This window comes from Telopea speciosissima, chromosome 8 (assembly GCF_018873765.1).
Source record: "Telopea speciosissima isolate NSW1024214 ecotype Mountain lineage chromosome 8, Tspe_v1, whole genome shotgun sequence".
Lineage (NCBI taxonomy): Eukaryota > Viridiplantae > Streptophyta > Magnoliopsida > Proteales > Proteaceae > Telopea > Telopea speciosissima.
In genome coordinates this window covers 15,986,825-16,117,826 of record NC_057923.1, presented here as the reverse complement: position 1 = coordinate 16,117,826, position 131,002 = coordinate 15,986,825, and the positions used below count along the sequence as shown (strand labels likewise).

The 131,002-nt window shown below is 37.9% G+C and overlaps 7 protein-coding genes and 1 pseudogene across 12 annotated transcripts in view; 6 read left to right on the top strand and 2 right to left on the bottom strand.

Annotated features, from left to right (window-relative positions):
* Window positions 1-11,536: 11,536 nt before the first annotated feature.
* Window positions 11,537-44,275, top strand: LOC122671338 (defective in cullin neddylation protein AAR3-like). 3 transcript variants are annotated; one of them, XM_043868492.1, is made up of 9 exons: window positions 11,544-11,754; window positions 12,708-12,792; window positions 25,181-25,238; window positions 25,514-25,589; window positions 25,708-25,790; window positions 31,498-31,594; window positions 38,522-38,567; window positions 43,681-43,775; window positions 43,858-44,275. In XM_043868492.1, exons 1-9 carry the CDS (start codon window positions 11,697-11,699, stop codon window positions 44,190-44,192), a joined length of 933 nt encoding a protein of 310 aa, XP_043724427.1. In that variant the 5' UTR covers window positions 11,544-11,696; the 3' UTR covers window positions 44,193-44,275. The 3 variants fall into 3 exon arrangements, with proteins under 3 accessions (XP_043724429.1, XP_043724427.1, XP_043724428.1); XM_043868494.1 differs by lacking the exon at window positions 38,522-38,567 and having other exon boundaries at window positions 11,537-11,754; window positions 43,858-44,186; XM_043868493.1 differs by lacking the exons at window positions 25,514-25,589; window positions 25,708-25,790.
* A 12,910-nt stretch (window positions 44,276-57,185) lies between these two features.
* On the top strand, window positions 57,186-58,519 carry LOC122671339 (uncharacterized protein At5g19025-like). Its single transcript, XM_043868495.1, has 2 exons — window positions 57,186-57,505; window positions 57,551-58,519. Exon 2 carries the CDS (start codon window positions 57,596-57,598, stop codon window positions 58,304-58,306), a length of 711 nt encoding a protein of 236 aa, XP_043724430.1. The 5' UTR covers window positions 57,186-57,505; window positions 57,551-57,595; the 3' UTR covers window positions 58,307-58,519.
* A 4,548-nt stretch (window positions 58,520-63,067) lies between these two features.
* Window positions 63,068-68,265, top strand: LOC122638364 (myb family transcription factor PHL8-like). Of its 3 annotated transcripts, XM_043831289.1 has the most exons (7): window positions 63,615-63,991; window positions 64,087-64,163; window positions 64,256-64,313; window positions 64,391-64,484; window positions 64,590-64,659; window positions 64,761-65,447; window positions 68,255-68,265. In XM_043831289.1, the coding sequence occupies exons 1-6, from the start codon at window positions 63,859-63,861 to the stop codon at window positions 65,397-65,399; spliced, it is 1,071 nt and encodes a 356-aa protein (XP_043687224.1). In that variant the 5' UTR covers window positions 63,615-63,858; the 3' UTR covers window positions 65,400-65,447; window positions 68,255-68,265. The 3 variants fall into 3 exon arrangements, with proteins under 3 accessions (XP_043687225.1, XP_043687223.1, XP_043687224.1); XM_043831290.1 differs by lacking the exon at window positions 68,255-68,265 and having other exon boundaries at window positions 63,068-63,991; window positions 64,400-64,484; window positions 64,761-65,530; XM_043831288.1 differs by lacking the exon at window positions 68,255-68,265 and having other exon boundaries at window positions 63,614-63,991; window positions 64,761-65,530.
* Window positions 68,266-71,626: 3,361 nt separating this feature from the next.
* LOC122671649 (E3 ubiquitin-protein ligase MPSR1-like) lies at window positions 71,627-72,488 on the bottom strand. Its single transcript, XM_043868995.1, has one exon. It carries the CDS (start codon window positions 72,389-72,391, stop codon window positions 71,651-71,653), a length of 741 nt encoding a protein of 246 aa, XP_043724930.1. The 5' UTR covers window positions 72,392-72,488; the 3' UTR covers window positions 71,627-71,650.
* Window positions 72,489-95,428: 22,940 nt separating this feature from the next.
* On the top strand, window positions 95,429-98,744 carry LOC122671679 (cyclic dof factor 2-like). 2 transcript variants are annotated; one of them, XM_043869043.1, is made up of 2 exons: window positions 95,429-95,739; window positions 96,984-98,744. In XM_043869043.1, the coding sequence occupies exons 1-2, from the start codon at window positions 95,505-95,507 to the stop codon at window positions 98,291-98,293; spliced, it is 1,545 nt and encodes a 514-aa protein (XP_043724978.1). In that variant the 5' UTR covers window positions 95,429-95,504; the 3' UTR covers window positions 98,294-98,744. The 2 variants fall into 2 exon arrangements, with proteins under 2 accessions (XP_043724978.1, XP_043724977.1); XM_043869042.1 differs by having other exon boundaries at window positions 95,429-95,756; window positions 96,986-98,744.
* Window positions 98,745-121,797: 23,053 nt separating this feature from the next.
* On the top strand, window positions 121,798-122,379 carry LOC122672076 (probable calcium-binding protein CML46). The gene has a single exon (XM_043869578.1). It carries the CDS (start codon window positions 121,798-121,800, stop codon window positions 122,365-122,367), a length of 570 nt encoding a protein of 189 aa, XP_043725513.1. The 3' UTR covers window positions 122,368-122,379.
* A 2,127-nt stretch (window positions 122,380-124,506) lies between these two features.
* LOC122672075 lies at window positions 124,507-126,945 on the top strand (annotated as a pseudogene).
* Window positions 126,946-130,796: 3,851 nt separating this feature from the next.
* The window catches only part of LOC122671994 (transcription factor MYB117-like), a 1,131-nt gene continuing 925 nt past the window's right edge, over window positions 130,797-131,002 (bottom strand). The window contains exon 2 of the mRNA XM_043869497.1: window positions 130,797-131,002. This exon is cut by the window's right edge and continues 357 nt beyond it. Within this exon, the coding sequence (XP_043725432.1) occupies window positions 130,830-131,002 (173 nt within the window). The 3' untranslated portion in view covers window positions 130,797-130,829.

Here is a 131,002-nt window from a genome sequence, read left to right as displayed (position 1 = left end):
CTTAGAAACAGTCCACCAAATCTGCTTCATAATCCCAGTCAAGTTCACATCTTTAATTTTTTATTTGCCAATTCCTTCTGATTTTGGACTGCACACCTTCTCCTAAGCAATGTAATGAATTTTTCTCTCGAGGTTTGGACTTGATGAGAAGAAATTACAAACAATGGCTTCCAATTTTTATGACCTTACTTGGGATAGCAAAAAATCCCAAACCAATAGTTGTAGCTCCCTTGAAGAATTAAATTGATGAGTTGTGGTATTCCAACATAGGATAAAAATCTACATTTTCACCCTTTCAATCTTCTCTTCACTAACTCAAATAGTGAAGAGCAATCAACCACAATAAACTTAATAATAAACAGAGGCACTACGAGGTATATAATGAGAAGAATAGTCTCTTGGAACTGGTAAAAAATTAACAGCTACCACCAAACCTCATGGGAAATCCCTCCTTGGTAGAAGACTTAAAAGCATATAAATGTAACCCAGAGCACCAAGAAAAATCCCCCAAAGTCTGGATAACATTAGCAACTAAGGACCCTCTCCTTTCACGAAAATCATTAAGGTCATCAACAAAGATGAGATGAGAAAGGAGCGTAGCCTTGCACTTGGCAAGAATAAGAATCTTACCCTCATATACCAACTTCCCCAATAAAACTAAAAGAGCGTCAATGACAATAGTGAAGAGCAATGCATGGAGACTTTTTTTTTTTTTTTTTTTTTTTTTTTTTTTTTTAAAGTAAACAATGCATGGAGACTTAGGATCCCCTTCTCTGATACCTTTACTATCAGCAAAGTAACAAGAGTAACAAATTGGACTCTCATTCTGTTTTTTTTTTTTGTTTAGGTAGGAATTGAACTCTCTCATTCACAAGAGTAAAAAAATAGAGGATTCCAGATAAGTTTTGGCCCAACCAGCAGATAAAGGCAGAAACTCACATCTGATTTATGACATCATTAAGAAATGGTCTACTCAAGGAATGGCATGCTTTATGGAGGTTGATCTTCAACACAGCCGATGAGAAGCAGTTTTTACAATGGATTTCAAAAACGAAACTTGAACCATTTACTAAACAGTTTCGGATAAACTGTTTTATTAGGTTTTTTGTATTTTTTTTATTCAATCCTCTTCTTTCCCCTTTAATTTTGTATTGAAATGGATATAAACTTAATATTGAATTGAGTCGTTTATTGTTATATGTTTTCTTTTAATAATTGTAAAGTTATAATTGTTTATATATTTTTAGTAATGGCTTGAGTTTTCCTAGCCTCCATCCACGATGAATGAGATCTCATTCATTGCGAGGTGGGAGAGGATAGTAAAAGGTATCGAGAGGGTACTTTGGGAACATACTAAAACCCTATAGGGGTTTGTGAATTCTAAGATGGTGGGTGGATCGTCCTCTTTTTTTTTGGTAAGAGATGAACCGTCATCCTCTATGGGTGGAGGAAAACTTTCTCCTTTAGTAATTGTAAGGTTATAGTTCTTTATTGCTTATTCTAACCATGAATAACTAACTTACTATGTATATATTAATAGTTTTTAAACGGTTTATCCTCGGTTTAAATAGTTCGATTCGATTTAAATTGTTTAACTAAACGATCTCAATTTTTTAAAAAAAAACTGAATCATTATTAAATGGTTTCATGGTTTTTATTTAAACAATTCAATTCGATTTCAATAAATGATTTCGATTGATTTTCCCACCTTTTGAAACATCAATTCATCAAACAAGGCCATAAGCTGGCATAGTCAATAAATCCTCTGGAATGCCCATTTCAAAGATAATTGGTGCACGCCATCATCAGGAATGTGAGGAAAAATATGAATCATAAGGGTACTTAAACATTGATTTGAACAAAATACTTTTGTGATGCTTCTTTCCACTATTTTGATGAAACAATTAGATTTATTCTTGAAACGTGACTTAAGGATTCCACTTGTAATCATTTGCCAAATAAGACTTCTGAGTATGCTTAATTAAAACCCTACAGACATTTCTGAAAATTACTAATGCACGCCATCATCAGGAATGTGAGTAAAAATATGAATCAAAATGGTACTTTTATAAATGACAATTAAAACATTGATTTGAACAAAATACTTTTGTGATGCTTCTTTCCACTGTTTTGATGAGACAGTTAGAACTATTCTTGAAACGTGACTTAAGGATTCCGATCACTTGCAGCCATGTGCCAAAGAAGACTTCTGAGTATGCTTAATTAAAACCCTAAAGATATTTCTAGAAATTACCAATGCACGCCATCATCAGGCATGTGAGGAAAAATATGAATCAAAATGGTACTTTTATAAATGACAATTAAAACATTGATTTGAACAAAATACTTTTGTGATGCTTCTTTCCACTATTTTGATGAGACAATTAGATTTATTCTTGAAACGTGACTTAAGGATTCCACTTGTAATCATTTGCCAAATAAGACTTCTGAGTATGCTTAATTAAAACCCTAAAGACATTTCTGAAAATTACCAATGCATGCCATCATCAGGAATGTGAGTAAAAATATGAATCAAAATGGTACTTTTATAAATGACAATTAAAACATTGATTTGAACAAAATACTTTTGTGATGCTTCTTTCCACTGTTTTGATGAAACAGTTAGAACTATTCTTGAAACGTGACTTAAGGATTCCGACCACTTGCAGTCATATGCCAAAGAAGACTTCTAACTATGCTTAATTAAAACCCTAAAGACATTTCTGGAAATTACCAATGCACTCTTTTCTCCTATATTTGTTTCGGTTCATTAGTCTTAGGCTACATTTGGTAACGGTCTAAAAAACATTCTTTGACATTTTTTTATTCTTTAAGAAAGAAAAAAAAAAAAACGTAAAATTGTGTTTGAGTAATCGATTCGTTCTTAGGCCAGATATGTATATCATCTTTTTTCAATCATTGTGATCCACAAGACAAATATGCACTTCCACATGCGAGTTTCGATTGTATTCCCATTATCCATATATAATCCATTTATATGCGATCTGCTTAATTTCATCGATAATGAAATTGCTTTGATTGGTTATCGAATCCACGTACATTCTCAAAATGAAGGGTTATTAATATCTCGTACAAATTGGGACTAAACAAACACTTTTGTTTTTAAAATTTCATGCTTTCCTGAACAGAAAACTGAGGAGCCTGGCTTATTCGAAAGATGTTAGTATTATCTATCATGGAAGTGGAATACCTCATTTTATTGTGAAATAGCAAATTAACATTTCTAAAAATTTTTAATCCATTTAATAAACCAAAATCATACCTACCTTATGTAATATTAGGATACTCAATTAATCTCATAAGGAGGGATTAGGGTTACCTATTGTTCTACAAGAGCATAACCTTCTAGTGAATATACCACTTGAACAAGTCATAACCCACCATGGTTCATAATCTCGGGCCCGATTGGCCGTTATTGACCAGATCGATCGGTATCAACCGTGAGCTATCCCGAGATATGGTTGATCCTATTCGGTTTAAGTGGGTCGCTCCATGATCAGGAAATTCGGTTGAATCGACTGACCTGATCCAATAAGTGTGACTGGCTCAAAAGGGATTTAAATTAAACCCAGATTTTTCATGTTCTTCGTCTGTGCACTCCTGTCAGGCTTGATTTGACGATTTAGGAGAATAATATCTACAAGTAAATGGGGGTGTCTTACCGTTTTTGAGTGGGGATCGAATCCATCTCAGGCAATATCTTTTGGAAAGGTTGGCTCATTTTAGAGATCAAGAGGCATCTTCAACCCCCTCTTCTTCCCAACTGAGTTCAAGGTTGTTCCATCTTTGTTTTCTATTTTATTTTTTTCTTCATTGTGGCAGGATAATATCAACAAGAAAATTGAAGCTGCTTAATTACTGTTTTTGAGTGGGGAATCCATCTAAGGCAAGATCTTTGGAAAGAGATGACTCATCTTAGGGATCAAGAGGAATCTTCAACCACCTCTTATTCAGATAAAATTCCTCTATAGTGCTTAATCTTGTGGTGCCTTTGTAGTTCGAGTCTACGAACTTGTCACGTAAAAGATGATTCATCCAACGGTGCGAACTCGAGCAGACCTAGTTGTTAATTATTATTATTTTTTTCTTTCTGCTCGAGCTCGCACCATAGGATGAAGCATCTTCCACGCGTCGAGTTCGCAGACCCAAACTACAAAGGCCCGCAAGATTAAGCACTGCAGAGGATTTTTAACCCTCTTCTTCCTAAGAAGGTTTTTCCCATCTTTATATTTGATTTTTTTTTCCCATTTATATACATGAATCAAGGTACAATGAATGTAGATTTTTTCCATCTAAGGCAAGATCTTTGGATTTTTGTAATTTTTCCTATTTTTATTTTTCAAAATTTAAATATTATCTTGACTGATACTGAACGATACAAGAACCGATCCAGCTTTAATGGGCTTTTTTTTTTTTTTTTGTCACTTTAGACTAATACAGACTGATTTTGACCGATCCAGATTAGTTATTGGATCGGTATCGGCCCTGACCGATCTCGAGACTGATCCTAGGATTAAGAATCATGACACGCACTGAAAAAAATACACAATTATTCACAACCAATTTTTAGACACCTCATTTTGTCACCCTTAAGGCGTGCATAACAATGATAATAAATGTCCTAGGTAATGTGTGGGGTCTATTTTATAAGTTTTAGAGGTATTATATTTTTTTGGTGAAAGAGGTATTATATAACTCCCAATTAATGTTTTGAAATCATTTCAAAATGATCAAGAATGTCCTTGAAAAGATTGACCGGATAAAATGGTGATCAAAAGACGTAGAAATCCATCTAAACTTTATGATTACGTAGACTTTATCATTAAAATCCTTGTATATAAAAATGTTTCGAAATTGACTTTGTTTGCCTATTATTTTATTTAAGATTCTATTTTTCTCTTCTGGGATTCACTTTCAAATTATTTTTGATTAAAATGGTTTCTATTTTCAACACCATTTTGTATAGTACTCGGATGAAGCTTTTCAATGACACGTGGATCGTGAAATTTGGACTTACTGCTTAAAAGTTATAATTTTTCAAATAGTTTAAAAGGCAAAATAAAAGAACCAGACTGATCCGATCCGGTTATGCCCGACCGGTCCAACCCAGGCCTTAATTGACGTCCAATAATTAATGGGCCTAATCGGATGTCAACTATGCATTGGCCTGACGCTCACTTGGTCAGCCCAAGCCGACCCATACGACGTCGGTCAGGTCATCGAACGTTGGACCTGGGCCGACCTAGAGATGTGTTTCTTGGTCCTTTCCAGAATTTTGTAGTTCCGATTAATCTCAAATGGACTCTTGAAACCATATTTCAATCTAGATGATATTTTGGACTCTTAGGAAGGTTTTTGATTGGTTTAAATGTGATTAATCTCAAATGGATTTTTAGTTTTTTTCCCAAAACACCCCCATGATGCCCTCCCCCGTGCCTCCCGCCCATCTGACACCCACTGTGAATGGAATTCCATTCATCGTCGATGTAGGAAAACTCGGTCCTTAATAGTTAAAATTAGAAAAATGATAGAGGCTTGTTAGAAAAAACATTGGGTTTTGTCAAACCCGAATCCATCCCCGTACAATGATCTAGAATACGATTGAATAAAAGAACAGAGAAATAAGATGTACTTGGCACACACGTATGTTGGTGAAGAATAGATAAGAATATGCCGAAGAACAATAACGATCCATCAAACAATGGTTGCGAATCCTCGAATGATCTTGGACAACCGCGATGGGGATCTTCCACAGTCTCATAAACTCTCCCACAGTCTCTTATATTCTCCCACAGAGTTCTTTTTCTTGTGGAGAAAAGAGAAAAGAGAATAATGACTGCAGGGACCCCTCATCATTAGTATTTATAATACTCCTCAAACTCTAACCCACTTTTACAATGGGCCAGACCAATCCGATCCATTTCAATAAAATAGTAGCAAGCCACGTCAGCCCTTGTATTTCTTAATCCCCATCAATGATCGACTCGATAATTAATTAAGCTCACACATCGTATTTGAAAAATACCTAACAAGGCTTACCTTGATGCTTATGCTATAATACGAAGTTAATAGACATAATATAACCAAACTAAACTACTTTTATGAATAAAGAACTTCCCTAAACAATAAGCGAATGATGCTAAAAAAAAAACTGCCATATAAAAAATGGGTTATGCTTGTAGGAAAATGAATTATCTTAACATCAAAATGAATGCATGTAAACAAATAGAAAAAAAAAGTCATAGAATATGACATCAAAAGCATTTTAAACACTAAGAACATCAGAAATAATGAGGAATCTCATGGAAAAATATAAATTAAAATTCATGAGAAATTTGAGCATGAAACGAACCTTATTTAAGGCTAAAAGTATCCAAAGGAAATATATTTATGTGGGATAAATAAAAACATGAAAAACCCATAGGAAAATAGATTTGAAATCATGAATTAATGGTACATGTCTACTGCCCAATTTCAGGTGCGCTGTAAATTGGACTTTCTTTGTTCCAATTTTTGGGTGGGGTCTTCTCTAAATAGAAAGAAGACTCATTTTATTTCCTATGATAAGGTTTGTTGTCCTAAGAAATTGGGAGGTTTCGGGCTTAGATAGGCTTTATGCTATAATTTGGCCTTTTTTTTTTTTTACTTGATTTGCTTGCCGCATGTTGATGAATCCTAATAGTGTTTGGGTCTTTGTTCTAAAGTCTAAGTATTTTCTTTCCGTTAATATTTTTGATAATAGCGTGATGCAAAAGCTGAGGTCTTGGGTTTGGAATAGCATTGCTAGTGTTCTCCCTGTCTTGCAAAGTTTGATTTGTATTCGTATTGGTAATGATAGGAGTACTACCATCTGGAATGATCCTTAGATTTCTAGTGTGGTTTCTATTGTTCCTTAATCTTCTGTTCGGCCATTTTAGACCTAATTTGTGGTTCATAGCGGAATGTAATCTTGTTTATAAGTTATTACCTGTTTCTATTGCTTCAACTGTTGCTGGAATTCCTATGATGAATATTGATGATGCTGATATCTTTTTTTGTTCTATTTTTTTTTTGGTCAGATTTTTTGCTCTATTTGAAATTTTGAATTTTGACTACAAGACTGGTTGTCTCAAGAATTGGCAATGGTTTGAGAGATTCTGAGATTTCAATTGTCTCTCGTGTGTTTAAAAGATGGTGGTCTTTTTTTTTCCTTGGAAATTGGACATTCATCCAAAGTTTAAAGTTTTTTGTTGGAGATTGTTTAAGCATGGCTTACCTACCAAGGGTAGAATTGCAAAATGGTCATCTGATGATTTAATGTGTTTTTTTTTGGTAAACAAGAGATTGAATTTGACTGACATGTATTCTTGTCATATCCATTTACTAAGCGTATTTGAGCTGCAGGGGTAAGGCACGTACATTATGACCCTCCCAAGACCCCGCAGTGGCGGGAGCCTCGTGTACTGGTACACCCTTTTTTTTAATTTTATTTGGGCTGCTGAGGTGTTGGGAATTCGTAATGAATACTGGTCAAATGATTCTCTCTTGGCTTTCTTCCAATATATTTTAACTCTCTTTCGGCTAATATATCTTCCTATTTGGAATGTAAACGGTTTTTTAGTGTTGCCTTGATCAAGTTATATTTCATTTGGGATCATAGGAATCAACTTGCGTTTCAAGACATCACTCCTAACCCCTCTGTGGTTTTTAATAATGTATCTAGATGGGTTATTGAGTTGCTCTGTTTGATCTTCTCTTTTCTCCTTCTCTAAGTTTTTTGTTTTAATTCTATCTCAAATTCTATTCTAGCCTTCGTTTTGAAGTGTTTTTCGGATGTCACATGAAATGCATTAATGGAAAGGTCTGACAAATATCTTTCTTAATTGCTAAATCAGAAGTCCCGCAAAAAAAAACAGGGGATACAAGACATTTGGTGGTGAGAGCCACTTGACCTTTAACAAACGTAACCTAAAAGCACCTGTGGCCACTACATGAGCCTCCCTATTAAGGGAACGGGGAACTTACAAAAATCTAACTTTCACAAAATACTGACTCAACTCTAAAATGTCTTTTGCAACAACACTAGAAGCCCAGACAAGGGTACCAAAAGAAGAATTAAGGAAATTTACAAGAGACAATGAATCTGAAAATCCTACTATGCCTCTAAGATTCAAACTACGCGCCAATAGCAAGGCGTCACGAACCGCTTCAGATTCCATAGCAAGCGCCGAACAACTTGATCCTGACTTGCACTTAGCAACAATGTCCATTTTCAATTTCTAATAACAACACCCCTGCCACAAAGGTTACTATAAGGAGACCAAGAACGATCCATATGAATAACAAAGCAATTTGAATGTAGGTTAGAATCAATAGAAAAGATAGCTAGAGGGGAATCAATGTTGTCCTTCCTCTATTGTTTCTCAATGCCCAGACGCTCCTCTATCACAAAATTATTAAAAGAAAAAATGACAGCAAGCAAAGATGGATTAGATTGTTTAAAAACAACAATATTCCAATGCTTCCAGAATAATAAACCCATTGAATAATTACATCTTTTGGGTCAGGAAACGGTCGCACAAATTGCAAAAATTGAGAAACAAAGTCCTTGATAGAATTATCTTGCATAGCCCTAAAATCTAGTCGAAAAGGGGATGCTAACCAACAATTATTAGCAAAGGCACAGGTAAATAGCACGTGCTCTGTAGTTTCCTCATTAGTCCCAGAAATGGGACAAAGGGGATCCATAGCCATGTTCCTGCAAAATAAGGACCTTTTAACAGCCAGGAGAACATGCACACCAAAGGAAATGGCGGAGTTTAGGTCATAAAGGCAAAGAGCACAAAATAGACCAAAACTTATCAATTGATGGTCAAGGTTGCACACGATAGGAATCTAGTGCAACAGATTTGGCAAAAAAAAAAAGCAAATTTAACTGTAAAAAGTCCGCTATTCGTCAAAGTCCAAACCCATGAGTCCTCTCTTGAAAAAATGCTCAAAAAAAAAATTGGTAATAGATTCACCTCTTGAACAGAAAAATTGCAGCTCATGACTGCTTTGTTCCACTGCCTTAAATTGTGGCAAATTAAATCCGCCACCCACCTAACTTCCCCCAATGGAATGTTAGAGAATTTACCTCTAGGGGTAGATGGTAGCCAAGCATCTTTAAAATATATCAATGGTATAACCAGAACTCGGCCTGTTTTTTATTCCTTAAAAAACAAATCTCTACCTTTCAAAAGACTATGCCAAGCCCAAGAGCTTCTTTGACTAGGGGAACAATATAGCAGGTTAGAATGAGGAAAGTACATCTCTCTAAGAACCTTTTTTCAAAGAGCATCATTATGACGAATAAGCCGCCAACATTGTTTGGCAAAGTTAAATTGAAACTCTCAAAATCTCAAAATCTCAAAATCTTAGCCCACCATCTCTTTTAGTCTTGCAAAGATGATCCCATTCAGATAAAAAAAACACCCTTATTTGAGCTATCTTTCCACCAAAATCGATTAATAGCTTGAGTAAGGAAATGACAAATAAATTTAGGTAAGATAAACATGGACATAACATAGGAAGGAAGACAAGATGCAACAGCTCTAATTAGGACTTCCTTCCCAGCATAAGAAAATAGATTTCCCTTCCAACCTGCTAGCTTAGTGTTAACTTTGTCAACTATATCTGAAACAATCAGCCTCTTGGGTTTATCAAAATCGGTGGGAATGCGAAGATATTTGCCATGGTTTGAAACCTCCTTAACCCCCAAAAAAGAACTTATTTTTGTCTTAGAGCTACCCCGAGTTAACTGATTAAAACTAATGCTGGACTTCTCAAGATTCAATTCTTGGCCAGAAAACTTGCAAAAATTCCTAATCAACTGAATGTTAACTCGACATTCAGAGGCCTTAGCTCTAGAAAAAATAGGCAGTCATCAACAAAAAATAGGTGAAAAACTCTAGGACCAGACCTACTGGTACGGATACCTGAAAGGAGAGATAACTCCTCTGCCTGAAAGAAAGAGCAAGATAGGGCCTCCAGACAAAGAATGGGAAGATAAGAGCTTAAAGGGCATCCCTATCAAGGGGGCTACTTGGCCGATCACATTACCATTGAGTTTGACATTGTACTCAACCGTGGCGACACATTGCATAATCCAACTAACCCAAGTAATTGAAAATCCCATCCGAACAAACACTTACTTTAAAAAAGACCACTCTACTCAATCATAAGCCTTGCTCAAATCAACTTTTAAGGCCATGAATCCTTCCTTGCTTTTAGAAATTCTCATTTGGTGGAGAATTTCGTGAGCCACATATATATTATTGGAGTTAGCACGGGTGGGAACAAACACACTCTGATAACGACTCACTAAACTATCAAAGATAGGTTTCAATCTATTTACAAGACATTTGGCTATGATCTTGTAGAACACTGAACAAAGACTGATAGGGTGAAAATGGCACATCATCTCAGGATGATTATTCTTAGGAATAAGGACCACGAAAATCTTGTTAAAATCTTTATAAACATAAAGCCATTACTAAAAAATATTTGGACAGCCAACACCACAGAATGGCCCACAATGTCCCAAAAAGATTGATAAAACCTGTCTGGCAACCCATCTAATCCTAGGGCTTTATAAGCCTCAATCTGAAAAACAGATAATTTCATGACTTGAGAAAGGTCTACAGAGCAAATTCTTCTGAGCATCTGACAATCTAGGGCTAATGCAATCAAGAACAGAGGAAGCATAATCCGGCATTGAACTAGAAAACAAAGTATCAAAATATGATAGTATGTGAGAATGCAATTTTGAAGTCTCAGTTATCCAATTTCCCACATAATCTTTCATTCTTGTTATGTAATTAAAGTGTCTCCTATGGATCATAGAAGTGTGAAAGAAACAAGTATTTCGATCACCAGCCTTCAGCCATTGAACTCTTGACCTTTGGGCCCAATAGAGTTCCTCTTGGTGCATAAGAGACTCGAGCTTTGAACAGATTCAGCCTCCTTATCCACAAGAGTAGTTCTAGAGGGACTAGATTGAATGGTCTCCAAGGCTTTCTTCATCTTATTACAAATCTCAAGACTTCCACCTACCAAAACAAAAACTTGCATTTCCAAAAGTCTTTTTACTCTATCTTTTTATAAGAAAATAATAATTATTGATTGGGAAAAGGTTCTCTCTCCGAGAATGTGGCCTACGTCAGCACTCCCATGAGCCTATCTCTCTCCTCCCCATGTGAAAAGACACCTCTACCTCCTTGTTTTAAGGAAGAGAGAGATAGACACATGGGAGTGCACTCCTGTACAGAAAACTGCTTCCCTTATTGATTTTATGTTTTTCATGGGAATTTTTCTTTCCATCTCAAAGGAAAAAAAAAAAAAAAAACTTATCAGGCTGGTGTGAAATAGAACTATGATCAGACGAAAACCCGGTCGAACCGGACATTTTGGCCTAACATTTAGAAGATATTCGTTACATGTCTGCCCTGTCGTTGCAATTCACAAATCATAACACGCGAGGTTCCTGCTCACTCTCTGTGTTCCCCTCGCAAATGGAACTTTGTCGGAATAAGCATGGGAGAGGGGATATGTTTTCTTCTTTTCGTCCATAGGGTTCCATCCATGAAAATTGCGATGGATTTCAGTTGAATAATCTGAAATCCCTCGCTTGCCACAGCTGAAACCTTCATTGATCGATGGATTCTTCTGTCTCCAACCCGTTCGATATTTTTGAGATTTACAGGAGATACTGCGGTAAACTAAATTCCGCATATTGTTCCTGGTTCTGCTGTTTCTTTTCGTTATCTCCGAGTTTTTTATCGATCGATGATGCCATCAAGAAAGTTCAATTCTGTTGTTGGAGAGGGAAATGAATCCTGCGTCTTCTTTATGGAGAAGTTCTGAATCTTGAATTTCTTATCTAAACATTTTCTCTATGTTTTTTTTTAATTGATGTGAACAGGAATGCGATTTATTGGGGAAGAAGTTTAGCGTCAAAAAGCTCAGAACTTTAATCGACATTATTCTTATTTTTCTTCTAATTCTTGTGAGCATGCAAAATTGTGTTAATGGCTAATACTGTTGGCTTTGTTTTAGTAGTTCCGTTTTAGATTCTCAACGCAAGGGCATGAGTGCATGTTTTGTTTGTTTCAGTAATGTCTGTTTAGTAAGAAGTAGTCGCTGTATTCACCCAAAAAAAACAAAGAAGTAGTCGCTGAATGATTTTCTCAAGCTTAGATAACAATTCTGATTTGATAGGATTGTTGGAAGCTTGGTGGTGCATTTTGGGAAACTCGAGTAATTAGATGGCCTAGTTTCTGAGTTCACTCTGTATCTTTTCTTCTCTTTCTCTCTGTTTTTTCTTCCCCCTTTTTTTAGGAGTGAGGGAGTGAATTTAATAGCCACCTCTACATTTCCTTTTATCGGATGCCATCTGAAGTTTATGTTCTGTTATCCTTTCACTTGTTCATATTTGCTTTTATTGGTGGAGGTGGTGGTGCAATTTTTTTATTATAAGATTTCAAAGGAGTCCCTATCCAAGTTCAACTACACGGTTCTATTTCGTTTTATTAAACTACATACTTGTCATATTACTCTGTAATTTTGTAATGCTGGAATTCTGCAGGGGCTTAGGTTTGTATTTGAGTAAATGATATCATACTCTTTTCAGTTGTAATTATAGTAACCTTCCTGGTTTTCTGATGTAGATATTACTTCAGGAAATAAACATGCAGGCTCAAGGGAGGCATTGGCTCAGCTATTGAAATTGGTGGAGTCTAGGGTGCAGAAAAGGTATGCATATTTTTGAGCAAGTTTTGTATTGTCTTTTAGACTCTCTTCAACTTTAAAATTTGTTGAACCATGAATAAAACTAATATTGTAAAATAATGTTTTCTTCCCAATTACGGTTACATCAAGGATCAGCCCTAAGCCATTATTTGTTTGCTCTTATCCTGGATGAATTAACCAAGAACATCCAAGATGAAGTACTGTGGTGTATGCTCTTCGATGATTTCGTTTTGGTGGATGAGACAAAAGCAGGGATTAACGCTAAGTTAGAGATGTGGAGATCAACCTTGGAAACAAGAGGCTTTAAGATTAGTAGCTCAAAGATAGTATATGATGTGTAACTTTAGTTACACTATAATGGATAATGACATGGTGAAAATTGAGGAGAGAGAATTACCGCCAAGTGATTATTATAGATATTTGTGGGGTCTTCTATAAACAAAAAAGGTGACATAGATGATGATGTTTCATAAAAAATTAAAGTGAGATGGATGAAGTGGAGAAGGGTGACCGGAGTACTGTGTGACCGCCTCATTCCTTTAAAACTTAAAGGAAAGTTCTACAGGACTGTTGTCCGACCAACTATGATGTATGGGGCGGAATGTTGGGTAGTTAAGAAGTGCCATATAGCAAAGCTATGTGTGGCAGAGAGAGGATGCTAAGATGGATGTGCGGCAAAACTAGGAAGGATAAAGTGAGGAATGGACGCATTAGAGCTGATGTGGGAGTTACCCCGATCAGCGTCAAGCTCCGAGAATGGTGTCTGAGGTGGTTTGACCATGTGCAATGGAGGCTTGGGGATGCCCCAGTAAGGAGGAGTGATCTGATCCCGATTGAAGGAGCTAAAAGAGCTAGGGGTAGACCCAAAATGACCATAGGTGAGGTTGTGAAGAATGACATGTACAGCCTGGGGCTTGTGCCAAGTATGCTCAGATAGAGCCTATTGGAGGGCAAAGATCCACGTTGTCGACACCATTTACCTAAGATTTTCTTGTTTTCCTGGGCTAGTCTCTTTCCTCTTACTTTCATTTTTCATTTCCTATTTCTCATTTCCTATTTCTCACTTTTCTTATCTCATTTCTTCATTTTTAATCTCCATTTATCTTACTTCCCTTTGCCTTTGCGAGGCCTCAGTTTTCCATACTTTATCTTGAAAGGATCCATGTAGCCGATCCCATTTAGTTGGGATAAGGCTGAGTTGTTGTTGTTGTAGGGTTTTCTTCCCCGTCACTATGCCTAGTGAAGTATAATGCTTCACTATTTGCCACATGACAGTAAATGTTTAGTCCACTTGTTAGAGGACCAGACAAGCATCTCATGGTACATTTCAGCTTAAAATGAGTAGAAGAAGTAGCTAAAATTACAAAAAATGTCATTTTTATTTTATATTCATCTTCATTTCATTCCATTTTGGTAATTTTATTGAAACTTTGAATTAGAGTTTGAGCAACTTTCCTTGCTTATTTTGGACTAAATTCCCAACTTAGCAGAATTGCCTTCCGAAATTCGGTCATTAGGACCAAAGGACATGGCGATAGCCAATCTGGAGCTAGGAGCCAACAACTCAGCTCCAATGGAGTTGCCTTCTGAAATCTGAATAATCTCTCATGATCCTACCATTTATTGACATTGTTACACAAATCTGGTCTCTCTAAAGGTTTAATTTGCAAAATTTGAAGGGTTTTCTTCATACAGGTTCAGTACATTTACTTGTCTAAAGAGGATCCACCAACTTTGCAATGCTCTTTTTGTCTCTATAACATCTAAGCCGCTTTTCATGAACTCTCTGATCCATTAATCTAACTGAGCCATATATATATATATATATATATATATATATGTTCCTTTTATAGCTTAATTTCTTGTTTGGATGAAGCTCCACCAAGTTAGGAACATCTGTAGTATTTCTCGTTCTTTGGGCATGGCCAATATATAACTTGGTTGTTTTCCAAGGATTGAGATCACCAAGTAACCTACATAACCTAATCCTGTTTTCTCTGTTTCTGTAATCTATGGGAAACCCTCCCTTCAGTCTATTACGGTAAAGAAGACCCTAAATGCAGTGAATGGGCTAATAAAAATTTGTGAAACACTGCTTTGGTAGAACCTTCTCTTCATCTCTAAATCTCCATAGCATTGGAGAAGGTGCATGTGGGTTTTGTAAGCCTTGAAGATAGCCTACTTATGTGTGTTATCCCATTTGGTATCTGGCAAAGGCGGTTGAGGCATAAGTCTTGAGGTTCAATGTTTTGAAGCAATTGAAAAATGTGACTTGTGCTGTGAAATGTTGGGAATCATGCTTCATAAATCCAATGTAATGTTCTAGTCACAAAGTTAAGCATAGGTATGAGTGGCTTCACCAACAGGGATACACAATGATGCAGTTGCATTAGCCTGGTTGGACCGGAATGACACACTTTGGAGACCCAAGCCAAGATGCAACTGACTCCAAAGGAAGTTGGTAGTTTACATAGGATGCAATCTTTTATTTCATTTGGCTTGGTAGACTACATAGGAGTTATTTGGTAGTTTCTTTATTTGAGATATTGCCTAGTTTGTTACTTTCTTATTTTGAGTTGGTTTCCATTAGTATGTCTTACCTTTTCTTTATATTGACCATGTAATGCGATAGAGAATAGAATAAATTGAAGAGTTATTGGAGTTTTACCATGGTGTGTTGCAAGGGCTTGATGGCCAACTGTGTTTTCTCTACTCTTTCTTCCCCTTTCCCTTTTCAGGTACGATTACCTTCTCATTTTCCTTCGTAGTTCTCTTTTTCTTCCGTACTGTTATTCTGTTTCATCTTCTCCCCTTTCTTCTTCTTATTTTTATTCTTCTCCTTCTTCTTTCTATTTTCTTCCTTCTGATGGAACCTTAAACCTTACCCCTGTCTCTGTTTTTGCGCGGTACTTGCGGCCTTAGATGGCGACTTTGAACTCCTTGGTGTTTTATTGGTTTGGGTTGAGAGTTGGAGGCTTACTTCCTTAACCCAAAGCGACCTAATCTGTAACACCCCAAATCCGGGTAAAGGATATGGTGCTAGCCCTCATAGACCACCGTTAAATAACGGTTGAAATACTGTAACCAACTATGTGTGGAACTATAAACATTCATCAATATTCACATGTATCAGAGATATAAAAAGTCTACAACGGAAACTGAAATTACTATATATCACAACTACTCGGTATCTCCATACTATACTATCTCTATTTTGTATAACTGTACTGTATCAACTCTATTACAAATACTACATATACTGTATCAATACATCCAAGATCATCTTGAAATTTACCCTTTCCCTTCGCTCTCCTGACACAGTTTGTGCACAAGCACTTGACATGTGCGTGCTCTGCTGTAAAAACAATAATATCTGTGGGGTGAGCTACACTAGCTCAATGAGAAAGAATACATCATATCATGCTAATGAATGTAAACAATTTTGCTATGCTGTGCAAATCATACTATAGCTATGATGCATGACTATGTACAATGAAAACATTGTCTATGTCTTTACTTTGCTTTGTCTGTGGTTTACTCTGTGCTCTGAGTGATCTGCCACTTAGCTTGTATGGGGGATACACAGAACTCTGCTATGGGGATCAGAGAGGATCCGTACTCTGTGTATTTGTAAGAGTCAGCACCACTCCTGAACTTAAGACATACACCTATGGGATCACTGATGATTCGACTGTCTGCCATGGGAATCAATGAAGATTCAACTATGTGAATCATTTAAGATTCGGCTGTGTCTGTGTATCTCAACTAATACCTAGACCTTTTGGTGAAAAGGTGGGCAGTCACAAGTTTTTTACTTTGCTTTTTTGTGTTGAGCCTTTAATGCTCCTTTACTTTATCTCCACATCTAGTCCTTACTATCTACCTCAACTCCAGGATGAGTAGGACAGTGATGGAATCCCCAGAAAGGTTGAGGACCCCAGTACCCTTCTCACTTCTATTGTTGAACTAGACACTGATTAAACCTTCAGCTTCAACTCTATTCCGTCTTTTACTGTTCTTTACTGTACTATACTGTTATTAACTATACTTTGCTTTGCTTTACTGTATTAAACAGTTCCTGACTTTGATTGTCTTATCATGCCTCACATTACTAATAGACAATCATAAAACATCATCTCTTTTCTATTTTTAAAAACATATAAATCATGGAGGCAATGATATTATGTACTATAATAGGAAGACATGCAAAATATGATAGGATTCCCCTTACCTGTCTCCGTTTCTACTTTCTATGTGGTAAATTCTCTCTCTGGTTCTCAACTGTGTTTCTAACAATCCTCTGCCGTTCTGTGGATCCCAATGAACCCCTACACTACATTTTATATGCATTACTTCTCTTAATACTCTGGGGATAGTGGAAATTACCTCCCATCATCTAATCTTAACTATTCTTATCTCTACAGCCTTACTTAGGCATCTAGGCAGCACTAGACAACTCGAAGGTCGAACCAATGGCCAAAATCACAATTCCTTAAACCCAAAAGTCAAAACTAGGGTTTTTCTACACATTTCCACATAACTTTGTGGAAATCCATCCACTTACTATGAAATTCATTTCTACAGCATAACAACTGTACTATGCAACTTTCTAACGGATCAAAACATAAAAAAACTACGAACAATCGAAAAAGCACTTAGGGTTGACCTTTTCTGGACCTAAAAACCTAACTTTATCTCAAATCTTTGATCTCCTCAACCCAAGTAGCGATTCCAACATGTTAGCAGCTTGATTCGGCGGCCTAAGGTGATTCTCCCTTCGATCTCCTTTGTTTCCTCTCTCTTTCCCTTCCTTTCTTTCTATTTTTGGGTGAGAAATGAACATTTGGGGCCAAAAACCCTTTTATAGAACCAATCTCGCGGCTACTATTCACCGCGATCCGGCATGCAGTTTGGGATCCGGTGCCCTCCTCTTGACCTTTGTTGTTTTTGTTGTGAAAACAACCCTGAAATCTAGCATGCTATTTGGGAAACGGCAGCGTCCGTTTGCTGATCCGGCATGCCATTTCCGGCAATTCTGGATCCGCTTTTCACCTCTGCTCAGTGTTTTGGATATAATTCGGCTGATACTTATCGAAACGATACGATTCAAATTGCGTTGTAAACTAGACTTAAAAGGGCTACATTCATATGAACAAACCTTTGACCCATTTAAAGTGTAAGACTCTCCAAAGTGGGTTCAAACCTCACTGATGTACGCCGATAGCTGTATTCAGCTACCATACTATGTCTGAAGATTATACCATTAACTTTCTCGTCTTAACTACGTTTGACTTAATTATTTTTTGGTAAAGTAGGTAACGTAATTACCTACGCTTTTCATATTTTGGGCTTACCCAAAAACTGACTCGAAAGTCCTATAAACTTCACTTGAAGTCAACACTCCATGACTCCAACTGAAACAATATATTTCCTACTCTTTTATCTATTCTATTGGACACCCGAAGGGTCCCCTCTCAATGTAAGGTCACTATAACTTGTTTAATACTTGTGTATGATGAAGAATCTCATTTACCTTTGTTTTTCAATATTCCTCTGTTGGGCTAACCTGCACCGGATTCCGTCAAAATGAACCCGCTTATGCCTGATATACAATAAAGCTCAATATTATGTACTTTTCTTGGGACGGGGTATTACATAATCTCTAGCCGCTTGACCCCGACAACTGCCTCCGCTGAGAGATTCAGATTTGGGATATCAGATCTTCCTACTGTTACCACCTGCTCCTGTTTCAGATTATTTCTGGCAAATTAGTAGTTGATTTCGGGAAGTAATATTGGTTGATCGTAAAGGGGTTAGATGTTATGAACCTGTGTTTAAATTTCACCCTTAAAGAAGTTGTCTTGAGAGAGTTCTATCGACCTGTTGAATGCTAGTTCCATTGTGAATCAGTGTTCTATCATGAGGTTGAAGACAACCTCCCCACTTTTTAATTAAAGTCTTTTAATCCCCTATTCTCATATTGCCCTCCCCTTTACTTTTATTATCTTGTACCCTTATGTTGGAATATGTAATCCAAAATACCGTGGGGGTATTCTGATCCTTTTGGGGTTAGTTTATTTATTATGTTATTAGGTACAGTCGTCGGCTATGTGGGTTTTAGTCCCACATTGCCTAGTTTAGTCTCTTTGTAATTTCCCCTGGGCTTACCTATCAATTAATAAATTCAAGAATTTACGACTTCCATCTTCTTTTCTCTCTTTTCTTCTCTTTAGAGTTACTGGTTACAGGTCCTAGGTTTTCTACATGATATCAGAGCTATTGTAACCAGTACTAATTCTCTCCATAATAGCCGTTTTGAGAGTCGTTTTTAGTTTTTGGTTTGAAGAAGGAAACCCTAGTTCATAAAAGAAGAAGAACTAGGGTTTCGTATGATGAATCATACATATTTGATTCGAAGGTTTGCTGGTCGTGGTGTTTATTCTGCCGCATGTATTGTCTGGTTTCTGCTATCGATTTTGGGGTTCTGAAATCGCTGAATATGGTAGTCGATTGTTGATGGCGTTTTGATTGGGAACCTTATTGTTGTTTCTCGGCTCTGTCGAAGGTTACCGCTGGCTGTATGGTTATTGATTTCTGGTTGCATGGGATCCTTTGCTTCTTCTCGATCTGTTGCTATTCTGCTTCTTCTACAACCCTCGATTCATCTTCCTTGCTAAGTTCTGAGATCAGCATCAACGAAAGCCTTGGCTGATTTATTAATATTGGTCGATTGGCTCTGAAATCTGGGTTGAAGGAAGCCCATCTACTGGCGATTTTAGTCCCTGAACCTTGGCTCCAGATACTTCTCCTTTGAAAATTTTCGAAGTCTGGTTCAGACTTGGTTCTGGTATTAACTGGATCGAAGGATTGGTCGATGGCTGCATCGATTCTGCCCAGATTTTTGAATCAGTTCTGTCCAGCAACTGGGAGATTGTAGATTGGAGTTTCTACTGGTTCTTCCTTTTTGAAGATCGATCAAGTCTCTTCTTCTTTTGGAAATCACAACTTGGTTCTTTTGAATGGCCATGAAGTTGCTGCTTTGTTCTTCGAATCTCAGGTTTCCTTTTCTGCTGGATTTGCTGGTTCTGTTGAGTTGTAAGGAAGAAGATAGCATCCTTCATCAATGGGTCCTTGGTTACCGCCTCCTCTCTTTGGTTCTCGGTTGCACCGCTGCAATAGCCGTGGTTTTCTTCTCGTTGAGTGAAGGTCTCAAATTCCCTGGTTTTTGCTCCAGATGGTTTCGTGAGGAAGAAGACTTCCTCTACAAATTGGTATAAAATGACAAGTGCTTTGATTCCTTTTCATATTCCTTTGTCCTTTGTTTCATTATTTTAGTTTTCCATTTATACCCCTCTTATTAGCACTAAGTTCCCCATGTCCTTATTTACTTCTTATTCCAAGATTACCCTTTTGCCTTAGGTGATATTTGTAGTTAGATTTCATCTAAATTACAGTTATGCCATCCCTTATTCAACTTTATGTTATTTGCAATTCTGCCATTCCCTTGTTTGACTACCCAATTGAAAATTCTGGTTATTTATGGAACTGCCATTTCTTTTTCATACATTCCCCTATTTGACTACCCAATTGACCCTTGAAAATTCTGGTTTATTACCAGTTTGCCCTGTGGCTTGGATTGTATTTAAAAGTGGATTTCCACCAAATTACAGCCATGCAATCCTTTTTTCCAACACCGTTTCCTTTCAATAATTCTAATTCCCTTCATATCCCATACCTTTGGTATTTACCCATAACATCTTTGGAACTTTTGGTAAATTACAATTTTGCCATTCCTTCCTTTTTAATTACCCATAGCACCTTTGGAAAATTCTGGAAAGTTACGATTTTGCTATTAAACCTTGCATCATCTCCATTATTGTCCACGTGTATTACTACACGTGAGGGAGAGATTATGTACAATACACTTGCAGACATTGCAGAAGCAGAACTTGCAGGAACATTTGTGTCAAAAAAAAAAAATAAAAAAAATAGATCAGTGTTGTCCACCATTGCTATTGGGTATCCTTTGTTATTGGATTGAGTTTGCCGTAAGGGGGAGATTGAAGTATTGAAGATATTTGGTTGTTGCCTATTTGAGGACTTTCAGTTGGGTTGATGCAATATTTTTTCCGTTGCCTGATTCAGTTTGTTTTTGCTGCTTGTTGCTCTAGTTATTTCACTTTAAGATTCTAAGTCACTATGACAATCTGAGATTCATCACTGGATAGCTATTGAAGATCGTTGAAAGCTGCCTTTTTTAGAAGACATTCTAGTCCAGGTTTGCTGATCATGTCCGTCCAAGTTTTGAAGATCTATTTTTTCAAGTTCTTGAAGGTTTATAACTTAGTTTCTTCTCATTTTGTTCAAGTTGGGTATTAGTACCTTGTATGCGCCAACTTGAGGGGGAGTGTTAGCATTATTAGGACTTTAGGAGTTCTTTTTTTCTTTAGTTCAAGCTGGATCTTCTTTCTTTACTTATTTGTATGATCCAGCTTGAGGGGGAGTGTTGGAATATGTAATCCAGAATACCATGGGGGTATTCTGATCCTTTTGGGGTTAGTTTATTTATTATGTTATTAGGTACAGTTGTCGGCTATATGAGTTTTTGTTCCACATCGCCTAGTTTAGTCTCTTTGTAATTTCCCCTCTATTATAAATAGAGGGGCTTACCTATCAATTAATAAATTCAAGAATTTACAACTTCCATCTTCTTTTCTCTCTTTTCTTCTCTCTAGAGTTACTGGTTACAGGTCCTAGGTTTTCTACACCTTATTTTGTTTTTAGTTCCAAGATTACCCCTCCCCACGTATGCCTTCCCTTCAACTTATTTGTTCCCTTCTTCTTTTAGCCTTTAACTTCCACTAACTTACAACATTGCAACTACTTGCATTATTCGATTTTCCACTTGCTATTTTACATTTATAAAATGCTGGACATAGAAATTACAGATTTTCCATTACTCCTAATACTTGACTTGTTCAGTGTTTGGGTGGGCTCAAAGTGGTCCGAACCGGGTTTTTTTGGAACCTTGGATTGCACCACACTATCTTTCCTATGGAGAATTATCTCTAGGCTACTTCCACAGTTGTGAGCTATGAGTTGTGTTGAGAAATGGGATCAGATTGTTCGAGGACCTTTAATGGGCGATCTACCTCTTAAGCTTAGATTCTCTTGGGTTAAAATCTATAGTTTATAGCTTAATCCCGCATGGGTTGGCCTGGATCTTTGACTTTATCGAAGATTTAAGAGAGGTAAATGTGTTAGGCATTGACCGCTATTAGCTTCTTGGAGGATGTTTTCATTTTAGACATGGCAGGACAGCTGGATCTGGTCACTGGTTGCTTTATGGAGGAGTCCCCATATCCAAGTCCTTTTTTCATTGCCATGCTCATAGTTTTCTAGGTGTCGCGTTGACACCCAGGTCCCATCAACACCTTGGGTCACCTAGACACCGTGACAACAATGGCCATGCTTCTTTGCCAACCTGGTTCTTGAACCTGATCCTAGTCTTTTCCTGTGTTCCTTATATTACATAGGCCCATACGTAAGTCCCACAGATTTGTGTGCATGTCTGTATGCGTGTAAACATAATTGAAGCAGCTCATGTAAATATAAAGCTTCATGGCAGGTGTGTTGTAAAAGAGTTACCGGTTATCATATGCTTTAAGAGGGGAAAGATGAGGAATCCCTCCTCCATAGGTGTTTACTGTGTTTGTGCAGATGAGGATTCAGTAGATCATTTCATACATTGCTTGTTTCTGGAGGAGATAGTGGCTTTCTTTTTTCACTTCTGAGAGAGCTAGCTTCATTCCTACAATTTGATTTGACATGATTTTTGTTACTTTTGTATGGCAAGTGTGGGAATCTCATTTTGGAGAAAACATCGTTCTGAGGTCTCATGGAGGATATAGGAGGAAAGGGAACAGGGATCTTTAGGCACAAATCCTGGCTTATAAGAGATGTGTTTGGGATCCTACCCTGGGAGCAGGGAGATGGGTGAATTCCTAAAAAGACATTAGGGGAGTACCTTTTATATCGTTACTTTGAAAATGGGTTCAGATGCCTCACTCTTTGTCTTTCACCATCTGTATTCACCCCACTTCAGCAGCTCTTAAACTGAATATTGGTGTGAGTTACAATGGGTGATTGGGGAGTTGGCTATTTTTTGGAGCATTCAGTGACTTCTGTACTGCTGGTGACTCTTGTCTCGCCATATTGGTTTAAGTTGTAATAGACCATACATGACCAGCACTTAGCAGCCTTTATTGATTGGACTGGCTTAGTAGTCAGTAGATCGAGTACATTCTGTTATCATTGTTGGCTGAATTTCATCTATACAGAGAACCTCATTGAGATACCTCATCTTCATCTTGCATTCTGCCTTTTCTACGAACATCTCTTGGAAGTTATGGTTGGCTAACTCACAAGCATCACTAGACAGAGTAGGGGCCAAATAGGTTGGGTATGCATGGTCCAATACTCTGGTGTATGGTGTACCCTTCCTTTTTTTTTCGTGCTTACAAGGAAAACCACCCACCTCTCAACCCTCTACCTAACCCCATCCCTGCAGGCTCGGTAAGGCAGAATGATCCCAATATTTGGCAATAATAGGCCTCTGCCCCTACCAGCTATGCTAGCTGGCACCTGCCCTGTGTACCTGTTGATTTCGTCTGCTCTTTTGTACTTGCTCATGTGTCTTTCTGTTTTCAAGGTTGGTTGCATTACTACTTAACTGGTCATGTTTGAAATATGAAATACATCAGTTAGGAAATAAAAGGGGCAGGCAGTGCACTCTAACGTGGGAGGTTCTTTTTTCACACCGTCAGCTTTTCTACCATGTGGAAGTAATTCCTTGGTGCTTGTCCACGTTATCATCTAGTTATGCTAACCATATCCTCCTTCATGCGAGCTAGCCATGGGCCCACACGATCTGGACATTATCTCCTCGTTAACCAGCAACAAAATCTCTGAAATATCTCTATTAAACTGCTGGCTGATACTCTAACCAAATCTGGAAATTATTCTGGAAAATATCTTCCTCCAATTAAGGCTGGTCGATGGAGGGGATGAACCTGGACAGATTATTGTTGCACAGTCTCTCAACCACCATCAATCTACATCATATTTGGACTGTTGAAGAAACAAGAGGAAGTGCCCTGTACATGGTGGTGAGTTGTACGATAGAGATGGGCCACTTAATTCGAAGTGGTCACTCCAGGGAAATTTTCTGTTAAATGGTCCAAATGACCGAATCATCCCTTAAAGATTGTCTCACCATCTTTTCTGTTTACTTTTTTGTACTTGATTTTTTATGTTGCGTATTTCAATTTTATTTGTTAGACTACTTATTGAAATGGCATGCTTGGGCTAATGCCTCATGTTAGGCTTTAACTGTCGTACACTCTTTGATGTTTTTTACTCCTTTGCTTGATGTATCATACATTTGGTACAACTTCCACAATCTTGTAGGCCACCTAATGCCTCCCTTCCTATGGTGTATTATATGCAAGCCACTGACAGAACCATCTGGCTCCTTTCCTGAAAAATAGTTGTGGAAACAAAGAAGCTTCAGGCACCAATTAAATTCAGCTTGTTATCCTTGAACAGGAGCATTTGATGCTGCCATAGTATGCTTCTGAACCTACCCTAGGAAGTTCAAACTGTGCTATATATCCATGACCTTCTGGTTTATTTGCAATTTCTTGTGCTGATGGGGTAATAGAAGGGAAATAGTATTCCAGATGCTTTTGTTTAAGAGTAAATACCTTGAGGGCAGAGGTTTAGAAAGAATGTGAGAAGATGCTATTGAAGGGAAAAGTATCCCAGATGCTTTCGTTTAAATATTAAATGCCTTAAGGGCAGAGATTTAGAAAGAATGTGGGCAGATGCTATTGATTGGGATCATAGGGACATTTATGTCAAATTCATGCCGGGGTGGGGGGAGTTGAGTCTAATGCTCCAGATTTTTATAGCGCTATGTTATCGATAGCATTCCATCAGCAGCCATTTCTATCCTGCAGAGAGTGATATTATACATCTCTCTCTTCAACCCCATTGTCCATGAAGATTTGGCTTTATTGGATCCTTATTCCTTAGGTGCACGTGCACCTTCCCTACTAAACTAATATCATTTCCTGGTTGCACTGTGTAACCGTGGTTAAGTTTTGACTTTAAACACTGATTGACGTTTGTTAAGGATAAAATTGCAAGTAACTAAGTATCTTGGTGCTAGTTGTTGGCTGTGTATAGAATTCATTTCCTCTTTATGTATGCAGTTTGACCTGTTATAGAATTAGGCTTTACCTGATTATGAGTGAGGCATTACCTGATTATGTTTGATAGCATTTTCCTCTACTCTTTGCTGTACATGTGAATATGTTTGGTTTTCCAGTGGCAGGAGTATTATTTTTGATGACCTCTCCAGGCTCATGTTGCAGCTAAACTTCATGGTGAGACATTCTCATTGAAGTTATATGAATTTGTTAATTGCAGATGTCTCCATCCTTGAATTCACCTTCATATTCTTTTTTATATTGTTGAGTCATTAAGGATTTTGGTCCCTTCTTCTTTGTCTTTTACATACTGTATTACCCACTTAGTTAGGATAAGGCTTAGTTGAGTTTGGTTGTGGTATATCGCTCACTATTATTAAATGTTCGTTCCATTATTAGCAAAAATATTATAACTTTGTTCTTGATGAGTTTTTCAACGTCTTTCTTTGTAGGTAGATTCTTGTGAGTTCACACGCTTCTATGATTTCGTGTTTTTTGTGTGTCGTGAAAATGTCCAGAAGAATATCAGTGAGTAGTTCTTTCATTTCTTACTCAAACTAATTCCCTTTGTTATAATATCTGTGAAGAATTGGTACTTGCTGTTTGCTAATGTGATTTCTTTCATTTCTTTTAAATGTCTTTTTAGCTGTAACCCGTGCCATAATTGCTTGGAGGTTAGTTTTGGCTGGAAGATTTCGATTACTAAATCAATGGTGCGAATTTGTCGAGGTACTATTTTTTCCCCTCTACTCAACTGGACATAAGTAATTGTTGCTGCAATCTAACCAATTTCGCATGCACTATATATTCTACTCTTGTTTTGGCCCCTATTCCTAAATTGGCTGCCAGTTTCTCTAGGTTCCTAATAAACATCGTCTAGTTTTATAACATATTTTATTTTGTAAGCTTTTAATGCAGTAACTCTGTACTTAATCATGTCCAGTATGTTCTTATATTTTATCGCCTTGGGGTTCACTGCATGCTTTTTCCCCCCCTTCCCAACCCACCTTTGGGGTGGTGGGCTAAATGATATATCATATATGAGAGTGGGGAGCACAAAACTCATCTAGATTCGACTTAGAGCCCAACCAATGCAAGAGTTAGGTGTCCATGTTACAGAATATAAGAAGCAACAAGTACTGGTTGAGGGTGCAAACATTACAAGGATCTCCAATTGGTGTCTGTCAAAATGTGCAAAGCAATAACTGGAACGGGAAATGCAACTCCCTACAGTCCTGTGGATTGAATTTAATCTGATATTAGTTTTGGCAGGGAACCATGAAAGGTCGGGTTGGACTGATATTTAGATATGCTAATGGTTTTCATATTGCCATCTGGTGTGAACCCTTGCAAGCAAAGTTCAAGATTTCGGTTTCAACCCTGGTTGAATCCGAAATATACCACCAAAATGGTCGAAATGGAATCGAAATATGGTCTGTTTCGTTGAAAAATTCGAAACATCAAAAAATGAAGACCCCTCAAGTTGCATGCGATTTCATTGCAACCAATGTCGAAACTGAAATAGGTCGAATCATGACTGCAGGATCTCCTCAAGAAGTGGTCTTGTAGGAGGCTCTTGCTGTAGGATTATGAGTTGATTTGGCTGAATAGGATTAGCTAAGATGGTGAACTTGCTGAATCAGAGTGACCATAATTAACTGCCATGGAAAACCTTTCTTTTTTCAACCTTTATATGATGGGATTTTATTTGAATTAAAACAGATTCAGAATCATTATTGCCTTGATTAGCCAACTCGCTTGCCTGATGGGCATCTCACAGACATTGAGTTGATTAAGAGGTGGTGATAGCTGGTAGTTGTTGTTACTAGTTTTGTAGTAGTGTACTTGGTCCGACAAGTAGCAACTTTGTCTCCCCCTCCCTTTCAACCATGCCCTCTGGCCCAATTAAAGAAATAAAAATGATTAAAACGATACATCTTAATGTCTGGATTATTCATGCCATGGGTGGCAAAATAGCCAACATTAATGTAAAGATGTGCCATTAGCTGATTGGCAAACTTGATGAGAAATTTGTGTCCTTCCCAGACATTAAAGTCTTCCATTGGTTTCTCCTTTGAAGCCTTTTGCACGGGCCTGCTTACTCAGTGCTTTGGCAACATTGGTAATTAGAAAGGATAGTGGATACACTTGTCCAGTGCTTCTATTACACTATAAGGAATCCTTGAGAGCTCCATTTGATAGTTTGGAAGAAGATGATGCAATTATGCATGATTTAATTCATTAAACTCTGCTTGAAGGGGAGCCCATTCAATACAGCCCTAATCAATGATATGTCTTCTGATGTGTTTACAAGCCTTCTCATGTCAAGCTTATTGTATAATCCTTGATTACCTTTGCCCAATTGTTTGTCAATAGTTTGATTGGTTAATAAAAACCTGTCAAGTATGTGTTCTACCACTGAGGTTTTATTGAGATGGCTAAATTACTGAACTGTTCCCACTGGCATCAAACTGATCCGGTATGTCCTGGCTACAGAGCTACTCCCATTGTGTATTACACCACCTTTATATTTTTGTGTAAAATGTTATCTTTTTTTGTTACAAGTACTATCTATATGTGTTAGTACTTGCCCAAAATCTTTGGGTGAGGACTTTCTTAACGTATATGATTTTTATACTTGTGGATTTCATTGCTTCAATCAACTTTTTTTTTTTTTTTTGGGTGGGGGAGGGGGGGGCTAAAGGTCAGCAAAGAAATATATTAGAATAAATTAAAAATGTACAAGATTAACATCCGGGCATACCCAGACAGAAAAAATACAAATCTGACTTGATCCTTCACCTTCGGCATGGCCATCAGCAGAGAACAAGACAAATCAAAAGGAGCAAACATTGCCTCAAGGATCTACCTTCGGCATGGCCATCAGCAGAATCCTCAAGACAAAGAAGACAGATTAAAGAACTGCCCAGACTGAAATTAACATTTCACTATTCAAATCTGAATCTTGGCCTTTCCATGGAGTTCCAAATGATATCTAGGTGGACAAACGTTGGATTGGTAGGCCATGAAAATGAAGCTTGAAGATATGCACTTTTCTTTGCTACCAAACCAGCAACCGAATTTGACTCTCTCTAACAGTGACTGATCTTCCATGATATAAATGCTAGAAACATCTTATAGTGAATCCACTGCTGCTGGAATGTCCATGGTATAGAATGATTCATAACAGAGAGGACCACAGCATTAGAGTCGCATTCAATCCATAAATATTGAATTCCTTTCTCTGGCCAACTCGAGGCCTAAGAAGAAAGAAGAAAATTCAGCATAGAAGTTGGGATGGACTCCCAGATAAGAAGCTTAACAACACTCTGGACTTCCATCTGAATTTCTTAGATTTCCACTGGCACTAGCATGACCTGGGTTCCCCAACGAACAGACATCAATGTTCAGCTTAGTAGCTTACTCCATCCCACATTTGGTTTACACCAAATAACTTTCTATGATCCGGTTTGGAGTAGGATTTGAAGAAGAGATGCCCAAATACCAAGAGAAAACACGATCATCAACTCATCGTATTTTACATTTCGCTAGCTTCGTGGATGTCATACAAGATAGAATCGAAAACAATCTTTGAATGTCTGAATTTACCCTCAAATCTCCTGAGATTCCATTTGTATCAGATATGCAACGGAATCAGAATGAAACCAGATAACCAAATGCAACATAGGGAAATTGCAGCTGATTTCCGCTTCCACCATATGAACATCTACTATATGGATTCTATATCATTGGGCCATAGAATTTTTAAAGACATTCAAAAAACACCACCATACCTTCTTGGAAAAAGAACACTCCAATAAAATATGGTTGGAACTTTCCGATTATCGTAAACATAGATTACATCTCGAGAACATGGGGATACCCTTACGAACAATAGCATCATTGGTTGACAGCCATGGGGATACCCTTACGAACAATAGCATCATCAGTTGACAGCCTTTGGTGCATCATCCTACATGCAAAAGTGGAATGTCTCGGTTGAAGGTGAGGAGCCCAAACGTGAACTCCAACTTTGGGAACTGTCTGCCAAATGCCACTCTAAGCTGATTTGACAGAAATTCCGGAATGAGATAATTTCCAGATCTGCTTGTCCTCTTCATGTTGTGATGGCAGCCTCATCTCAGATAGTCAGATGATTCAGAAAAAAACATTCTGCAAGAAAGTGGAAGATACATCTGAGAAAAGCCAGTTAGAATAAGATATAAAATTTGATACTTTTGCAGAAAACTTCTTAAAGAAATCCATGGCCAATGCTGATCTCTCAGCAATAGACTTTACCCCTAGCCACCTGTCAGTCTAGAAATTAATTTTGGTTGCATTTCCAATGATCCATCTTTCATTTAAAGACACAAATTCACCTTTTTGATACTTGACCAAATTGAAGAAGCTTGAGCAAACCTCTTAAGAGTACCATCTTCATTCACATATTTTGCTCTCATATATATGCCAAGAGTGGAAGAGTCAGATTTGATCAACTAACAAAGTTTCCACAAAAGAGTTTTATTAATATCCCAGAGACGACGAATACTGAGGTCTCCTTCTTTAGGCTTACATACTGCAGCTCACTTTACAGTTATCCCTTTCAACTGATCCGGATCCCCACACCAAATGAAATTGCGCATCCATCTTTCCATCATGTTTACCAAAGACGAAGGCCACCAATAAATAGAGAAGTTGTGAACTGGGATGTTGGATATAACTGATCTCACTAACTGCACCCTGCCTGGCAAAGAAATTAACTTCCCTTTCCAACCCGATAATCTTGCCTTGAATTTATCCCCCGGGGAAAAAATCAGTTTTTTCTTCACTCTGCCTTTGAAGATGGACACCTCTAAGTATGTGGTAGAGAAACTACCTTCCGAGCCATCCTTGCTGAATTGACATATCCCATAATAATTTGCTCTTCCCCAAATGAATTTTTTGACCCGAGAAAGCTTGATATTTTTGGAGAAAACTCTGCAGATGACACACCTGCCTAAGACCAGCGTTCATGAATATAAACACGTCATCAGAAAAAAAGTAAATGAGTGGGAACTAACACGTTTCTTGGACCATTATGAGCAATAATTTTCCCTTCACGCCTTAGATCTGAAATGCACGACAAAGTACCTCTTCAACAATAATAAATAGAAGAGGGGCAAGAGGATCCCCCTGCCTTAAACCTCGTTGAACCCCGAAATATCCAACTGGAGCACCATTCACCAAAACAGACAACTTCGCTGAGGATAGGAGTTGATGGATCCATTTAAATCCAAATCTCACAAAATCCGAATTTTCTCAAAACAACAAATAAGAAGTCTCAGTCAAATGTGTCATAAGCCTTCTGATATCAAGCTTTGAACCGATGCCACCCCATGAACTCTTTTGTGCAGGATATTTTTAAACTCTGAAGCCATAGTAATGTTCGAAAAAATAACTTTACCTTTTTGAAAGGCCCCATGCTCTTCTGAGATGAGGTTGGGCAGCAAAACTGAAAATCTTGAAGCCAGAATCTTAGGAAACAGTTTGTAAAAAAAGTTCCCTAAACATGTAGGTCAAATATACTGACCAATATCTTGCGGTTCTGATAGAAGAGAACCATCCTCCTGTTTTAACTCTCGAATTGCATTTTTGTACGTCTAATCTTGGTCGCTAGATGGAAATACTTAGGGTTATGGTTTCCACAGGCCACAAGTCAACCAACGAATTCTGGACTTTTCTGCCCATCTCCTGTAATATAAGAATTTTTTTATGCTCTCGCTTGGCTTCAAATTCGGTCAAATAAAAAATTATGTAGACCAACAGTTTCAATAGTCTCTTTGACATCTTCTAAAACCATCTGAGTTCTGCACACCTCATTATCAATATTCAGGAAAGCAGCCCTTGACCAATCACGAAGGGAAGCTTTTAAAATTTTTAACTTCTTAGCAACCACAAAAGTAGGGGACCTGGAGAGACTGGTTGACAAAGATTGCCGGACAATATTCTCAAACTCATCATGTTCCATCCAAAATCTCTGCATTCTGAATGGGCAATTCACGGCCTTGGCGATTCACCCGTGGTTGAACCCTCTGATATTTATCATAATAGAAATCTAACCAAGTTTCATTGCAGAAGCTACGATCAAGCACTGACTGCACTAACATTTCCCCTCCTGTTATTACTCCAGTTGAACTTATTTCCTCGAGAAGCTAAGTTGATCAATGAACAGGAATCAACCATTGCAGCAAATTCTAGAGCTGACCCAACGTTGAATGCACCTGTGCCTCTTTTTTACTTCAATCAACTTAGTCTCACTCAAAAATCATATATACATAAGTTATTTTCTTTTGCAATATTCCTCTTATGTCTTTTGCTATGAATTATTTTAGGAATGGTGATTATTGTTTCTTATTCTACTTCTGTAATGGTAACAAACTTGTTAAATTGGTTTTAGAAAAATCAAAGGCATAATATCTCTGAAGATACTTGGCAGCAAGTTCTAGCCTTCAGCCGATGTGTACATGAAGATCTTGAAGGTTATGATCCTAAAGGTAAAATCTACAAGTTCGGTCATGCATTTGCTTAGACTATAATGATAGGAGAAAAAAAACATGTCTACCCTTGTTGATGACATCCATTGCAAAGTCTAGTATGAACTTGGACCAATAAACTCCTTCAGACACAGAAAAAATCAGAGAAATAAAGCTTGTAACTGTAAGTACCTCTGAGCAAAGCGGACCCTCTTTATTCTTGAGGGTGCTGTTATAGCACTCTTTAAATTCTCTCCAGCATAACTGGATGGATTCATCTTTCATTTCAAAATGCAAACTTAAATTTCAGTCCCACTCATGTTGTTTAGTCTGTATATGCTATTTGGTTAGTGGTGGTAGTTCTGGCTAAAACTTTGCAAGGCATGAAAACCATAATTGTCAAGGTGTCATCTAGTCACCACCTAGGCATCCAGGCTCTTTCTTGGGTTCAAGGCGACAGCATGCCTTATTGGCACTTCACGAGTTTACGTTGATTTATGTTAATTGTTTTGTTTTTTTGATGAATATGTTTATATTATATCCTATGTTTTGTTTATTATATGTTGCTTTTTTCATATTAGGTCATGAGTAGCACTTGTATCATATTCCACTGCTATGGCTTCTATGTTGTCTATAAGCATAAAAATTATCATTGCTATATTACATATAGGCCATATATTGCATGCCTAGGGCACCCCTCCAATGCCTTGGGTTGCGTAGGCACTGTAACAACTGTGATGAAAACTGACTGGATGGACTAATAGTGATGCAATCTGATTTAACCTAAGTTGTAGGTCAGATGCAAACCATAGGTAAGGTTGCAGGAACCACCAAGAAAACCAGATCATTGGTGGAATTGGTATCTCTTGATCGGCAACTCATCTCCCTGTAATTCTGGTCAAGTTTAGTTTTCAGGTGAAGGAACAAAGTCCCAACATTTCAATGACATCCAATGGTAGGATCTTGACTTATGAGTCAAAACAGAAATTAGCAACTCTAGATCCTATTTTTTAGGAGAAATTCAGATCAGCAGATCATCATTTGATGTGGATGAAACTTTTGTTGGAGTTAATGATTGGACTTAGGAACGTAACTTTAAAAAATCACAATGATCCAACGGCTGGATTGTTGTGATTTGGTAGTTATAAACAGATCAGGAAGCTTAAAACAGGGCATCCGCAGGTTATGTAATGTCTGATTTCAGACGACTATAAAATCCTTATCTGTTCAGGGAATAACTCAAATAAGAAGACCAAAGCCTGCGGGAATGGAATCACTACCTTAACCAACCTGTTGAATCTCACCATAAGGGGGCTGGAATGCATCACCACTGCTCCAAGAAGGCATAAGCCAAAACTCTCTTTCATTCAATCTTATCTCCATTACAGCAGTACAATGCTTAAATAAGAGAACAAAAACAAAGAAATAGAAACTATTCTAGACTCCATACGTAAACGGCAACTAAACTCATAGGTTGCTAAATACAAGACTCCCTCTCTCGCACGAAATAAAAGGGTTTCCTTTTGAATTAGGAAACTTCCAAATATCTCTTATGCTACATCTGTTCCCATAACTGAACTAAAATATAAAAATAAACTAAAACTAGACTTTGTCTTAACCCACAACTTGTCCTGAAGATCTGGTTTCCCGAAATAGAGATCGCTAAGCTTAAAACTTCTTTAACTGGGTCCCACCACCTACATATGCAAGCTGCAGTTGACTTAATCTTATCTCCTAAGTTTTAGGAGATCTTTTATAACTGCAAGCCATCTCTAAGGCTCCAACAAATTGAATTTAGCCCAAATAACTTAAAGAGATCCTCAACTAAACCACTGGTTCTGTAACTGAACCTGAATTAACTCAAAATAAATAGGGCAAATTTCACGGACACCCCCTCTAAGTATGCAAAAAGTCGCAGACATGCCAAACTTGGGCAAAATATCAACCGTTAGCACCCAAAGTTGAAATGTCCATTTTACCCACTTAGTTATTTAAATAAAAAAAGATAAATGACACTCAGGGTACCCAACGTTTTGACATTTGTAACACAGGTACCCTTCTTCCTCTTCTTTTTCTTCTTCTTCTTCTTTTTCCACTTCAAATCCTACAATACCACCATCCCCCCTACCTGCTGCAATCCAACCCAACTCCACCAGCTCATACCCCTCCTCCAACCCTAACCCACCTTCATTGTTATTTCCACTCCAACCCTGGCCACCGCCTCACCCACTGCAACCCTGTGCTGCCCTCCGATGATCGACGATCTTCTTACGCTGAAGATTGGTTTCATTCCATCACATCTCTCTCCCAAGAATCCTTCCCATCGTTGGTGAAGACTCGGTCTCTGATTCCCAATCCAAAATCTTCGCACATACCGCAGAAATCCACGGCTATTCCAACAAAATTCCACTTACCTCTCAAAACGTTCCCTTCATTTCTTTCCAAATTCATTTACAAAACCTCAAAAACGAAAGACAGCACCTGCTCAAACGTTGATTGCAAATACTCGAGCTGCCTCGAAAACCGATAAAAATTCACAGTTGCAGCTCAAACATCGCAAAACCTTCGGAATAAAAAGGATAAACAGAACAACATTAAAAACAAAACAAAAGCTCAAATCCCCTCCACTGTTGTTTTTAAAGATTCTCTGCAACTAGTTCTTAGATTTAAAAAAAAAAAAATTAAAATTGCTCAAACTTCAAAAAACCAATTGAAAAAAAAGAAAAAGAAAAAAGAGAAGAGTACTCGAGAGCTCAATATCATCCAAGTTGTGGTGTTGACTGTTTGTTGTTATTGTTGTTGAAGAAGAAGAAGAAGGAGAAGAATCTCTGCAACTGGTTCTGAGATCAAAAAACCTGGCCGTGAAATCCTAAAGCATCTCTTCCAATCTCTTCTCTCTCCCTTCTGTGTCGCTCTTTAAAAGTCATAGCTTTCTACGTGGCTAATGGTGAATGGAAGCGTCTCCGTCAAGATATTCTATCTCAGAGTTTTTCTTCTCTTTCCGTTCTTCAGGGTTTCTTACGCCGCCCGGTGAAAACGATGAACAGATAGAATGAAATCTGTATTTGGGGTTTTACCCATAAGGGTATTATGGGGAGTTCACCCTGTTGAAAGGGTAATTTTGCAATTATAAAAATGTTAACAGCAACTTAACTGCAAAAGACTAACGGACTGGACTTAGTTGAAATATAATCATAAAATAAGGACAGTTTTTGATATTTTTTCAAAGTATGGGATGTCTGTGACATATTGAATACTTACAGGGGGTGTCCGTGAAATTTGCCCAAATAAATAAAACAGACTCAGCAGCTCTTCTTCCCCTTGCGCCAGCTTATCCTTCCCCTATTTTCTTGAACTGAACTGCATCAGCTCTCCCGGCTTGAAGAAACTCGTCCTCAAGTTTAATAATTCTAGTGTCTACGGATCGGTTTGGAGAGGTGCACGTCCAGTTTCAGCCGAAAACAGAATTCTGGCTACTCACAGCCGTTAGGAATGAAGTCTTCAAGGCACGACTCTCTCCTTGAAGAACTTGGATAGAATTAGAAACTCATTATGCTCCAGCTCAAGATCAATCTCATCTGTGAAGGGCACATCCAAAGAGTTCTCCAAAACTAGATTGTCAACCTCCACCTCAACCTCTGCAGTAGTGCCAAGCTTCTTGTCCTCTTCAGTTTTGCTTTCTTTTTCAGTGTCAGTGGTGGTGTCAAGACATATAAGGTTGACACCTCGAGTCTCCTCACTCACCATCACCATATGCAACATCCTCGAAATCATCAGGTGGTAATGGCTTAAAAAAGTTACCTCTGCTTTATCATCCTCCTCAATGGTGCTAGTAACCACTGCATTCAATTCACCCAAAAAAAAAAAAAAAACCCACTGCATTCAACTTGTCGCATAGGGCAGAATTTGCAACATGCCCATACTTCTGACAACTAAGGCACTTAGTGTTGAAGCTACTATCCATATGCATAGTTTTCAAGGCGTCTCCTAGGTGTCCAGGTGCCTTGGTCGCTTTATTGGTGTCGCCTTGTGTCCAGGCCCCCTTCAATGCCCAGACGCTGTGACAAAGTAGGTAACTGTCTACCCACAATAACAGAAGTAGAAAACCTTAAAGAAAACCCTCTACGCAAAGTAATGGAAGTAGTCTTAAATAAAACAACTTAAAAGAAAAGAAATTAAAATAAAATAACTACTAAGCCCACGAGATGGGCTGGACTTAGCCCAAATCGAGCCAAAGGCTCCCATCAAGAACCGTGGCCACTAAAGGCCTGGTTCTTGTTCTTCTTCCTGAAAGAGTAAGTAAGAAATTTCTACCCTGCATTATTAGTTCTCTCAGACTCTCGTTGCATGCAGTAAATTAACAAAGTGAAGGTGGCTCATTGGGGGCGACATGTTCCATTTTCAGGAATGTCCCTTCATCTTTTCAGATCGTCTTGTCCAAGAGGGAGGAGTAATTCACTTGAGCCCACCGGCAATGACTTGGCATTTTCAGGAACATCCCTTCATCCTTTTTATTTGATGATTCAGACGATATTAACCTCTTGTCCAAGAGGAGTAATTCCCTGGAGCTCGCCATCAAAAGTTGTAATAAAACTAAACTCTGATGGATCTTCTTTAGATAATCCAGGTCATTCAGGTGTGGGTGGTGTGTTCGGACTTCAATTCTAATGGTGAAGCAATATTGAGAGCCTACTCTGCTCCAATTGGGGAAGGGATCTCCGTGAGGGCTGAGATCTTTTCATTATATATGGGACTGGAGTATATATGCGAGGGGGTTTGTACAATCTAATGATGGAGAGTGATACAGCTACTGTGATTAGAAGTATCAGGTCAACAGCTTCTCAAGTGAATTGCTTTTTCAATTGGATGCCTAGATCTGCTATTCACGTGGCAGACCAGTTAGCCAAAGAGGGTATTCAGCTGATAGGAAGTTTTGGGTCTTCTATTACTCTGTCAGATTAGGTGTAGTTCTATTAAGGCAGTTTTGTCTTTTTATATATGCTATATTAGTATAAAATATTTGTCTTATCTATTAAAAACATAGTTGTCAAGGCAACCCAAGGTGGTGGAGGGGTGCCTAGGCGCTTAGGCGACAAGGCATCCACCTAGGCGACCAAGTGTTATTTTTTATTTCCCCTCTACATTATTTGGTATGGTACAACCTTATATCATTAAAAATCAACATTAAGCCACATCAAGTCATCGAAAATCAACATTAAGCCACTTCAAGTCATAAAAAATCAACATAGAACTAGAAGACAGCAGAAATGAGAAGCAAGCTATTGAAAGTTTGAAAAAATCAAAACGTACATTTGGTTTATACTGTTCTTGGAAATATGATTTTATCTTAAGTAATTAAACTGCTCCTGATTTAGAGAAATGTTCTTATTCTCTAATAAGTTTGAATGGTCAAATGATTTTATTTTTACATGAGACCTTTTGTATTAGGTAGAGCACAAAACCAGCTTTCCAACAAATTCAAGATTGCTTAAATCTGATTTATATTGAAGGAGTTATGTTCTGGTCAATCCTTATTTGGTGTGCACGAATGCTGTTTAAAAACCCCTTGAATAGAAATAAATTTTTAAGCATAAAAAAAAAATGATTATGCTACCACTCTTTTGGTTTTTAGTAATGTTTTGGTATAATAAGAGATTTATAGAATTTTTAGATTTGAAAAAAAAACTCTAGCATTTGAAAGTTGAAAATTTCACCAACCGCCGAAAATCTAGATTTTTGTTCTTGAACTGGGTGGTTGACTTTTTATCTTTTAAGAATTTGATTTTTTAACTATTTTTATTGGATTCGAATAGGGGGTAATTACTTATTTATGAATAATATCTTAATAATGATATTTGGCATAAATAAATGCTAAACCTGGTTTGATACCCAATAAAACCAGCGCCTTGCAAGGGCGACAGTCACCTAGACCCCAAAAAAACAGCTTGGATGCCAAGGTGGCACCTAGGCAACGCTCTGACAACTATGATTAAAAAAAAAAATAAAAAAATTACAAACTATTGGGAGGCAGGCCTGATGCTAAGCATCCTACAACATTACATTACACCATTATCAAATAAACTTGACTGTGATGGAAGATTAAGGCATAGAATGCAACGATGCTTTTGCATAACTACTTTTTGGATGCCATGTATGTATTCGTACCAGTTTGATCAACAATTAGGTGCTGAACATTCTTTTGAGCATACTGTTTAGTCTTCATTTTGGCTCTCTGTATTGACAGAAATAGTTATGAGGATTTGGGGCCTAAAAGTTTTGGTTGGCTTGATTCATTTGTCTCACCTTCCAAGATTTGAGATCTTGGTTGGTGTGGAAAACCTTTAAGAAAATTTGGAGTTTGTGACTTTTCCTTTGGCAATTTCACATTTACTGTGCAACCTTCTGCACGGTGAAGGAAACTAGATTGAGGAGAGCTTCACTTTATTCAGAGAAGCAAAGACTATCCCAATGGGAAAGGCAAGTAATAAGGCTAGAGCAAAAAGAGCTGTGAACAGATATCTTTGTAGGCATTTAGCCCAGAAAACCTCATCCATAAATGATTGTTGCAGCCAGAAATAATTTTATGCATGTATCAGTATATGTTGCATGAATGCATTTATTTATGTATAGATTTGTCAATGTATGCTTCTGCTGGCCCTTGTGCTTATAAATGGTTAGCTTGATGCCGTTTTGGGGCTATAACCGAGCCTGAGTGTAAGCACTTGCTGAAACCGCTCAGAAGGCCCTGCTCAAGCTGTAAGGTTATGATCATCATGGATTAACATCACTCTAGGCTTGCTAAAATTGGAACTTTTCTGATGATATATAGATGGATTGATAGTGGGACTGAAATCGAGCACTCTGTTTTTTTTTTTAGGTGGAGAAATAAATTTAAGTGTTGTATTTTTCCATTAGTGAGACTTATAGTTGCTTTTATGCCTCTTGCAGGTGCTTGGCCGGTCCTTATTGATGACTTTGTTGAACATATGTACAGGTTTGATTTCACTCTGTACCATAACTGTGTGGATTATATGCTTTACTCTTTATTTTAAAATGTATGCTGCAAAAAATTTCCTTTAATATTTCAAGAATTGCTTGCCTAGCTGGGAATTGGGAGAAAAAAGAGCAAGAGAGACAGCACTAGACAACAAATGGAAGAGGCAAATAGCAGTCATGCAAACCCAATATGTAGGCAGCAGCCTCGCAACCAAATAACAGCTTTATTCCATTAAAAAAAAAAACCTCAAAATTCATGTAGGGATTCAGCCCCCTTTCATAAAGACTTAATTGACTCACTTTAGGACTCCTGAACATACTAAATATCTGCTCCCTTTTAAGTTTCATAATAGACACTTAGTAGGAAACCTAATAAAATATAGAAATTGACTCCTAATATGATCTAGTTACAATATAGCAACTACATTTAGTGCTTGACCCCTTTCCTTATCGAATAAAATATAATTAAAAAAAAAAAAAAAAAAAACTTGAAATGGAATCCTAGTCTAATTAGACTTCTAAAAGGGATTTCCTTCACAGATTAATAACCCATCAGTAAAGTAGTCATAAATTACCCATTATAACTCGGAATTGAAAGATATTGGTCTCGTTGGGTAGGTAATTGAATAAACTTTCAAATTACGCCAATATCACACTGTTCACAGTTTCACACAAAAGAATGAAGTTTTGGCCATATTAAAATTGATCCCAAAGAATAGTGATGGAAATAACTTCCTGTAGTAGAATGTTCCTGAATACCATAACTAATCCAATGGATTATGAAGCGATATTTGTAGGATGCTCTGGATCAGTTGCTACAGTTGATATGGACCTAAGTTTGTCCTTTTTCCTAGTGGGATATTTAGTTATTGTCCTCATGACAAACCTTTTTCATCTACTCTTGATTGGTTCTTCTCTGTGAGCTTTTTCTGGTCCAAGAGGAAGAGATTTTCTTCTTGAGATACTACTCGGATTTGCTGGACTATCTGATTCCAGGGTGGAACTGCGATCATTTAGGGGTAGTTTAATTAGAAGCTTTATTACAAGCCTCTGCATGTGTTGATAGAGTTTATGTTATTATTTACTAAAATGAGTGGGATGCCTTGAAATGATATTCTGGTCACTTTTGCATAATTTATTGTTATTAATGCTTAAAAAATTTTCCAGTTAAAGATCACATAAAAGGGAAATTTCTTGTGAAATCTCTGGAAAAAATATTAATCCATTTATTTGCTGGTAAAAAACACATGAACGAGCCCACTAAGGCTAAATGATATAGTAAGAAAGAACAATTTTTGAATTGAGGCTCGTTTCAAGCCGAATTTGTATCTTTGTATGATAAAGAGAAAAGTGAGAGTTACTTATTTTATTGACATAAGCTTGGGAAGAATGATTTCAATCAGTGGATCGGAAAAAGGAGCGCAGCCGCTTTTTGAACCATAAGTGAGTGGCTTTGTAGAGTAGCTGGGCTGCAGGGAGCACGCCATACATGCGCTTCCCCCATGTAGGTGCAACACACATGCCAACACGCATAGTGAGTTCTGGAGCTACCCGGGATGCTTGTTTGGAAACAATTTTTACATAAAATATTAATTTATTTCTACAGATTTTACCTTAAATTTGCCCCTTTTATGGTTTTTAACTGGAAACAGCTGGAGCTAAATAAGTGCCCGCTTGATAACCTTACGGGTGTTTTTGTTCTAGTTATGTGCTGAGAAACAGCAGAACAGTTTTTTCATTTTCTGTGCTGAAAAACCGTTTTTGACCCGCTTGGTAAACTTGTTCTGGAAACGTTTCCAGAAGACAAAAGTCACCAACCTTAACTTGACATTTTGACATTCTCTTTGCACTTTTTTGACTCTCTCTCTCTCTCTCTCTCTCTCTCTCTCACCATTACTAATTACTCTCATCTATATCTACCCCCAAGGCCTCAATTAATTACCCATTCTTCCTACATTCTCTGCATATGGGGTGATTTTACTGGAATTGATTTTTGGCTTTGCACTTAACAGAATCATCTCAATAGCAGATTGCACCTGCCTCAATAGCCCCTCCCCATCACCACCACTACACACTTACCCACACTAAACCCTCACACCCGGATCAGATCTCTCTCCTTCCCCTTCCTCTTTCACTGTAATCATTGAAAGAAATTCCCAACCATTCTACTCCTTGGATCATGTACGGTTTTAGTGTAATAGGCAAAACATCCTTATTTTCCTTCTTGACACTATCTAAGAGGGGAGAAAGAAGCTCCATGGATACAGCTTCACTTTCCTTTAACACAAGGGTCATAATTGTCTCTATGGCAGAGAAGACACTTTTTGGATGATCATCCCTTATGGTTTTCAAGAAATGTCGGAACATCTCAAGAATCAGAGCATCACAGTCAAGATCCAGCATTACAACACATAATTAAACCTTTGCCATGGTTTTGAGTATCAAAACTCTCTTAGAATAGGAACGACTAGTAGTATCAAGCAATTTCTCAAATGCACCAAAAATTAACTGAAATATCTTCTTCAATCGTTCATCATCATAAGGAGCCTCCGGTGTTGTTATTCTCGTTATCTAAATAATGCAAGATGTGACTGCAATTTTGACTATCAATAGCTGAATGCCTCAGAAGATCATCAGCAACTAGTGCCTTCATTGAGGGGTAAAGTGCATTTCCAACTGATTTTGATGGCGACTGTTCTATCCTTGATAGACAATTCTGAACTTGATCGAGAAGAGGGAGGAGTTCATTGACATTAGAGGAAGGATGAACAAGTCTCTCCCTAGTTTCTTTTAGATGTTCTTCGAGCTCTCTCTCCGAGAACGCCATTTCTTCCCGGCCCAGATCATCGAAGCTTCGAGCTCCACTGCAAGCTCAGACCATTGAAACCCTAGAAACCAGAACAAGAACAATGATGACGAAACTACAACAGCCCCCTGCTAGGGCTTTACAGAGAAAAGAAACAAGGGATCCAAAACCCCAAAAAAAATCCAGGTGTTTCCTTCGCCGGTGCCGGTGGTGTTTCTTCTTAGCGTCTGTTTCTATCTTTAGAAGAACCGACGTACAAATCAAAACCGCGTTGCTTCTTTATAGTCAACTCTTCCCTTTCCAAACTCTCCGCAGATTCTACCGAACTAGGCATTTTCTTGAGGAATGAAACCATAAAAAACATATCAAAGAAGAAAAGTGAAAACCCCAATCCTTGAAATCTCCAAGAGCACAAAAATCCACACTCGAGAGTTTTTTTAGGGCAGGAGAAATCGTCGAGAGTTGCAGCGGCTGGTGGTTGTCAAGAAAGACAGAGAGAGCAAGAGAGAGAGAGAGAGAGAGAGAGAGATTTATCAGGCACAGTTTTTACAACTTGGGCTGAGAAACAACAGAACATGTCCAACATGTTCTGTCAAAAGTCTTCCAGGGAGCATAAATTTTGATTTATGTTTCCAAAAACACTTCGTTATCAAGCGGTTTTTGGGTGTTTTTCTGTTTCTCAGAATGGAAAAACACCAGAAACTGTTTCTCGTAAGGTTATCAAGCGGGCACTAAGATGCCCTCCCAGGCTTCAAATAAAGAATGATAGCATGGTTGGTAGAATACTACAATGAAGAGATATCCAGCTCCAATGCTGGGTAACTGAAGAGGTAGGTGGTGGGTTGTAGAAGTTTGTAGAGTTGGGAGATGTTTGACCCTTTTGAGGAGATTGGGATGAAATTGGTGATGCATTTATAATTTTCTGGGCTGCCTGTTTTTTGGTGTGGGGTATCAAGAATGGGGAAAGATCTTTGATCTCTTTTACCAGCTCGTTGAATTTGGTGATGCATATAATTTTTGGGCTACTATTTTTCCATTGCGGACCTCTGCGCAAGCAACGGTAAGGTTGCTCCATTGCAACCTAGTGGTCGTGGGTTCGAGTCAGGAAACAACCTCTCCATGAGGCAGGGGTAAGGCTGCGTACATTATGACCCTCAGCAGACCCTGCAGTGGCGGGGTTTTTTTTATTAGGGGTGAGTGTGGGGGACATATCTTCGGTTTCTTGTTCCAACTCCTACAGTGTGAGCTATATGGTTAAAATGGATTCAAAAAGTCTTCAAGAACCATGCTGAGCTGGTGTGTAGGATGGCTGCCAAAGCTAAGTTGGTTTCGTTTTTTCTTCTCTCTTTTACTTTTCAAGTAGTTAACAAAGGAAGACACTTGAGGTTGTCTTTTCATTTTGTGTGTGTGGATTCCGGTGAGGTTGTATCGGCCATTTTTGGAGACTTGTATAGTGGGCTTTTTTGTTTGAATAAAATTGTCTTATCAAAAGATAGAGAAAATGGTTCCTAAACGCCCATGGTAGGAACCCGTTCCCACACCCCCACTATTCAGTTCCACCATATATTAGCCATGTTTCAATTTTCAGAGCCTAATACAATCAAATACCCTCCAAGGTATTGGCGTGCATCCCAGCCGCATGTATGTTCTCGCACATGTACAGTACTCTGACCACTACTTTGCCCATATACCTGAATTTTCAATGTTCTATTTTTCCACATGGCAAATTTTTATTGGGTTGAAACTTGACATGTGAACAGGCTTACTAGGATCTACCAGTTCACAAGATTTGGGCATCATCTGATATACCACATGGCAGGTGTTGGAATTTAATGTGGGTGTGTAGGAAAGGTTTCTAACAAGGGCGTGTAGGAACTGGCTCCCCCAAAAGATAAAGTTACAGTACCTTTTTTCCTCCTAAAGAGGTAGAATGGTGTATCTTTGTCTTGTCATTTCTTTGAAGATTTGACAAAGTTTTGGCAATATATTTCAGGGGAAAAGGTTCTCTGAGCCGCTGGGGCAGAGTACACTTGCACCTTTGTGTTTATCTCTCTCCTCACATGGAATGACCTCTCTACTCTCCTATGTACAATACTGTTTTATCACATCTCATTGGTGCACTCTCCTATGCCGCTTACTCAGAGAACCCTTTCCCATATTTTGTTTATAGATAAAATCATGAAGCCTTGAGTATTAGATTTTATGTTTTGGTAAATGGATGCTTGGATCTGACCAAGTGAATGCTGAACTTGATTTCTTTTAGGTTGTCTGAGTTTTACATATTTCACCAATTGCTTGATTGTAGAATCACACCATCAAATAGTTGCTGCTCTCTTAGTCTTGGTTGTTACTGTGGTGAAACGGAAGCTCAGGCTTGCATCTCTGATGATTCTCTACATGGTATGCATCTCTGATCATCCCTTGCATTTTGTCCTATTTAGCTAGTGTTGTTTGTATTTATTTTTATTGCTTTGTGTGGCAGGACTTAAAGTCTTTGCAGGGTCAAAGAGGAAGTCAGTTATGGAATTTGATCAGCAGGAAGATTTATCAAACTCGAATTCTTCATATTTGAAGCATTCATTGAATTCTAAGAGAAGTAGGACTTCCTTAGTAGATACACCTACAACTTGGGAAGACGATCCACCAGGAAATAATGCAGATGACTGCATGGAAATTGTTAAGAATAATAACACACTGGGTTCATCGAGCAACTCTCAGTGTGCAGTTGAAAGAAGCTTGTCAAAGGGCTTTGCAGGACTCCTGTCGACAGGCTCTTGTTTAAAATTTGATCAGAAAAGGAGTGTATTCTATACATAGTTGTTGGCACCAATACTGCAACCTAAAAATATCAAAGCTGAGCGAGTATTAATTTATATGTTTTCCATATCTAAAGTCATTCTTATGGGTTTCCTCCTTGTGTAGTAATAGATTTAATGTAATTGATGAATGTTATTGTTCAATTCTGTCAATTCAAAAACTGTGATTTCATTTGTTTCTCATAGTTTTCTTAACTGATGCGTGTGAGACTTCTCAAAATCCATCTTAAATATTTTACAAACAATTACACTACCACACGGCGGCTATGTGTGCGTGCGTGAACCTGTTATCTTCTGGACCAGTGCATGGGACTTGCCGAAGGCTTGGTTTGAACAGAACATATGCCCGAGTGGATGATTCTCTATTTGGTTGATGGGGAATATCTTTTGGAATGGGGTCCACAGACTTGTCACTCAATGTTATGATAGTGAAAAGATGATGGATATATATACCCCCCCACCCCCCCAAAAAAAAATCTGAACGGTATTTTTCGTCAAAGGTTTGGTGATATATGAGATCTGCAACAAGCCTAACTTTTTCAGTCAGCATATTTATGATTTTAGTGTATGGTATCAGATTGGGTACTGGTTAACTGTAAAACCAATACGATGTTGATATGGTATCGTTATGAATCTGTCGTATTGGATAAATTTGTCGTTGATTTTTCTTTAAAAATATATTTGTAGCAATTTATCATTGATATGGTATCGATACGATGCAAAATTGATGACTATCAAAACCGATATGTATCGCCCAATACAAACGAACAATAATACTGCAAACCATGATCATACTTCTACTTGTTCCCGTCTGCAAGTAGCAAACAAACAATGTCAGATCCCTTCCTAAGTCACGACTCATGCCTCTTACCCCAAATCTCCACAAGATTTGGGCACTAAAAGATCATTGACTATTACTGTGGTCCCAGAGAGAGAGAGAGGACTGCACCAAACTCAAGCACTGATTTCATAATGGTAAAAAGGAGAAAGAGAGGAAAGGGACGCAAGGGTATGAAGGAGTGAAATTCGCCAACATGACAATGATCATAACCACTCAGTGTATCAGCCTCTTCTCTTTACCTGATAGATCACATTCTTTTCCTATCGATACCTTATTTTGTCACGTCACCCATAAATCATTTTTTTTTCTTCTGTAGATACCTCATTTTGTCATCTCAGATGTACTCATAAAGATGATGAGCAGATGTTTGAGTGGGGAAATTTTATTTTGTGATTTGGAAAATTCCCTATAATCTTGAAGACGTTAGGATTCATTTAGGTAAAATGACAAAAAAAACTCCCTTATAGTGGTAGTTAGGTTAAACTATAGTTAAATGAACTTCAAATTCACCTAAGTTTCAAAATAAAATGACTTTATATTGAACCTCCTCATATTTAAATTTGGTTTGAAAACGAGTTTATTTGAACTCCCTAATTTTGGATAATATTTCATTTTAATCATTGGTACAAGATTTGAAGGTAATTTTCGATAACCAAAACAATCTCCGAATTTCTTACTATCTAAAAGTATTTGGAATATCCTTTAAAATGCCTTTTGAATCACTAAATTTGGATTTAAGAAGCAAAAATTGTGAGTTTGAAGTTCTAAGGAACTTGGGCTAGGCCAGACCCAATCCAGTTCAATTCCATACCATACAGACTACATGCCCCATGAAAACCTTTCATTCCAACTTTGAATGGGCTCATGTTGATGTGAAATAAGCTCGAGTCAATGTCGAGCACACATTTGTTAACGCCTGGTCTACGTCAACGAAACTCGTGCGCGTCGAACAAAATCCATTATAAGTTGAGATTCTCAGGGTTATGGATTGTAGAATGGATCATCTGCACGCACCAACAGGTGAACGTACATCTCAAAGCTAATCACATTTTAATTTTATTTTCATAAAAACCCCTCCTCCCCTTGTAAATGGTAAAAATAGGACAAGTGGTTGGCTCTCACATGTACGTTCACCTGTTGGTAAATGCAGAGGAACCCGAACTCTATGGATTGACATGCACGATCTCTATTCGACTTTGAACAAGCCTGTGCGAATGATGATTTCACGACACATGCTCAATGTGGACAATAATGTTTTTGATGTTGAACAGAAGTCTTTCAATGTCAAATTTTGGGTGATTGTTACCATAATCTAGTCGATCTATGCATTCCACTGCCTACTATAGATACCTCAATTATGAGACCTTTTACGACCCTCCAAATGGTGAGGAATTGAGTCTAGCTAAAAATGATTGTTCTGCCCCAGGGGAGGTTTGGGTGCCCTAACCTTTCAAATTGAACAAAATTTTAGGGGCGAGTATGTTTTTACATTTGAAGCCCAAATCTAGACTTTGGTGTGAAGACAACACTGTTTGATCATTATTTTATCATAATTACAGTTTTAAGGGGTCGGTTTCATCATTGGATAGTACTTGGAAAGACCTTTCCAATGTTATATGTTTCGTCAAAATTGGATTGTTAGATAGGGAATATCGCCGTCCAAAGTTTTATTGGAAATCGGCTAAAATTAGGGGGTTTTGCCCAATTTTCGTCTTAGAAAATTATCCATTTTTAATGGTGAAAAACCAAAAAATCTGCCAACAGATTTTGAGAATTTTTAATAGCAAAATTCCACAAAAATCTCCATAAAAAATCAATCTTTTTTGCCAACGAATTTTTTGAAAACAAAAAATTGTTTTTTTTTTCAAACCATATAAATACCCCCTCCCCATTTAAAAACAAAAAACAAAATTTAGAATTCAGAATAGTTCAAAAATACGGAAAAAAGATCTAGAAAATTCAAAAGGACCTTTGAAAAATAGTCCAAAAAGTCCTCTGAAAATCCCCAAAAAAAAAAAAACCCCTAAAATTCTAAAAAATAGAAAAATACTCAAAACACCCTAGAGAATCGAAATTCTACCGCAATCGTATCAGGAGCATCGAAACTTTGCAGAACTAAGTCTACAAGACCTTTTTGGCTAAAAATTAAAGGCATTTTTACTCTCTATTACTTAATTATTTTAATTCAGTTATTTAATTAGTTTAATTAAATACAAATAATTAGACTAGTAAAATTACCCTGATTATGTTTTTTTTTACCTTAATCAGGTGTTTCTTTCAAAGTATTTAAATTATGCATATTATCATACTATTAGAATAATATAATACATATGCATGTTTATTTTACAAAAAAAACACTGGCACACTGTTGTAAGGCTGATTTTTTTTTCCAAAAATTTTGTCGAATAGGTCATTCTGTTGCTAGCAGATTTTTCCAATAAGGTTTTCCCAATAATGAATATGCCGTTGGCTATCCATTGATGGGTGCTCCCTGGGAAATCTGGGTCACCCAAGTGCGGGATGTAATTTTAGAGATTCAAATGTTGTCCTTTGAGAAGTTTTTACAAATATTGGGGTGGCATAACAAACATTTGTGTGGAATTTTAGGCATTTTCTGCTTGGAGTGAAAATTGCAATGGAGAAAGGTATTACACATTTATGGGTAGAAGTTGACACCAATGTTGTGTATCATGCATTCAGAATCAACATATTTTTTTTTTGCTGGTATTTTTTTTCAACGAGAATACTAGTATCATTTCACATGTATATTAAAAAAATGTCATTATATTTCTATCCTAACTAGGGATGTAAATGAATAGCTGAAATCCGTTTCTGAATTCATGTTCGTATCGGTTTAGCACTATCCGTATCCGTCCGAAAGCTAAACGGATACGGATATGGATAAGCTATAGCTATCCGAAAAGCTATATTTACATGTAAACGGATAAAATATCCGATCCATATCCGTGTCCGTATCCGTTGAGCACTATTCAAATCCATCCGAAACCTAAACGAATACGGATGCGGATATAGCACTATCTGAGCCGAATCCGATCCTTTTACATCTCTAATTTAACTGACTTCTGAGAATAAGAGAAAAGGTACTAAAGATAAGGTGCTATAAGATCTATGATTTTGAAGTACCTGGCCTGGGACATCTCTATGTTAGGCTGTCCTCATTAAAGACAGTTACAGTTACAGTGTTCATGAAGGTGAGTCAACATAGAATATTCCTATGGAAGACAAGTAGAAAGTGAGTTCGATCACCTTGTTCAATGTTTTTTCCATTGTGGAACTCTTTACCTTCCTAAATTACCAAAAGTGGCTTTAATGAAGATTTTCGAGTAGACAAATCTTGAAATCTAGAAAGGGAAGGGTGGGTTCACCTTTCCAGTGATTTTCCATTGTGAAAATCTTTACCTTACTAGATAATCAAAAGTAGCATCAATGGAGATACGGACAACTATTGGAATTCATAAACGAAATGGTGGAGGAAAGAGGGTTTGTTTTTTTAGAAGGAAAAATCTGCTTCTCACCAGTCACCAGACCACACATGGTGGCAAATGCATTAAAATTTAAAAGTTGAAGGGTAAGGGGAAAAGACAATTTTAAGGAAAAATCTTCTTGTCCCCCAGATATGGTGGTAAAAATATTCATAATTTTCATCCCGTTAGAAAAATGATTTGGATTAGTCATATGTCAAATTTTAATTTAAAATTCAATCATTTATCTTTTCATATAATGGAATATCCTCTCATATACATCCATGCACCCCTCAGTTTCGTCCACTTCTTTTGTAATCTTAAAACTTTAATGGTTTGTTGTGCAATGCGGTAAATTCCAATTGGACTGAAAATCTGAAAATTGACATGTGATAGGGAGCGGAACATCAGCTCTTCTTGTTTACAACTCATTTGAGTTGGCATGTGGCAGAAATGATGGATGATTACAAAAATCAAATGTCACTAACGTAGTGATGACCAGTTAAACCCTTTTTTTTTTTTTTGTTGTTTTTCAGGTTCTTGAGGAATGGATGGTGTAATTGATGTTGTTATCTAAGCTTTCAATTGGTAGATTAGAATTTAACTGTTCAAAAGTCTCAAAGCAGCTCACAACATTAGTCCTTAATCGATCGATGCTTCCTTTTTTTTTTTTTTTTGAATGGCTAACGAGGGTGTCCAGACCTTCACCCGAATAGTCCCTCGGGCACACGCATACACCCCTACACATGTGCACCAGGTCAGCACTGGATCCTATGAGAACCATGGAAGCTGTGGGGCTGACCCCAGGGGAGTAAGGGAAGTTGAATGATCAATGCCTTCCATCAAAGAATAATTTGATCGTGAAAGAAATATAGCTTGAAGAAGTTGGCCTACCCTGGAATTATTCTCATTGTCATTTATAGTTCTCACTGCCCATAGTATCCCTATTACTATCCCAACAGGATTTGGTCTTCTTTAAGACACAAGAGCTTTAGCCACATAGCATTTCTGTGCTGAAAGAAATCCTAGAGTGTTTCATGGAGTTACCAATTGTACTAAAGAAAATGGGTAGACAATACCCACTGTTTGGTGAATGACTCTGTTTTTTGCTGACATTATCATGTCTTTATCTAACAGTATATTTCCAAGCAAGTCTGAATGATCCACTTAGCATTTATGGATGTCAAAATGACTTGAATTTGAGTTCCATGATGGAGTCAGTAGACTACAAAAAGTGAATGAGAATCTTTACCTTATATTGGTATTTTGATCAATATATATACTCAATCATTTCACTCTTGAAAAAAAATAAAAGGTCTTCTCTTTGGATTTTCTCCAAACAAGTGGTGGGTTCTCATTGAAATTTGCAGTGGTTACTGTTTACAAGTAAACCTTTTATATGTGATGATCTACATCTTTAACTAAAACCACCTTAAAGAAATGCATCCATTACATCCATCTGAAGCAGTGGAAGGAACATAATGATGGCATAACTAGATTAAAAATACATGCCCCTTTGCCTAAACACTGATTTGTCAACTATTGCAGACACAGTAGATGGATACTTGTCAATGGAAAGATAAAGAAAAGCAATACCTTTTTGTCTTTGGAATTACAATATACCCATTTCATGGAACCTAACCTTCTGAGTTTCCTAGAAATCTCATGAAATATCCCACTAGTATTGAGTGTAGGACCTTGACTTAAATTAGTGGGAGAGCTCTTGTGTCAGGCTTGTGTCACTCTCCACTCACTTCCATGGTGGGTTCTTCTTTCTATACTGATTTTGACTTCATATATCTCCTATGATATTGCCCACCCAACTTGCCTTACAAAACAGTTACCACCTTATCACATTGGCAAAGCTACAGGAAAGTATCCTTCATTTCAGGAACTGAAAAAGTCATTTGTGCTCTTTGCTTAATTTGTTTTAAAAACCACACAGGAGACATTGGTTGACAATATGCAATTTTTATCCTATGCAGTAACTGCACGGTGCTGTACTGCATCGTGCGGCAGTTACAGAGACCATGTGCATCATATGGAACCCATTGTATCATATGGTATCTACTGCACCGCACAATGCAGTACAACACTCTACAGTTACAGGAGAGGATAACGATTTGACAATATGTGATTCACACCACTAAAGTAGAAGACAGATTAGGTAGATCACCATGAGAGGTTCTGTGCTTTCCATCTTTTTTGACTTTGGGGGAAATGATACATGTGCCCAATAGTCCAATACCACCACAAAAATCTGAAGAGAGTCTATAACAAGAATGGTATAAAGAGAGGAGTAGCAGCAGGATTGTGAGAAGCAAAGACAACTTCTAAAATCCATTAGCAACATAGTGGTTTATAGACATGGCAGGCTCTGTGCTTCCTCTTACTCTAGTTATTCTATTGGGTCTTTCTCACCTTAGCTCCTTGAATGCTGTCCCAGTAGCAAGTAAATCTCCCTTATATTTTTCTCTTTTTTCTTGACTCAACATTTCCCTCTTCTCCATTTCCTTTCTCTAAGCATTCATTGTTTTTGTGCTTACAGGGACTAGAAGTTTGTTGTCCAATTCTCAAGTTTTTACAGATTTGGAGATTAATGACCATCAGGTATTTACAAATTTGGTGATCAGGGTTTTAACACAATCAATGCACAAGGTTCTTGAGCTTAAGATACCCAATATACTTATTTCTTTTTATTTCTTTTTATTCTCTCTTTCTGAAAAAAAACAGGGAATTACAGAGGAAACCTGGGAAGAAGGACTCATCAATGGCAGAATGGAATTGGAGAAAATGGATTATCCAGGATCAGGAGCCAATAACCGCCACACTCCACATCCACCAATATCAGGAGAAAAACAGAGCTAGGAGTATGGAATCTTTAGATGCATAGTTAGTAATTTTCATAACCTATTATAATGTAAGAAATTTTCAGAACATGACTTGGCTCTTCTAATCATACCCTTTGGTTATTCAGTTTTAGAGAGGAGTGAAATAGATTTAGATAATATCAGAATAGGGAAAGACATTTATGTTTGTAACTAGAATGAGTGTACTACTAGTATCTAAATTTGATATGTTAAATGGTACTTCTATTTTTCTGCAATAAGCATGTAGAAACCCCCTTGACCTTGAGGGAAGCTTAAAGCTATAACCAAAGGTCTAATTAAGCTCTAAAGTCAATTCATCTACAGGAATGTAGGGTGGGTTTGAATCTTTACATGTTTTGTTTTCTCCAAACAGGTTTAAATTCCCTTTTAGAAAGCTAATAAACTCTCATGAAGTAATGCTGGAATCATTGGGTCCCAATGAAACAAGTTTCCTGCTTGACTGGAAACAGACTTCGATGGACCAGAAAATTAATCCAAGTTTCCAAAGTAACCAACTGCAACTAATCTCCCCTCCCCACAAGGGCTCATTGCCGTATTGCCCATGCTTTACACTAATTGCCCCAGCAGTGCGAAGGTACAATAATGGACATAAACTGCAGAGCTATTCACATGATGCTCCCTCTGTTGGGGTTCCACGCGGAAGGTGGAAGTAATAATCCCACATCGGATGTGAGTAGTCTAATGTGGAGACGGATGTGAGTAGTCTAATGTGGAGACTGATAAGTTCTTGAGCATTCTCTCCTTTAAGGACTTGTTTTTAAGGATGAATTCTACTCAAATCCCTAACAAATTGTATCAGAGTCAAGAGTCAAGGATGTACATGCATTATAAATCCCCACAGTTAACGCAAAATTAAAAAAACAAAAATGTCTTTATCATAGGTGGTATATGCTTAGTACATTCCCACTCTTGAGTCTTGTCCATTAAATAAGATTAATGTGTGAATGAGTGGGGTGACTGACCATCCTCTTGATCTTTATTTGCTTATGAACCACCCAAAGTTGTGGAACAACTCATTGATCCATGATAAAGCCTCTTGAACAAGGTACAAATCAATCACTCAAGGTGATGGAATGTAGTGGCCATGTTACAATTTTCAATTATCTCTCTCTAGTCTCTATTTCTCCATTTATGTTCTTCAGATTAGGGGTGTCAATTGGTCGGTTTGGTCTAGTTTCGATAGGTGAATCTGAAACCAAACCAATAAGGAAATAATTGGTTTTTGATTTATTTCGATTTCCTCTTATCGGTTTGATATCGGGTGCGGACTGGTTTGGGTTCGATTTACCCTGTATATATATACATAATAAACAACTTATCTATAAAAGTAGGGGCAAGGCTGCATACATTATGACCCTCTCCAGACCCCGCAGTGGTGGGAGCCTTGTGCACTATGTACGCCCTTTATAACATATACATAATTATTAGGGGTGCAAGTTTGGCCCTGTCGGCCCGAACCCGTCCTGGCCCGCCCTGAGCCCGAACAGGGTCTGGGCTGAGATATTTGGCCCTGAGGGCGGGTCAGGGCTGGAAATTTCTGGCCCTAAGTTAGGGTCGGGTCGGGTCGGGTTAGGGTTGAGGCCTCGAGTGAAGCTTGGCCCGGCCCAGCCCCGACCCTGATTTAAGTTATACTATAAATTATATATTGATATAATTTATACATTATAAACTTTAAATTTCACCCATATTTTTTTATATAATATATTATATATGAAGACAATAAGTATTATAATATAATTTATTATATTGTTATTTTATGTAAAATTAATAATGTTATTCTTAGCCCATTCCAGCCCATGCATTTCTTTCCCCCTCCCCATGATCAGGGCCAATCAGGGTCAGCCTGACCCGATCCTGAGGGCGGGTCAGGGTTGGATTTTTTTGACCCTGAGTCAGGGTCGGGTCGGGCCTGGGCCCAACTAAGGGGACTTAGGGTTGGGCTAGGGTTCTATGAAGCCCAGCCCAACCCGACCCTGTTGCAGCCCTAATAATTATAGTATAAAACGAAAAAAAAAAAAACAATTTTTTTTATGATTTTTGAGTTGGTGTTGGTTTCTTACCGGGTTGGGTTCGTTTTCAGTCCAGGTTTCTACGGTTGGTGCAGTTCGGTTTTCAACTGGTTCTACAATACCCCAATTTGAAATCAAATCAACAAACCAATAAATATTCGGTTCGATTTGATTTTGGCTATATTGATCTATTTGATCTGATTTCACTAGTTCAAGCCAGGGTTTTTGATGGATCAGTCTCCTCTTCGGTGCATCCCTGAGCTACACGATGTCCGACGCACCTCTAGAGGTCAACACATGGTCGAGGTGTCATTTGAACAGTGAGGATGGATGTGCACATCCGAGCTGAAAATCCTTCTCTCTATCACATGTGATGCTCAGATGTGTAAATCCATCGTCACCGTTCGAACGATAGCTCGACCACGTGTTGACCTCTAGGGGTGTACTGAAGAGGATAGGAGCCGGATCCAGGGTTTGACACCCCTCTACTACTTCAGATGAAGATCTCTACAAAACAAAGTACATAGTAGGACCGTACAAAGCATTAATGAAGAAATTACAACAAATTTCCATTACCCCGAAAGGGACTTTGATATGCAATGTGGCAATAAGTACTCATAGGAAAATTGAACTAAAGTCATATAGTCTTTAAAGCCTCTGTTAGGTAAACCACTGAAAAATGTTGAAAATAATTAAGATCACGAGCATAGTGTCGTACGTCATGTAACATTAATGCTTTAGTGGGGAAGGAAGGAAGGAAGGAAGGAAGTGAGGAAGTGGATCTGAGGTGTTAACCACTTAAAAACTTTCCAACCACTACCTCTCCAACCCATAGAGACCCATCCCTTTCATGTTTCAATCTTTTACCTTTTAACAAACACCTTATGTTCAATCTTAGATTGCTTCACTCAATGACCAAATTTTGGTTTGGAAAAGTTTGATAACTTGAAGAGGCCAACAAAGTATAAATGATAGAAATCAAAATCAATGACTTTATCAAAGAACAGAAGTAGTACTCTTGTAAATCTGGAATTAATTATTTGGTAATTGTCATGGATATCTTAAAGAGGAATTACCTCCCAAATTCAAATATGTGATGGGAGGATTCCAATAGTACTAACACACTAACCAACTCTATTTGAGAGTGAAGTCAAAGAAAGGGGTTACTTCTCCCTTTCTTCTTGGGCAAGGAAAAACAAAAAAGAACGAAAAGGAATGGGTGATTTAAGAAGGTGAATCTATATTTAGAGGCTTATTGTAAAATGAACAATTTGATTTTGATAATAGTTTGGGAAAAAGAACATTACATGGTTGTGTGGATCCTATGTTCAGACAATCGAATGTATAATATTACCATCTCACTTCCGTGAAATTAAAAATCTCATCCATATTGATGTCCTTACGCGTGATCTCTACATTATTTCTTAAACATAAAACGGTCACACATCACTTTTCTATGTGATAGAAAAACATAGGTCATGTTGATCTTCTTTTGGGTGAGGACATACTAGAATAGTTTTTCTCAAAGGCTCTCCTTGTCTCCATGTAAAAAAGGATATATAAAAATGATTTTTTTTCCCTGACAATTCTCCATTGTTTGTGTTGATGTAAAGTATAAAAATTGATATTGTTTCACCCAAAAAAAAAAAAAAAAATTTGATATCGAAAAATAGGAACATTGAGTAACATTATTCTAAAATATTATTTGTAAAAAAATAAGAGTAAATTACACATCATCTCCTGGTTTTCAAATGAAACTCAGATCACCCCCTTGTTTAGACCCTAATATGACAAATTAATCTCTACCGTTAGTTTTATGCTGTTAAGTGATGATGTCAGCCAATTAAATAAATTTAAATCCCTAAACTACCCTTGACCAATGTTGAAGATGAAGGAAGGGTAATTTTATAAATTTAATTATAATGTTTTAATACAATGATAAAATAGTCCTTTCACACCAATAATTAATAGCAGACTAACCATTACTGTAGAAGGGGTGATTTGAGTTTTTTTCAAAAACCAAGGAATGATCTGAGTTTCGTTTGAAAACCAGGGGATGACGTGTAATTTATCCCAAAAAAAATATATATATATATTAAAATGAAACATATAGGGCGAATAGAAAAAATTTCATGATGTTGTTACAATATTTTGAAAGATTATGATTAGGGGTGTCAAAAAGTAGACCGACCTGATTGAAGTAATCGAAACTAACCAAATTGAAACCTACTAGTTGAACTCCAATCCTTATAGATTAGGTATTCAGTTTGTTACACTTTTTCTTTTATATATGAAAACCCAAGACTGGACCGACAAGAGACAAATAAAGACCATTAAAATAAATTGATAACCGATGGAAACCAATTGAACGGATAGTTATTGGTTTCGGTTTGGTATTTGCAGACCGGTCATCTTATTGGTCCGATTTTGATCTTAACTCTTAATCTGTATATATTATTACAAACACTAAATAAAATTAGACCAAATCGACCACTTGACACCTCTAGTTGTAATACGAAAAACCTTAACTGAAAACTGTTACTTTGGAATCTTTAGAAGTAACTAATCATAAAGATATTACAACAGAGGAATGTTTTCCTACACCGAGTGGTGAAAGAACTCTATGGCCATCAATGGCTGCCAATATCTGCCCTCTATTTACAAATGATCGATAATATCCTACATTTTTTTCTATGCCGTATGAACACCACCAAAGATTCAAAAGCCTCTATAAAGGGGGATTTTCCTTGATCATGGCTAAAGGAAAACTTAAACTCCACGACTTTGCATGTGCCTTCCTACCATCGAGTCTCAATCTATCAACATCTGTTAACAAAAGATTCAAAACGTAATTTTAGTCCAGGTAAGGCTTCTTCTTCTTCTTCTTAGCCATTAAAAATATTTATGACATTGATAAATAACCCACAAATCAATTCATAATTTCTTTTTTCTTAAGATTATGACCACACGATTATAACCTACCCTACCAAAGCTAAAAAGAGTTTGGTTAGAGTTAGAGAGGGCTAAATTGGGTCTTGCTCAAGCATTTACTACTCAACTTCCCACTCCACTCTAGTTTTTTTAATTTGACAAACAAAAGGGTCAAGAAACCAACCACTCTCTTGCTTTGAATATGGCCACGTGGCAAATATGGCCCCTCAAAAAAACCAAAACCCTTCTTTTGAAGCATTTATATTATAAAAATACAAATCCCTACTCCAATATAATTAGAACCAACAATTTAAAAAAAACATTAATTTGGGCCAATATAATCCCAACGAGAATGTAACTGGTACAAATTATCTTTGATCCAATTTGCAAAGGGTTTTAGGGGTTTTCTTAATTTAGGGTTTATTCCTTGAAGATGCAACAGTCATTTCATGTGACCCTATGTTTGGGCATAGGGGCCATATGCCAGGCCCAACTATTGTTTTTTTTTGAAAAAAAGCTCTATTTGGTGGTGTTTCCAACGCCTTCTCGCACAACACCTTGAGATGATGGCTCTACCCCCTAGATAGATATCAAGGCGTGCTCATCCATTGACCCAAACGCTTGTGTAGAGACAATATGACCAAGTAGTGATCTCTTGCCCATATTTTTTTTTGAAAAATCTACCTTATATTAGATTCAATTCGATTCTCATTTAGGAAATTTTTCATATTATTTCTATCATTTAATGGGGATTATTAGAATTATAATTATTAGGTTATTATTATGACATTATTAGCTTTATAGAGTGTATCTGGACCACAATCCTAAAACAGACGTTTTAGATGACAAAAAGAGTTTAAGAGATGAGCTGAGCAGTGATGACTCTCTCGTCTTCCTCCACGTCTCTTTGTCTTTGGCTCTTTGCAGACGATGAAAGCCCATGTTCTTGAGCAGAAGTTTCTAGTCTTCAATCTCCCATCCTTACCCTTCTTATCGTCAATCTTAGTTGCATAAGGTGATCTCTCAGAAATCAGATTTGATGATCGCTCCAAAGACTTGGTTCATCCACATCCAATTTATTCTTTCAGGTGCACTCGAACTTGTCCCAATTTCACCTTTTTTGTAGTGGATTTGATCCGAATTTGATTCTAGATTGGTGGGTTTCTTTTTATTTATTTATCTGTTTTCGGATCAAGCTCGGTGGGGTTTTGGTCAGAGATCTGTTCTAGTATTACTTGGTTTCTCCCCCAATGGTCTGGTCCCGCAGCTTGATTTCGTTCTGCAAGTCCTCTGGTCGTCCCATTAACATGGCTACAAATCCTTTAACATTTCCCGATCCATCTACCATTAACTCAAGGCAGAATCATCAACTCCAAAGAAACAGAAAGCAGCCCAATTCTCTGAACCCCTTAAAGGTTCCGCCTTGCAATCAATCTCGAGCTGCAGCGGTGGATGTGTTGATCTTCATTGCGGTCATTGGTGCTTCTGGGTTTTTGGTATTTCCTTATGTTAAGCTATTCTGCTATGGCTTTTACGGAGTTGTCGAGGCAATTCTTTCTGTAGTGAAAGACGAGGTATGTCGAGCTCCAATGGTCTATGCATCCATGGGGCTGAGCTTTTTCTTCGCAGCATTGGGTATTTGGGGCATCTCTAAATGCACCCGAACTGGAAGGAAATGTGGAAACCCAAACTGCCGCGGCCTCCGTAACTCGGTGGAGTTTGATATACAGATTGAGACTGAAGAGAATTTGAAGAATTCGAGTACTTCCATGAGCAAAGATAGTAGTGTGCAGGGCCTTCTTGAATTTGTACAAGAACACCATAAAGAATTAGAAAATGAATTAAGGAAGATGGCGCCTGCAAATGGGAGGGCTGTCATCGTTTTCCGTGCCAGATGCGGTTGCCCTATTGGTAGGATGGAAGTTCCGGGACCGAAGAAGCTCAGAAAGATCAAGAAGTAGAGGATAAATTATTGGTTATTGATAAAGAGGAATTCGTATAGGAGACTAGTTTCAACTTGGAGAAAAATACTGCTTGTATACTCAAGCTTTCCTGAACTATACTGTATTTAAATAAGTCGGATGAAAAATAAGCTTGTAAGGACTGTCCCTGAAAGTGAATCTGAACATTAGCTTCTTCCCTTATCTGTCTAGTATTATGTGATGCATTTCTCTGAAATGATAATTCCCTTTGAACTTCACCAGGCTCTTCATGGTTGCAGTTTGTGTTCGGCCGCTTGATTACTGGTTGTCAAGGGTTTTGTTTTTCTTTTAGGGTGAAGTTGGGGTGTTGAGAGGCATAAGATATTTAAAGGAAGATCATACTTTCTTTTTGTTTAGATTAGTGTTTATTTTGCATAGACTTCTGATCTCAGATTAGAACCATCTTAAGTGCTTCAACAGTCATGTTGCAAACTATGTATTTGGTAGTGATCAAGTCAATCTAATCAAGGGCCTGGTCTCTGCTGTATAATTTACTGATGTATCTTAAGAATTCCTAGGACATCCCTAGTTAATAAACTTCTAACCAATCCTTTGTTCCTCCCCCCCCCCCCCCCCCCAACTAGTTGAAACTTCTAAACTATTCCTGTGCCTCTCTTTCTTTCTTTCTTTTTTTTTGGTTTTGTTTTTTTGGTTTTTGGCGAGTCTAATAAGGGGTTGGGCATCTACTGTGTGAGAAGCTTATTTATTTTAAGAATCCTTCAGACTTACCGAGTTAATAATCTTTGAAGCAATCCCTTTTTTTTTATGAAGAAACTTCTAAGAAATCCTTGTGTGTCTGTGTATTTAACTTTGGTGATCTACATACAATTTGAAATGGACCTCTGTGTGTGTGCTCAAGTGCACGCCGTGTGTATTTGTCTTGGCTTTGGTGGCTTATTGTATAGTTTGAAATTGACTCTTTGCTCGTTATATTGGAGTAATGGCTGTTTAAGAGATCATTACTATAATATACTTTCTTCCAGTAAATACAGTGGAAGCTTTATTTATTCTCTACGGTTATCGTTATGGCTCAGATAGCAAGTGCACGCTGTGTGTATTTGTCTTGGCTTTGGTGGCCTTTTTGTATAGTTTGAAAATGACTCTTTGTTCGTTATATTGGAGTAATGGCTGTTTCAGAGATCATTACTATAATACTTTCTTCCAGTAAATATAGTGGAAGCTTTATTTATTCTCTGTGGTTATTGGTTTGGCTCAGATAGCTAGTTTCCACCAAAAGAAAAGAAATGAGATTCGTTTATATTACTGAAGTGAACTAGGAGAACCTGGTCCAAGGTAGCTGAAAGCGTGTCAAACTATTCAATTGAGAAAACATGAGTATATCTTTTTATCTTCCTAAATTATATCTGAAGTTGATAGATGCCATTATTGAACAGAACTTTTATTTCCCTTCTTGAATTTGAGTTGCTGATCTACTTTTAACAGATAATACTCTGGAGTTGTTATTCTCAACTGTTTATTCCCTTCAAAGACAGGGAATCTTTTCATGTTGAAATTGAGGGGAAATCATATCATATCACTTCATTTTTTGTTGGTGCTAGTTACCTAATCCTTAGTTCATTATTCTTACTTCCATTTCCAGACTGTTTCTTGTGCTCTTGACCCAACACAGAGACCAACGGCTGATGATCCATGTCATTTTATTTCTAATTTTTTATGCTGTACTTTGTACTCAGGTTTTCAAGGAACTATGGTTTTTGATACTTTGAATTTCTTTCAAACTATTGTTTCCAGGTTCCCACACCACTGTTTATTCAATTCTGGCATGGACCTGTCATGGATATGAGTGTTGTCAGCCAATAGGAGTCTAGGTTTGGCTATACGTTTTTTAGTAGAGAACATTGAGTCTTGCCCTTATGATTTGAGAGAATATTCCTGCATTATTTTATTTTGTCCCTTCTCTCTCAATCAAGTTGTTGGGTCTAGAGCCAAACATGTTGAATTCATAAGGATGGCTGGCTTTGCCATGAGGCAAATGTGACACACTCTGTTTTGTTGAAGGAGCAATTAAATCTACCTTGCAGACTGTATATGGATGCATGTTTTCCCAAGGGACCATAAGTCTTCGTCCCAGATGAACTATGTATAAATATGAGAGATGAATTATGTATCATGGACCTGAAGGCTATCATTCAGAGTGTACCAGTACAGCTCCATACAAATCAATAACTTCAATCTGTAATATTTAGTTGGTATGAAACCACTCTCATATAACAGTGCTCAAAAACCTGACTTAAGACACTTAGAAATTCTGGTCAATTTACTTACTTTCTAATCACAACCTTTATCTTCTCTTTCAGATCGTCCAGAATTTGAATCTCTGTTGGCAGTTCTCATCCTTAAACCAGGCTTTGTATAGGCATTAGTGTGTAATTGTTGTATTGAGCATGGAGAGTTTTTCATGTCACATCTCTTTTGTTTCTCCTCCTTCTTCTTCTTGGGGCAGTTGCTGTCTACGGCCTCACCCTGTTGGACACCTTCTATTTGAAACCATAGGCTCAAACCTGAAAATGGGACATTATTATCTTTTTTCATCTATAGGCAGCAATACATGTTTAACCCCCCCCCCCTCTCTCTCTCAACATATGAACACAGAGCATATACAAATATGCTTAAGAGTCTATTATTTGAAGTGACGCATTGCTTATGTCATTTTTTTGTAATATGATTGTGTGCCATCCGTTAAATTGCAATGATCTATTTGAATTATTTTTGGGTGACTAGATCCTTTTTAATTTCTCTTTTCCTGATTCCTGAAGCGACATTCTTCTCATCTTCTTTTTCATGCTTTTGGATTTTTTAATAACTCCTCTAATGGGTCCCTTGGAGAATAATAATTGATGGAGTACCTTTGCTTCTTATGATTTTTGATTCCATGGATTGCTTAGATGACTTTTGATTCACCGGACCTTCTCCTACTAATCTAAAGTTACTCAGGGTCATTCGGCATCATCCCAGAATCTCCTTTACTTGTTTTGGAATATATTAAAGTTGAGAAAGAAGCTGCAAGTACAGCAGCCTGGTTAAAGAGAAAGGTACTTAAATTACTCTCCTTTTCCATTTTTTTCAAACCTTTGGGGGCCACAGCTATCTATTCCCTTCTTGGTCATCAGATTCCCATAATTATGAGCTACAAATAAGGAAATAACAAAACTACTAGGTGATTAGCCTGCATCAGTCAATTCCCTCAACTCTGCTGACTTATTTCTCAACTTCAAATAGATAGAATTTACTTCTTGAAGGGACTACATGCAGGGGGTGGGTCTAGAGAACCCACCATCTAGTGTGACAACAAAGTAAATCTTGAAGTTCTAAGGTTGACCCTATAGGATGAAGCTCACCACCATGACCTGTAGGCATTTTCATCTTGCTGCTCTCAATTTTGTTCTGACCATCAATAAGAATGTGATGAATCAGAGGTTTGGAATTATCTGAATAGGTTAAATTTTGGCAAGGAATTTTCTTTAGAAAAGCAACATGATGACTGGTAATCAAATATATACAGAATGAGTTCACACCATTGCCGAAATGCTTTTGGAAATTCTCTTACTGTGATGTCAATATCTTGCAATCTTAGTCACTCATTAGTTAGATAGACCTTGATTTTTCAGACTTGTTTTTAGTGATACTTAAATAGATGATCTTCCACAGTTCACACCTTTGAATCATTGAAAGTTGTTCCTTAATGCAGCAGACCAACTGAATGTGTTTGTATGGCACTGAGATGGCAGCACTTTGGAGATCAATCATTGAGTTTTGATTCCAGCCATCAAAATGATATCCGCAACCCGAGGAATACAAAGATTGATCCTGATCTAATCCAACGTTTTTTTATTGTTCCTTTGCAATGGTTGCCTTTTCTTAAGTTATGGGTTACAGGCTAAAAGCTTAAGACTCCCTTCTGAGTACGTTACAGGTTTTGCCTTTTATTGCTAATATTGCTAATATTGAAACTTTATAACAGAATAAATCATGTAATAAGTAGCTTTCATTTAGAACATCATGAACCATCAGGAACTGTAGGCAACCTTTATTGTCATTTTCACGGTTGAGTTTGTGTGTTTGCTCCTTGGGGTTGGGGGGTGGGGGTGGGACTCTCTGTTACCCACCTTGAGTTAGAAGACTCTATATCAGTCAAAACAATTTGATCTCTTTTACATCAGATGCTGGGACCATTAGAAAGCCCCACTTTAACTGTTATGTAAATTTGAGCAATGGAAGGTTAAAGTGATTCTAACTAATATAAATCTACAGTTCAGCACTTCAATAGGAATGACAAAATCAATTACTTACTTTTCCTTCTACAGCAGAGTTGCAGGGGATAAAAGAATCGGATCAATTTCATTAATAAATTTATTCATAAAAATGCTGCTTTTTTTTTGTATTATCAGTGAGGATGAAAACAGGCATTTTTCCTGTTCTGATTTATGGGTTGCTTAAATAAAAAATGTTCTGGGTTTCCCTTTTCAGTTCTGTTGCAGACTTGCTCAATGAAGGATCCCTGCCCACAAGAATCTTTGTTTTCCTTAATTCCAAATGCTCCCTTCTCATGAAGGTTCATTGTTGATTCAGTAAGCCATTTCACATGTGAGACGATTTTATGATTGCCATCTAATGGCATTCATGCAATTACAGAGTCGGTACGGTTTTGATTGGGGATTCCAATCTAATATTTTACAAAATCCATTAAGCTTCATGAACTGGACTCACTTTATCCAATATTTTTCCATTATCTATTCATTAATAAAAGTAAGATAAGTTTCTGTCTTTAAGATCTAAGACTAGATTCTTTGATTCCCTCCCCCCTAGAAAGAACAAAAAGAATCTGCCACCCACTCCGCAATCCACATCTTCCTTGGAAAGAAGGGGAAGTGGTGTGAAGAAAGGAAAAGAGAAAAAACTATCTGACGGATTTTATCTTTCAGTCACTTAAAAGAGAAAAAATTAAAAGGAAAGAAAATCAAATAAAGTATTCCCATTAATTTCCTTCAATGCTTCTCACTGGGGGAAAAAAAAAGTTGAACCCATTATTCATCATGGTGGGGCTACCAAATGAAGCAAAGAATCGAGCAAAGAGAGTAGTAAAAGGAGAAGTGGGAAAACAGCAAGAACATAAAACAATCCAGACACTTTTCCTCTTTTCTCTCCTTTTGAGACTAAATTGAAACTGTACTACTTTCTCTGTGTTTGCTGCCTCAGAGATTCTCTCCTCCTCTTTCAAGTCAATAAAAGAAAGGAAAATTAAGGAGGAAAAGAAAGAAAAAAAAAAAAAGATGACATGGAGTGGAAGATGAGAGAGAAAGAAAGAAAGAAAGAAAGAGTCCCAGCTCATTGCATATATTCTCTCCTACATAACCTATGTTTCCAGCTATGGAGGGAGAACAAAGGGACAGGAGACTCAACCCAAATTATAAAGAGAACTACAGCTGCCATACGTTGAAGCAAAGTTGCAGGAATCTAAAACCTATGTTTAATTGTCAGTCTTCAGAGGGGTTCTGATTCACAAAACCGAAATGGGTCTACAGAGAATGCAAAACCATGATATGGGTCTGGTTCTGTCTACTGATGCAAAGCCTAGGCTAAAATGGACTCCAGAACTTCATCAGCGATTCATCGAAGCAGTTACTCATCTTGGCGGAGCAGACAGTACGTATAAATTTTCTATATCCAATTTAATTTCTTTAAGATCATGTAACCTTTGGATGAGACTTTAACTTCTTTTGTTCTTCTCATGTGGGCAGAGGCGACACCTAAGACTCTGATGAGATTGATGTGTATCCCTGGGCTTACATTGTACCATCTAAAGAGCCACTTACAGGCATTTTCTCTTTCTGGGTTTGTCTATGATTTTCACTTCAAGTCCATAATTAAAGGGAATCATATATAGAATATTCCTGTTGGTTATTGCAGAAATACAGGCTTGGGAAGAATCAGCAGTCAGAAACTAGTAGTGACAATAACCAAGAAGGTGAGATTACTGACTCAGAAAAGAAAAATGATCCCCTCAACATCTCCTGTTGAAGTCTTTATGAGCTTCTATGACAGATATCGCAGAGGTAGAATGCAGAGAAGCTGAGATTCGGAGTGGCCAGACCAGTGGGGAAATCATCTGTAGAAACAACAATAATCAGATGAATGAGTAAGAACTGAGATAGCTCCAATTCTACTTTCTATCAGTTTGGTCATTGGTGGGGGGAGATATTCGTAAGAAAAGCATCAGCTGATTAAAGAATATGTTTCTCAGGAGTTTACAGATAGCGCAGGCTCTGCAGATGCAAATGGAAGTGCAGAAGAAACTTCATGAACAGGTTGAGGTAGGACATCGATCCATTATTAGCCCGCCTCCATTATGAACTGTTAATCACATCTGATTATACTTTTAGATGCTCATCAAACAACAATTGTTGTTTTTCAGGTGCAGAGACATTTGCAGCTGAGGATTGAAGCTCAAGGGAAGTACTTACAATCAGTACTAAAGAAAGCACAGGAAACACTTGCAGGATACAGTTCATCTGTGGGAATAGAAGCTGCGAAAGCCGAACTATCTCAATTGGTCTCCATGGTGGACTCTCGATGCCCGAGTCCTCCTTCATTATCAGGGTTAACAGAAACAGGGTATCTTTTCAGCCCACAAAGCTCAAGGAAGAGACCAATGAGATGCATAGATTGTTCCATGGATAGTTCATTAACTTCCTCTGAAAGCTCAGCAAGAAAAGATGCAAATCTACAAAAGGAAGAGGATGGAGATGTCCATGGCTCCAAAGAACCTTCTGTTCTTCTTCCATCAATGGAGATGAACACAGATGGACACGAGACCAGATCAGATGATCAGATTGGGGAACAAAAGAGAACTGGAAGTACCATTTCTGATGACAATTGTGTTGATCAACCATCAACCAAAAGACTATCAACCCATAAAGAGAGGCCTTCTAAAAGCTTTAGGGAGTTCAGATTGCCACAGGAGTTTGATCTGAACAGCCAATATCTGGGTGAGATGGATTCAAACTGCCATGAGCTTGACCTCAACTGCAAGGAACCTGAGCCAAGTCTCTGAGTATCTGAAGCATTAGCATTTTGGCGCCTAATTTATTCTCTGAAGTGAGTTCATATAGTTTACAAACTTATACACCATAGACTGTATAGCCAGGTGGTCATTGGCTCATAAAATATTCATAGTGTTCATGTGAGTATGTCCCAAATACTTTTGGAAGTACTTCCAAATTCAGACATATTGTGTGTATATGGGCCCTGACTATAGTATATAGGGATGAGTGTCAGATGGAGACTCCATGTGGTTTTGCTATCCTTATTTAATGAAAATATATTTACTCACAAAAACAAAAATAGTAAGGTTCCTCCATTGTGATCTAGTGCTCGTGGGTTTGAATTGAAAACCAGTCTCTCTGCGAAATGAAGGTTAAGACTGCATAAGTCATGACCTTCTCCAGACCCCGAAATGACGAGAGCCTCATGCACTGGGTACACCAACCATTTAAGAAACCCTTCCAAAATGAGGATGAGTAAATACAATTTTCCCAAATCATTAATGGGTATTAGTGAATATGATATCATATAATTTGATATAAAAATAATAATGACCACAACAACAACAATAATTCAAGGTGCTACTTGGATCATCCTCAATCCTCTAAATGTCTTGTCTTATTGTTTAGGTTTGTCATAATATTGTATTATCTTTCAATATATTGTTAAGATATTTTATCATATCATTAGATTTCTTAATTTATTTATATATCCTTAGCATCACCATCAATATTGCTTTATTAGGTAGGTTCCCATTTGGTGCAAGAATCTTAAGAACCATGCAATCAATGTCGGTTGGATAGATTAATTTCCTATGATAAATATTGCAATTTAATTTTGTTTTTTGTAATAATTGCAATTTAATTGATGGTCTGATTCTGTGGACAGCTATCTCATCTCATGTTGTCTCTACCCACTTGGTGAGTTTCACTCAAATGGATTCATCATGTCCCCAAGTAAAGCTTAGTAAAGTGATTAGAAAATCAATATTTTAAAATGAGAAAATTTTGTTGTAATCAAGATTGGTGAAAAAATATTCGGAACTTTACCTTTTTGTCTTTTTAGTATAACAAAATTTTGTTTTTCAGTTAGAGAATTACTATAGGTAAAAACAATACCAAATCAAAAATTTTTTTATCTGATATAAAATCATACAATGAATCGATCCTCACGTAGTATAAGGTATTCAGATCAACCATTATAATATGAGTTTAGACTTATCTCTTTAGTGCCACAAACGAAGAAGTTTCAACGGTTCACGATCCTTAAACACTGAACCATAGATCGATGTAGGAATCGATCTCCACTCAATGTTTTGATGGAGAAGAACAGAGTAGAATTCTCCCTTGAATCATGGCTACCCTCAACGCTTGGGAGAGAGAGAGAGAGACTCTACAATTTGGGAAAGAGCTCTCTCTCAAATCGTATGAGCTAATAATGATTTAGTCACTTTCTTTTTTCTTAATGCTATTATATACCCAAGCAAGATTCCTTCCCTTCTTTGGATTTCTAGTGCCAAATGATACAATCCAATTGGGTCGTATACCAAGACATCCAACACTGAGTCCCCCTCAAAGTTTAAAGTATCGGTATCGGGAGAGAATGCCTACAATTTGAGAAAGAGCTCTCTCCCAAATCGTATATGCTAACAATGACTTAGTCACTTTCTCTTTTCTTAAAGCTATTATATAACAAAGCAAGATTCTTTCCCTTCTTTGGATTGCAAATGCCAAATGGTGCGATCCAATTGGGTCGTACACCAAGACATCCAACAATGAATCCATCTCAAGGTATAAAGTTTAGGTATCGGGTATCGTATCAGAAGAGTGATTTTAAGATACATATTGTATCGTATCAAAGATATGTATTGTATGCTACAAATATGCATAGAAATGGTCAAGATACACATGAAAATACATTTTTGGAGAAAAAAATAATATAAATAAACAATATATGGCATGTATCATGCATAAACACTAAAATGGAGAACAACGTATAATGACTTAATGAGACAATAGGCTTTCATCGATTTGAGTACAAATCCTTGCCAATGATCAAGTGTGATGCATCAACTAACTTAGTTTTACCTAAATTTATCAATTTATAGCAAAAAAAAATTTGATTAAAAACCATGATTTAGACACAAAGATCAAGTTTTTCTGAAACCTACTTTTTTTTTTCCTGTGAAATCTCCTTCAATCTCTGATCTAAAAAACAAAAGCATAGTCTGATAGTCACATGGACCTTTAATGGCCGTAATAATGTCTATTGATTGGTATTAACCGTATCGATATGTATGGAGCTGTATTGGTTTGTATCGAGCTATATTGATCGATACATATCGATACTCTCACAGAATCCTTTAAAGTGACGTATTGGTACGTATCAGTCTGTATAATATTATATCGATCCGTATCAGCCGATATAATACGATAGCAATTGAGACATAGCATTTTTTATAAAAAAAAAAAAAAAAAAAAAAAAAAAAAAAAACAAAAGAAGATATGTATCGTATTGGTACCGATGATAGACGCTGAATTTTATCATCCCCCGACGATGATGATAACAAGGATATGGACGGATGATGCCTCTTTCAAGTCACCCATAAACCCATAATATGCCCAAAAATAAGCAAAATTGACTGCTTTAGCCCAACAGTCACCGAAAAGGCAAGCGGAGTCAATCCAAGTTCAACTGACACCCCCAGGAATTGGGCGGCATCCCCAGGCAATCGCCGGCACCGCCCGAAACTTGGTGACACCACCCGAGAGCCCAGTAGCACTGCCTAGGGCACCGGGGGCACCATCGAGACCCGGGTGGCCCTGCCCTAGCCTGGTAGATCCGATCCGATCCGATCCGATGGAGGAATATTTATAGTCTTTATCAGCTTTGTTGTAAAGTGAGTGAGATTTGAGGTATTCGATTTAGTGTTTCTGGGAGAGCAGCAACGCCGTTTTTTGGTGTTCTTGAGAGATCTCCATTGTAACTTTCTCCGATTTACATAATGAAACATCTTCAACATTCGCCTGTGGATGTATGTAGCACACCATATTAGTGTGTAAACCACGTTAAATCTCCATGTCATTTTGCTATGTTTTCATTTTTATTCGTATTTTTATTGGTGCTTGTTCTAACAAAACAAATCTCTATAATCTGATTCTACCTTACTGCCATACCTTTATCATCTTCAACATGTTCAATACATTTCTTTTGTAAGCCAGATGACTTCCAAGTAATCCATAAATTAAATCACTTGTGTATTGACATGGCTGGAACTAAACATCCAACATACCTCCTCCCAAATTTGCTAAGATTTCCACATAAATTCTGTCAGCATTCTCACCCATACCATGGAGAATAGAACTCATGGAAAAAAATGGCAAACAGAACACACCCCTCCCCCCTCGCCAAAAATAAGTGTCCAATTGAGGCTTTAATTGAGAGAGAGACCAATATCAATCTCACACCACAGAAACTACGTCAAAATGAAATGCAGAGCCACCCGTTCTCATGATAAAATGGATAGACTGGTTCAATTGATGAGAGACTCTCCTTAATTCTAATATAAACAAATCTTACATGCTCTCCTCCCTAGTAGGGATGTAAACGGATCGGATTCCGCATCCGATTAGCTTTCGGATGGATTCGGATAGTGCTACACGGATACAGATACAGATACGGATCGGATATTTTATCCGTTTACATGTAAATATAGCTTTTGCCTATCCGTATCCGTTTAGCTTTCGGACAGATTCGGATAGTGCTAAATGGATACAGACACGAATTCGGAAACGGATTTCGGCTATTCATTTACATCCCTACTCCCTAGATGGAAAACACTTGATTATTGTTTAAACTCTCCGAATCTAGTATTAAGTTAGCGCCATTCCACAATCCTAAAAGTCGATTAACCTTTTGGGATTGGTGTGTGGTTTGTGTGATTACATTATCAAAAAAAAAAAGTGTGTGGGTTTAATCCCACATCGGGTGTGTGAGTGTGATATATATTGTGTATATCCGCCATTCCACGATCCTAGAAATCAGTTAACCTTTTGAGATTGGTGTGTTGTTTGTGTGACTATACTTTCCTTAAAAAAAAAACAAAAGTTAGCATCTCTTATCATTAAGAAGATAAAATAGCTTCTTTTTTTTTTTTGATCGAAGAAGATATAATACCTTAACTATTAACTATTCATTTCAAGGTGAACATTAGCTACGATGGGGATCAAAAAACAGTTCTTGCTATTTCTGTTGGAATTGGTGTCCATTAAACCCAATTTTAATAGTCAAATGATATTGATTTACATTATATTGTTGGGTATTTTGTTGTCCTGAGATTATAACTTAAAGAGTTCACAATAAGGGATAGAATTGGGATTTATTCACATGGTTGTTGTCAATCTGTGTGTTCGCAAGAATGAAGATTTCATACACATGTATGATTATACATGTTTATGTATATTAAATTGGATCATGTGAGAATATATAAAAAATATATATATTATTATTGGTAGTTTAAGCAAATTCATTAATGGGGTTTGTAATTGGTCCAAAATTGAGAGATCCTTATCATTGCATTTAGGTAGTAGAGGTTTTGTTTACCAACAGTTGATGCCTCTTTGGCTATATCAGTGCACTGAGTTCATGATATTTACCAGTAAATGAAGGAAAGCTTGATAAAGTACCTACTTCATAAAAATATCAAGAGATGTAATTATTGGATAGAATTCCGAACTCCGATGGCTTTTTTTGTAAATAGTCGTAAAATGATTTAAAATATTATTATTTAACTATTTTCAAAAGTCTTAGAAAGTGTTTTATGTTCAATTAACATTTCAAATTAAGGGTGCAAGTTTGGCCTGTCAATTCAAACCCGCCCTAAGCCCGAAGAACAAGGCTGAGATACCTTGACTCTGAAGGCGGGTCAGGGTTGGCTCAGGTCAGGGTTGAGGCCTTGAGTTGAGCTCGGCCCAGCCCGACCCTGTCTTCTTCTTCTTTTCCCCAGCCTGGCCCAACCCTTGCATCTCCCTTCCCCCTTCTCTGAAAGAGTTGGACTAGAACTTCATATTTCATCTTCCACCCATGTCATGCATTATGGTAAAGGCTAAGATGGTCAAGGAACTATATCATGGGTGTCCACTGTCCAGTGGCTTTAATTTTCAGTTTCAACTGTTTCCGTTGAATTATATATGATATCTCAAAGTCTATGATATTCTATACATGTTTCTAGTTCCAAGGGTGGGCATTAGGTGCGTAGATCTTTCTTGTAAATGTTTTAGTACCAATATTTTTCATTTGTAATTGATAAATCCTTTATTTGAGGTGGCAAATTTCAATCAACCAATCAATTTGGCGGCTTAACCAATTCATAAGGCCTAGATCAGTACTCCTCGTGCCTAAGATTGTTCACTGTTAGGACCAATACGAATCAACCTGGCCCGACCCTAAGGGCAAGTCAGGGCCTGGTCAAGCCTAGCCCCAACTTTGGAGACTTAGGTTTGGGCTAGGGTTTTAAAAAGCCTAGCCCAAACCGATCCTATTGCAACCTTAGTTCAAATTCTATGCATATGATATTTCAACGGATTAAGGTATTGAATGTAATTGATTCTATGCCCATGGGTTTGTTGTGTGATATTGTAAAGTGGAAAGACTGAATTAAAATGAAACTATTTCTTTGGAGAGTTTAATTGTTATATTTGTCTTTGGTTGTCTTTATATATAAATATCTTAATTTATTCAAAAAAATTAATTCAAATTCATATAAAAAAAAAATCGATATTATCCAATGCGATACGATAAATTATATAATAATAGGGAGACTGTTGTTTGTCTAATCTGCGCCCAGTGGGGCTGGCAGGGTGGTCACTCCCTCTCTAACTCTAAACAGTAACTCTAAAGGGACTCTATTAGATCCACGGTTGCCTCAATTGGACGCATGGATTGGGTTTTTTGTTTTTACCGGATCGGCTAACAATTCCAAACACATCACATTAACAAGCTGTCTGTTACTTCCTTTCAACTGTGTACATTGATTAAAGGGACAAGAAGGGAAGGGGAACAAGAGGACAAAAGCAAAAAACCGAGTGAAATGATAAACAACTCTCGCTCACACTTGAAGTCAACTGAACTGGCAACAATAAACAAACGTATAGACATAAATTATTTTAAAAAACAAAAAATCAACTTATTGAAAAGCTTCGTCTATTCCTGTACACTTTAAAAAAAAAAAAACACAGAAAAGAAACCAAGATAGCTGCTTAATTAATGATCCTCATGGTTGGAATTGTTTGATGTTTCATGGTCAGTGACAGAAGGGTTTAGAGAAGAAGAATCTGAAGGATCAGATGACTCAGTTGCAGGATTAGTTGAATTCCTGTTACCGCCTCTGTTATTATTAGAAAAGGAGAAAGTTACCCAAATCTCCCTCCTCTCACCTCTCCTCTCTCTCCTTTGTTCATCTTCACCATCACCATCACCATCACCATCACCACTGCCCCTCTTCCTATACTCCTCTTCATTCGTCGGCATCTTAAACCTGCAAAGAGGACAAGACCCATGCATCCCTAACCATTTCTCTATACAACTTGAATGAAATCTATGCTTACAGGGCATCTCCCTTGCCTCCTCACCAATCTCCCAACCTTCCAAACAGATCGAACACTCCTTATCCAAATCCTCTTGGGTAATTTCCATCTTGGGCATCGCCTCGATTGAAGCCTTGGATGCCGGAGGAAGCCCTTCTTTGCTCAAGGAATCTCGAAGCAGAGATTCCAAATTCCTACCTCCTTCGATCACGATCGTACCCTGAGTGATAGGGTTTATTAGAATTATACGATCCACACTCCTTGCACCTGTTTCTTGATCTGAATCAGTATTATCGGATTCTCTTCTCGGAGAACCAGCTAAACCCAGAATTAGGGGCAGTAGCAGAGACAATTCCCTGCTTCTCGTACTTGCCAGTTGCTCGGTGAGCGATGATTCCTCATCTGGGTTAGCCGCCATCGATTGTTTTCTGTTGATCTGCTGCTGAAGCTGAACAAATAGAGAATCTTAAAGAGAGAGAGAAAGCGAATTGCGATATCTTGAAGAAGAAAGAGATGGGGAAACGGAGACTATATATGAAGATTAACACATAGAAAGCGCCCACAGAAACAGGAATGGCTGAAGCAGGAAGGTTGTGGAAAGATCTAGAAAGTTATCCATTGGACTTTGGAAATGTCATTTCTACTCCTCCATGTTCAGCGAAATTGAGAAGTGAAAGCCACATACAGAAGGTGTTTGTTCCGACTCTACAACTGAAGAATTATTAATGAACGTATGAGTACTAATCCGTTCAAGGGAATTGATCCCATGTTTCACAAATCATGTGAAACTGTTTTTTTATTTTAGGGAGAATGTTATCTTTGCCGCAGCCTGCTCCCAGGCACATAGGCAGTCTGTAGAGAGGGCAAGGTGGTCATTGCACCAACCCCCATGTGCCTGGGCTTTATTTGAGGACGTTCGCTTTCCGCAATGGAAACTGAAGGCTGAAGGATAGTGTGAACCCGTGAAAATCCTCTCTAGTAGGACAATGCGTCTAGTGTGCACCGAACGGCTGCAGGCTGACATGCATCCCAAGGACCAGCTCCAACCGTCTGATGCATGTTGGAGAGGATCTGGTCCATGTGACCCTATGTCCAAAATGAAGCAAAATGATCGCTCCACCTCTACGTGAGGTAGAAATTCCATCGTTGTTGATGCTTCCTTGCATTCTCCCATTGGCCCCGTGTCAGTGCATGGGTCATGTTGTCTTTCAAGGAATCCTCTCGTTTTATTTTAAAAAGAGTGCTAGGATGGATCTTGTGTCCAAACACAGGAGTGCCCGCTCATGAAATAAAAAATCACATCAAAATTTGATGCCTTTGCGTGTGCTAGCTCTCTTTGGCCCCGAGTTGATGCAATTGTGATTAGGCAACAATCTCTTGTTTGTTTAAGTAATAACCAGGCAGCAATCTCTTGCCCATTTATTTTACTCTAAGGGTGAAAGCTGGAAGCCTGGAATCATGGTTTTAGTGTATGATATCAGATTGGGTAATTGATGAAATCGACACGGATCAGACTTGTATCAGACAATTTTGTTCCTAATTTTCTTAAAAAAAAAAAAACAGATTTTTTTACTGTTCTATCCCTTGTTCATACCATTTCACCAATACAGTATCAACAAAGTATCGAGATCAATGACTAGCGAAACCGATACATTTCACCCGATACAAGCGATCCAATAACGATACCTCAAACCATGGCTGGAATGCTAGAATGGACTACAAAAAAAACCTGCGTAGACTTTAGCCAGATCCATCCAAATGGGTTGGTTACATTTATAAATTTTACAAAGGCTCCATTTATTTTGTGTAAAATTTTACTAAATTTGCACTTCAAAAAATTTTAGATGTAAAATTTTAAATGTTGAAAAATGGTTCAATGTTTGTTTTTTATGGAAACAAACAGTAGAAAAACTTTCAAAATATAAAACTTTATATTTACGAAGTAAAATTTGCTGCGTACAACACAAACGGAGCCAAAGGAAAATTATCTAACAATAACAGTTGGCCGTCTATTTCTCCAAAAATTTGTTGACCGTCTATGGTTGACTTCATTATTTGTATTGGAGGGGCTTTCTAATTTCTAGAGTCATCTCTCGCATTAATCACAACATTAGCATTTAGCCATTTAGCACACATTCCGTGACTTTCATCAAATTCATCTTACGAAATCGGATAGCTCAAAGAAGAGGGGGATGCACCTTACCAGGACAGAGTGTTCGGTCGGGGGGTGAAATGGTCATTTCACCTTCCTTTGTTAGAGAATTGTAGAAACTGTACCGGGCAGGGAAATTAGAAGGAAGAGAAAAAAGGCATCATGGGTGTATTTTGGTGAATTTGGTGTTGAAAATGTCATTAAATTCCCCAAAGAGTGAATTGACCCTTTGATTCCCTTTGTTCACCTTGAATATGCCGTGTGCCGTTTCGGATTGGAATCTAAAACCTTACAGATTCCAGGATTTCTTGGATTAAATCGACCCCATCGGATTAGAATCGACCGATTCACCAATCCAATTCTCAAATTTTTGAAACTATGGTTAGAACTACATTTGGCTCCAAATTCTCCATATTCTTTTTTATTCCTCTCGGACTTTGCTTCCCCGTTCTGTAAATACTTCTAATATTGCAATATAAGTTTTAATTTCACAAAAAAAAAAGTTTACATGAATAATGAATCAGGATTCAGGCATGATTCCGATCGAAACTGGGTTGAATCGATAACCAATCCATCAGGATCGGCTATACTCTGCCTATTCGAATTAGGGATGTAAATGGATATTCGTACATCCGAATTCAGTTCGCATCCATATCCATTTACGATTATCCATACCCGTTTAGAGAGATCTAGAAAAAAATTCGAATAATCCTGAAAAAAATTATCGGATCCAAATAAAATATTCAATTAATAATAAAAATTAAATAATTAATGATCTTGTGTGTTTTTGAACATTCAACAAGTTCTAAGGAATGAGGAAATGAGAATCATAAAACTATGACAACTACGAGATATGGATTGAGAGTAATTGAATTTGTCGGGGTCGGGGGAAGAAGGTCTGAGTTACACAAGTCAGGGATATAAATGGATAGTTGAAAATCCAAATTCCGTTTGCATCGTATCCATTTAGGGATATCTAAATTCAGTCATGAAATATCTGGATCTAATCACATTCGCTTCGTATTGATCCGTTTACATCTCTAATTTGAATCGATTGGAATCAAGATCGACATGACCTATTGGATTCCATGTTTTGTATCCTTTATCCTAAACCAATTTAAGATATTAATTGAAACAAGGCAAAAGGATTCTAAAAGAATGTCTCCAATTAGCTAAGGGACGCAGGGATTGAAACATTTCACAATCTCCTGGTTTACAAAATTCCAAAAAAAAAATTCTCACCATGGACTCTGTTCTTGTGTTTGAATCTTGTCCAACCTCAACATAATAAAGATTAGGAAAAGGTTCTTCTCTTCCTTTAATGAAATTACCTCTTATATATGATATCCCATTTTGATACATTTTAATATTACACTCTTACTCTTCTATATCACTTGAATCTTCTATCAACAAGAATTTAGTTCCCATTATCCTATGGCCATCTAAAGTCATTGTTAAAATAAAATTCTTTCATCAAACAACATAGGAGAAAGATTTTTTTCGCGCACGGTTAAAGTTCAACCACCATACTATGGTTCTAAAACATCCCCCTATTGGATAAAATTGATAATACCCCTTCCTTGTTTCGTGATACCTTCTCTTACTCATCCTGAAATCCACGATTTCTATGTGACTTAAGGAAAACTCGATTCAACAACATACATCCTTTTTGGCTTCTTGCAATGTTTCTTTCCACAAATAAAACACATCACAGCATAAACAAAGCCAAACTTCTCAAATCTTACATCCAATATTTGTCAGATGGTGCTATGATAGGTGATAAACCTAATTTAACCATGCATGCTTATTAACTTCTTAAAAGAACCTAACACCTATTTACCAACAAAAAAAAATTAAAAAACCTAACATCCAAGCGCCATTTAATCCTTTTCTCTCCCTCTCTCTTTCCCTCTCTTTCCATCTCTTTCCCCTTGAGTAGAATAGACATTTTCTTTTTGTATTTATGGATATGGAAGAGTAGAATACTCATTCAATTCCTTCAATGAAACCAAAAATAAAACGACACTAAAAAACATCCTTGAACAATGGGGGAACACTTATCCAATCAAACAAATTTCCCCCAAAAGCCAAAAGCAAGAGAAGCAAAAGCATGGACAGTCACGATATAACATGGGCAAAGCCAAGGGACTAACTGCCGTCCCTTTAATTTTTATACTTTTATTAATTAGGCAAAATATATTATAGGAGGGGTAGGCCTAGGGCTGCAACAGGGTTGGGTTGGGCTGGACTTTATAAAACTCTTGTCCAACCCTGAGTCGTCCCCTTAGTTGGATTTAGATCCGATCCGATCCTGACTCAGGACCTGAAAAATCCAACCCTGACTTGCCCTCAGGGTCGGGCCGGGCCAACCCTGATCGGCCTAAACCCACCCTGAGCCACCCTGAGCTATATGAAGGGAGAGATGGCCTATCCATGAGGCACTAAATCTATCCAGAGGGACTAGGTTGTCAAATTATCATACATGTGGCTTAAAAGATGAAAACACCCGAGAATGAATTCCTAGATAGGTATGCAAGAAATATTTTCTCATAAAATATATAACTATTAGCCATTACAATTATGCTCTAAGTTATCTTCCTCATGCATATTAGATATTAATAGTCTAATAGCTTAGACATCTTTGGACAATCAAATATGGGAGAAAATTCTCTGTGCCACAGCGCAGCCTGCGCCCAGGCACATGGGCAGCCTATGCAGAGGGGCAGGATGGTCATTGCATCCACCCCCATGTGCAGGAGCGCAGGCTGCACTGCGGCACAGAGAACAGTACCCCATCAAATATTTACCAACTATAGTCTTTGAAACGAAGTCCTAACTATGAAAGCACATGTAGTATCTTGCATGCTTAGACTTTTCCCTTAGGCTATGTTTGATTTGTCGTAAAATATTTTATTGGAAAATGATTATCACTTATGCTATTCCATTTTTATTTTTTTTTATTATTGCACATGACTAATGAACACATTTGAGCACAATTGAACTTGAGAAATAATCCAGCCATATGACGGAGGTAGAGCCCACCATGAGTGTCCCATATATCAATAATCATGATACCATCAGTATGTTGGGATAACATCCTGAAATTAGAAATTATTTTTTTTTTGTAAAACTTTTGTTATGTATTCTTGTGAAGTGTTTTCAGTCTTTATGGGAAAACCTTTCCCATGTTTTCAGACTGCAATTTTCCTATTTGTGGGTCTCATGTAAATGATACTTTTTTTAAGACAACCATCGATGTGGCAAGCAGGATTACTTCCATCATTGGTAGCGTGGAAAACCCTCTCCCTTCAAATATATATGCATTAAACGCAACCATCTTGCTCTCCTCCAGCCGTGGCAGTAGATGGAGGGTCTAGTCCAGCAAAAACAGGGGGAAGGGGGGTCACTTGGGTCTCACCTGTGAAATGACCAAACCCCCTTGTTTTGCTGGCTAGACCCTCCGGCTCCCGCCACGGCTGGAGAGCCAAATTGTTAAACACAGCCCTTAGAATTAAAAGCCCCTTTCTCTCCCTTCGTAGTCTTTTTTTTCTCTAATAATTATCCCCTCCAATTCCTCCAATTCCTCTAATAGGGGGAAGTAGACCCCACCTTCGACAGTGTTTTTGGGCATGTGATAGGGTGGTCGTTTTCGCCCCATGTGAGGAATTGGAAGAATTGAAAGGGCCAACGAATTGGAGGAGATAACGATTGGGGGGGTTGAGAAATAAAAAATATTTTTCAAAATAATTGATTGATTGCGTAACAATCTTTCATCAAGATTCCCGTGATGTGGGTTTTTATTTTCAATTTTCTTTTTGAAATTAAAGCCTTAAAGGATTTTTTATTTTTTATTTTTGGTAAAAAGCCTTAAAGGATAGTTAGTGGTATTTATTTAGTCAACTCTACTTGTTTCAACTTTTTTTTGCTAAAATTTCTATTAATGAAGGAAAGAAAGATGTACAGGGTTAAAGTCTGGGCATACCTAGACAGACCATGGTTCTAAGTATCGGTATTGCATCGTCCTAGTCATCAATATCGATACCGTGTCGATATCGTATCGATAGCATAGTACGGACAAGTGGTAAAATGGTCAGAAAACTCATTTTTTAAGGAGATCCATGGGTAATTTTGTCCGATACAACCGATCCAGGCCGATACCGTATCAATATCATATTGATTTTATAGGTTACCGATACCCGTTCTGATACCGTGCCCTAAAACTATGAGACAGACACAAGAAAACATCAACAAGTTAAGTAGGGCTCCCACCTTCGGCAATGCCATCAGCAGGACACCTTACTCAATTACAAAATACAAAATTACCTTGAAAATGTATATCTAGGTCTACATCGAGCATCAATAATCATCTCCTCTCTAATATGGGGAGGGAGATTTACCACGTTCCTTGACTGTGAACTCTTCGTGGCCTCTTTTACAAGGTAGTCTGCTGCAGAGTTAAGACTCTCTAAAACGAAGAGATATTTTCCAAGAGATTACCATAAAAAACTTTGCAGTGAAAACTATTCTTGTAACACAAATCAAGGATAGCCATCTTGATACAATGACTGTGGCAGAATCACATTCAATCCATAATAGGTTAAGATTGTACAACTTACGCTAGATTTGGTATGATTTCTATTTCGATTTCGAATTGATTCCATGAAATATTCAAAAAGTAGATTTTTGGTCAAGAAATTGAAATTGTTTTGGTTACATCAATCTAGAATATTTCAAGATTAAGAATCCATTTGGTAGTTCAATTTTTTAGCAATAGATTCTCAATATTTCTTTGGAAGAGGATGATGGTGGTGGGGAGGTGTTGGCGGCAGTGGCGTGATAGTGGTGGTGGTGGTGGAGGGTTGGTGGTAGTGATGGTAGTGGTGGTCATTGTAGCGGCAGGGTGGAGGTGGTGGTGGTGAGACTATCAGGAGAAGAAGAAGGGGATATTTTATTTTTAACATGAAACTACTATTTTGTCTATCAAATTAACCATGTGTTCATTAAAGAGGAAAAGTGAAATCAATTTTAATTTCAAAATTGAAACAACGCCAAACTATCTCAGAATTTTTGTTTTATTTTATTTCTATTTTACTGAAATAAGGTGTAAAATAAAACTAAACAATTTCCGAAATAGAAATCATCCCATGAAATTGAAATAGAAATCATACAAAATCAGGCCTTACCTCTTGATCAACCCTTGACAACACCAATGAATTAGGCTTCATTATTTGATGTGTCCAGGATCATTAAAAGCCATAATCAAACCACCATTATGATCTCTAAAAATACTCCCATATCAGTTCTACCTGGGTTACCCAAGGAACATCCATTTGTAAACAATTTCACCAATCTCAGATTTGATTTGCACTTTGCACCAATCGATTTCAAATATGCACTAAACTGGAGAAGGTTGAACAGTAATTATACCCAGTCTCATTCTCGAAGAAATGTGTTATAAACATGTAGAGGAGATCTCTCTCTCCCCTCAAGTCTCCTCTTTCAATCCATAATAGGTTAAGATTGTACAACTTACGCTAGATTTGGTATGATTTCTATTTCGATTTCGAATTGATTCCATGAAATATTCAAAAAGTAGATTTTTGGTCAAGAAATTGAAATTGTTTTGGTTACATCAATCTAGAATATTTCAAGATTAAGAATCCATTTGGTAGTTCAATTTTTTAGCAATAGATTCTCAATATTTCTTTGGAAGAGGATGATGGTGGTGGGGAGGTGTTGGCGGCAGTGGCGTGATAGTGGTGGTGGTGGTGGAGGGTTGGTGGTAGTGATGGTGGTGGTGGTCATTGTAGCGGCAGGGTGGAGGTGGTGGTGGTGAGACTATCAGGAGAAGAAGAAGGGGATATTTTATTTTTAACATGAAATTACTATTTTGTCTATCAAATTAACCATGTGTTCATTAAAGAGGAAAAGTGAAATCAATTTTAATTTCAAAATTGAAACAACGCCAAACTATCTCAGAATTTTTGTTTTATTTTATTTCTATTTCACTGAAATAAGGTGTAAAATAAAACTAAACAATTTCCGAAATAGAAATCATCCCATGAAATTGAAATAGAAATCATACAAAATCAGGCCTTACCTCTTGAATAACCCTTGACAACACCAATGAATTAGGCTTCATTATTTGATGTGTCCAGGATCATTAAAAGCCATAATCAAACCACCATTATGATCTCTAAAAATACTCCCATATCAGTTCTACTTGGGTTACCCAAGGAACATCCATTTGTAAACAATTTCACCAATCTCAGATTTGATTTGCACTTTGCACCAATCGATTTCAAATATGCACTAAACTGGAGAAGGTTGAACAGTAATTATACCCAGTCTCATTCTCGAAGAAATGTGTTATAAACATGTAGAGGAGATCTCTCTCTCCCCTCAAGTCTCCTCTTTCAATCCATAATAGGTTAAGATTGTACAACTTACGCTAGATTTGGTATGATTTCTATTTCGATTTCGAATTGATTCCATGAAATATTCAAAAAGTAGATTTTTGGTCAAGAAATTGAAATTGTTTTGGTTACATCAATCTAGAATATTTCAAGATTAAGAATCCATTTGGTAGTTCAATTTTTTAGCAATAGATTCTCAATATTTCTTTGGAAGAGGATGATGGTGGTGGGGAGGTGTTGGCGGCAGTGGCGTGATAGTGGTGGTGGTGGTGGAGGGTTGGTGGTAGTGATGGTGGTGGTGGTCATTGTAGCGGCAGGGTGGAGGTGGTGGTGGTGAGACTATCAGGAGAAGAAGAAGGGGATATTTTATTTTTAACATGAAATTACTATTTTGTCTATCAAATTAACCATGTGTTCATTAAAGAGGAAAAGTGAAATCAATTTTAATTTCAAAATTGAAACAACGCCAAACTATCTCAGAATTTTTGTTTTATTTTATTTCTATTTCACTGAAATAAGGTGTAAAATAAAACTAAACAATTTCCGAAATAGAAATCATCCCATGAAATTGAAATAGAAATCATACAAAATCAGGCCTTACCTCTTGAATAACCCTTGACAACACCAATGAATTAGGCTTCATTATTTGATGTGTCCAGGATCATTAAAAGCCATAATCAAACCACCATTATGATCTCTAAAAATACTCCCATATCGGTTCTACAGGTTACCAAGGAACATCCATTTGTAAACAATTTCACCAATCTCAGATTTGATTTGCACTTTGCACCAATCGATTTCAAATATGCACTAAACTGGAGAAGGTTGAACAGTAATTATACCCAGTCTCATTCTCGAAGAAATGTGTTATAAACATGTAGAGGAGATCTCTCTCTCCCCTCAAGTCTGCTCTTTCAATCCATAATAGGTTAAGATTGTACAACTTACGCTAGATTTGGTATGATTTCTATTTCGATTTCGAATTGATTCCATGAAATATTCAAAAAGTAGATTTTTGGTCAAGAAATTGAAATTGTTTTGGTTACATCAATCTAGAATATTTCAAGATTAAGAATCCATTTGGTAGTTCAATTTTTTAGCAATAGATTCTCAATATTTCTTTGGAAGAGGATGATGGTGGTGGGGAGGTGTTGGCGGCAGTGGCGTGATAGTGGTGGTGGTGGTGGAGGGTTGGTGGTAGTGATGGTGGTGGTGGTCATTGTAGCGGCAGGGTGGAGGTGGTGGTGGTGAGACTATCAGGAGAAGAAGAAGGGGATATTTTATTTTTAACATGAAATTACTATTTTGTCTATCAAATTAACCATGTGTTCATTAAAGAGGAAAAGTGAAATCAATTTTAATTTCAAAATTGAAACAACGCCAAACTATCTCAGAATTTTTGTTTTATTTTATTTCTATTTCACTGAAATAAGGTGTAAAATAAAACTAAACAATTTTCGAAATAGAAATCATCCTATGAAATTGAAATAGAAATCATACAAAATCAGGCCTTACCTCTTGATTAACCCTTGACAACACCAATGAATTAGGCTTCATTATTTGATGTGTCCAGGATCATTAAAAGCCATAATCAAACCACCATTATGATCTCTAAAAATACTCCCATATCAGTTCTACCTGGGTTACCCAAGGAACATCCATTTGTAAACAATTTCACCAATCTCAGATTTGATTTGCACTTTGCACCAATCGATTTCAAATATGCACTAAACTGGAGAAGGTTGAACAGTAATTATACCCAGTCTCATTCTCGAAGAAATGTGTTATAAACATGTAGAGGAGATCTCTCTCTCCCCTCAAGTCTCCTCTTTCAATCCATATTGTACCAGGCGCCCTTCAAAGATAGACTCTCAGCCTTGCGCTTCACCCATAAGAGAAATTCAGAAAAAGAACTATGATGATTCCACACAAAGCCAAAATGGTTCTAAGAACAAACACCATAATCTTACCGATCGAGAAACTGCATTCTAAGAAAATATGTAACAAGGATTGAGACTGTTCACCACATAATTCGCATCTTGAGACAAGTGGGACACCACTTGGAAATTAAATTGTAAAGGGAAATTCTGACTATCTAGGTTTTGCATTCATTGATCTTTAAGTTGGCCCTACCATAATAGCTAACTTGCTATCAAAGTAAACCCCAACATGCTTTTTTCACATGTTAGTTTCAGCCTGAATGGTTTTTGGTCATATCAAAAAACAAACCATTGAAAATTTAGAACTACATAACCCCAAGGGGCAGTGCAGTTGGCAAGGGACGAGGCCTTAGGAAGCTGAAGGTCTTGAGTTCGACTCCGCCTTCCCTCTTGGAGCCACCCGTCTGAGAGGAAACTCTCTAGTGAACATTGGGGGTTCGGTATCTCCCGATTCGTGTGTGTTGTAGGGTCATGCATGAGCCCTGGGGGAATTAGTCGGCCAAAGGCCAGATACCTCCAGTTCCCACAAAAAAAAAAATTAGTACAGTTACAAAGTCATGAGTTCAACTCTCACTATGGTCTACTTGTGATCTACTGTAGAAAAAAACGTGACTCAAATTATATGGTCTGACAAAATTGCTTATGTCAGTGGCAAGATGAGATATGCTCACTATAAATGGAATAGGGTTTCAGTTGCTCGTCCTCAACTCTCTCAAATCGATTACAAAGAAAGCACTCTCACTACAAATATATAGCGAAACTCTATATAGGTAATTTACCAAAATAGCCATAAAAAAGGGGTGTACGGTGTACCCAATGCACGAGGCTCCTGCCACTACAGGATCTAGGAGGGTCTTAATGTACATAGCCTTGCCCTTGCTTTGTAGAGATGTTTCCTAATACTTGTGGTCACAATGGAGAAACCTTACCGTTGCACCAAGATCCACCCTCTAACTTACCAAAATGCCCATATAACCTTTAAAAAACATTTCTTCAAGGGGTGTTGCCCCTGAACCCCCCCTGCATGGATTCATTAGCTTGTTGAGGCCCTAGTAACGAAGATAATGCGCAAAGTGGGCTGATTCTTCTGGGCCTCAAGACCTCGGACACTACTACCTCTAAACAAACCTTCAGAATCAGCCCACTAATGCAAGTGACGAAATACAAGAATTGTACCCCCATTCCCCAACACCTACTTATCCAAAAGATATAGAGGGTGCACAGACCATCAAGAAGGGATGTATTTACATACATGGAAAGTTAGTGATTAACTTTGAGTCTAGAATTCGATAGTTAGCATATTCAAACCATTCCCTAGATATTTGAGACTTAGCTTTGCAATATCATTAAGCCACTTGATAGAAATAGGCAAATGACTCAGTCTATGTTCCATTTTTACCAAGATTTATTGTTTACAAAATTAACCTATTTTAAGTAGTAAAAAACAGAATTTCCAATGGTACCTATAGCGAAAGCAGTTTCCACTCCCTTCCCCCCCTTTGACCATCAAACGGGAGGAGTTTATTATGTATTTTCATGCATCAAGTTTTGTTTGTACTTCAATCATATGGTTCACAATGTATTGCACTTTCCCTAATATTTTCAACGGTATAAATTTATTTTTTTAGAAAAATTTTTGTTATTTCCTTTTGATATGTGGCAAAATCTATTTGGAATGTAGAATGAACAAGGTATGTTTGTATCGACATGTTCATAAAATTTGGCCCCCAACTAATCTGCCATGGAGCAGAAAAACTACAGCCACTGCCTTTCAATACGTTGTGAAATCTCCGTTTCTGAAACCAAATCGGTACCATGGGCCAAGTTGGCCCAATGGGTACCGAGCCTGGGCCAACTTGGGCTGTCATAGGCTTGAGTTTCAAGAAATGCTGCATGTATTGCCTGTATAGAATGATGAGAAGAGGTAGAGAGATAACAGGTTAAGGCCCGGTCTGGTCTAATTTTCAAAGCAAAAATGCTAGTATCACAAATCCGGTCACATCACAGCACAAACGCATGTTAGTATATATATTATTGGACAAAGTTTTCCACCACCCGTAGAGGACGGTTCACCTAGGACCCTCCCGATACCCATTCCCGCCCTCTCCCACCCCTCAGTGAATGAGATCCCATTCACCATGGGTGCGAGGGAAATTCGGTCCTATATTATTTGCATACCCTTATATTACAAGATTTTGGAGGGATCTCTATCCCAATGGAGTTTGTTAACAATATGTGATTTACATCTAATCTTAAGTAGGGTTTGGGAATTCATTTTAGGCATTGTTGAACTAGTGGTTAGCTTGTAGGTTTTTTTTTGTGTGTGTGTGTGTGTTGGGGTGCGGTGGGGTGGGGACGTGGGGGGGGGGGGGGGCGCGGAAGGAAGAGGGAAGGGTGCTTAAGAGTAGTGGTTAGGGCCTTGGTTGATAAGTTCTAAGCCCCCCCCTACCACTTTATAGGCCAAGTCAAGGCAAAAAGCACCTAGACTCCGTCTACATTGGCCACGGGGAAGATGTATGGACGAACCTGTTCAAGGCAGTTCCCATGCCCTTTCTTCAGCTCTGGAGTCGGAGGGAAAAAGACCTTCGGACAAAGCCTCGTGATCAAGACAAGAAGAAAAAGGCGGTAGTGTCCTCTGCTGATGAAGAAAAAGTTCAACTCCTTGTTCATCTCTCTCTTTCGAGAGTTTGAACCGCTCCGTGGGGGAAGCCGCTCCTCCATGAGAACAAGAAAAGAAAGAAAATCAAGAGATTGACCCATTTGAAGATTGATGTTCATTCGCTCCTTGCTCGCGCAGCGGCATACCCAAAAAAAAATGCAATCAAATCCTCTAACAGATTTCTTGGAAGAAAGTGTTGTTTCAAAAATTGGTGCGAAGATCCGCCAAGATATCAGCGGCATCCTTCGCGCGTTCTTCTATCGAAATGGTTTTCCCAGGCGCGCTCCACTCCATGATATCCTCCATCACCTGATTGGTGATGGGCTTCAAATATTGCAAAATCAACAATTTAAAAGTCTTTTGATATGGGCCAAAGTAGATGAAAAGCCCAAAATCCAAAATCAAAGATTCCTTAGGTCCCGTTATAAATTTGGGCTTCCATGGGCACCAGTTTTAAATATTGTAACACACCACCATGGAGATGCTAGGGCCCACATAAAACAAAAACTGATTCCATGACCATCATCCAATGGGGACTGATCGAACCATTGGTTTAAGTATAAGTCTATGTTACAATCAAAGGAAAAGTGTCAAGTATCCCGGTCCGTCGAGTTAAATCGTTCTTCATAATACTTGGCTAAATTAAGTATAATACATGAGAAATAAAAATATGTATATAGAAAAGTTAAAAAATTAGGGTTTAGTGCATATACCAGAATTGGTAGGCTACAAAATAAGGGTTAGTATATGGAATTTAAAATAAAGAAAGGAAATAGAAATCATATACCCGAAGCAATTGCTTGTACAGTTAGTATACTAGAATGTAAAGCTATGAAGAAATAAAATATAACATAATAGTAAGTAAAACAGATATGCAATAGTAATAGACATGAACCCTATGATGCAAACCCTAATGCATAGATACATGAGAAATCAAAGAAAAACCTCAAGGATGCAAACAAAGCTCAAACAATGATAAAACCCTAAATAACATGATAAAAATATAAAAATATATATACAGAAAATTCATGCATAAAATAAAAGCATGAAATTTCTGAAAATGTCTATACGGCTAAAACAAGCTAGAATTCTAGAAAAAAAAACACATCAAAAATAAGAAAAATACATTTAGGTTCAAATCAACAATAAAAACTTGAACCCCAAGGAGTTTGGTCCATTGGTGATTTCGTAGTGGGTAGATTGCCTCATGAAGTTTCTTACTTGGATTCGAATCCCCTTAGTACCAATCTTGGGGCCACTAACCGTCTTTGGAGCGGAAACGGCATGTGGGACCGTAAAGGATTATTCCCACTCCAAAGGATGTGGGGGAACACCCTCCTTTATCAAAAACAATAAAATTTGAGAAAACATGGATCTGAACATTAAAATTCATAAATCAAAGGGCAAACCCTAAATCAGTAAAAATCTCCATTCTAACGATAAAAACCTTGGAAGAAAAGGATCATGCAAACATGTAAGAATTATGGAACCAATGATGCTACAACATGCAATTAACATATTTAAAAACCTAGATTTATGAAGAAATCATGAATATAACTAAACATGCAAGCAACAACCTACGATATGGTGCACGCGTGACGCCATAAACAACACATAATATGAGATAAACCAAATAAGAGAAGAGTTTAAGGTTTTACCTGATTAAAAGGCCATGAAATTAAAAGATTGGAGGCTACTCTTGACTTAGTAAATAAGTCGAAACTCGAAATCTTACTACCCTAAATTTGGATTTCTAAATTTCTCTGTCTTCAAGTCACTCTCTAATCAAAGACTTTGGTTAGCCAAAGAGAGATCCCCCAAAACGTGAGAGAATTCTGTATTTATATGTTTAAGAAAAAGTATTTACTCCTTAAGACATCATGGGGTGCAGAAGTCCCATCCAAATCATTAACATGGGATTCTCTGAGTGGTTTTTTTTATTTTTTATTTTTTATTTTTGTCAATGGTGTAAAATGGGCCAACAATCTTCAACCAATCACAATTGAGTTAATATGTGTTTAAACTCATAAAGAGAATCGTTATCCTTTTCTGTTACAACACGGTGTTGTACTATATCGTGCGATGCTGCAGAGGCCATGTGACACAGTGGACCCCACATGGTGCCCATGGCCTTTGCAATCGCCGCACGATGCATTACAGCATCATGTTGTAATAGGAGGGGCTAAAAATTCCATCAAAGAGGTGACTTGGGGGACCAAGGAATGAACTTAGATAGGTTCATGGCCTCCAAGGTTGATCCTAAACTCGTAATCATGAGATAAGTTTTGAAAATAAAGAATCCACATTTTCTGGAAAAAGAATCAAGAATTCGACTTTGAAGCGTTGGTTTCGACAACCAAAGATGATCTTCGAAAATGAAAGTAGGTCGAAAAAACTAATTTCTCTATCTATCAAGCATTTAAGTGTTGAACAAAGCTTAGTGTCAGTCGATAGGTGGACCTGACAAGCTCAACATCTGATGGATTTCGTTAGACGTTATGGGGAGTATATTCGACAGCAAGAATTTCAAGCAACTTTCCCTCGTTGGCGAATCGAGTCCTTTAAATGATAAATTTGTCATAAGGTATCGATTGTCAAATTTTGCTAATTTGGCCGGTTCTATTTAGAACCAGCCTAGTTCTAATTTCAACAGGATTGTGCCAGGCCCATCTAGGGTTGGTCTTGGAAACTTCATATGCCTATATCTTAGGCTTCGTATGTTCTAGTCGAATGATTCAAAAGTCATTTTTCACATATCATGCATACTTGGTATGAAAATCAAAGATTGTATTGATCAACAGAGACTATCTTTACTGCAGATCCCACTCAATTGAAATAGAATCTTCTCCCAATTAAAGGGTAAATGATCTTATTTTCATACTAAGTTGGGTATGACAAAATAATCCATCGGTTGGACATACGGGCAAATTTTCGGGTCAAATAACCACAGTTTATCATAGTTTTTCCTTTAGGGTTATTATGGTCATTTTGTGTAAATAATTTGTACACGTGTCAAAAAATAAGGGAAAATACCCAAATCCATAAATACAAAATCCTCTCGGCCTCAACAAAACTCATCATTGTCATAGTAGCCTCTAGGGTGACAAAATGAGGTGTTAATAGCTTGGTAGAGGGGTTGTAGCTCCTTTGTGGTGGGGGCCACATGAATTTGGCGTAGGTGCTCCCATGTAGTTGTAGCTCATTTGTGGTGGGTGCCATATAAATTGGGTATCGGTGCTCCCTACACTGGGTGCTACCAAATGTGGTATTGTGCTTTATACTCTAGTAGGATTTGGGTTGTAGCCTAAGCTACCATATTCCCTATGGATGTAGGCACATTGCCGAACCACGTATGACTTGTCCCCTTTATGCTTTGTGGTTTTGTGGATATCTATGAAGTGTTCTACAAGGTTGAATGAATGTTTCTGAACACTCGGTAGACAGGCCATGTGGTTGTGAGTGCATGTGTTTGCGAGTTATGTGCTTGTAAATGAGTGTTTATGACCCTAACGAGTGAGGCGAGGGAACGAAAAAGTTGGGCCGAGTTGTTGTGGGTGACTAATTCACCTCCTCTCAGTGACAGTTTGAGTTCAACATACTTTGTCCTTTTATTGTTCCACCCAAAATGACTAATCAGTTTATTGAAGTCTAAACAACTGCTAGGAGGTAACAAAAGCATCAACATTGCATAGGAAGTGATACTTGGGGTAATGGACTTGACGAGAACCTTCTTACTAGTAGGAGAAAGGAAAGACTTCTTTCACCTATATAATTTGGATCGAACACGCAAATTATAGGTATGAGTAGGGGCGCAAGTTTGCCATTGTCGGCCCGAACCCGTCCTGAGTCCAAACAGGGCTTAGACTGAGATACTTGGCCCTGAGGGCGGGACAAGGCTGGATATTTCTAGCCCTGAGTCAATGTAGGGTTGGGCCAAGGATGAGGCCTTGGGCTGAGCATGACCTGGTCCAGCCCGACCCTGTTTTAAGTTATACTATAAAATATATATTGATATATTATATGTATTATAAACTTTAAATGTCACACATATTTCGTTAGATAGTATATTATATACGAAGATAATAAGTGATAATATATTTTATTATAATGTTATTTTATGTAAAATTGATAATTTTCTACCCAACCCAGCCTAACTCAATCCAGTCCATGCATCTCTCCCTTCCCCCACTTCATGATCAGGGCCAATCAGGATCAGTCCGACCCAACCTTGAGGGCAAGTCAGGGTTGGATTTTTCAAGCCCTGAGTTAGGGTTGGATAGGGCCTGGGCCCAACCATACTTGTATTAATAGTGGAGATGTGTTGTAAAAACTTAGCTTGCAATAGATGGCATGATAAAGCCTCCTAATATAGGATAAAAGATAGACGTTAAGAGATACTCTGAATCCAGATCAACTACCCACATGGGGACGGATGGGGACAGATCTGAACCCTCCATTGGGGCGTGGGACCCACACCCCATGGAAGGTTTAGATTTGTTCCCACCCGTCCCCATGTGGGTAGCAAACATATCTGAACTTAGATATTCTTTGGTGGTTGGTATGGAAAACAAACTTCTTCATTTTTAAAATCCTAAAAAAATTAAAAAATGACACAGCGTTAGTACTTAGTGCTCCATAATAAAGCCCTTCCCTCTACCTTCAATGCAACCACTACAAAAATTTGTGGCAATAGCAAGTATGTGATGCCCTTAAAAGTTCATCTGGGTTGTACACATGCTACCATGATGTGTTCAATAAATCTTAAGACTGGGTTCACACATTTATAATCTTTAGAAGTTCCATTATGTCGAGGATAAACATGAATCACAAAGTCATCAGTTCTTCTGTTTTTTTTTTTGGCTAGGCTCCGCACCGGGGGCAAAAAGGGATAGCAAAGAGTCAGACAAGGACCCAAAAGGACAAGCAAGGGGGTCAACTGGGCCACACTTACTAGGGTGGGGGTAGAAGGGTCGAACTATCGACCTTCCCTGGACTTACACTAAACCCAATTGTCTAGCCACCTACTACTGAGCTAGAAGCTCATCCCCACAAAGTCGTCATCAGCTCACATTGACTAGTCGGTGCCCTTTACACACCGTCTATCGTTCCTTCCAATTGAATGATCAATAAAGTACTGAATAACAACGACATGGGCAATTCCCTCTTGGTAAACATATGCATGTAAGTTTAGGGAACATATATAAGCTACCATGGGTATGGAATGCCTAACCTAAAAGAATATGGTTTAGCTAATTCCTATGTGTGCACAAGTACCCCTAGTTGCCCATCCAACAAGTGATTATCTATTTTGAATCACTATTAACTTTTCTTTATAGATTTTTTGTCCACATAAGCATTTGTTGGGGCCATTACCAAACCAATTAGCATATCTTAGAAGACATGTGAGAAACACCATGTGCTTCAAAAAAATCTTAGACCAACCATGAAGTATGACTCCATATATATATCTTAACTAAACATGCTTCAAAAATATCCAAGTCCAACCATGAACATGAATTATCCCTTCATATCTTAACTAACTTTTATCAACTTCATATCTTAACTAACTTATGTAGCCAAGTATGAATTGTTTTTTCTTGTCTCCTTATTCTTCTAAAACCCAACAATTTTGAGAGAAAGAGATAAATATAGGCTAAATTGTTACATTGGAGAAACTATTGCCTAACATGAGCCTAACCCATCTGACACATGCTTTTCTTTTCCTATGCTATTGCCTCTGGATTATTGCTTATGTAAGATATTGTCCTCAATGGAGTCTTCATTCCTAATCAGATGTTTCAAGAGATCAATTGTCACAATTCTTGAGAACCATCCAATGGTTGTATTGCAAATCCCCTTTTTTTTATATATATTTTTTTCTTTTTGGATTTTTTCTTAGTATAACCACGATTGATTACATTGAGTTGTCACCTCACAGTGCTCCCCACATATACAAACTAATAATCATTCATTCATATAGTATGGTTAGAATATTTTCTTAATGAAAAGTTCAACTTTATAATGATCTTTTGTCTTAAATGCAACACTCTTTTATTATTCTTGTACCATATAGGATACTGACAGCTTATTATGACCATATATGATTACACGTAGATATTGTCGATACTACATGCCATTTTTCTTCCTTGACCCGCTCCCTCTCCTCCCTGGATATGTAGATGTCACTGCACGGCTTGTCACCTGTCTGTATCCCTCTCTTGTTTTTTTTTTTTTAGAGAACATTGTGGTCCCAATACCAACATAGGGGCCAATCACAACATGCACTGTGGCATAAATAGGAGTGGGATTTTTTGCATTCATGGGATGAAGTGGTCATTTCATCTCTTTTTGTGTCTTGGTGTAGGTGCTAAGCTGTCAAATAGAGGTTTGGTTTTTTTTCTTTAATTGAATTCCTCCCTTGTTTTCCAAATATTTAAACATACTTTCCCACTTTTTCAAGGCCCAAAGTTGAAAAAAGGTTCCCTAAGTTGAAAAAGGTGTGAGGGTGAGAGAGAGACACATGTTTTTGTCCGATATATTAGAAATCTTTCCACAAATTTTTGTTCGTCACTGTGCCATCGTGCGATGCAATAGCGGTCATGTGTGTACAATAAACCCCACTGTATACACATGGCCGCTACTGTATCGTACGATGGCTGCACTGCAGTGCCGAGTAGCGGATAAAGTTTCGTCCATCCATATACTTAAATACAATAAAAGCTTCTACGCTAGATTTGGAGAGAAAAACAAAAAAACAGAAAAAGGAACCATAAAGTAATGGGTGAGAGTCGAGATAGTGATGTTTTGGTGGCTTGGTGCGTTGTTACTTGGTTACCGACTTTTTCAAAATTTTAATTACGTAAAGAAATTAAACAAATACAAAAAAATAAACAAAGAAAAATCTAGCACTACTGAATTCGCCACGTGTAAGTAAAGCCAAACACAGCCACTTAAATGAGAGATTCTTACGTTGTCTGCATTCAAGAGTTGGGACACGCGGCCTCTGATAACGGTCGCAGATGAGCGGCAATGATTGTTAGAAGTACCTTTTTCGCTTTTCTTTATGAAAGTGGGACCCACATTTGAATATGGATGATGACGTGTCATCAAGCCTCTCTCGTGTTTCTTTCAATCTATACATTTCTTCCGCGTGTTATGGAAAGCCAAAAGGCCAACGTGGACTCTTCAACGGTCAATAAATTTTTTCCAATGTCAGACAGAAAACTCGGTAAAAAAAAAATCAGTGAAAGCTTCTTTTAGTATTCACCTCAGTCCTTATACCAACTCTTCTTAAAAGAAGTGGCCCACCGTTTCAAAAATCGGAATCCGATCAAGTGAATCAGTTTATTTGGATCGGAATCGGAATCGGTATTTGATCTATACTGATTTCACACTCTGGTTTCTTGGTCAAAACTCAAAACCTCATAATCTCTGAGTTTTCAGATCTGAAAATCCGATCCCCGATTCTATGTTTTGAATGCTTGAAGAGTGTTGTCGTTAGAATCTGATTTGTCACGTAAACGGGGAGACCTGTACATTACAGGTCAAGAATAGGGCAAAAAAAGAGATCTGAGTTGGCTACGAGGTGGACTCTCTAATGTTAAAGGTAGTAATCCTAACAACAGTAATGAGAGTCGAGATATTGAGAAAGCAACGTGCACACAATTGCAAAAAACCCTCTTTTTACCTTAACTTTGTCTTCCTATATATAGAATGAGAGTGGAGGAATTTCAGCCTTAGTGGGGTTACAACAATTGTAGCCCTGTCTGCCACTTTGACTTATCTCTTATCATGTATTGATGACCCATTGGTTGATCAATTTTATGCATATCAAAGGTGCTAAAACCAATAGATCGTTTTAAGAGTCTCATTAATCTCAATAAGGGAGTGGTTTTCTGCTCGTCCATTGTGAGATTCTTGGATGATACAAATATCTAGCATGTGGAACGTTAGGTGAGGTGCAACTTTAGTAATTAGGTAAATCCCAAGACCCTCGTTTATATTTTCAATCCAAATAAATTTAGTTGCTTGGTTGCTTCTTTTGAAGCAGGTGTTTTTATTTATTTATTTATTTTTTTTATCGTTCCTCCAATAGAAAGGCTCATTTCCTTACTAAAGGGGCTTCAATTTTAGGGTCATTGCGTGTCTAGTGGATATATCCACCACAGTTCCTCGTAAATTTGGATTTTTCTGTTCTTTCTCTCTCTTTGATTTTCTTTAATAAAATTTCTAATATTATGATTCAGATTTAAAAAATAAATTTAGTTGAGTGATAAATAATTCTTTTGAAGATATAATGCAAAGTTAAATGTGTTGCAAAGAATAGATAGTTGAAGATACAAGGGAATATGCCAATATATGATGGCATATATGATTGAATTTGTTAATTTACATATCAGAGCATTTCCTAGATATCCAAGTATATTATTGAATTTGTCAAATTTACACACAAAAGCACTTCGTTGACATACAACGGTCATCTTTGTGATGTCATTCATTTACATGGCATGCAATCGGGATACCCGTCTATTCAGTATTGGACCATCTATCGTGGTCATATCAATTCTATTAAGTTATTCAGTAATTCCTTTTGGCTATCGTCTTGTTTTAGCCGATCTCAATATAGGTGTTTTTTTTTATGGATTGCCATTTCAAGTATTGCTCCGATTGGACTTCTTATGTTAGGATATGGATCGAATAATAAATATTCTTTTTCGGGTGGTCTACGAGCTGCTACTCAATCTTTTTTGGCTCTACTCTGTCAAGACCAGGAGGACTGAGGATCATCATGACAAGCTTATCAAGGATGGGCCATCTGGCCGACCTGTTCTATTCAGGGCCAAGGGGCAAACCCAAAGTTCCAGCAGCCAACTGAAGGCCTCGAAATCAAGGCACAAAAGGGACGACGAACGGAAATACTGAAAACAGAATTCCATAAAGCGATCGATGAAAAAATAGAGATGACAAAAGGCCCTTTTTAAAGCTAGTAGGTCTCTTCTTCCGATCCTTTTTATACCAGTTGAGCCCACCCTCAGACTATGGTTGATCTTCTTGCGTCGGGATCAGCTTCCTACACTAGTGGAATAATAGGGCTAGTGGAATCGCATGGGCCCTAAAAAAAGCTTAGTGAAAGGGTCTGCCTTAGCGCAAGCATTGATACCAAGTGTCTTGTCCGTTGTAAGAATGTTCAAAGTGCAATTTGCCTTGGTATTGTTAGGCTTACATCTATACTAATTAGCATAAAACCCCATTATACAACAACGAGTCTCCACACCCAGTAGTTTGAACTTTTGTGATGAAATCTGTACATGGCATCAAAGTCTACATTCATTTGTTGCAAGTTAAGAGGAGGGGGGGGGGAGTTGGAATAGCTATCCTCTCCTGTCCGCTGCCCGGACAGGACCGTGTTATCCCCTCACATGGGGTTGCGAAATGATGACCTAATCCCCTTCCCGAACACATTGCCCGGACGAGGTTAAGTCGTCATTTCGTGTCCCCCTGTGAGGGAACAGCACGGTCCTATTCGGATAGTGGACAAGAGAGGAAAAAAATTCAGAGAATTGATCCACCCTCCTAGGGTTTTTGTATGTTCCAAAATACCCTCTTGATACCATTCTCATTCTCTCACGATGGAGGGAAACTCTGTCCTTTTTTAAATGACAGATATTTTTTTGACTAAAAACAAAAGTGTTTATAGAGAGAGAAAAAAAAATAATAACTAAAATTATAAATTACCAAAAAGTGTCAATAGGAAAATCCATATGTCATTTTTTTGGATTTATCTTTATCCAAACCAGGAAAGAAATATCTACTTCTTTTAAAAAATAAATATAAAGAAAGACATATCTTCCTAGTTATTTTGTCAACCTTATGATAACATAAAAGGATAAACAATATCAAAAGAAAGAGAACTATTTTGTGGGCCATACTATATTTAACCACTTTTCTCTTTCTCTCTTTCTCTCAGGCGATTAATCGGGAAGGGGAGCAGATGCTGACTAGGATGGAAAGGTGCTTCCGTTCTCCCACTTTCTTTGCAGTGAGAATCAAAAGGACAAACGCAAGACCACAAACTCACCACAAGAATTTGTGGCTGAGAATTGTTCTCTAAGCTTACGTGGCATCCACAGCTTTTGTTAAACTCAGCAAAACCAAGAAACTAAGACGACGAGAAAGACACCCACACCCACACTTCATCTTCAGCAGCAACAGCAGGAACAGCCAGCAACTTACAATACACTTCGTGGCGGCTCTCTCCATTCCTTTTTTCCTCTTCTTCTTCGGTTTTCTCGCTCACTTAGGTTTTCTTTAAATCTCAACTCCCTTCACTTTTCCCTTTTTTCCTTCTTGGTGAAACAACAGAAATGTCGGAAGTTAGAGATCCTGCGATTAAGCTCTTTGGTAAAACAATCCCTCTCACAACCAACGAAGATACTTTATCAGTCTCCTGTGATTCTGTCTCTGCCTCTGCTACTGTTTCTGCTCTTGTTACTGCAGCTACTTCTCATGAAGACAACAATTCTTATCTTGATCGTCCTTCCACGACTTCTCAGAACAACAAATCTAGCAAAGCAGGAGAAGACCAATCACAACAACTGAAACAGCAACAAGATAAGGTATAAATACGTTTTGAGAATGATTTTTGAATTTGGCATAATCTTTCTTGTTCAATTTTACCTGTGACAGAAGGAAGATTCGGAAAGAAAACTTTTCTTGGTTGTAAATTTTTTGATGGGTGTGGTTTTTGAGGTATTCTGAGCTCTATTTAGGGTTTTGGGGTTCTGGGTTTTGGACCTCAAGGTTGGGTTTTGCTTTCTCTTTTTCAAATACCGGGTCTCCTATCCCGTGTCAGTTATGGACGCTTTGTTTTTGTTCTCCATTTCTTCTTCTTTCCCAGGTTTTCTACTTTTTTTTTCTCTCTCAAGGAAGAATTCTCTGCTGGAATTGTTTTCTTTTTCATGAAAAATCCTGTGACTTCATCTAATCCGGATTTCAGATTAAGTTTGTTGTACCCATGATGGTTTTAGTGTCAATTGCACCTGGAAGCTCTTCAATTTTAAGGCTGTCCAGTTGGACTGATGAGTTTTGTATCAGTCCGGTAACTGGAGAAATTCTAGAGATATATCTGAACCCTTTAGGGCTAATTTACCCTGAAAACTCTGTTTAGTTGTCCCAATTTTGAATTTCGATTTTTGATTCAGCTTTCTGTACTAAACTCATCTTCTTCACTGTTCAAATAAAGTTCAAGAATCGTTTATGCAATCTGTTTCCCAATTTCAACAGCAAGCCATAGGATCTCGAGATCAGATGATATGGGTCTCGAGATCAGATGATATGGGGATAAGACCTTCTTTTTCTTCTAAAATTAGCAACTATATACAAGCACCTGGTCGGAATTCAGTTTTCTCCCAATCATATTTTGGATATTTTATGATTTCCTGCTTTATTAGGCTTTTCTACTTGTTTCTTTCTCTTATAATTTACCTTTCCATACTTATTGAAGAAAGAAATGGGGGTGTTGTCTACTTCTAATTTGCTCACTCTGGTTGAAACACGAACTGAAAAATGTTTTCATATTTAAAAGGGTATCCCTAGAATCTGAAAGTGTGATGGTCGCTTTCTTCTTAACATTTCTATTATTAAGAAGATAATGAAAACTCATGCCTTCTTCTGTATACTTTACTCTCTACCTATAAATCCGATTTCAATGTAAAAATTAGTTTCATTTTCTTATGGAAAATAATGATTCATAGATTGGTATTCGTCAGACGAGCCCTTTTTGCATTAAACTGGAAGAAGAATATTTTTTCCTCTTTCTTACTCGAAATTTTGTTTGGACTATTAGGATGCACTGGGAGACAAACCCAACGAGACTGAGGAAGAAGATGATGCACCTCCTCCAAGTTCAGATCAATTGACAAATCCAGCTACATCTTCGGGGAATAATGAGAACCCTAAAACGCTCTCTGTCGACGAAGAAACTGCAATGCCAAAAGCTTCTGACACTGAAGAGGAGCAGAATGAGACAAATAACTCACAGGAAAAGACCTTGAAGAAGCCAGACAAGATCCTTCCATGCCCCCGCTGTAATAGCATGGACACCAAGTTCTGTTACTATAACAATTACAATGTCAACCAGCCCAGGCATTTCTGCAAGAACTGCCAGAGATACTGGACAGCTGGTGGGACTATGAGAAATGTGCCGGTGGGTGCTGGCCGCCGGAAGAACAAGAACTCTGCTTCGCATTACAGGCACATTACTGTCTCTGAAGCCCTCCAAACAGCTCGATCAGAGGCACCAGATGGAATCCACCACCCTATGAAACCCAATGGCACTGTTCTCACCTTTGGTTCAGACACACCACTTTGTGAATCGATGGCTTCTGTGTTGAACCTTGCAGACAAAACAATGAGGAATTGTACAAGGAATGGATTTCAAAGACCAGAAGAACGGAAAATTTCAGTTTCTTGTGGTGGGGGAGAAAATGGGGATGACCGCTCCAATGGATCTTCGGTCACAGCTTCCAACTCAATAGAGGAATGTGGCAAGGTGACTTTGCAAGAGTCGGTGATGCAGAATTATCACACTTTTCCTCCTCAGATACCATGCTTTCCAGGGGCTCCTTGGCCTTATCCATGGAACCCGACTCAATGGAGTCCTGCAGTGCCCCCACCTGCTTTCTGCCCTCCAAGCTTTCCAGTATCATTCTACCCCACAGCACCTTATTGGGGCTGTACTGTTCCAGGCAATTGGAATGTCCCTTGGCTCACCCCACCATCTTCTTCCCCAAGTCCCGTGGCTCCAAGCTTTGGTCCTAACTCTCCAACCTTGGGAAAGCATTCAAGAGATGGTAACATGCTTACACCAAGTAATTCAGAGAAAGAAGATCCAGTAAAACAGAGCAATTCAGAGAGATGCCTTTGGATTCCAAAGACATTGAGGATAGATGATCCTGGGGAAGCTGCCAGGAGCTCCATATGGGCTACCCTGGGGATTAAGAATGATAAGGCGGATTCAATCAGTGGAGGAGGGCTCTTCGAGGACTTCCAGTCAAAGGGTGATGAAAAGAGTCACATGGCTGAAACCTCTCACTTACTGCAAGCCAATCCTGCAGCATTGTCACGGTCACTCAACTTCCATGAGAGCTCATAATTGGGTAGATGAAAAGCCTGTTGTGGTGTGATGTTTCACTGATATGGTGAGGCACAGAAGGAACAACTCGCTGAGAATATTTTGCACCACTTACTTTGCCTTGAGCCATGTTAGTGCACCGGCTTCATTTCAGGATTTGGGAGACCAATCCAATTGAGATGGACCAGAAAAGATCCATCTGGTTTTCACAGAAAGGAAATATCCTGAAATAACTCGAAACCAAATGATTTTATCTTTCCTTTCTGCTATTTGTGAAAATTATATGCAGGGCCTTCTGTTTTCACATAGATGATTGTTGAGGTGGTGTAACTTCTAGATGTATATATCTATGTATGATGACAAAGTGAGATAGGGCAGAGAAGAGGAGTGAGAGACCTAATTTGTATCGTATTCTCTGATTTACTAAAGTAAGTTTGCATATCTAATGAAGTTCTTCATTTTCACTCTGAACTAAGTATGGGTTTTCTAAGTATGGGTTTTCATTTAGTTCTGTTTTCTAGGATGCTAGTCTCTTGATCTCATAAAATTTGATACTGAAAAATTCGGGAATATGTTGTGTGTACCTTCTCTCATTCATTATTATTGATGAGATTTCCAATTCAAGGAAAGATGAAGTAGCAATGAGCCATGTTCTGATGCTACTTGGTGTCAACTTTTGATCGATCGCACACTAGATGACTTGGTGCTTAAGATCCTAAGGAGATAGGTAGATGTTGCAGATTTAGAACTCAACAAAAATTAAGTGAAGCAGATTGAGTTCTGTTATTGTTGGAAATATCCAATAATTCATTTATATAATTGGTTTGGATGAGGCTAAGGTAGTAAAAATCATGCATTACAGCTTTGCTTTAAATAATATTGTTAAGTGGGGTGGGAGGATCTATGAGGGAATAAAGATTGAAGATGGGGAATATCCCAAAGAGAACCAAAAGTTTTTGTAGACCCTTCTCTGAAGATAAACTTGAATTCCTATCACACAAAGCCAAGCATCTTTCCTTTTCAAGAACTGAGAATCCAAACAATTAGTATCAAAAAGAATAAAGCTGATGATGAAGTCTTCCTTTATTTAGTTTTCCCTCTGTGTTTTTTTTTTTTAGCTGGTATGGAATAACAAACCAGAAACCTTTTATTCTCACTTTTTCTTTCTGGTAAATATAATAAATCAGAAAGTTACCTAGATCAAAATTTTCTTCTCTTTTCTTTTCTACTCTTTTTCCCACTTAATGAGGTGGGTGGTGATGGTAGAGCTCATCTAAGCCAAATGGACAATATTCAAACACAACAAATTTGGTTTTATATCGATAAAGGTTAGATTGTTTAGAGCCAAATCAAAGATGTGACAGTGTTGAAAACAAAAAGCAATTGGACAGATCATCCATCTTTAATGACAAACCCAGCAATTTTTTTTCTTTTCTTTCTGATAAAGCTATCTATAACTGTTTTGGATAAATTGCTTGTGTGGTGAAATCTGCTTGAAGACTTTGTACTCTTATGTAAATGACAGTATTTTATTGCTAGGATGAAATTAGACCCACGTGTCTTCAATTAATTGTTCTGTTGAAACATTTCAGATATTTTTGTACCAATATCATGGACAGTAAGAGGCCACATTTTATTTTAGGAAGATGATGAGTTGTTGATAAGGGACCCAAGGCATGAAATTCCATGAATATACTCTCTTGCTTTTTTCTTTTATTTTGAGCCAAATATGCTTAGCTTTCCCTTAATTAAGACTTCAAGTGTATCTGAATTTCAGTTTTGCAAACTCATATAGTTTCAATTTTGTTCTCTGCAAGACCCCCCCCCAACCTGTTCTGGCCGTCCGATCAATCAAATCAACTCAGACACCTCAGATTGTAGCATCATATGATTGACAGTTCCATGATTTTGACTAAATCATGTGGTTCTCATTTTGAGATCTCCATTAACTTCAGTGTAATCATTTCTTACTTCTTATGCTTCTCCTCCAAACTTAGATGATTGGCTGCGGTCACCAAATGCAACTGTAAAGGAGGCTAGCTGATTCTTCCAAGCTCCAAGTGACCAATAAAACAGTCACCAGGAAATCTGGTTCTGGGCTTTAAATAGGTAAGCCAACTCAAACCAAAATCCGAACCCATTCCCCCCTGATAATAATTTCCCCTCCTGGCCTTTCAAGGGGGTTCTATGAGCCAGCTTTGGCCTGGTCCAAGGTAGTCCCACTGCATGCCCTATCAGCTACTTCTATGTGGAGTGATGATGAGTTCCGAGGTTACCATATTGCTACAGCGCTGCCGGTGGACCCCACATGCAGTGGCATATGTCCCGCGCATGCTATTTATTAGTTTTAGTTTCAGCTTATTTTTATTTCAGTTTATGTATCTCAGTTTTAGTTATTTTCAGAACATGAGTAGCTGCTCTGTAATTGAATCTAGTGGGTTTTTTTTTTTTTTTTTTAAAAGCCAAATGGCCATGTAATTTGGTTTAATTTCTGAAATGAATAACTAATCAAGCTCTCTCTTCCTCTCATCTTCTTCTTCCCCTCCACAGTTGCATATTTTCTTCTTTTTTGCTTTCCATTGAATGCTACCTATTGATTTAAAGGTTAGATTGCATTTACATTCTTATTTTCGATTGTTTTTTTGTTTAGTGCCTATTGTCTCCGTCATTTCTTTCTTCTCTCCCTTTCAACTATGTTGTTACAATGACTTTACATTGATATGTTGTTATTCTCAAATTGAAGTAGACTGAAAGTACTACTGTTTTAGCATCACAATTTTTGGAATTTTGAATGTTCATTCACATATATTTGACTAATTGCTGCCTAGTTTTGATCTCTATAACATCTAATTGGTCTCTTGCTTAGTTTCATACATCTAATCATTATATTTCTATTGTTCTTGTTCCATTAAGTATGTTTCTAAACATGTTTGTTGTTGCCAGTCCATGTTAGACAGTCTTTAATTATGTTTTTGTGTCAACCATAGGATAGTAATGTCACTCTTCTAGGAAAACTTAGTTTTTAGGTTTCCTTCTACATCAGTTAAACATCTCACAATGTCATCCTTTCATATTTGCTTGCTTGAGCCATTCTACAACCTCTTAAAGACCAACATTGACCCGTTCGTAGATCAGGGCTTCATCTCAAGGCCAAAACATGAGTTCTTGGCATAGATTTGTTCAACCCAATGATAAAATGAGTTTAGTTACCTACTTTTCCCAACTATACCATAACTGGATTTCCAAAATGGTCATTTAAGATGAGATCCCTTTTATAATCAACTAGTTTTGCCATATGAAACTGTCCATATGGCAAAACTAGTTTTTTGCCTTGAATATTTGCAGTCAAATATATTTAGGGTAAAGTACACGTACCCCGTATAATGCATCCAATATTCCTCATACCCCCCTAAGCGGCTCAATATTCCACGTACCATCCCTGCTTTACACCCCAAATGTCAGATAGGTCCAATCCGTTAAATACCACCGTTAGATGTTAAAATTTTGACCATTTTACCCTTTGCTCCATTTTCTTAAATCTGAAAATACTTAATTAGCTTCACTTATTTGCTGTCCTAAACTAATTGAAAATGATCATTTTTATCTTTTATTTTATTTTTATAAATGAAAAAACCTAATTGCCCTCATTTATATATATTACCCTAACCTAATTTGAAAAGATTATTTTACCCCTAAATATTTGTTTCTAAAAACCCCAAAATGCCATCATCTTCCCCAAATCATCATCTTCTTTTACATACCCACCACCACCACCACCACCACCGCCACCCACCATTAACACCATCACCAACCCAACCCCTTCATTCTTCTCATTCTTCTCCCTGACGGTGGTGGTGGTGTAAAAGAAGATAGATGAATTTTGCTATTTCATCGGTTGTTGGGTTTTTTGGTTGAGCATTCTGAGTTTTCTGTTTCCCCAATTTCATTCACTCCCTTGTGATGTTTGGGTTGTTGGCTTATTTTTAAGCTCGTGTTGTCTGCTTTTTGGCCTTGAAAACCTGTGTTTACTTTCTTCTACAACTGTAGTTTTGGTAGTTTTGGATTTAGGGTTTTTCAGTTTTTAGTTCGAAATTGTGATTACAGCCTTCGAATTGGATTTGGGGTTTTATTTGCTCTTTTTCTTTCTCTTCTCTGTGTGTGTGTGTTAATTACTTGGTTGTGATCATTGCTACTTCGATGTCAGCCGTGTCTCTGTTCAAGAACTCCCCTGTCATCAGCGAACTCCAGAAACAGGGTTTCTCCGTCCAGAATCCAGGTAACTTATCGGGGCCGGTTTGTTGTCTGTGAGCATGAGCAGACTGGATTTGCCAAATAAATTGAAGATTTTCTTTTTTTCTCGTTGGGGTTCTATCAGTTTGGGCTGAAATTTGGGTATATGTGCACTTACCCTGGGGCGATTCAAATTGTAAACGTAGGTCGGAAAGTTGCCTGAGTTGGGGGTTCTAAGATCAAGTTTCAGGTTGGGTTCCTTCCTGCTCTACTGCCAGAAACAATTACATTCCTAATTTTAACTTGCAGGAGCCTTTTCTCGACTACTCTTCCGATGAATTCTTCAGATGTGGAAGAAAATTCACCAAAGTGTATCCGAATCTCCAACTTTTCTTCCTTGCTTTTTCAATTTTCCTACTCAATTGGGATTCCTGTCTCTGACCATCCAGAGAAAGTCGAGGAAAGAGGAGGGAGAAGAGAGTAGGGCTTGGTTTGCTGGAAACGATGGGGTGAGATTTGGTTTTAGCATGGTGGGGGGTGGGGGTGGTGGTGGTGGTGGTGGTGGTGGTGGTGCTGGTGCTGGTGCTAGTGCTAGTGGTGGGTATGTAAAAGAAGATGATGATTTAGGGAAGATGAGGGCATTTTGGGGTTTTTAGGAACAAATATTTAGGGGTAAAATAGTCTTTTCAAATTAGATTAGGGCAATACATAAATGAGGGCAATTAGGTTTTTTCATTTATAAAAATAAAACAAACGGTAAAATGGTCATTTTCAATTAATTTAGGGCAACAAATAAGTGAGGGTAATTAAGTCTTTTTAGATTTAAGAAAATGGAGCAAAGGGTAAAATGATCAAAATTTTGGCATCTAACGGTGGTATATAACAGATTGGACCTACCTGGTATTTGGGGTGTAAAGCAAGGGTGATATGTGGAATATTGAGGGGTGGTATGTGGAATATAAAGCCACTTAGGGGGTACGAGGAATATTGGGTGCAATATAAGGGGTACGTGTACTTTACTCATACATTTATTCACATCCCCATATGATAGAAGTAAAATTTTATATTGAAGAAAGTTGTCAGCCACATAGAGTTAAAAGAGAATCTCTACATTAAGGTAATTTAATGTTATGATTGGATACTTAGAATAGTGAATGTCATCATTAACTCGACCCTATTTCAAAGGTATGAGATACCCTATCTTAGTCTAATGAGAGGATTAGATCCCATGGATTACAAGAGTGAAGGGAAACTCAACCCTCTTAGACTTGGCAAACCGTCCAAGATGTCTCCCATGGTAGCTCTCAATTATTTTCGAGGCTATCTCATAAAGAAGATTTTTTTTAAAAAAAGAAAAGTTGAAAAAAAAAATTTTATACATAGTTGTGCCATGCAAAAGTCCATTGGATATTTAGGAAATTGTCTAAAATTGTCATAGGACAAATTTCAACATCAAATTTCATCATATATTGAATATTAAAAAGTCAAATCGTATACATTCGCATATTTTCTTGTATTTTCAATCATCTGTGAATTCAATAAGTTTCATTTTCCTAGCTTTACTTTTTTCCCTTGGCTGACACTGCAGATATTTGCTCATGTAAAAGGGATTTAAACAAACACAAATCAAAATGTGGTCTTGGGAAGAAAATTGAAAATCCTTATTGATAAATTGCTCTATAAATATCATAATTAGGAATCATGCATGATTTGAAGATTACATGGGAGGGTGAATGATTGAATTAGATGTCGAAATTAGACATGTGGTAATCTAGACCGAAATACATGGGAGGGTGAATGATTTGTGATCTTCAAGCATGTGTCTATATCCGCTTAGCACTATCTGAATCCGTCCGAAAGCTAAACGGATTCGTATACGGATAGGCTATAGCTATTCGAAAAGCTATATTTACATGTAAATGGATAAAATATCTGATCCGTATCCGTGTCCGTATCCGTTTAGTACTATCTGAATCCGTCCGAAAGCTAATCGGATACAAATGCAGATATAACACTATTCGAATCGAATCTAATCCATTTACATCCCTACATACACCCTTTTGTAATCTTATACACTCTGCTCATAGTCTTGGATTTTTAATGGCATTGTTTTGCCACCTATCCACCTCAGGTTGGGTTGAAACATAACATGTGGTTAGGGGACCTTAGGGTCAACCTATCACCCAATTTTGGGATAGCATGATCCTTATTTTATTTGTCATATGATAGATTGATTACGTACAAATAGATGTGAAACGCAACATCAAATATTGAAAAATTCCCCACGTTGTTCTCTTAATGTATATTTTTTCATAGGGATTTTTTTTATTCATTGTCTCTCCTTCGTAACCACTGAGGGTCTCTATTGACAAAACCATTCCACGCCATTAGTGTGATGTGGAAAATTCCTTTTATACATATAACACGGGAAATCCTCCCCTAAAATATAATGCATACAAATTACAAAAGCACTGCAAAATTAAATGCATTTTATGAAGGACCAATTTTCCCTCCATCCATAGAGGACACATTACTCATAATCCTAGAATTCACAAACCCCTTTTAGGGTTTTTGTATATTTCAAAATACCCTCTCCCACCCTACTGTGAATGGGATCCATTTGTGAAAAACATTGTCCCTCCAGACAAAAGTGTTGGCTGGGAACTTTTTGTTTTGTTTTGTTTTTTTATTATTTTATGAGTGTTTGACGTGTAAATCCACATTTTTATAAGAAGAGAAAGAAAAAGTAAACCCATTAACTTTGGATCAGCCGCCATAAAAGTACTAAACAACAAAGTCAATGCCTTTCTCATTAAAATTCCGTTAATATTATCCAATCTGACTTTGGATAAGCCGCCTAAAAAGTAAACAAAAAATTCATATATTTATTGAAAAACAGAATGTTGATTGGTTGTGTGCCCCCAATGCCAAGCACAACAGCATATGAAATTAATGTCCCACTTTATATAAAAAATTCCATACATGTCTATGCCTCTGGGCATGCTCTCATTGTCCCCTACATTGGTGTAGGGATCACACTACCAAGCAACGATGTCTCCTTCCATTACATCCTTCCTTTTGAATGGACACATGCTTGATAGTGACAGTGCGACATTAACCACAATAAGCAAGATTGAGCTCCTCTCCTGCGTAGGACGATGTCCAGCGCACATCGTCCGGTTGGGGAGACCTCGATCCACATGCCACTGCACTGGGATGCATGCGACAGTGTGGATCGGAGCTCCCCAGTCGCACGATGTGCGGTGGACACCGTCCGACGCACAAGTGTGTTGGAGAGGAGCCGGATCTCAATAAGCATGTAGAGCCCACTCTTAATATGTGCGGGTGAAACTATGTACATTGTACACACACACACACACACTCGTAATCGTGGATGACATTATCGATGCGTATCTATATCAGCAGTGATCGATACTGATACGACATTGATACATATCAATTTATATGGTCAAAAAGTAATTTTAGTTCAAAATGATTTTTTGAACTAGAATCGATCCAATATGGACTTTACAGCTAATGCATATTGGTATCGATGGTGACTGATACAAGTGTCCATACCGTGAAGTGTAACCTTGCGTATAACCTTGATTGTGCTCCATGTTCTAATCAAATAAAAATTTTCATTATTTCTTTTGAGAAAATCTCTTTTTCTGATGGATCGAGTTTTCCTTTACCCACAATGAAGAGGGAATATCTTCATCCACCACTTTTGTTGGTTGAAATGGAAAATTGAAATAGTGCCAAGGGTATCTCGGATCTTTGCACAACAGAGGGAGTAATTAGTAATTACAAGATCCCAGTGATGGGATTCTCTTCATCCACGATGGATGAAGAGAAATTTTTTTCCTTTCTAGACTACTTCAAAATTCAAAGTACTAAGTGATTAAATCTCCTAACAATAAGGAAAACTATTAACTTTGAAGAGAACTGAAATAGTCAGCTTGAGTTTTATTTGAAGGGTTTTGCTTAGTGTAACCACAACTGGTTACATTGAACTTGACGATAAAACCTTCGATTCAAATCTCTGTACAATAGGTGATACTTTGAGTAGTTAAAATGAGAACCTCATTTGTGGTGTTTTATCTTATATGCAAATCGGTTTTATCTTCTCTATACCACATAGACTATGCATGGTTACGTGGACTTGAGCCTTTATTTGAATTCTCAACTCTTTCTCTATCACACAGACAGAACTTTACCATTTTCACTATAATTTCTTCAATGATTATCAAAAAAATAAATTTAGATATAAAATTGCTATGGTCATGTTCGAATTGAATGCGACTAGTTTTGAGAAATTTAGTTTATTAAATTTTATTTTTCATGCTTGCACGCAATCTACCTTAGACAAATTTTTTTTTTTTTGGGGTAAATACTACATCATGTAGTGATCACAGAAAGGAGGCATACTGTTTAATAAGAGAATTTTCTTATTGACATCCCTTAAGATGTAAAAATAATTTATGATCTTATTTTTCTGCTCACTTAATATAACATAATTTTTTATTTAATAAGCGTAAAGCCTTGTCATTTCATATATGTACTCGAAAAACATGCAAGACAGTGACAATTATTAAGAATGACATGGTGATAACTTACTTTCAAATTATTTTGAATGCTCTTTTATTCCCATGATTTACAATGAACTTTTAGTTATAAAACAAGAGACAATCAAAAGAATGTTACATGTTCTATATATACCTAAAGAGGTGTCATTTAAATAGTCTCCTTTAATAGTATGAATTTAAATATTGTTCTCAACATATGGTTATTCATTGCAATACATTATACATGGATACATATTGTATTGCCCTAAGTGGAGAGACAATGTTTAAAGGGATAAAAAACGCCACCCGATCGTGCCATACATGCCGCCCCTGTACCCTGACACATGGGTGTGCAAAATGATCGCTACACCCCTAATCATTTTCGGGGTTCTAAAGGGTTGTGGTGGTCATTTCGAGCGCCCCTGTATTAGGATGCAAGGGCGACATGTATGGCACGATTGGGTGGCATTCTTTCATCCATGTATAAAATACCAAAATTTTGGACTCTCAATATATATAAAAGGCAAGAGAGGGTTCCCCGAAGAATCTCCCACACCACACCAATAATGCCACTTCACACGAAAATTATATAATCAACATCTTTATCACATGGTCAAGGTAAGAGAGAGGGGGGGAAAAAACAAACATATGAGAGGCCAATACAACATTGGCATTGTGGGAAACTTTTTTCCATAGAAGTATTAACACGATGACTAGTACTACACTAGTGAATCTGGATCAGCTACCCAAATGGGGACGGGTGGGGACAGATCTGACCCCTCCATGCGGTGTGGGTCCCATGCCCTAGAGGTGGGTCTCACACCCCCATGGAGGGTTCAGATCTGTCCCCACCCGTTCCCATACACTAGTCCCTAATGAATTGTTTAGTAAGACTTTGATAGGAAACGAAGAATTCATAAAGAAAGCCCATACTGAGGACATCACTTAATTTCATTTGAGAGTTCTGCAACACTTATTCTGTCAATCGGTGATGGTCAAATGCGGTTGGGATCATAGTTCAATGATCCGGAATTGATAAGGGGATGCCTGATTCCGATTCCCTGTGATTCATGTTATGTGAAATGGATCGGACGATCCAAATCCACACCATTTCGAATCGCTTGATCTGGACATAACCTACATGATGAACATGTGTAACGTCTAACCGAAGCTTCCAGAGCATAGTTTCAGTGCACGGTATCAGATTGGGTATCGGTCACCTTCAAAATCAATACGATACCAATATGGTATTGGCAAGGATCGGTCGTATCGGATAAATTTACCTTTGTTTTTTTTTTTAAACAGGTTTATTGACTATTTTATCCCTTGTACGTATCAATTCACTGCTACGATATTGGTCAGGTATCGATATTAGTCACCTTCAAAACTTTGCAGTATCGGTCGTATTGGGTGATTTGATACCAATACCTCAAACCATGCTAGAGAGGGAGAGTAAGGCGTAAGGATGTTTAGTCCAATAATTTTTTAAAATTTCTTTTTAAGAATTGAAGGTAATTTTTAGGGGTGATTCGGTAAGTGTAGTGATTTTTCCATCTTTGGGGGAATATATTTCTCTTAGTAGAGAAGGAATATGGAGTCGTCACCTAGATTAGGGTCTAGGAATGTGAGAACAATGGGCGCACGCAGGATCGTCATGTGTTATCCATCTCATACCCTCTTGACTCAGGAGAGAAGTTTCAACTTGAATTCCAACTAGGGGTGAAACATGGTCGAGTTGGACCGGGTTTTTTAAAATCCTTTCTCAACCCTAAGTTCTCTTAGCTCAACCCAAGCCCAACCTGTCCCTAGGTCGGGCTAAGATATCTCAGCCCAGGCCCAACCATGACAGGCTTAGCCCAGCCCAGCCTGACCCTGATTGACCTTGATCAAGCCTGGTTGAACCAGGTTAGCTTTGACTGACCTTGATTTTTGCTAGGGCTTGGTCAGTTGGTTGGCCCTGACCAACCCTCCTTTTTTGCCATTTACGTCGTCCTATGCATTAGAAAATGAGACACATATGATTGGGTATTGGTTTGTTTCATACTCAATTGAATATTAGACTTTTCTTTGGGTTAAAAAACTTAGCCCAATCTTAAAATTGTAAATATTTTCGTTCAATAGATAATGAACTTTTTTTTGGTAAAACAATAGATAATTAGATACTAAACAAAAATTGTAAAATGCAAACAATAAATTATAAAGCATAACCTAACACAAGGCTAGTCAGACTGGGCTTAGCCCGAAGCCTCATCCCTAACCCAGAGCCTGAAAATTTCAACCCTACCGCCCTCAGGGTTGAAAAATCCGGCCCAAGCCCTGTTCGGGCTCAGGACGGGCCAAGGTAGGCTCGGGCCGACATGACCAAACTTACACCCCTAATTCCAACACACTCAAACACAGGATTTCAAATCTTACTCTTTCTAACTCACTCTAGTCAATGAGCGACTTCATGTACAAAGAGTTTGTCAAAAGGAGAAAAAAAATCAACCAAAAGATTCCCAAAACATGAAATAACAACACTGTTTTATTAAAATTGGGCTTAAGACAAATGGACTGGACCTAAAAAATATAAGGGGCCAAACATCAATAAGTTATGGGCTAAATCTATTTAAAATTTAAAGGCCAAATCCAAATTCTATTTTAAAAAGTAACGTTCAAAACATATTGGGCCTAAGCCCATAGTCTTTTTGAAATGAATATTATCACTTAAAATATAAGGGCAAAAAGGTCTTTTCAATTTTTTAATTTGTTTCACTAGAAAGGGATCCACGGCCATGGCCAGCAACAGCCGGCAAGGGCCAGCAGTCGTCGGTCAAGTGCAGCAACCACCGCCACCAAGGCCTGTACCGATGCCCCCCTCCCCCCCAACCTGTCGCCATAGGTGAGCGGAAGACTATGGGCGGGATGGGTATTGTGTGAACATGGTTCTAAGTATTGGTATTGTATTGCCCGTGGCAATACAGACTAGTTTTACTAGTCATTGATATCGATACCGTGCCAATACCATATTGATAGCACAGTACAGAAAAGAGATAAAATGATAAAAAAATTCATTTTTAAGAAGATTCAAGGGTAATTTTGTCCAATACAGCTGATATTGTACCGATATCATATCCGTTTTGGAGGTTACCGACACCGTACACTAAAACCATGTGTGTGTATAAGGCACGAGGGCCATGCGAGGAGAGGCATAGTGTCCATACGAGGGAGTGCGCATGGGGCCTGGCAAGCTGGCCTACCTGCGTCTGCAGGCGAGCTGGACTGCCTTTCTTGGCGGGTTAGACTACCTGCCTTCGTAGGCTGGCTGGCCTATCGGGCAAAGATTTTTATGCTGCTGAACGCATGTAGGATCATTGATAAAAAATGCAATAAAAAAAATTCAAAAACCCTCACACTGGAAAGGGATTCATACCATATAGGATAGTCAATCAAATCCAAATTCCTTAGCTAACAAATATCTTGGCAAGAGGTACGATCCCAAGGGGATTCTAATTGTATGGAATGATTTGAAAATATTTCTTTCACAATGAAATAATCATCTATACATACACTATTAGATAATTGTAACAAAAATCTATCAAAGTTTCAGTTAATTATAAGGATGTAAACAGATCAAATTCAGTCAAATAGTGACAATATCATATTCGTATCCGATTATATTTGGACGAATTAAGATAATATTCTATCGATTTTTGGACATATTCGAATAATATCCAATCCATTGATATCTTTACCGTTTTGTTGATGAGGGTTAGGTTTGAGACTTGAGAGTTCAGCAACTACCCTTTCTTCGATGCTTCTTAATCTTTGATTTTCTTACGTTTTCTACTTTTGATTTTATCTTGTATTTATTTTAATAGATATGAGACTCCATGTATCCCAATGCATAAAACAATATATATAAATCAATAGAAATTTTAGAAAAAGAATCACATTATCTTAACTTATAAAATTATAAAAATTAAAAAACTTAATCTGATAGATGGACATAAAGATATATTTCAAACATTTTATTACCGTCGGATTTCTAAACAAATCGGATAATAATCGGTCCGATAGGGGATTATCATATTCATATCCGATTAGTTTTTCAGACGAATTCAGATCTCCTAAACGGATACAAACGCGGATCGAATACGAATTTTTGAATATCCGTTGACATCCTTAGTTAATTACGAACTAGTCCCTCCATATTACAGTATTGCATAATAAAGTATAAGGCATGTATTTATTTAATGTCAGATCCAGTCTAAAAATAATGAAGCCGAATTCTGTAATAAGAGGAAGATCCCAACTGTTGACAAGATGCATATTTCTCAATGTGTCTGGACTTGCAGAATGAATGAGTAGAGTTTTCTTCTTGTCAAAAGAAATGGTTTGGTTTCCCAATCTGTTCTATAGTATGCAACGAGGAGGTTGATCTTCTTTTATTTCTTTTCCACAAAATTTGATGAATTACAACACAAAAGGCTAGCTTGCTGTAGATACCGCGACCTCAGAGTGGTTCCTCCTAACTTGAGGGCGGGTCCATTTCGAAGTTCCTTAGTGACATGGGGTTTGGGATGAGCATGATAAAAGGAGTTGGCACATAGGATGAGGCCTCGGACCCTTAGGGGTAGTGTCATCCATGGTTTGTGGAAAGGGTTCCAAATTATTCCATATGGTCTGGTTAGAGTCTAGGTAAAAGGTCAGGTTACGAGAGTGAAAAGGTCTTATAAAAAAAAGAATAAATACAAGAGTGGAAAGGTGTTAAGCACCCATTTCGTCCGGCTAAACTGATTTTTCTATTAGATGCGAAAGTTTAAACATTCTCCTAAAATAACATATCATATATCAACATGCATATCTAACATATGATTAACTATTTTACACAACTACATCAAAAGAGAACTACATATCATCTCTACACATGCATATTACTATTAACACTAAAACATGTTGTTTTAATCGTCTACATTGTGCCAAATGAAAAAAGAAAGCGAAATAATTATACTTGAGATCGACCTTTGATGAGAGTCAAAAGGGGAGAAGCCCTTCGCTCCAAAGACAATGAATGGATAGATCTCTTGGCTCAGGTGGAGATGGACCAATTATCTGGTTCTTTCAATCTTGAAAAACTATACTCCTTGTGGTATTTTCAGGCTAAGAAGTGGATCAAGCATGCACTTCTAGGGCAATTTTGAGAATTTTCCTTCTCATGAGGTCGGGGCATCGAGAGACTAACTGGGAGAGAGAGAGAGAGAAGAAGCTAGGTCTTAGGGATGCAAAGAAAATACCAAAATGAGGGGAAAATGGCTCGAGCACGCCTCCCAAGGCTCAAAATCCGTGTCTTGCAAGAGAGGGCAGTCTTCTATTTATAAGGGATCCCATCATGCCCGCGGCTCTGAGAGATGTACTTTGTACTCTATGGTACCATGAAAAACGTGTCACTGTGGGGAAGATGAACAGTATCTCCTTCAGCATTGATAAAAAGGTCTTTTTAATTATTATTATTATTATTAAAAAGATGTGGGTGATATGGTTTCGATGCACAAGCAAGTCCGTCTTGAGAGAGATACGCATGCTAATCTGTCCTATTGTCATTATTATTGGAGGATGAAAAATTCAACGTCCACACTAAACCAATAATATCATAAATTGATTTACCACTGAGATCCAACGTCTACAGTTACCAATAATATGGGCTTGGGTCCTTTCCTTCCCATATCACGCCTTGCAAAACTTTCCCAAAAGACGATTGATGTCAACATCATCACGCCTTGCCTAAGAAAGAAATGGGTAAAATATGGAACGCAAATCTAGCCAATCAAAGCTCCATAAAGCTTTCAGATCTAACAAGTGGTGAGTCCCACAGTATGGTGGTGATCATAGTGGGAGTGTCCCTTCATACTCGCATGCAATCAGTATTTTCCCTTTATATATATATTTACCAAATTAACTGTTTGACTAAACTAGAGATTTATACTTTTGTTTAACAGATGGTAATGATCATATACCGTTATCAGGGCCATCGCTTAAGATGTAATGAAATGTTTTGACTTCATTTCTATATATGTGTTTTTTTTTTTTTTTTTCTTCTTTTTGGGGTAGAAGGCAGATTTATTCAGAAGCCAAATATTGATCTTGGATCTATAGATCAGATAAAGGCCAAATTGTCCTACACATTACGAACAAGCCTCTCCTTGCTAGGGAATCAACCATTCTGTTAAGCTCTCTTTGAACAAAACCGAAAATTAATTACAGGACTCAAAATAAAGCTGAATATGAAGTATATGTTCCAAAGTAGACATGATTAAAAGCAGTGCAACGTTGATTCCTTGCTGTCGATAAGAGAAAACGTCTTTATTATCTGTTTCAATTTCTAGGCATATGAGATCCTCAGAGAGGGCTTCAAATAAAGCACTATGAATTGCCATAGTCTCGCCCATCATGGCAATAGTGAAGATACCGAGAATTGAAACTATAAAGTGGGGCATTCTTTGATGATTGTGACAAATAAAACCAAGACCCCATACCTCGAGTTTGATCTTGAAGGAACCTGAAAGAGGGAGCTAGTGGGGGAGGGGGGAGGGGGGAGGGGGGAGGGGGAACCCATAGATTATGAAGAATAGAACCCATATATTTGTTTTGAAACAAGATTTTAAAACTTGGGATTTGTTTTCCATTTATGATTTTTGTCTTCCGGTTAATATGTCCATTTATGATGCTATGCAACTATCATCCCATCTTTTTAGCATATACAAAAAAAGTATCATCCCATCTTTTGACATTCCAAACAACAATGGCACCTTATAGGGTGCCTCAAGAACATGATTGGTTAGACACTGTCCGGAATGGTTTCCCCAAGTTGAATGCTTTAATAAATTGAGTTGAACTACAAGTTAGAAGAACATCGAGGACTCTTTTATTTTGTTTTAATATATTAGTGAGGGAAAGTAGATCATATGGAGAAATGCTCTTTATGTGGGATGCGCAGGAGCCATGCCTAGACATATACGGATCAGAAATGACTGGCATGCCCCCCATGAATAGATGAAATTCTACCCCCATTGTGCCAATGCATGGGTTCTCAATGGTTGTTGCGCAAGGTGTAACCTCTATGTCCCACACAGAAAAGACTCCCCCAAATCATATATATATATATATATATATATATATAGTGATCTTTTTTCAAAAACAGTCTAATAATTAAAGAGAGAAAAAAATTAAGTAACATCATTATGGGATAAGAGAGCATTAATGGCCAAAGTAATAATCTCATGTCAGATATGATCAGCGGTCCAACGTGAAGACTTATAGGTACTTAGACACCCTTTTTTATTGCGGTTCTCGTGTTAGAAATTTCATCCCTAAAGATACACATCACACACCAACCCCTCTCTCTCTCTCATAAAAGCCCTGAGAATCTCAGGCTGAGATCCAAGGAGAGCATTTTCCATAAAATCAGAGATAGATCCAATTCTGATTTTCCAATTCCTATTTCTGCGCATTTTGTTCTTTCTGTCTCTAAGAAACCATGGGTCGCTCCTGTTGTCTCTGTGTTGTGCTTATTATTGTTTTTTTGACTCCCTTCTTCTTCTATCAAGGTCGTTAGTTAAAACCTATTTGAGTTTATTTTGTTCTAATTCTTTTCTTTCCTTTTGCCTAATTCTTTCTTCTAAATTTCATCTTGCAAGCAGGATCAGGGAGAAAAGTAATGCCTTTCAAGAAAGAATCTCTTCTACTCCATCAGGTGGGTTGGGTTCCTTTACCTTCTTTGGATTCTGTAATATATAAAGAGCAAAACCATAGTTTTCTATAAGAACTACTGGTATCTTTAAGCTTTTAATCCATTATCAATTACAGGGGAATCCAGAGATAAGAAGGGAGATGATACAAGTGATGGATTACTTGGATCCAGAACCCAATAGAAACCCAAGAAGTGGATATCTCATTAGCCCTCCTCCCCCTTCTCCCCCGAAAGTTTCTGGTTAATTTTAGATAATTTTATCTTCAAAAATCATTCTATATTATTTGTAGTTGCATGTATAGTTTTCTAGTTTGCATTTTTTTTATTTTTATGGATTATATACATCTTCTTAAACAGTTGGATTTGAGTGGTTATCTGATCGATCTCTATTGAGCATGAAGTGGAAACAGGGGATGGGTGCCTTGATAATTAATGGCGTTACTTGCTTTAATTCTGGTTTTGTTCATTCCCTTCGTCTTCTCTTCTTTAAGATCAAAATGTGTGGCTGATTCTTACTGTCTGATAACTAATTAAGGGGTTTTTTTTTTTTTTTTTTTCCCGATTAAGAGGGAATTTACTGAATAGGATAACTATGTGTACAGCCTAAAGCTTCAAACGTACAAAATCTTGAGAGCCAAGGAATGGAATGCGGCCATTCTATCCTGCACATGATGGACAACATCTTCCTAGCTAGGATATTTGTTTCATAATTCGCAACTCTTGGTATACAAAAAATAGAAATGGTTTGAAAGAATGATAAAAATGATCTCATATCCTTTAGTACAGCTATAACCTCCAATTAAAGGTAGCTTAAAACGATGGATGGTTGTAACTAGTAATCATTTTAAACTTGTAAATATCTCAGATTTCCACTTCTGAGATTGGCAATGAATGTGTTAGGTGAAAGTGGGCCGGACCTGATCTGACCCATCCCCTTTTACAATATAATAGGAAGTGGAAACAACACAGAAGTATGGAAAAAGGCTAGACACATCGAGGAAATGGGATTTCTTTAGGATCTACTTCAGATCTACTTCAGCGTCTAGAAATTGGTTGATCGATAAATATACATGTACTTGGTGTCCCGCCCATAAAGAGACCCAAGTCTTAGTACCACAAGTTAGTACAATTGTCTCTCTCTCTCTCTCTCTTCCCTATTTGAAATGACCCTCTTGTCCCTCATATATGATGATGCCCCATTCTGCGTCCACGGCCAGGTAATAGCACGCAGGCGATGTGGTATATATTCCTCTCCCCAATATTATATTGAACAAGTTTCTCTGTTACCCTGAACTTCCATATCTACTCTCATTGGTACAATTGGAGTGCATTAGGGAGGGATAATTTCGGTTTTTTCAATAAAGGGTTGAAAGTGTAATTCTAACCTAAGAGTCCAATTACATGGTCACAAATTATCGGTAAGATATTTCTCTACTCCATGGGTGAAGGAAAACCTTGTCCATATAGTATATGTGGAGAGGATTCCCCATACCGACAACGTGAGGGGATTCTCCCATGTCACACCAACATGGTATAGAAAACAGTCTCGTCAACAGGGAACCCACATGATCAGGGAAGAGAGAGAATGTCAGTGCAAGTCTCACATGATCAGGATGTGAGAGGACGTGGGAAAGCATCCCTACATCATTTTTTGTTTTCATTTGATAGCCATTAGCTACGTCGATGGCTCATGAGTGTGCCAAATGTCCAGCATCACCCTTTCCTCACATTGCTAAATTTGCACTAGATAAACCATTGTCATGTGGAAACAAAAGCTTTAATTTATGTGATTTTCCTTCAACCACATACCACAAGAATTCCATGGCAGAATTTTTGCGAGTAACAACCCAATACTTAAGAGGCTTAGACCCTGCATGATAACACTTAAGTTTCTGTGTTTTTTTGTTCTTAAGAATAAAAAAGAATTGAAAAACGTTTGTTACTGCCGGTTCATTTTCTTTGTTCTTGTGAATGAACCAATTGCTGAAGAACACTGAAAGTTGTTAAAAAAACACCCCAAAAAAAAAAAAAAGAGTTTTAATTTGGAATTTCTCTGCTCCAAAAACTAAAAGGAGCAATAGAGGGGAGGGGGGAAACTATTGACACCACCTCCACCAAGACCAGCACCACCTTCACGGCCACCACCATATTTGGTACTAAACGCGTTTTTGTCTTTTTATCTAGAATTTGTCCTAGAAACAGAAATACCAAAAATTATTTTTGGAATAAAAATTTGGCCCAAAAACAGATGTATTATCATATAGGGCCTGCTAGACTGAGGCATCCGAAGAAGCTAGATTGAGGGTGAGTTGGGGTTGCCAAGGGATCCAGATCGTTTACGGCGCCCTGCCCGTAACGGCCTGAGCGGCGCACAAACAGGGCGCCTGCAATGACCACCTTACTCCCGCTAGGGCAAGGTGCTCGGGCAGGGGTAAGGCGGTCATTGCAAGGCGCCCTATTTGTGCGTCGCTCAGACTGCTCTACCCGTAGCGCCGTAGACGATCTGGATCCGGTTGCCAAGCCCATAATCATTTTGATGGATATAATCAATGAATTTGCCAATTACAAACACGTCTAGTTGAAAATTCAGATTGTAACCCTATTTTAGGCTAAAATTGACACATGCGACAAACAGGTCTCACATTTTATTGTTTATTAGTTACCAGAGAAATAGATATCTCAATCGTTCATCGTTCAAAATTCAAATTAGAAATCTCCAAATTCCCCTACTTTTTTTATGAAAGTGTAATCACACAAACCACACATCATTCTCAAAAGGTTAATCGACTTTTAGGTTCATGGAATGGTGGATAAACACAACACACACCCGATGTGGGACTAAACTCACACACACAACACAGCTTTTTTTTTATGAAAGTGTAATCACACAAACCACACACCAATCCCAAAAGGTTAACCGAGGTTTAGGACCGTGGAATGGTGGACCAAACTCCCCTACTTTGAAACTTCTTTTTTGATTCTCTCAGAAATCCAAACTTCCACTTCCTTGATACTTTACAATCCCTAAATTGCTCCTGTCATTACTCCCCGCAGCCCCCTCAAGCACCCCCTCTACCTCCGTCACTCTCTCTCATCTCCATGTCTCCCCTACATCTCTTCTCCGCTCTCTCTACAATGGTGAAAGCAACAATTTTTGTTGGAGTGACTTCAAAATCCACTTCCGAGAAGAAGTTAACCCTCTTCCATTCTCCTTACTTTTAGGTCGGCTTGCATCACATCACATTGCATCTGTTTCTCCAAGCTTTGCTTTGGTGCTGTCTGCTCATTTTTACCCTTTGATTTTGATATTTCTTCGCGCAGTACTATAGTACTTAGAAAAGAAGTAGAAAAGTGACAGGGTGAAGGCACCGAAGGCGAAAGAAGAACATACCATCTCAGCACCAAAGAACAAGAAGTCTGTGAAAAATGTGAGGACCGGAGGTTTTTTGGACTGTACCAAGGTTGATCATGGCCTAAAAGGTCTCAAACTGACAAGGATTCATCATCTAGATTAGGGTTTAGAAAACTATTATGTACCATAGTCTCACATGGGTCCCATATGGGATTGGATGTGGGCATATATGATATTGGGTTCCCTTCCCTTGTAGATCGGTTTATGAGGGTTAGTTCTTCCTATTGTAATATTGGTGCTTTCATTGATTTGTCTTTTTACGATTGATTACTTGGGAGGGGCGACCTGGTGCTACATGTGGGCATATATGATAGTTGTTAGTACACTGAATATAAACAAATACACAAAATCATAAGTTCTAAACAAGACATCAAACCTAGGCTATGGTTATAACATGTTGGAAATCATGAAAACGCCACTATGCATGCAAGCATGGCATATAGGCATCTAGAACATGAAAACTAGACCTAAAGCAGGTACTGAAAAGTATGCCACATGACAAACAATGATTAAACATGATAAAAATCAAAGAAAAGGGTTAGAAATTTGTGCACACGCAAAAATACCAAAATACCCCCAAGTATAGGAATGGCCTAGTGAAGGAAGAAAACTCGAGAAACCAAAGGGGAAAGACCTTCCATGGAAGAAAAAAAATGGTGAAAACCATGAGAGCACGACAAAACTTCGGTAAAACATCATTAAAGAATTAGAAAATCAAGTCAAATGATAAAAACAAAAGCTTGAAAAAGAAAAACACAAGACATGAAGCTTGTCGGCTAAACAAAATATATATATATATATATTGAAGGAAAAATAATAAAAAGACTCGGAAAATATTGAAAAATCACATTAGAAAGGAGATACATAGATTTAAACAATGACCTAAAAAGACATTAATAAAACAAGGAAGACATACTCTAAAACACGGTATGTCGTCATTGCACCCTCAATAAACAGAGGATATAGACTCACATGAATTCAACTTTCATGAGGGGTTTCAGGAGGTTGGAGCAACAAGATCAGGTTTGGAGAGGCTCAGCTCGAAATTGCAACTAAGAACTTTCAGAAACTTAGAACTCTCTCTTTAAGGTGCCAAGACTATTCTTCATGTCTTGGGATCCTTCAAAACGTATAAAGGGCCTCTTATTTATAGTCTAGGATGTTACCCACATCCAAGACAAGCATTCATTATCCCAAATCTTAGAGAACTCCTTGGCTTTAAGGGGATTAGCTGGTCTTTGGGCAGAGATGGATTCAAAGTCCATCAAACAACTTAAGCAAAGTTTATGAAAGATTCCAATACTTATGGCAACCTCCATCACGTCCTCTAGGGTCTCTAGAAGTGTCTAGATGAGTTTTAAGGTCGGCAAAAGCAAGATAAGTCAGTGCTAACACGGACTTGAAGAGTCCACAAATTTAAAAATACCCAAAATCCGACAGAATGCATTATGGACAGTATTCAATGGGATCAGGATCGTCTCCAAGGAGCCCAACGCCCAGGATGCTGCCAAGGGGCATCCAGCGGTCAAGTTGTGCCGCACACATCTCAACACATGCCTAGGGATATGTGCAGCACAACCCAATGACTGACAACACCCTGGGTGTGCTGGGCTCCCTGGGGACGAGCTTAATTCGTACTCAATGGAACTTGGCCGGCGCTAGGCACCAGCCTTGATACATCCAGTGCCAACCTCAGCCAGCTTACTAACTGGCTGAGATTGACATTGGGGGCTGGTCCCAGTTCAAGTTTGGACATGAATCAGGGATGGTCTTGGTCTGGAAATACCCAGATTCCGGTACAATATTTGTTGGTTATATATACCCTATTATATTTGTGGATGTCATGTGACTCAGTAACACGATTCAAACCCAAGTCTTCTAGAATCAATCACTCCCACCCTTAATCCATCCGGTTTTTCTTTTTCCTCTTAGCTAGCCTTTGCTCCCAAACCTATTAACCCATCTTACTAAGCCCGTGTTGTCTTACGGACCTTTTAGAAAGCCCATTATCATTTTAGCCCATTTCCTTTCAATTTTTTTTTCTCTTCTCACGCTTCCACACTGCTGGAGGACTTCTCAATTCTTGCGATTCCCAGCCCGGCTAAATATTAAATAGGCAAGACGTTTTGTTCCCTACTCTTCAATTTGAAAACGACAAAAAAAACGAAAAACATTCAAATACGTTTTAACCAAGTAACATCCTGAGGCTGGCTCAAGTTTTAGTACGAGAACCATTCTCGAAAGGACCCGAATTACACAAATGGAATCCAAGAGTGGAATCAAAGCTAGCTCAGGTTCTCATGCGGGACCCAAGTCGCACAGATGGAATCCAAGAGTGGGACTCACCTCTCTTGGATTCAATCTGTGCGGCCCCTCTCTTGGATTGCATCTATGCAGCTCAAGTCGTAAGAGAACTTGAACTGCACTCGAGTGAGACCCACCACTCTTGAATTCCATCTTTGTGACTCAAGCCATACGAGAACGGTTCTCAAACGTGAACCTGAGCTGCACCCGTAAGATCTCCATGCAATTATTAGAACGGGGTAACGAGGAAGCTACGGGGCGCCTTCCTTTTCTTGTAAACAAAACAGGATATTTCAATTTGGTGAAGACTTGACTCTTTAGTAAACAAGTCCCCCACGTTTTGGGTATTTCCTCGAAACATCGAACATGTCAAGATGACCTTTCCTTGTACACTTTACCAAGAAAAAGAAGAACCTCGTGCAATACAAAAATATAAATTAAAGCATGGCAGTCCCCCTGTTCCCTCTCTCTCAAATACAGATCTTTTATCGCGCCCTGCTCGTAGTGGCCTGTGTGGTCTAGATAGAGCGCCGTGCGCAATGTTCGCCTTACCCCTGCTTGGGCAAGGAGCTCGGGCAGGGGTAAGATGGACATTGCATGTGGCGCTCTATCTGGCCCGCACAGGCCACTACAGGCAGGGCACCGTAGAAGATCACGATCCCTCTCTCTCTCTCTCTCTCTGAGCGACCAAACTTTATCCCGAACCAAAGAAACCGGATCAAATTAACCTGAACTGAAACCAAAATAAAGCTTATTGGATTGGGGTTTTGTGAAATCGAACCCCAAACTGGGCCGCACCAAAACCGATAAGATAAAATACCCACCTTACAAACTGGATCGAAATCGATTTCCCCGTACCTGTTAATCCATGTCATGTCAAACCGAACCCAAATCTAACCAGAGAAATCGAAACCAAACCAAATCAAAATCGAAACCGAAACAGACCCAAACCGACTGATACAGATACAGGTACGTATCAATTATCAAGGCGTGCGTGACCTGACCATTACCATTTCCTTCAATTTTTTTTTCTTTCTAAGTTTTGATCTTTTCCAGTCCAAATAAAGACAGCCGCATCACAATGGCACCTTCCCTTTCCCCCCCAACCTTTGAAGTTTGACTCATCTCTTAAACTCTGTTTTGATACCTTCAACACGCATCAATCCTCGTATATAACCCCAAGCCCTCCCTATTCTAAACTCGCATCAGAATTGACCTTAGAATTCTCTCTTCTATCTCTACTTCTCCAACACTTTGTCTCTGCAGCCCATATCTCCTCGCAATGGAGAAGAAGATGATAACAAACCCCATCTGTCCTTCCTATTTAGTTGGCTTTATTGGGTTTCTTATCTTTCTCAAAGTTAGCGATTGGGCAATCAGGATTCACAAGTTCTACTCAACAAACTCAGGTTTTCTATTTAGTTGGTTTTGTTATGAGAAGAAAAACCCAAATCCCGAACATTTGAACAAACAATTAAGCTTTGAAGAGAAGCTAGATGATGGAAAGCTATGCCGAGGAGAGGTGGAGATGGTGATGAAGAAATTGGGCATTTCTTGTGACCCAGATGGTGAGAAGCTTCAGGAGAAATTGGGTTTGGACGAGCTTTTGCACCTGTTTGAGGAAAAGGATCCGAGTTCAGAGGAAGTGAAGGAAGCTTTTGAGGTGTTTGATGAGAACAGAGATGGGTATATAGATGCAGAGGAGCTACAGAGAGTGCTCTGCGCCCTGGGCTTCTTGGAAGGATCACAATCGAGGGATTGCAAGAAGATGATTGGAGCCTTCGACAGCAACGGAGATGGAAGGATTGATTTCACTGAATTTGTAAAATTTATGGAGATCAGCTTTTGTTGAACTTGTTCTTTCTTTTTTGTACAGTACTAAAACTTTTAGCCCAAGATTTGTCCTTCAATTGGAATGAAACAAATATTTGTTGGCTTACATCTTTCCTTCATTTACATTAACAGTCTTGTAGAAACAATTAAAGATCCCCTCCCCTAGGAGGCTAGGACCCCTACTCACCATAACAAAAGCCCAACCAATCATCTGAATTATTATGCCACAGCACCTTTTAAGCCCAAGAATGTGAACAAATCAATGAATACCATATATTAGGATATGGATATGCCCCTACTTTTTTCTTACTTTTTTTTTATGTTTTTGGTAAATTGAAAATTTTTGAAAATTTTTCATCAAAACATGAAGAACACACATTGGTCATACTGGCGTACACACTACAGACAGGGCCTTCTATTGCTAAGGAGTCAGCAACAGAATTGAGCTCCCTATGAATACAATGAAAAGCGCAAGCTTTAATATATGTTGGCAAATGTAAAACATCATCCATAATCGGCTAAAATATATATCAGAATGTTTGATGTTGTTCCCTTCAAGTATAGAATAAGCTCTCTCGACAGTCGGATTTCACCAGTAAGCTCTCAATGCCAATTGAAAGTGCCTCTAACAATCCACTTTTGGTCGCCATAATTTTTCCCACCAAGATGTGTTGGGATATCCACGCATAAGGCAAAAAAAAAAAAGAAAAAAAAAAAAGAATAGTCTCACATCGGATATGAAAAGGGATGTGGGTGGATTAATAGGTATTTGGGCATCCTCTCCTCAACAGCTAGCTTTTGAGGATGAGATCCAAGTCCCTAACAAATGGTATCAGAGCCGGAGCGTAGAAATTCCCGTTTGACCGAGGATTCTCAGATTTGATCTCAGGCTCCACGTCAGCTCCCGCGTGGAGGGGGAGATCGAGATCTCATGCTCCACGTATTTGCCATCCGCGTGAAGGGGGAGATTGTTGGGATATCCACGCATAAGGTAAAAAAAAAATAATCCCACATCGGATATGAAAGGAGATGTGGGTGGGTTAATAGATACTTGGGCACCTTCTCCTTAACGGTTAGTTTTTGAGGATGAGACCCAAGTCCCTAACAAGATGGAATTAAATGTCTTCTTTGACATTACAAAATGCACTTGTCCATGAGAATCCCAAATACTCACCCCTAGACCTCCCCCCACGGCTAGCTTTTGAGGATGAGACCCAAGTCCCTAACAAGATGGAATTAAATGTCTTCTTTGACATTACAAAACGCACTTGTCCATGAGAATCCCAAATACTCACCCCTAGACCCCCCCTTGGTGATTGATACCCCATGAAGCATCAGTGTTAAGCTTACAAAATGAAAGAAGGGAAGACACCATCACTGCACAATATTCTCGACCTATATAGCTGATTAAAGGGAGTGATATTGTCGCGGAGGCTGTTGGATTTGAGGAACTCAATATGTATTGCTTGAGCAGCTTGAACCACTTTCATCGGGGTCCAATTTTTGGTTTCTAACATTAGATCATGACAGGCACGTCAAAGATATCACATGATTAAACTACTGAGGCCAACACACTCTCTACTGACTTTCTTTCCTTGTCGATCAAACTAACACCATCCTTGAATCCAAGACTGGATTGTAAAATTGTTCAGAATTTGATGAGAAAGAGCACTTCCAAACCAAACTAATTGGTAAAATGAGCACGTGAACAAGATATGAGCCGAAGTTTCCATTGCTAAAACCACACCTCTGACATTGGGTGTCAATAGAAATCTGACGTTGAGCCAAACTGTCTCTAGAAGCAACCTCAAATGCACAGGCACACCAAATTAAATTCTTAACTTTGGGTTTGCCAAATACTCTTCCAGACAGATGCCGGGGTACTATCCCAGATATTCACTCTTGAAGTGGAGACATTTACCCTCTCCTCTCCCTAGTAAGTTACCAGTATCCACCGCCTGAACAAGGTGAATGCTCCCCTGTTTTTGCTGGGTTGGATCCTCTAGCTCCCGCCACTGCTGGAGGAGAGCCAGGTCCATACATGGTGGGATAGTTTGGGGAGTAGGTCTCATGGTGTGCTTGTTTCCTCCAAATTTCTTCGTCGGTCTAGAGACGGTTACAAACTAGGGAAACTATTATAATTGTGTTTCAAGCGAAGATGGATTCTACCAGTGCCTTGGTAACCCAAGGACTTTTATAAATGTGAAAAGTGCAATGGAAGAAGAAGAGGAAGAAAGAAAGATAATGATATTGATTTAAAGATAATAATAATAAATAAAAGAAAATGGTAGATCAACATTCCATTCCTGACCTGCTGATGTTGATAACATGGTGCTAATGATCCACTGATATTGAACATGATGCCTTTGTATCAAACCTACTAATGTTGATAACATGATGCCACTGGCCAACAGATGTTGGTAGATCACATGGTTGCCATGACCTGCTGATGCTATAGCATGATGTTTTCGTTTCTGACCTACTGATGTTAATATGATGTCAAGTAGCCTACTGATGTTAAGAACATGATGCCTCTTCCGAATGTTCATCCCTCCCTAATTCGATGTTGGGCTTCCTCTTTTATAGGCAGCCTGGTAGTTAGATCGAGTAGTTCCTATCAACAACTACTCCTATTCAAATTCGAATTTTGAATAATTCTCTGGGAACGGTTTGCAACCATATTTGTTTAACCCGATTGTACGGCCTAGTGATGACCAAAATAGGGTGTAAATAGCACTAACAAAGAAAGGGAAATAAATAGAGAATTACTACAACATCTCGCCCTATAAAAATTTTTATTGCACCCCGGGTTGCAGGAATGTTCCTGCTGCCTCCAATCGCAGGCACCAACTTGGGATAATCCCCTTTCCCTTTGCGTTCACAAATACCCCCTAAGGTTTTTGTATTTTCCAAAATACCCTTCAGGATTCCAAGCTGATGTATGCGAGTGAGGCAAAAGGAACATTCTTGCAACCCGGGTAACAGGCAAAATTTTGTCTAATAAAATGTGCTTATCCTTGAAAGTCCTGAAATAAGGTGTTCGATTTGTGGGTTCGTTGCAATATTTTAAGATACGACACAATGATTGTGGATTATTTTCTTCCAAGTACCTGCAGGAAGAAACTGAATTTATTAGGGTTTTTTTCACGTACCCCCCCTCTTGAAGTTTGACGTAATTATGGAAAAATCCCTAAGTTTTGAAAAATTTTGCATGCCCCCTGAGGTTCTTAACAGTTAACAGATATCTCCATTCTGTTAGTCTAAGTATAATAGTGTTAAAATCAAGGGGTGAACTAACAAAAATGCCCTCATCTTCCCCAAATCATTTTCCCAAAACTTGCAACCCATTTTCCCCAAACCTGCACATAACTTCCCTTTCTCCTTCCATTTCTGAAACCTAATCTAATTAAAAGTCTCAACTCATTTTCTCCATCTAATCCCAAATCCAAATCCAAATCCAAATCCAAATCCATCTTCTATTTCTGAAATATGAACCCTCTCTCAAAGCCCAAAGCCCATCTTTGCCAAAACCAAGTTCACAGTGATTTCCATTAATGGTTTGTTTGTTGGCTTGTAAAGCACAATAGCTCCCTATTCATTCAAAGGATAATTTTTAGGATGGTAGTGGTGTTGCAGGATGTGAACCGTTGAAGCTTCCCCGTTTCTGCTCAATGTCCCATATCTCTGCAACTCATTGGGCTTACCGTTTCTGTTCAATGTCCCACAGCCATTCCTGTTGCCCATTCGTATAAGCCTTACTAGAATCACCCAGCTTCATATTCTACAGGTCCATATTCGTTCTCTATCTGCACAGAAGCACTCGGAGAGAAGCGATCTTTCAGTTCTCATATTCAAAAAGGGGTGAGATCAGAGATGAGAATGTGAGAATGGAGAGGACTACTTGGGCCTATCTTAATATTCATTTACCTGAGACATAATTATAGGGCCACCAGGGATGAGCTTTCGCTTCAAATGCTTGGAATGCATGGTACAGTTTATGCAAATTATGCTGTGGACAAATCGCGCGGATTTGTTGTTTGCGTTTGGAGTTCGATTTGATGACAGCGTTACTGGCAAAATAGAAGCTTTTGCAAGCGGTGCTAAGATTGTTCATGTTGAAATTGATCCAGCTGAGATTGGGAAGAACAAGCAACCTCATCTCTCGATCTATGCTGATGTAAAACAGGCATTGAGAGGAATGAACAAGTTGTTGGATGAGAGGCAGTGGAAGGTTAAGCTCGATTTTACTGCTTGGAGGAAGGAGCTTAAAGAGCAGAAATTGAAATACGCATTGAATTTTAAGACTTTTGGAGAAGTTATTTCCCCTCAATATGCAATTCAAGTGTTAGATGAATTGACAAATGGGGAAGCAATTATAAGTACTGGAGTTGGGCAGCATCAGATGTGGGCTGCTCAATGGTATAAGTATAAGATGCCACGCCAGTGGCTGACATCAGGGGGATTAGGTGCGATGGGTTTTGGATTACCTGCTGCCATTGGGGCTTCTATTGCCAACCCTGATAAGATTGTTGTTGACATTGATGGTGATGGAAGCTTCATCATGAATGTACAGGAGCTAGCTACAATTAACCATTAATGGAAATCACTGTGAACTCTGTTTTGGCAGAGATGGGTTTTGAGAGAGGGTCCATGTTTCAGAAATAGAAGATGGATTTGGATTTGGGATTAGATGGAGAAAATGAGTTGAGACTACTAATTAGATTAAGTTTCAGAAATGGAAGGAGAAAGGGAAATTACATGCAGATTTGGGGAAAATGAGTTGCAGGCTTTGGAAAAATGATTTAGGGAAGATGAGGGCATTGTTGTCAATTCATCCTTTGATTTTAACACTGTTAGACCTAGACTAACGGAATGGAGATATTTATTTATTAATGTTAAGAACCTTAGGGGGGACACGTAGAATTTATTAAAACTGAGAGATATTTTCATAATTACGTCAAACCTCAAGGGGGTATGTGAAAAAAATCCAATTTATTAATTTCATTGTTCGTTCTATCCTAAGATTTCTCAGTTTGTAATGTCTGAGAATTTAGTGGACGTTTAGCAATGAAAAACGTTATTTGTGAACAACCCCATCGACCCCTCTCTTCACTGAGACACACACACACATACACACACACGCATGGAATTTGGGAAGAAGGTTACCAGATTACACAACTCGTGGCAGGCATGAATTGATCTGAAATGATTCTCTTCTGACGAAGGATAACTATTACAGTCATGAATGCATGGTTGAAATTTGGAAAGTTTGTGCTCAGAGGAAGAATCATAGCCTTACTTTCTGCAAAGACCCATAAAAAAGAGGATGTTTTGAAAAGTCTCATTTGTGCTCTTACTTTCTAGGTCACATTTTCTTGTCCTCTTCTACTGTGAAGGAGAGACCACAACCCACCTCACACGGCTGGACTCCAGATTTCTGTCTATCTAATCCCAGTTTTAATGTCCTTGGTAAGTTAGAGTCAAAAAAGAAAAGGGGAAAAAAAACCCATCACTTCAAACATAGGCTTACATGGTTTGAAAAGTTGATTAGAAGAAACTTTTTTTTTAAGAGAAATGAGACACACAAGGTTTAGATACGAAGTACCCGAAATCAAGGAATGGAATATAGTCATATTGTCTTACGTACATGCCATTGACTGTGTCTTCTAAGCTTGGGAGTGGGTAAAACCAATAGATTCCCTATAAATAAAGTTGTAGATACAACTTACAATGCCAAAGGCTACATAAAATATATCCTTGGGAGAATAAAAAACTATGTGATCATGTACATTTTGATTCACCAATCTTATATTTTTATGTTGTAAACAAACTATCCCTGATGAAATATAAAATGGATCAGATGAAAATGGGTCATAGTTTGACCATAGCAATCTTGATGCCTTGTTTTCGTTTTTGTTTTTGATTTTGTTTTTGTTTTTTTTGTTTTTTTTGGTTAGTATTATCATATGAGTTTTCATACTAATCTAGTGACTAGGATAATTGAGTTTCCATACTAATCTAGTGACTAGATTAGTATGAAAACTCAGTCCGGATTCTCTACCCATGTGGACTGCCACCCACATGGTGAGAGCCAATCAAACAGAATCTCCACGTACCCCATCCAGAATGGATTAGATGGGTGGAGATTATGTTTGGCTGCCCCTCCCCTATGTGGAGTGGCATCCATGTGGGAAGAATCTAGACTTGGGGCTGGCAAAAATAAGTATTAAAATATTTAAGACAAATAAGATAGCCCTTGCCACATCAAATAGTAGGTCATTCATACCTGGTGCCAGACTTTAGATATGTATTTGTTGGGAATGTGGAATACCAAAATAAAATTTGGTCGTCAAAAACGCCTTCTTGCATGCGTTAAGGTATTTGTCTCAATCAACAGAGAAGGGTCAGGGTTACCTTAAGATTCACAAAAACAAATCCTCCAATGGAATACAACACTTAACATATCACCGTCCGATGGAAGAAGCTCCAAAAGTAAAATCCTAATGGGAAGAGACTTTCTCTTCCACCCTCTGGAACTCATACTCAATTCTAAATTCACAACTCAATAGAAAGATTAGGATTTCTCATAGCCATTATATTTATAACTAAGCATCTTTAAAACCAATGGTGGTGATCGAGCAAAGTGGTTTGATCTAAAAGGATGATCTCACAACTTGTCCATTGTTGCACATAAGGACAATCCATGCTAACTATTTAACACCCCAAGCAATAGAAACTTCATTACATTTTAATCTCTCCACTTATCAACATAACATAATAGATATGCGGGTGTGGAAACGATTACCACCAAAATTCCCTAATCTGTCGAACGACCAATATCAAACAGTCTCAACTAGTGATTGGACAAAAAAACCCATTTTAAAAATACTTTTAAAATGCAATTATATATTTATAATAATATTTAAAACACTTTATAAACAGTTTACGAATCTGCCACCGATATCGAAATTTCAATCCAATCATAGATTCACATTCCACAACTCTCTAAATGTTCTCGTTTTCGATAAGTTGATACCATATCAACCTTTGCAACTTCAACAATAAGGACCTCTCAGATATAGGGACAAAACAACTATCGAGATTCTTGTTGCGTAAACAACTGGCAATTATCCATACAAGAATATCGAATGATCACGTTCAAGTGTTCAACACACATATAATATAGGGAAAATTACAGGATTAGCTAATAATGAGTTTGAATTTACAAAACTAGCCACCTCATGTTTACTTCAACGAATTTTGCCAAAATGAGAATGTGTATTACCAATCTAACCAAAACAGATATAGGGATAAAACAACTATCGAGATTCTTGTTGTGTAAACAATTGGCAGTTATCCATACAAGAATCTCGAATGATCATGTTCAAGTGTTCAACACACATATAATATAAATACCCACATTTATATTCTCCAATCACATTGCGAGAATATACAGTGTGACAACAGTATAAACATAAAGCATAATTCTACTACCCCTAATAGTAAACACTTTTAGGTCACACCTAATGCATATTCTCATTGGAGACGATTAACATGTCTCATGAGAGATGACCAAACCACTTGATTATTTATTCCCATCTCCTGACCACCCACCCCCCCCCAAAAAAAAAAAAAAAAAAAAACCCCAAATGCAGTCTTTTTTTCTTCTCCTTGAAGAGTAGAAACTGTAAACAAGGAAAGAAATGGAGAAAGATAACACCATTGGTACTTGTACTCAAAATCTAATTTCATTGTTTCATCCTTGAAGGAAGGAAGGGGCTTCAATGTCTCACAATAGGAGATAATGGTTCACAAGGGCAAATGACTTCATCAGGATTTTATTTAAAGATCATCTCTGCGCCTGCTGCCACCAGAACTGTAACAACATTTGTTTCCCTTTTTTACCTCTCTTGGTAGTGACAGCTCAGTTTCCTTTGATATTATGCCAGTTTGAAACCGTGACTGCTTTTAGCTTCAGAAACTACTTACCCAGTTTTAAGTGGCTCCAACCCCAAGAAAGTCTATGAAGGACGGTGGTGGTGCAATGCTGCCCTCAAAATGACTGGTTGCATTGTTCTCTACGCCGGAATCTGATGATGCTTTACAAACTGAGAATTGGGATACTGATGTTGTGGAACCCGAGAAAAAACAAGGGTTATGGTTGTTTGACTGTTCCATTGCCACTATTGTTGTAGGGTGGTTGGTATAGCAGAAACCATTGAAGTTGGATTCATGGTTGTTTGGTCCTGCAAAGTACCCATACAGATGAAGATAGCTTGAAAGTTTAAAATATGCGAATATCCGATGTGGAGACCTATAGGTATTTGGGTTCTTATTTCTTAGTTGTTAATTTTAAAGATGAGTTCTATCCAAATCTCTAACAAGTGCTATCAGAACTGAGACGCAGCAATACAGGTATAAAAACAGGAACAATGAGAACAGAAAAGCATGGAAAACCAAAATGCACAGAAAACTAACAAACTAAAGAAAAAAGTTGCTAGTGATAAAAATCATACCGGAGAAGAAATCAAAAGGGAGCTGCTCTGCAGAAAACCCAGTGTGCAAGAAACTGTTGCTGCTGGAGGAACCATTATGAAACACATTCCTACCTATTGGAACTGAATCTTCTCCACCAATGGTCAGATTGGGTAAAG

What these genes read in the sequence shown, in the direction of transcription:
- LOC122672076 (XM_043869578.1), top strand. Translation starts at nt 121,798, where the DNA reads ATGGAGAAGAAGATGATAACAAACCCCATCTGTCCTTCCTATTTAGTT.
- LOC122671649 (XM_043868995.1), bottom strand. Translation starts at nt 72,391, where the DNA reads ATGGCGGCTAACCCAGATGAGGAATCATCGCTCACCGAGCAACTGGCA.
- LOC122671679 (XM_043869042.1), top strand. Translation starts at nt 95,505, where the DNA reads ATGTCGGAAGTTAGAGATCCTGCGATTAAGCTCTTTGGTAAAACAATC. An exon ending in TGAAACAGCAACAAGATAAG is followed by an intron (nt 95,757 to 96,985) that starts GTATAAATACGT and finishes TTGGACTATTAG; the next exon opens with GATGCACTGGGAGACAAACC.
- LOC122671338 (XM_043868492.1), top strand. Translation starts at nt 11,697, where the DNA reads ATGGATTCTTCTGTCTCCAACCCGTTCGATATTTTTGAGATTTACAGG. An exon ending in GAGTCTAGGGTGCAGAAAAG is followed by an intron (nt 12,793 to 25,180) that starts GTATGCATATTT and finishes TTGGTTTTCCAG; the next exon opens with TGGCAGGAGTATTATTTTTG. An exon ending in AATGGTGCGAATTTGTCGAG is followed by an intron (nt 25,791 to 31,497) that starts GTACTATTTTTT and finishes AATTGGTTTTAG; the next exon opens with AAAAATCAAAGGCATAATAT.
- LOC122638364 (XM_043831289.1), top strand. Translation starts at nt 63,859, where the DNA reads ATGGGTCTACAGAGAATGCAAAACCATGATATGGGTCTGGTTCTGTCT. An exon ending in TCATCTTGGCGGAGCAGACA is followed by an intron (nt 63,992 to 64,086) that starts GTACGTATAAAT and finishes TCATGTGGGCAG; the next exon opens with AGGCGACACCTAAGACTCTG. An exon ending in AACAATAATCAGATGAATGA is followed by an intron (nt 64,485 to 64,589) that starts GTAAGAACTGAG and finishes TATGTTTCTCAG; the next exon opens with GAGTTTACAGATAGCGCAGG.
- LOC122671339 (XM_043868495.1), top strand. Translation starts at nt 57,596, where the DNA reads ATGGTCTGGTCCCGCAGCTTGATTTCGTTCTGCAAGTCCTCTGGTCGT.